Raw genomic sequence first — 144,179 nt, 5'->3', positions numbered from 1 at the left:
GAAGGCTCCTCAAATGAAGCCATATGGGTAGAACTGAAAAACAAAAAAGGCGCAATCACATTGCCGGGAGTATAATATAGGCTCCCAAACAGTCGGAGAGGAATAGAAGAGCAGATTGCAGGTAAAGTTCAGAGAAGTGTGAAAATAATAGGGTTGTGGGGCATTTCAACTTCCCTCAACATTAACTGGGTTAGTCATAGTGTGATAAGTTTAGAGGGAGCGGAATTCTTAAAATGCTTCCAGGAGAACTTTTTATGGCAATGTATAGAAGGTCCTACAAGAGAGGGGGCAGCCCTGGACTTAATTTTAGGGAGTGAAGCCAAACAAGTGGTAGAGATATCAGTGGGGAGCATTTTGCAGATGGTGATCATAACTCAGTTAGATTCAAGGTTGTTATGAAAGGACAAGGATGGGCCAGAAATCAGAGTTCTAAATTTGGGGAAGGCCAATTTTAATAAGATCAGATATGATTTGGCCAGAGTGGGCTGGGAGCAGCTACTTTTAGGTCAATCTGCATCAGAGCAGTAGGACTCATTCAAGGAGGAAATAGGGAGAGCACAGGGCAAACATATTCCAATAAAGATAAAGGGTGGGACCAACAAATCCAGGGAAGCCTGGATGTCAAGGGATATACAGGTTTGGATAAAGAGAAAAAGTGAGGCTTATGGCAGATACCAAGGGTTCAAAACAGCAGAAGCTCGAGAGGAGCATAGAATGTGTGGGGGGAACTTAAAAGGAAATTAGGAGAGCAAAAAGGGGACATGAAGAAACATTGACAGGTACAATAAAGGAAAATCCAAAGTTATTTTACAAGTACACAAAGGGAAGAATTTTCCCATCGGCGAGTGGGTTTCACCTTCACCGCGCATCATTTAGATTGTCAGTTCACGCCCGCCGAACTATCAAAGGCCTGTTAAGGCCATTAACAAAGTAATTAAAGCTGATAAGAATGCTGCCTGTCCAACATTATGGTTGGCGGGCAGGTGAAGAGCCCAGGCGGCTTTTGCATTTTTCATGAAACCACATCCGCGGGTGGGATGAGGGTGTGGGTCACGCTGGATGAGCCCACATAAAATGGCGGCGCACACCAGATCGAGGGCGCCGATCGGGTTTGCGCTCACTCCCACCCGCCCCTGCACAATCCCCCTGATGGATGGAAATTTCTGCCCTAAGAGTAAGAGGATAACTAGTGAAAGACTAGGGCCAATTAAGGACCATAGTGGTAATTTGTGTGTGGAGCCGGAAGTAGTTAGGGTTCCAAATGAATACTTTGTGTCAGTGTTCACAAGTGAGAGGGACAACATGGGTATGGAAATCAGGCAGGAAGACTGTGATATAATTAAAGAAATTAGCATAGAAAGGGAGGAGGTTCTAAGTGGTCTGGCAGGCTTAAAAGTAGATAAATTTCCAGGCCTGGATAAAATGTATCCCAGGCTGTTGAGTGAGGCAAGGGAGGAGATAGTAGGGGTGCTGGCAATAATTTTCAATACCTCTCTGGCCACAGGAGAGATACCAGAGGACTTGGAGGACAGCCAATGTGGTACCGTTATTCAAGAAGGGAGGAAGGGATAAATCAGGCAACTACAGGCCAGTCAGTCTAACCTCAGTGGTAGGGAAACTATTGGAAGCAGTTCTGAGAAACAGAATTAATCTACACTTGGAGAAGCAGGGATTAATCAAGGACAGTTTTGTTAAGGGGAGGTCATGTCTGACCAATTTAATTGAATTTTTCGAAGAGGTGATCAGGTGTGTGGATGAGGGCAATGCATTTGACATAGTCTGTGTGGACTTCAGCAAGGCTTTTGATAAGGTCCTGCATGGGAAACTGTTAAAGAAGGTAAGAGTCCATGGGATTCTTGGCAATTTGGCAAATTGGATCCCAAATTGGCTGAGTGGCAGGAAGCAGAGGGTGATGGTCGAGGGATATTTTTGTGACTGGAAGCCCGTGTCCAGTGGGGTTCCACAGGGATCGGTGTTGGGTCCCTTGCTGTTTGTGGTATATATAAACGAGTTAGACTTGAATGTAAGAGGGTTGATCAATAAGCTCGCAGATGACACGAAAATTGGTGGGGTGGTAAATAATGAGGAGGATAGCCTTAGATTACAGGAGGATATAGACAGGCTGGTTAGATGGGCTGATCAGTGACAAATGGAACTTCATCCAGATAAGTGTGAGGTGATGTATTTGGGCAGGACACACAAGGCACAGAAATACACGATGAATCGTAGGACCCTGGGAAGTAGCAAGGATCAGAGTGACCTTGGTGTGCATGCCCACTGATCCCTTAAGGGAGAGGGATAGGTAGATAAGGTGGTTAAGAAGGCATATGAGATACTTGCCTTTATTAGCCGAGGCATAGAATATAAGAGCAGGGAGGTTATGCTGGAACTGTATAAAACGCTGGTTAGGCCACAGCTAGAGTATTGTGTGCAGTTCTGGAATCCGCATTCTGGGAAGGATGTGATTGCACTAGAGAGAGTGCAAAGGAGATTTACCAGAATGTTGCCTGGGCTGAAGAGTTTTAGTTATGAGGAGAGGTTGGATAGACTGGGGTTATTTTCCATGGAACAGAGGGGATTGAGGGAGGACATGATTGAGGTGTATAAAAATATGAGGGGCACAGATAGGGTAGACAGGAAGGAACTTTTCCCCTTGGTGGAAGGATCAATAACAAGCGGGCATAGATTTAAGGTAAGGGCAAGAGCTTTAGAGGGGATGTGAGGAAGACTTTTTTCACCCAGGGTGTGGTGGGAATCTGGAACTCACTGCCTGAAAGGGTGGTGGAGGCAGAAACCCTCAAAACATTTAAGAAATATTGGGATGTGCATTTGTGATGCCATGGCATTCAAGGCTATGGGTCTAGTGCTGGAAAATGGGGTTAGAATAGTTTGGTACTTGTTTGACAGGAGCAGACTCGATGGACCGAAGGGCCTTTTTCTGTGTTGTAGACCTCTATGACTCTATCTTTGCATAATCACTGATGGCTTAGGCTGAAAATTTGTCTTCACTGGGTCTACTAGTTCATTAAAAGATATGGGGGAGAATTTTCTCCCTGTTGGGGGGCATTTGGAGGGAGTGGCGCAGGCGTGCACGCAGCCGATCATTGCCCACGATCACAGAGCTGCCTCAGGGAGATTAGCTTAAGTTCAAAAAAATTTAATAAAGGGAAAAAAATGTTTTAAGGCACGTCCCCTCATATGAAACTGTCACTATAATCAGTAGAAACATGGGACTGAAATTTGCTGTTGCACGAGCAAGGGGCGGGGCCCGCTCACTGACATGTAAAATGATGCGGAATGACATTGGGGGGAACACCCAACCTCATCCCACCCCATTTAAATCTTCAGGAAGGCGGGGGAACAGCAAAATCAACTGCAGGCCCGCCCACCTGTCATTGGCCAATTGAGGCCATTGACAGGATCATTGAAACACTTAAAGGACCTGCCCGTCCAACCTTAAGATTGGTGGGCAGGCCAGGACCCCCGGCGGGGAATAGAAAAAACATGAAAACACATCCACCAGCGGGATGAGGTTTCATGTAGGGATTTTAACGTTTGCTAAAGTTTTAGTGTGATTTATGAACATGTCCCATTTCATGTGACATTGTCACATGAGGGGGACATGTTAAAGATTTTTTTTCTTCTATGTTTAATCTTTTTAAAACTGTCAGCGATCTTCCTGAGGCAGCACTTCACTTCAGGGAGATGTGCGCTTATTCATGCGCATGCATGAAAGAGTGCACTCTTACTTTTGGGGAATCCCCTCCCCTGCCAGCACAGGAAGCGCATAGCACTTCCCGCCGGGTGCAACGCTGGGCGGGTCTTAATTGGCCCGCCCACGTAAAATGGTGGCGGGGCCCGCTTTTCCAGCGGGGATCGGCTTCCCGCCCGCCGGAGATTGGGTCGGGCCCGCCCGCCCGCCCGACAGGCAGAACATTCTGCCCATGAGCTGGGACATGTCTACTCATTTTATTAAAAAATTTTACAAGACTTTCAAAACCTTCATGAAACCTCATCCCGCCCGTGGATGAGGTTTAATGATAAATGCGAAGGCCGCCTGGGGTCTTCGCCTGCTCGTCATTCTTAAGGTTGGATGGGCAGTTCAGTTAATTGTTTCAATTGATAGTTAACTGGCCTGAATAGGCCTTTGACAGTTCAGCAGGCACGCAGCTGACTCAGTCCCACCCCTGCTCCCCGAGCCAAAGATTCTGCTCATGGAATATGGCACGTTCAGAGCCGTCTGATGTGGACATCCCGCAGACCCTTGGAAGAATTGCTTTCTGCTTCTCCTCTGCTGTTATTTCATTCGCTACAAAATAGAAACCTAGGCACTCTATGTCGATTCTGCTGAAGAATGGCATGACTGGTGAGTATACTGCTCTTTCTCCCCTTAAAAAGTGAATTACTCACATACAGGAGACGAAGTGCAGCATCGGAGCTATTTATCCTCATCGCCAATTGTAACAAACTTGGTTGACCAGATAGGTTTCTTGTTAGAAACAGTAAACTTTATTTACAGAGCTCCTGATGAAGCTACATGCTTGAACCTGGTCCATGACTAGAAAGCTCCGCCCCAAGGTTACATACGCTCAGGGCTGATTCATCTATACAGTCACGTGATCCCCAAAACAGTACGAAAGGCTTACTTACAATCACTACATAAGTGCAGACTAATTTTTCCTTCCATACAGTTTTCCACCCACAGCTGCAAACCAGTTCTTATATAACTGCCATAAACTTTTCCCAATTAGCATCAGCTGCTCTAAATCACAGAGAGAGCATGCATTCAATCGCCACAGCATTTGCAACATTAACACAAGGTGCAGGTTCACCTACCCACAAAGGAAGGGGTGAGAGATGAAATGCAGGAAATAGTTCAGAAATAGGTTGAGGGGCTCGTCAGCCGAGGGTTGGAGCATTTGGGGAACCCTTGGTTGAAGAAAAAGGAAGACGTATTGGAGATGAATTTTGCATCATCAGAGCAGATGATAGTGGAGATGGAGAAACTGGAAGAATGAAATGGCGGAACACCTCACCCTTCAGCATTCCTTCAGTGCTTGTTTTGTGTGTGCTTTTGCTTATTCTAGTGACCCTATGTAATGCCCTGCCAGTGGCTGCAGCATGGCTGACGGAAGACTGCTGATTTCCAGTGGCGGAGAATGCAGATGGTTTTGCAGGATGACCTCAAGCAGCTTTGGGCCCAGGAAGTCCAGATTTGCACTGCATTTCCTCAGCATGGGTGGCAGCAGTCTGACCTGGCTGGCTGACTGGCACCAGCAGGGCCACTGGTGAAGTGGCAGTGGTGGGAACACAAATGCTGCAATTCTGAGAGAGGACAGCAGGTTCACATGCTCCACAGAGCCACTGCTACTCTGCCCGGGCAGTGCCTCAGCAATCTGAATAATCTACTGGAGGGGACATGGCAGGGCTGCTGTAAGACCCTGAAAACCCCTTTCAGCACTGGTATAAGCACCCATCATGGCAGCAGTCTAAGCATGCATGGCAATAATCTGAGATTTCATGGCCCCTGCCTGAGCTTCACTGCATTACTTAGACATTGGGTGGCTTCTGTTTATGCTGCATTGGAAGTTGAGATGTGGCCATTCAATACTGCATCATGGTTGGGTCTGCAAGTGTTCTCATGGAGTTGGCTACCACTTTCACAGTGGAAATGATGGGCTTTAAGGGCTCCTTAAATCTCTGTGCCAAGTCATGCTGAACTCTTCCATGCCCCTTAACAGTGACAGCAAGCTTTCTGGCAGGCTAATGCACCAAGCGTTCCTGTGTGTATGCCCATCAGCATTCTCCTATACCGTGCCTCATCAAAGTCCTCATCTAAGTCCCCTGCAGCAGAACTTCCTTGTGACCTCACCTGCGGGGACCTGCAGAATCCTTTCCCCAGCTGCAGGTGACTCACCATGTGCAGATCCCGTCTCTAGGCTGCCCTTTAAAGTTTGCGCAATGCCAGTATCTGAGCTGGTGGCTGCGAGTGACAGATCAAGTGATTGCCTTTATTATCGGTGTCCCTGTTCCTCTTGGCCTTTATCATTGATTAACCAGGTGGTAGTTCTTAGATACCTGAAAGGAGGAAGGCACAAGGCTGTTGTGGCGGGGATAGTCCTGGGGTGAGGGTGGGGGAGACGTATGCTGATACCATCTGCAGCTTTATATCAGGAGAGATTGTTGAGGTGAGTGGGATGTGGGATGTGAGAATCTGCATTAAGTAGGAACATATCGCTACCTTCTATCGCCTCAGCCCTGTTGCTGGCCGCTGCGTCACCCTTCAGCTAGCTGCTGCTGCTGCTTGCGATTGTGCGCCAGCCTATCCTGCAAAAGAGAGGGAAGTGTGCCAGTGAGTGCAGTACAGTCATTGGGTGATGTGGCTGACAGCGTTGAATGGCGCACAAAGTGTGTGAGATTTGCGATGTGGGTGAGCCTTGCCATGGTGTTTAGTATGTGCCAGTGAGAAGGAGCTATGAATGCGACATATGAGTAACAACTGATAGAAATTGTTGGTAGGTTACTGAAGTTGATGTAGTGAATGGAACTATATCTGAGGCTAGTAGTTCAGTTGTAAGGATATGACATCACTGGTCTTGACCACTTGTGTGAGGTCATTAAGCTTTTGGCACCTCTGCATTCAGGTTCTCAGGGAGATACTATTCACATTGATCTCTATGGCTATATGCTTCAATTCCCTTTTAAGCATTTGGGTGGAGGGCCTTCTGCCCCACCTGTGGATACAGGATGAATCTCCAGCTCGTGCATCAGGGCTTCGAATGCTGCATCAGAAAATCGGGGATCATGATCGAGGCCATGTTGCACCATCTTCATTCTTTTTGTAGGTCAGGCGCTCTCCTACAATGACTTCTTGTACTTTTTGCAGCCAAAATACTCCTCCCCTTCAAGAGGTGCAGGCTGGTTTTAAGAGTGCAGCTTAGACTTAGGTAGTGTTAGCCTCATGTGAATTTGGTCTGCCTGTAGACATGCAGCATGAAGTCTTCTTGCTGCCTGCATTTCTTTGAATGGGCACTGGTTAATTCTGCATCACAATTCCGCATCATTTTGGGGAGACTGGGGGCGGTGCTATCGAAATTTAGTTCCATATGTTCTGATCTCTGCTATCTGCTTATTTGCTTTCTTCTGTACCCTTTACAAATCCAGGATATCCTCATGTGACCAGAAAAATACAAAATATTATTGGCTGGCCAAAACTGTGACCTATACAAATTCCCTATACCCATGGGGTTTATGTTCTATCCTCTTGCTATACACCCTAACTCTTTGCTTGCATTTTTATTGCTGTTGCACACAGTGCTATTGTTTCAACGTAAAAATGAAAAAAAATGTTAATAGAGAAGGCTGATTAATGCTCACTCTATCCATTAGAAACTTCAGACTTGTTCGTTACATTCTCACCCATTAGTAACACCAAAATTCTGGTAAGGGAAACAGAGATAAAAGCCTGCATCCAGAAATAAATTAGAGAAATTCCTGCCCAATCCCTATGGACAATGAAGAAAGCTTCATGTGACTATAGTTGCTCATATTTAACCCACAAATTTCCCACCTCTATGGCTCAATGTCTGAAGGAACATTATGGGCAATTCCACAATCCGAAGCTCAGAATCCAGAGTAGTACTTACTAGTGGACTGTGTATGCCAGAAAAATCACGGGTATATAGCCAAATCTTTCATTTTAAATATTGTGAGTACTATGGCTTCAACACAATTTTTTTCTTTGTTCATGGGATATGGGTCTCGCTGGCAAGGCTAGCATTTATCATCAATCCTTAATTTCCCATGAGAAGCTAGTGATGAGCTGCTTTCTTAATCTTCTGCAGCCCAGGTGGTGTCGGTACACTCACAGTGTTGTTAGAGGAGGAGTTCCAGGATTTTGATCCATCAAAGAGAAGGAATGGTGATACAGCTAGGGTGGCGTGTGACGAGGGGAACTTGCAGGTGGTGGTGTTTCCATGCATCTGCTACCCTTGTCCTTTTATCTGGTTTTGAACTCAGGGTCTCATCATAATACAATTAAAAGTTATTTATCCAGGAAGCACTTTATGAGCTTTTCTCCAACATAAGGTCAGAAGTGGCATGATCACTGATGATTGCACAGTGTTCATTACCATTTGCAGTACTCCTCAGATACTGAAGCAACTCCTGCCTTCATTGCAGCAAGACCTGGACAACATTCAGACCCTGAGTTCTAGCTGGGGTTTGAAGGTGCTACTGAAGTAGCCTTGGCGAGTTGCTGCCTTGCATATTGTCGATGGTATACACTGTTGCTACTGTGTGTCGGTTGTGGAGGGAATGAATGTTTAAGGTGGTGGATAGGGTGCTGATCAAGTGACTGCTTTGTTTTGGATGGTTCAAGCTTCTTTAAGTGTTGCTGGAGATGCACTCATCTAGTCAAGTGGAGAGTATTTTATCACACTCCTGACTTGTAGATGGTGGACAGGCTTTGAGGAGTCAGGAGATGAGGTACTTGGCACAGAATTCCCAGACCCTGGTCTACTCTTGTAGCCATTGTATTTTCATGGCAGTTACAGTTCAGTTTCTGGCTAATGGTAACCTCAGGATATGGAGGATTCAACGATGGTGATGTCGTTGAATGTCAAGGGGAGATGGTTAGATCTCTCTTGTTGGAGATGGTCATTGCCTGGCACTTGTGTGGAGAAGAGAAGCCCAGGATTATCTTTGATCTTTGAATAGTGAATAATTTCAGCAATGAACAGCACAACCAGATATTGATTTAAGTGGTCCAGCCAAATCTGGAAATGGATGGTGAAACCAACTGCTGTATTCACCAAAAATGTTCAAATCAGCATCCTTTGGACTTACAGGAGCAGAGATGATATATATAGTGGGGGGAACAATTTGGTTGTGAGGGAATAATAGGGAACTGGGACAAAGGCATTAAAGGTGGGGAAGAGGGCATTTAGAAAACTGGTAGCTGCAGAAATATCACTCAATAAGTCAAAGACCAGAGAGTTGGGAATTGGAAATTGCAGTGGTAAGAGGCTTGAGGGAAAGTTTTCCAAGGGCTGACACAGAAAGAAGTGAGGGGAGAGTGACACAAGGAAATGATCAGAGATTGTCTATGATCATTATGATGGGAGTAGCAAGACCAAGTAAGATGGCAAGGTTGATGGAATGGCTGTATATGTGTAATATGGAAGGAGGCATTTAGGGGGGAAAGGAGGGTTGTAATCTTAGAGGAGAATGGCCAATGTTGTTCCATTGTTTAAGAAGGGTAGCAGGGATAATCCAGCAATTTACAGGCCGGTGAGCCTTACATCAGTGGTAGGGAAATTATTGGAGAAGATTCTTCGTGACAGGATTTACTACCATTTGGAAGCAAATGGGCATATTAGTGAGAGGCAGCATGGTTTTGTGAAGGGGAGGTCGTGTCTCACTAACTTGATCGAGTTTTGCAAGGAAGTGACAAAGATGATCGACGATGGAAGGGCAGTGGATGTTATCTACATGGATTTCAGTAAGGCCTTTGACAAGGTCCCTCATGGCAGACTGGTACAGAAGGTAAAGTCGCATGGGATCAGAGGTGAGCTGGCAAGATGGATACAGAATTGGCTTGGTCATAGAAGACAGAGAGTAGCAGTGGAAGGGTGCCTTTCTGAATGGAGAGCTGTGACTAATGGTGTTCTGCAGGGATCAGTGCTGGGACCTTTGCTGTTTGTAGTATACGTAAATGATTTGGAGGAAAATGTAACTGGGCTAATTAGTAAGTTTGCAGGTGACACTAAGGTTGGAGGAGTTGCAGATAGTGAAGAGGATTGTCAAAGGACATAACAGGATATAGATCAGTTGGAGACTTGGGTGGAGAAATGGCAGATGGAGTTTAATCCGGACAAATGTGAGGTAATGAACTTTGGAAGGTCTAATACAGGTAGGAATTATGGACATAGTAAATGGCAGAACACTTAAGGGCATCGACAGGCAGAGGGATCTGGGTGTACATGAGAAATTAGACCATTGACAGGGTCAATTATGGAATTAAAGGACCTGCCTGTCCAACCTTAAGGTTGGCGGGCAGGCCAGGAGCCCTGGCGGGAACTAGAAAAAGCATGAAACCTCATCCATGGGCGGGATGAGGTTTCATGTAGGCTTTAAAAAATTTAAATAAAGGTTTTGTGAAAATTATGGACATGTCCCAACTCATGTGACATGAGGGGACATGTAAGCGAAATTTTATTTTTCTATTTTTGCCTTTTTTACATTTACAGCCGATCCCCCTGAGGCAGCACTTAGCTTCAGAGAGATGAGTGAGCTCTTTCATGCGCATACACAAAAGAGCTTACTCTCGATTTTGGGACTCCCTCCCCACCTACATAAAATGGCGGCACGCCTCCGATCGGGGGTGCCGATTGGAAGCGTGCCCCTCCATGCCCGCCCATCAACTTCCCCCCACAATTGGGGGGAAAGTCAGACCAGAGAGTGGGAATAAATGGGTCTTTTTCCAGGTGGCAGGTGGTGACAAGTGATGTACCGCAGGGATTAGTGCTTGGGCCCCAGCTATTCACGATTTATATAAATGACTTGGATAAAGGAACCAAATGCAATATTTTCAAGTTTGTTGATGACATAAAACTGGGCAGGGTTGTGAGTTGTAAGGAGGATGCAAGGAGGCTTCAGGGCAATTTAGACAAGTTGTATGTGTGGGCAAACACATGGCAGGTGCAGTATAACGTGGATAACTGTAATGTTATACGCTTCAGTGTGAAAAACAGAAAGGCAGAATATTATTTAAGTGGTGATATATTGGGAAATGTGGGTGTACAAAGGGATCTGGGTGTCCTTGTACACCAGTTAATGGAAGTAAATAGGCAGGTGCAGCAAGCAATTAGGGAGGCAAATGATATGTTGGCCTTCATTACAAGAGGATTTGAGTTCAGAAGCAGGGCTTCCTTACTGCAGCTATCTTGGGCCTTAGTGAGATCACACTTGGAGTATTGCGTGCAAAGACTCCCATATTTTGTCTCCCTACCTAAGAAAGGATATACTTGCCATGGAGGGAGTGCAGCGAAGGTTAACTAGGCTGATACTGGGGATGGCAGGACTATTGTATGAGGAGAGATTGGCTCAACTGAGCCTGTATTCACTAGAGTTTAGAAGAATGAGAGAGGATCTGATTGAAACGTATAAAATTCTAACAGGCCTAGACAGACTGGAGGCATGGAGGATGTTTCCCCTGGTTGGGGAGTCTAGAACCGGAGTCTCAGGATATAGGGCAGGCCATTTAGGGCTGAAGTCAGGAAAAATTTCTTCACTCAGAGGGTGGTCAACCTGTGGAATTCTCTACCACAGAAGGCTGTGGAGGCCGGATCACTGAGTATATTCAAGAAAGAAATTGATAATTTTTTTGGATATTAGGGGCATCAAAGTGTATGAAGAGAAAGCGGGAATATGGCGTTGAGATAGAAGATCAGCCATGATCATATTGAATGGTGGAGCAAGCTCGAAGGGCTGAATGGCCTAGTCCTGCTCCTAGTTTCTATGTTCCTATGTAATATACTCTATGCTTGACAGCCCCAATCCTTTGGATCCTGAGTCTCTTTCTCTGGTCAATTAGGTGACTTTGAGGCATTCATAGTTCATTCAAATAAAAAATGATATTTTTGAGATCTTCGAACTTTTCTTTTTTTTAAGTTATTTTCATATATGTATGAGGGAGGGTCTTCACCTGATTTTATCTGCCAAACTGAAGGAGCTCTGTTTGGTACCCAGGCCATCACACTCACAGGTTTGACCGTTTCCCAGTGGTGACTGAATGTGTAGTTGAAGAGATAGGTTTTGTGGAGGCTGTTGAAGGAGGGTAGATAGATAGCAGGGTGTAAGGGTTTAAGGAGAGAATTCCAAAGCATGTGACCAAGACAGTTGAAGGCTCTATCACTGACAGTAAGGTAGTAGGAGAGGGTGTAAAGGATGAAAGAGAAGAGATCACATGCTGGCACATACAGCAGGAGAAGGTTTTACAAACACTTTGTCATGGATATCGTAGCTCTATTGGCATATTTAAAAACCTACCTTTATCTTCACCCCCCTACTCTCCCACCCCTCTGCCACCACAACTTGTTTTCTAAAAAAGGTAGCTTTAACAGTGAAGACAAAATACATAGCTTGGCCACCAATAGATTAATGGTGTTGAAAGTGGGAGATGACAGGTTTGTTCTGGTACAGTGTATGTTTATGAAATGTCTGTTCAATGTCCTCCCCTATGTTTATATGTGGTAACTGGAACACACAAAGCCGTCCCATTTCACAGTTCCACCCTCATGATTTCCTCTACTAAAGGAGGGAAAAGTAAAAGGGGCACAGGAGCCCCTTGTGAAAATTCTTGGTATTGCACATAGTTTATCACTTCTTCATTTTAACAGAATGTTTACTGAATCACAGAGGCAGGGTGATATGCCAGTTCTCTATTGAACACTATGTTTGTGTTAATGTAACTTAGCAGCTCTCAGGGCAATTCAAAGCTGGAAAATGCAATCATAAACTCAGCTAGTTTAGTTATTTCTGCACAATAAATCTCACCTTCTCTGAATAACATTTCACATCTACACAAATAATAAATCTACACAATTCTACTCACAATGCTAATCCAATTCAGCTGCACTTGAATCGGACATGACCAGCCTGGATTTTCAGGGAGTTGGGACGACTCCAGAGCCACTTAAAAATGGTGTGGGACCCAATACCAGGACTTCCGCCGCCATTCCCAGTATTGGCTATTTTCCGCAGCATGGGCTATGGTTGCAGGTAGCAAGCTTGCATACTGCTCTCCCAATCTGGCTGGCTCCATTTCAGGGGTCAGCACCTCCTAGACGCCCAACAGTGGAGTGGAGTGGAGTGGAGGGCACATGGTTCACAGCCTCTCAGTGGAGTTGTAAACCACAGTCTGGATTTGGGGACCTTTTGAAAAGTAATTACAAAAGGGCCCTATGCCCTTTCCATCTTCTCCATTTCAACTCTATATCTACATGCCACTTTCAATCCCCCCCATGACCCCCCCTTGGCCTCTGTGTACCCCTCTACACTTTCTATGATATTCCCATGCTGATTCGCCCAGTGTGCATTATGTACAGAACAAATGACCCATTTAATAACATGGTAAATGTGAAATGCTGAAAAAAAAAGCCATTCAGAAATCTTCTTTGGAACAACTGGTGTTCCTGCAACCCTGTAAGAGTGTGAATCAGACAGGAACATTATAGTATCAGTAGCAGAAACTTTAACAATATCAAACCTCTTGATCTTGTCCAAATAAAAGTTAATAAAAGAGATCACAGAATAAAAAACTTATTATAATTATATAAAGATGTCAATCAAGGAAAGTAAATACTCAGTTGTCAAAATGGAATCTCTGCTAAGCAAATGTATTTGAGAGCTTTTGAGCTCAACCAAGCATTTATAATGAGCACAGGTATGAAACTAAGGTTTCTGGTTATCTGTTTCTACTGAAATAGTTCCCAGATGGCTTCATTATGAATGTTTGGCTGAGCTCCAAGACTCATAACTGTATTAGCTCAGCACGGGTCTGTTTTGAGTGGAATGGTTACTTTGCTTGATTGACATATTTTTGTGGTTATAATGGGCAGAATTTTACGTCCCGTAGGTGGCGCACGCCCAACCTAATCGAGCGTAAGATCGTACGAGATGACATCAGGCGAGTTTCGGCCCACCGACAATTAAGGGAGCAATTAAACCTACTAACAGCGCAATTGACTCTGATTTTTTTGTTGCCCATCCAACATTACAGTTGGTGGACGGTCAACATGGCCTTTGCATTTTTCATCAAACCTTATCCAAGGGCAGGATGAAATTTCTGTGATGGATAATATTTTTATCAGCTATATTTTCAGGTGATTGAATATGATGCATGGACATTTCTTTTTCATCTTTTAAAACATTTATTTTAGCTTTTTCAGGTCTCTAGCACCCTGAGGCAGCTGTCTGCCTTCAGGGAGTTTTCTCACAGCACTCACCCATGCCCATGGAAACGTCATCATTCACTCCAACCCCTAGCAGTGCTGAGCATTTCAGCATGCCTTTCTAGCTGGCTGGCTGTTAATTGGCCAGCCAGTGTGAAATCACAGCTGGGGGCCAATCGTGGTCGGTGGTCTGTTTCCCGACCCCTCCTGGGCCCGCCGATTAGGCACGCCTGCCAAAGGTAAAATACAGGCCAATAACTTATTTTGTCCACAATCTCTTCTGCCCACCTCTGAATGTTTATTTGGACAAGGTTAAGTGGTAGATCTTTTGTTACCAGCACTATAATTGCACTGTCTGACTGACACTTTTAAAGGGTTATCAGACAGCCATTTTTCCAAAGAAGATTTCTGAATCGGTGTATTTTTCTCAGTATTTCCACTCATACCATTGATATTATATGGCTCATTGGTTCTGTATAGATTGCATTCAGGGTGATGCGCATGGAAGGGCCATGCGGGGGACAGTGAGGCCATGAAAGGATGATGGAGGGGGCATAGAGGTGGCATGGAGAACATGGAGGGGATGTGGAGGTGGCTTGGGAATTTGTTGGGGCAACAAGAGTGTGAGCGGTACGGAATAGAGGTCCTACAGCTTCTAAAACAACTGGGACAGAGCCTGAGAGAACTGAGACAGGCTTTCTACCCAGCTCACCTTGGGCCCTTTAAAGGGGGGGTGAGTCTGCCGAGTTGGGAAATTTCCTGATTTGAGCTATGCCCCTCGGTAGCGAAAAGTCGGCCCAAAATTTATCATACATCTATCTAAATCCTGGCCTTAATCCAGGCAAATTAATTGGCCATGTCAGTCTTATCTGATTTTCCCATTGTACCAGTAAAACACCATTCTCTATTCTTATAGCTCAGCCTTGCACTCAGGTCACATATTTACTCCTCTAACCATATTTTGACAGAGGGAAGTAGAAGCCTAGTTTTTTGTTCCCCATTGTGTTTTTGACAGGGAGAATTTAAAATTGAGAATTTAAAGTTGTTGTTAGATCAAAGATGGTCAATGTTTTTCATCCTTCAGAAAACTGACATAAGCTATGGGAAATCCATTATATTCATTTGGTGCTGGTCTGTCGAATTGTGATTTCTTTCTTTTTCACCTTGCCCCAGCTGACTGTTTGAGGCAGATCATTCATTGTGGAGTTTCTATTGTCTCACTAATGAACTCTTTAATACCTATTCATATTAAGAATTCACTGCTGCTGTCTGCTACCTTCCATAGGGTTGAAGTAAATGCAATGGTGAAATTACTCAGAGCCTACATGAATCACATGAATCATCAAAAAAAATGTTTCGCTGTTCTTCAGACAGAAGTGATGGTTCTTTTTAAATTCATTCACAGATATGAGCATTGCCAACAAGGCCAGTATTTATTTTCCATCCTTAATTGCCCTTAAGATATTGATGGTGAGACACCATCTTGGACAGCTCCTGTGGAATAAAAACGGAAAGTGATGGAACTAGTCAGCAAATCTGGCAGCATTTGTGGAGAGAAACAGAGTTAATGTTTCGAGTTGAATATGACTCTTCTTCAGGTTTATTTCAAATTATTTAAGATTTCCAGCATTTGCAGTATTTTGCTTTTATTCCAGTCCATGTGTTGAAAGTACACCCTCAGTGCTGTTTGAGAGGGAGTTCAGGAATTTGACTGAGCAACAGTGAAGAAACGGTGATATATTTCCAATTCAGGATGGTGTCTGACTTGGATGGGAACTTGCAGGGGTTCTCATGTGCCTACTGCTCTTGTTCTTTTAGGTGATAGAGGTTGCGGGTTTAGAAGATGCTAGTAAAGGAGTCTTGGTGAGTTGCTGTAATGCATCTTGTAAATGATACACACTGGTACAACATTGTGTAGTACTGTGAATCTTTAAGGTGGTGGATGGGGTGCCACTCTAATGGGTTGCTTTGTCCTGAATGGTCTCAATCTCCTTGAGTGTTGTTGGAGCTGCACTCATCTAGGCAAGTGATGACCTAGCACAGGACCTAGGACCTTTCACCACACTCCTTACTTGTAAATGCAGGGCAAGCTTTGGGGAGTCAGGAGTTGATTTACTTGTCATAGAATTTCCTGACTCTGATCTGCTCTTGTGGTCATAGTATTTATATGGCTGGTCCAGTTAAGTTTCTGGTCAATGGTAATCCCACCAGGATGTTGATGGTGGGAAATTCAGTGATGGTAATGCCATTGAATGTCAAGAGAGATGGTTGGATTCTATCTTGTTGGAGATGGTCATTGCCTGACACTTGTGTGGTATGTATGTTACTTGTCACTTATCAGCCTGATTCTGAATGTTGCTGCATGCAGGCATGGACTGGTTCATTATCTGACAAGTTGTAAATGGTTTTGAATACTGTGCAATCATCAGTGAACATTGACTTTTGACCTTATGATGAAGGAAATGTCACTGATGAAGTTCTGAAGATGGTTGGGGAGAGGACGCTGTTCTGAGGAACAATGTTCTGGGACTGAGGTGATTGACCTCCAACAACCACAATCATCTCCCTTTGTGCTAGGGATGACTCCAAACAATGAAGGGTGTTTCCCTGATTCCCATTGACCACAATTTTGTTAGAGCTCCTTATTGTCATTCTAGCAATTTTCCACTTTGTCTATTAGATGCTTCTGTTGTAGTTGTACTGAAACAGCTTAGCCAGGGGCACAGTTAGTTCTGGATTACAATTCTGCCCCTAATATCAATAGCAAGATGTTCCAGGTGAGTATTCCTCTTTATTACTATGGGATTATAGACTTTGTTGGGCCTATCTTTCAGTGGAGACAGTTATTACTCATGGTCCATGTTGCATAGTATTATTGCATTTGAATGAGGTAAATATAAGTTGACTAGCAGTCACACTTCCAGTTGCCATGTGACATCACCAGTGGTATCCGTAATGGAGACATCAATGCAACAAGAACGTTAGAAATGCATGTCATGAATGGTCCCACTGCTACTGCTTTTCTTTTATTCACTCACATGACATGAGCATCATTGACAAGGTAAGCATTTATCGCACATCTCAAATTGTATTTGAGAAGGTGGTGCTGAGTAGTGTTCTTCTAGACAACTGAACTTCAGATTTCAGATGGCAATTAAGAGTCAACCACATTGCTGTCAATCTGGATTCGCATATACAATAGTTCAGACCAGGTAAGGATGGCAGATCATCTTCCCTCAGGACATTAGTGAACCACACTGATTTTTACAACAATGCATTGGTTTCATGGCCCCCATTACTGATACTAAGGCCTGGCAGCTAGAGTTGGGAAATTTCCCAAATCACCAGATCCACCTTGATAGAAAGGTCCCTGAATGTCACAATTTTGGGATGGAGTCAGGCCAGCTGACCCCGGAAGCAGACCACAGTTGGCCAAGGGGATGGCTGAGTGTCAAGACGGACTGGTTAGAAGACCTGCTTTGGTGCTCTGGGACTTCATCCCAGTTGTAATAATGGCTGTTAGGCCTTCTAGCCTTTACCTCTCACAGCCCCCCTCACCTAGTCCCCATGCCCCCTCCATTTCCCCATGCCACCTCCATGCCCTCCATGCCAACATGCCCCTCACCCCCTCCATGGCTCCTCATACCCTCCATGCTAACTTATGCCAATTCATGGCCCTGCCATGCCCTTTCACCCAGTCTACAGTATATACAGAACCAATGAACCATACAAACCTATAAAAGTGTAAATCAGACAGACCATTAAAATATCAATAACAGAGGCTTCAAGCAATTCAGATCTCTTAACCTATTGCAAATAAACATTGAAACATTGACAAAGGAGTTCACAGAAATAACAACTTATTGTATCCACTCAAAGATTCAATCAGGCAAAGTCAACAGTTCTCTCTGATTTTCAAAACAGAACCCCCTGCTGAGCCTGGGCTCTCAGCTAGTCATGCATATTGAGGACAGGTCTAAGAACTCTTTCAGTGCAGTTGGAATTCCAGAATTGGATTGCGCTCACCATTTTTAAATCGTGCCGGAGTACTGACTCTGCAAAAATCCAGGCCTAAGTCTTCTTAATTTTATAAAAACCGAACCTGAATTGTTATTCTTCAACTGCTATCATGGGATTTGAACTCATTCCACAATTTATTAGGGAAAGCCTCTGGATTACTGGTCCAGCAATATAACCATTATAGTGCCATATCATTATGGAAACCCAGTAGTCCAAGCCCAAACATGTAGTCATGGCTGGCTTGAACTCATTTGGGGTAGGATTACAAGTAAACATGAGGGAAGAATTCTGAGATCTCATAAATGCCACACTATTGTTTCATCTACAGAGCAGCAAGTGTGTTAAGGAGTACGGATAAAGGAGGTCATTTGGCTCACCTAGCTCATCCTTTCACAGACATCCAAATGCCTACTAACAGCATCCAACTGCTTATTGGATGGTTTAAAAGTTTTTAACCTCACTAATCTACCCAGCAAATCACCTAGGTATTAATCCCTATGTGTGAAGAACTGTTTCTTGATGTCAGCTTAGAATTTGCCTTCCATGTTTGGTTTAGCAAAGGAATAGCTGGTGCCCCTAAACAGAGGCAGCTGTGTATAATCTTGTCGGAACAAGCGATTGTAGATCCTAAACACAGTAAACCCATAGATATTATAATAAATGTATAGCTCCTCCACTAATGTAAAATTTCCGATGTCAGGGATCCAAGACCACACTGCATATTTTTATAAAATATATATATCATGATGGCTAATTTGTAAAATTTTAAAAACTGGATGAAAAATTTAAAATGATTGAAGCCATGGCTGGCTATGACTCAAAAAAAGAACTTTTTGGCATTCAGAGAAGCTGCCACCTTGTTATCTCTGAAGAGATGCTAATGACCTGGTGAGCTGCAGAAGACCAGCTTCCAAGGGAATTATACAAAATCCAGGCCTGACCAGGAGACTACTGTCTGATAGGACAAGGGATCCTGAAACCTCTTTTGAGATTCTTAAGGATTGAAACATTAACAATCTCAAGAAGCCAGAATAAGGGATATACATCCTTTGTCAAAGCCAAAGTGGAGAGGTGGGAGTCACATGACAACATCCCCCTCCTCTGCCCCCAAGCTGGTGGAATCTGAAATGTTGCCTTGTGGAGCTGCAAAACTAAATATGACATTTTCCATCAAGTAAGCAGCAACTCAGAAAAAGGGTTCTGCCTAGGCTATAATACCTGGCTCCCCATCTACACTGTTTCTGCTGGAACTTCTGAACTTCTGTACCATTGCCTGAGAGACTAATTCATCTCTACATGCCTGTCCCATCGTGGAAGTCAACTCTACTGGAAAAAATGAATCATCGACACCAGTCTTCAGCCTGCTGATATCTGTGGAAGAATATACCATTGGACTTTAATTCTGGGGTCTGGACTCACGTGAAACAATGGTCAGAATTTTCACCTAGGCGGGCAGGCGTGCACCCGGCCTGCACGAGCGTGAAATGACGCACAATGAATTCGGGCGGCTGTCCCGACGTCAAAGCGCAGTTGCGCGATAGTTTGGTCAGTGGGTGCACGAGGGAATCAGCAACGCATTCACTGACAATTAGAAGGCCTATTAAGGCCATTAAAGTATTAATTAACTTAACTTTTTCACTGCCCATCCAGCCTAGCGGGCAGGTGAAAAGGCCAAGCAGCTCTTGCACTTTTTAGAAAGCCTCATCAATGAGGGGGATGAGGTTTCCAACAGCAAATGAAAATAAAATAAAACATTTTACATCTCATTCATAACATTCCCCTGCTTATGTGACAGAGTCACACGAGGGGACATGTTTTTTAACATTCAAAAATTCTTTCTTTTTGTTTTTCAGAACTCTTCATCTCCCTGAGGCAGCACTGTGTCCCGCTCGCCCTTCTCCCCCCACAGCAGCTGAGCGCTGCTGCTCATGTTTCACGCTGGGCAGGTCTTAATTGGCCTGCAAGTGTGAAATTGTGGCTCGGCCCGGATCGCAGGCGTCAATTGGTTTCTTGCTGCCACCGCCGACCCGGCCTGACAAGGGCAAAATTCTGCCCAATAAATCCTTGCTCTGTGGTCTTTGCCCTGTAACTTATCCCTCTTTTATTGTATGAATGTACCAGAGGCTATGTAGCAACATCGCCACTGCCACATTTTGAGTGTATGCAAATAAACTAACCCTCTGATTTTAGCCTATATCAGGTTTGCTGTGGGGTTATTAATAGAAATTGGATAACACGAAAACCAAGGGGTTGAGAAAATATGCCACCGCTTATAAAGGTGGAAATAAATGTCAAAAACTCCTGTCTGTTTAGGAATGGGTGGTGAAAGGAGAAATCAGGGCTGTTTAAATAGGTGGCGTTAAAGATGGAGATGACATAGGGTCAGAAACTCATCTCAAGGTCAGATTAGAAACCAAGGTTATGAACATCTTCGATGAGCCTCAGGCAGGGTGAGTGATTGAGTCCCTTTTGATGGAATGGAGCTTATGGTAGGAGATACAAGTAATAGGCTTTAATAGCTTGTACTAGGCCTGTATTCACTGGAATTTAGAAGAATGAGAGGGGATCTCATTGAAACATATAAAATTCTGATATGGCTGGACAGGCTGGATGCAGGGATGATGTTTCCTCTGGCTGGGGGTTGGGTCTAGAGCAAGGGGTCACAGTTTCAGGATACAGAGTACGCCATTCAGGGCTGAGATGAGGAGAAACTTCTTCACTCAGAGGGTGGTGAACCTGTGGAATTCTTTACTACAGAAGGCTGTGGCGGCTAAGTTACTGATTATATTTAAAGAAGGAAAAAGATAGATTCCCAGACATTAAAGGCATCAAGGGGTATGGGGAGAGAGCAGGAGTATGGCATTAAGACAGAGGATCAACCATGATCACATTGAATGGCGGAGCAGGCTTGAAGGGTTGAATAACCTACACCTGCTCTATTTTCTATTGCACAACGTGCGGTAGTGGGCGGGAAAAATGTTGTGTTACTCTCCGGCAGCAATGGGGGGTTTTCATGCCATATCGTCCCATTGCTGGCACGCCCTGCCTCATTAATTCCGCATTCACGGGTAACACTCTGGATAGCTGGTGGGCAGGCTTGGATTTGCCCTCCCTCCAGGCGCCATATTTAAAGTTCATCAGAGAGCAACCTACTTCATGTCTACAGACCTGGACTGTTCCAGGCGACAGGTGGCCCCAAAAGCAAAGGTGCCGACAGCCTTCAAATTTAGTGATGCCTCCCTGGATGCAGTGGAAGACCGCTGTGATGTCCTCTACCTATGCTCTGGCTGCAGGCAGTCCACCAGAGTTATCAATCCAGCCTGGGAGGCAGTGGCAGCAGTGGTCAGTGTCGTAGGAGCACAGGGGAGGTCAGCTATCCAGTTCAGGAAGATGATGAATGATCTCATCCATTCTGCCAGGGTAGGTCAACCACCTCATCACTCTGAGCACACAGTCACACACAAACCCATCACACATCCACTGGGATCTCACTGCTCATGGGACAACACAACTAACTCTCACACACACCCTCACATCTCCATCAGACTTATATCCTCTGGAGCTCATGTCCTCATCCTGTCTATGGCTCCACTCACCGCACAAACATTCCATGTGGTGCCATGTGTCCTGCTCACACTCTGTTTTCAAGCAGGAGAAACTGGCTCATAACAGCAGGGAAACATCCCAGTCTGAGGGTGAAGTGGCCCACACTAGGCCCTTCACCCACTTTAAGGAGCGTGCCATTGCGCTGAGTAGTGAGGACATGGAGCGTGCCTACGGCAATGGTGAGGTTGGTGGCGAATACCCACGTGATGATCCTGCACCACCTCATCCCTCTCTCAATGCAACTGTGAGTGCTCTCTCTCCTGCTTGTGACTCTGCTACTATGCATTAACTATCTCTACTTTGGTTCACATTGAGCTCTGCCAAGAGACTGATGCCCTCAATGAACAAGTCCCTCAGCTCCATCCAGGTCCTCATGTCCAGCCAAGAGGGCACCTCCTCCATTGAAGAGCTGGAAATAAGCAGCCTGGAAGACCCATCACATAGCTCACCCGCACCCTGCACCAGCCAGAGACACACACCTCGGTGGGACCTAGAGCAGGCTCGGGTTCACAATTTGGTGGTCACTGCACGGACACGTGTCCACAGCAGGAGGAGACAGGTTCAGCTGACCTCCCTGGCCCTTGAAGGACTGCTGGGGAAGAGGCATCTGTGATGTCCAAGTCAGTTGACAAGCCTCTGGATTTGACCTTCCAACTCATCATGGACGGTCAGAAGAAGGCGGCTTCATGCGGAGCTGTTGGAGGCCCTGAACAGAGCGGCACATGAGTCCGAGGAGTGCATCTGCCTGCTCTCTGATGAAGTGGTGCCCACCTGTGCATGTATGGAGGTCTCCATGGGAAGGATGGCAGATGCCATGGAGACCCTGGTCCAGCAGAATGTGGATATGTGCGAAAACCTGCACTCCATCGCAGAAGCCATGGGTGAGTTCCTACAGTAGCAACACGAGAGGGAAACAGGGCATCTCTCCAGGTGCTCCTTCCCCTCGAGCAGTCAGGCCAGGGCCCTCGGGCACCCTAAGAGAGGAGGAGAGGCAGCTAGACACCCATGGGTCATCTACTCAGGAATCTCAGAGGCTGTCTGCTCCCTTTGAGTCCTCTTTGCCAGTGACACCGTCAACCTCTTCCTCTGTCATTGCAGAGGGAGCAGCTGGCCCACAGGAGGACAGCCAGAGCAAGTCAGGGCCCTTAAGGCCTCCACTTTCCAGAGGACACACACCAAAGTCATCAGAGACAATAGGGCCAACCACTGCACATGCTGTTTCCATCCTGGCTGTGGATTTCAGGGCAGTACCAAAAGAAGTGATAAGCTTGGAAAAGTTAAGAAATTCTGATCACAAGTGGTTGCACAGGTGTACACATTTTATCACTTTATATTCTAAAAATATATTCACTTTCACTGAACAATGTGCAATGGTTTCTTTCAGCTTCATTGACAGGCTTCGCGAGTCCTCCCACAGCATCCACCCCACTAGCAGTTCAGCTGCATGCAGAAAGGACATGAGTGATTCTGGAGGGAGAAGTGTGTGTGTGGCAGAGCCTTTCAGAGTCTTGTGCAAGCAGTCTCCCACACACGCAGATCCTTCATCCATCACACTCATCTATATGTCCAGAGCATTTTCAGTGCTGCCTGCTGGGGTTCACTTTCCGTTATCCATCTGAGCCGACCTGCATCTCCACCCACCCATTGATACACTCCCATGCAGCACCTGTGCCATCCAACACGAGGCTCCGCCTACTTTCGATTTCGACACCAATGGTTGTAGTCAAGTTTGTGTTCAGCTTCCCCGTTCTTTTCCCTCCTGAGTCACCTATCTCTTTTCCCTCATCACCTTCTGTCTCCCCACCGTCACCTGCCAATCCACACCCTTTTCTTTCCAGGATGTCTGGGTGAACATGTACGACCTCCCCAGGCTCCTCCTTCCCACTTCCAGGGTCCATGTCTGCCTCCAGCTCCCCTACAACCACCTCACCATCCCTTCTACTGCTACCAATGCACCCTCACCCTCCCACTCTTCTAGCTCCCTCTGCCCCTCTCATACTCATCATCCCCTCCAACCAGGCCCTCCCTCAGTTTGCATCCCACAAGACCCCTTCTGTGCACGTTCACCTAGACATCCCCCAACCCCCACTCCATCCTCCACTCTCATACTCTCCCCCCAACTCATACACCTTCCCCTTTCTGAACTCCCGCCTCCCCCCGGACTCCTTCTCCCCTCTGAACTCCTCCTGCTCTCCGAGGTCCCTCCCTTACACCTTCCTCACCCTTACAGCTACCTCCCCACTTGCTGCATTCTCCCCCTTTACTCCCTCCTCCTCCCGTACTCCCTCCCCACCTTCCAACCGCACCATTCCCTGACACGTTCTTCCCACACCCCAACTGCACCCCGCCATGACAACTTTATCCTCCCCTCCCAAACTCACCCCCGCCCCCCCCCACCATACACCTTCCTCTCTGTCACACCTGGACATTCCTCTCAGACCATCCCCCCCGAAACATCTTCCTCTCCCACTTACATTGGACCTTCCTCTCTCCACTTCACTGATCTTCCATAGCAGCCCAAGGCCAAGACAGTGATGTTCCAAAGTAGGACCCAGACATCAACAGAGACCTCTCACCTTCCGTGAGCTGCTTTGCAGCAAAGCCATATCTATGAGGATTCACCCAGCTTGCGATACACATTTTCCTCCAGGGTCCCGTAGCTGTAGGGCTCCAACATCTTCTGCTCTTTGGATGTCCGGGATCTGAGCAAGGCCACAACGGTGAGTCCTGATTTCTGCACAATACACTTGTCCAGGCGTGTTCTGGGTCGGTGTGTTTTCCCGCCGGTGTAGCAATAAATCTGGCGTGGGGGGACGATTCTGGTCAGGCCTTATTTTGCATCCCATTAGCAGGATGTAAATCGTGTTCATGTCGGCTTTCAGCGGGATTGACGTTCCTCCTTGGCGGACATCATCGGGTGATCCCACGGTGCTTTCACACCGGAATGAGACTGATTTTTGGTCTTCTTGCCATATTGTCCCCCCAACATATCCCCTGCCCAACGCCAATGGGGCCGGAAAATTCCGGCCTTTGTTTCTATATTTCTATAAATTCTAAAGCACACTCGTGCCTAAGTAACCATCCTAGGTCTTTGAGGCCCAAGTCACTGCCCTGATCAGCCTAAACTTTCTCATGCGCTGCTACGCTCCAGCCACAACCATGCTACCTAGTCACATAATCTGGAGACACATAATAAGGCACACCCAAGTGTCATGACCACAACTCCCAAAAGCAAAGGTGGCAGAAAGCACATTAACTTATATGTCCATATTAATACATGACTGAATAAAATAATTATTTTTAATATGTCATTCTACCATTCTGCAGAGCAGAAAATATTAACTTTCCCGCAACCAATAAACAAAATGGCTGATCCCTGTAATGCCTATTGTCTGTACCTGGAGGGAAATTGGCGCACTCGAGTACAGGATGGTGGTGATCTTCACTTCAAAGGGTGCAGATTGGTGACTGGTGTAGAAGGTCTTTGAGGCCCAAGTCACTGCCCAGATCAGCCTAAACTTTCTCATGCGCTGCTACGCTCCAGCCACAACCATGCTACCTAGTCACATAAAAACTGCTTCTTACTTTTATTGGCAATCCTCAAGAATTGGCTCAACTTGCCATAGATGGACAATAACTCTAACAACTCATGTCACCTCTTGTGAGTATTAGCACAGGTAGATCCACCCTGGGGAGTTTGAGGAGGAAACACTAGATATATTATAGAACATGAGTGAGCAGGAGCATGTGGCGAAGCAGTGGAGGAACAGGAAGTCCTGGCCAAACAGACAGCTTATGGTCTTTCTCAGCTGCAAAGTTCTGAGATTTGAACTTCATGAAGCTTATGTTCCAAACAAGGTGCCAACTTCCTGTGTATACTAGTGTCTGACTACCAACATGTTATGCAGCCATTTTGAAAGGGGTCAGTCTGCAAACTGTGGCAGTGACTGTGAAAGCATCCTCTATCCACATCTGTGCAATTATATTTGCCACTTTTCTGATCAAGGCACTCCATCATGGAGCAGATTATAATTTCAGAGTCACGTGCAGCAGCCTCCAATGAGGGACATCTTCATGAATGCTCACACTGCTGCTCCAGCCTCCAGCTTTTAACAGGTTCTGTTGTCCAGCATTAATGTGCTGGGGATTAGTTGGAGACAGTCATTGCGCAGGACTTCGCTGTTGCCCTGATAACTGCCCCCACAGTTAGTTGTTGTTTATGCTCAGAGCTGCAACACTCCTGATCCTGAACTACCTGCAGGCTAGCTATTTGTTCTCTTTGTAGCAAAACGTGGGGACATAATATTTCTTCAGCTGAGTCGATGAAAGCTAGAATTTTTATTAGTGCATGAAATGTAGTGGAGGCAACTGTTGTTATGGTTACGCTTTTGACTTCAAAAGCCTGCATAATCTAATAATGCTTTGAAACAGCAGCAAAAACACCTATTCAAACAAGTAGTTACCGCTTCTAATAGTGACCAGTGTTTTATGTTGCCTATGTGTCACTACTGTTGATATCTTATTAAAGAAATATTCCTGACTCTAAACAATTTTTATGCCATAATGTAGAGCTTACCCTATAATTTTGCTGCTGGCACTAACTAATTCCATAATTTGCACATTAAAGACAAGTTTCAAAGTGAATAGGAGTGAAATTGGATCTCATTGAGTTGCTTTTCCAGGTAGAAACAAATGCAACGAAGTACATTTTAGGAGGCCAACCTCCCATGGTAAACAGTGTCAGAAACATATCTGACAGCATATTGATTTAGGTGCTATAAAGGTATCACTGGCATTGACTAAAACAAACATTCAGCGCTTTGAATAAGCAACTAATGAGTACAGATTGGCTGTGTCTGAGAACTGATTTCATCACTACTACCTCAAAGGTTTCAATTACTTGGGCAGGCCACTTGCAACCTGTCATTAAATTCCAAGACAAATGGGAACTCTCAGCCAAAAGCTTTCATTCAGTGTGTTCAGTGCTAGATAAAGCAGTTCTCTAATATGTGCTGTGGGGTTTGTCCCATTGATATTCTGGGTAAAATACTACAATACAAGAGCAACAGATAAATAATTGTACTAGTTATTTGACAGTAACATTCCAGCTACTGGAATCTTCCCAATGGCTCACAAATGAAAATATCTCATTGTCCCATATCCAATGCTTTCTAAAGTCCTCTTCCTCCAAAATTAGTCCCATAATGTGTAGCAGGAAATCTTGGACCTAACATATTTATCTTTACAGCTTCAACTGACTCACCAAGAATTATTAAGCCCCTCCCAACATAAAGAAAACTGAGAAGAAACTAACTTGCCTAAATGGAGTTTGATATGATGAGGGTGATTTTCAACTGCTGCCTGGACATTTTGCATCTGAAAATGGGTGTCTGACAAGAATAAAGTGGAGAGTGGAGGAAGCTCGACTGGCTCTTGAATGCCCAATGGCCACCTGACGAAATTTTCACAGTAGTGCTGTGTGTTTCTGGAGGAAGGCTGTTTAAGTACGCAAATCATAGTCCCATACTACTGAAGGAGCCTGATTGAAATTTTTAAGTACAAATGGATTTTTGAGTGGACACTGGACTGCCTATACCAGGCAGTGAACACCTGAAAGGAACAGGGAGGAGAAATATGATTAGGAGTATTTGTTCTGGTCGAGGGTAAGCACCAATGTGGATTGTTGGGCCGATTGCCAGGTTTCCGTTTTATGAGCTCTATATATTTTTTAATTGATCCATTTCCTGATGACAATGGGGAAGTTAATGGGGCCTAGAAATGTGGCCATGCAGTGTCCCTTTATTGGATGCTGTATGCCCTCCCACATCCTATATCATGCAGGAGTACATGCTGATTCTGAGCCTGTCATAATATTTTAGGTGAGAAAATCAGTATTCAGGATTCACTTCTGGAACAAAGGTTAGGCAATTTACATTTTCAAGTAAGGGGCCTGATGCCTGTTCCAAGCCCCCGGTGAGTTACCTCGAATGTGACCAACTCTGGGCTAAAGGACAATTTAGCTGCAGACAACTTAAGTGGGCATAGAATCATAGAATGATTCAATACAGGAGGCGTTTTGGCCCATGATGCTTGTGCCGGCTCTCTAAAAGAGCTATCCACTTCACTGCTCTTTCCTCATAGCTCTGCAAAATTTCTGCCTTCAAGTATTTATTCAACTTCCTTTTCAAAGTTTTTATTGAATGGACATCCATCATCCATTCAGGCAGTGCATTCCAAATAGTAACAACTGGCTACATAATTGCTTTTTCTCATGGCACCTCTGGTTCTTTTGCCAATTTCAGTCGTTTAGTTCCAAACCTTCTGCCACTGGAAACAGTTTTCCCTTATTTTTCCGACTAAAAACCTTCAAAATTTTCAGCACCTCTATCAAGCCTCCCTTTGGTTCTTTGCTCTAAGGAGAAAACCTCCAGGTTCACCAGTCACCCCACAACACTAAATTTCTTCATCAATACTACCATTCTAGTAAATATCTTCTGAACTCTCTCTTAGATCTTGACATGCTTACTGAAATGTGGTGCCTGCAATTGGCCACAATACTCCAGCCGAAGCTTAATCGTTGATTTATAAATTTTGAGCATAGCTTCCTTGCTGTTGTATTCCAAGCCTTTATTTATGTTCATAGTTACCTTATCTTCCCTTCTCCCTGAAATCTCACCCTTAACACACTCTATCTCACAATTATAGTTGCTTTAAACAGCCATTTAAATGTTTCCCTGCTTATCTTTGACAGTAAATGCTAATCCTTGCCCCTCCCTTTCCTCGCAGCTGAAATAAATGTTGAGCATCTAAAAGGTGAGGATCTGGTTGAGGGCTGCATGCAAGATGTCATGGTGGCCCTAGGAATTAGCTTAAGAAATATATTTTAAAAATAGCCAAAGTACCAGCTCTTGAAACTTCAGTGCCCTCTGGTGGATAGGGTGCTTGTAGACACAAAGGGACAAGATCAAACTTTGCCATGGAGCAAATAGCTTTCCAACACTGACTGTCATGGTTTACGTGTGGAGAATAGTCACTTGAATAAGATTGAGAAGGGTCAGTGGTCTTTGTAGAAGCCCAGTGATCATGAGTACATGTCTCCATAGTGTTGGGAGAAAAAAAGTCAAAGTGTAGAGTTAATGATGCCCCTTTACACAAAGGGGCATTTGATCCTTTACTGTCAGCTAAGCAAACCTTTAAGATTATCATTTTCATATTTAACTTAATGCAACCACTGTATCCATGAATTAAAAAAGACTGTATATAATTAATACCATAAAAACATTTGGTTATCAACTTTATTTGCTACCATACAAAAAAATGTATAGTATCCAACACAGGTTTCTGCCTCCTTGTAAGAAATAGCAATTACATGAAGAGCCATCAATGTACAACCTACACAAACATAAAAATGTACACATCATCAGGGCTGAAAAATGCAAATTTTACAATAAAGTCTAGCATTATTAATGCGGTTTGACACAACAAACAATTCAGTGCACATTACAAAACACATCAAGTGTGAACCAGTTGGAAACAATAAATATTAATGTACTACACAGAGATACCTGAGCCAAAACATTGAACAGCACACTTAAATTAGCTTCAAGCAATTACAAATAATAGTTATGAATGAGTACACAAAAGTGTAGACAATTACAAAATAATTATATTTCATCTATAAAACTGAACTTAGACTCCTTTGTAAAGCAGTGCTTTGCTTTAAGATTCAGTAATTACTACAATATTGTACTTATAAAACTGTAATTATTTTCATGTGTGGCAGCAATTAATTCTATATTCAACAGATACAGTATGACAGCAGTAACAATCCATTCGGGCTCGGGCTCTGTACTTTTTAAACAGGGCTCTGTGCTCTTGTATATTTATTTTGAGGGGAATCTTCAAAACTACAGATACTTCAGAATCCAATGCTCCCAAATATTAAGACAAGGTCATAAAAAAATGATGTGCCACATAGGCATGTCGTACTTCAAAAATAATTCAATGCACACTACATCATCACTGCATTTACAGACTTGCCTTGGTGGTTTGGAGGAATTGGGTCCTGTTTGTACTTTTTGTGGGTTGCTTTACTTTAATGATCATGTCATTTATGGCGTCAATAAGTTGACAAGATCTAACATGGTTATTTACACCTCAGCATAAGTACCAAAACAGAAAACAACCGGAAACCAGCAGGAAGTGGGATTGAGTTAATTTGCATTGCAAGCACAGTGCTGATCATTTGCTTTCTAAGTGGAATTGGTCTACTTGGGTATTTTGTAGAACTGAAATACAAAGGCCTGATTATAGATCTAAAAAAGCAATGGTGGATAAATTGTCTTGCAAAACACATAAACAAAAAGTGTTATGAGTTAATCAGTGACCTGATGGTGTCACTACACCAATGATTAGTTATGCTGTTAGTGTGAACAAATGCAAACCACATTGTTATGTGACATGTTGAAATTGGTACAATATCTGAGGGTAATGTTTCAACAACTAAATTAGTAGCTCTAAATGGAGAAAAGAACAGCTTCCTTTTTAACAATTAATTCTATATGATATAAAGTTTAAAATGATCAGACTCAAGCAAAGTTGCTCAATTTAAATTATCTCTTAAGTGCAGCTGTTCAAATAGAGGATGGTAGCATAGTGGTATTATTACTAGACTTGTAAACCAGAGGCCCAGGCAAATGCTCTGGGAATGTGCGTTCAAATCCCACCATGAAAGCTGATGAAATTTAAATTCAATTAATAAAAAATATGGAATTGAAAGCCAGCCTCAATAATGGTGCTATAAAGCTATCATTTTTTGTTGTCTAAAAACCCATCTGGTTCATTACGTCCTTTAGGGAGGAAATCTGCCATCCTTACCTGGTCTGGCCACATGTGAGTCCAGACCCCCTCAGCAATGTGGTCGACTCTTAACGCTCTCTGAAAGGGCCTAGGAAGCCACTCAGTTCAACGGCAATTATTGTTGGGAAACAAATGATCCACAAGCCAAGCAGAATTTTCCATTCCTGCCAGCAGTGGAAATCATAGTGGACTTCATTTGGTGGGAGGCAAAAATCCATTTCCCTACAGCAGAATTAACTGTGTGAATTTTGTTCTCCTGACTTTCCAGTCAGGTTAAAGACGGGCCAAGTTTCCTGACGAACAATGTCAGGAATCCCATTTGCATGTATTAGCATCTCATGCATGATCATTAAAAGGCCACCTCACCGGAATCATTCATCCTCCAAATTAAGCTCCCTGCCAGTGACAATTTTGAAAGTTCAGTTTTATGACTGTGTCTAAGGGGCGCGCACCTGACAAGCTTTACCTTTTCCATGACATTGAGGTCAGTAAACGCTGCTTTCTGAGGACCTCACATAACTTCGTTTGAATGCTGGTAGCAAACACTATGCCAAGGCTGGAAAAGGGAGGTGGGCGAAGGGCTGGAAGGGTATGGAGTAGGATGGAAGGCGAGAGCGAAGGCTGGACAGGGTAGGCAGCCTTACGGGGCAATGTGGGGGACAATGTCCAGGATGAGGGAGGGATGTGTGGAGTGTCAGGGGAAGGGAGGAGTGTCCAGGGAAGAGGGAGAATGTCTTAGAGGGCAGGTTGGTGGTGTTAATGATGGGGTCCTGGATGTGAACTCAGGATACTGGCGATAGGAGGGAACAGTCACAGTCAGAGGGATGCGGTAGAGCAGAATGTCCAGGTTGAGAGTCTGGCAGGTATAGGTCTCAGCAGGGGGGAATCACAAGATGGGACTAGACAGGTGGCTTAGGTAACAGGGGAGGGCCAGGGTCAGAGTGGGCATGGGGATCGGTCTGAAGGGAGGGAAGGTACATGGAGCTGGATTGGTGATAGGGTCTAAGGTATTGGGGGGGAGGGGTGTGGGGGGATGTTCAAGGGTGTCAGAAGGGAGAGACATAGTGATATTGGGTGGGACAAGGGTGATGGGGAAGTTGGTGGGTGACAGGAAAGGGTAGAAGGTGGTGGAGCGAGTTTGAAAGGTGCTGGGCACCATTTTCCAAATCTGACATTGACCATACAGTTAGTCAGTCAGTGAGATCCCTCGAAGCGGAAGGAGGGTCTTTTTGGGTAGGTGGAGTTCAAGGTCAGCGCAGGTGGCCAACTAAAGGGTCATCCTGATAATTATCAGGCAACCGGATGTCAACCATCCTCAGTTGTGTTCTCCTCTTCATGGTGAAGGCCACAAGGCAGCAGGTTTGTTCCTGACTCAGGGGTCTCATAACATCGTGATCCCAGCAAGGTGTGGAGCTGTCATCCATCTTCCATTCTGAGCCATTTGTCATCGGCTGCAGTCAGAGGCAGGGATGATGGGAGGGCGGGAGGTGGATGCCTCCGAGGGGCATGGCTGTTGGAAGGCAGCCAACTTGTGGCTCCAGGTCTCTATCCTCCCTAGCGAATGGTTATGGCTGACAAGAGCTCAATCTTTCTATGCTGCTAAGGCAATGGTCTCTCCATAGAGTCTCGAGGGTAGTGGAGGCAAACAGAATAGTATCAGAGGGAGGCTTCTTGCACCTGGCTCTCATCACACTGGGTCAAAGAATAATGTTTCCATACACAGTCATGTATGAATGGGCAGAACACCCATCTCTGGCTCTCCAAGATGTTCTTTTCCTGGAAGAGGTGGGGTGGGGTGGGGATGCCAGATAAATGGCTTAACACTGGCCTGCTGGCTTTGAGATGGAAGGAAAACTGTAAAGGGCATGCTTACTAAATGGAGGAAGAACAAGGGCCTGAGCAGCAAGATGCTGGTGAACATGGACCACTGTAATGGTGAACATTGGCCCGAACATGGGTGTATTTTTAGAGAGGAGTGAGAGGCAATACCAGGAGCGCCCTCATATATCCCGGGATCTGGTTGCGAACATTTGTAAGCTTTTCCAGAATGAGCTACGGTCGCAAGGACTGTGGAGGAGTAGTGTGGAGCTCCTGGACTGCACTGAGTGAATAGCTGTCTGGATGCCCTTTAAATATGGTGCGAGGATCTTTAACCCCATGAGGTAGGTAACAGTGCATGTGACTTCCTGTCTGCCTCACCATGGGATTCGCCAAACTCCTTGTGGAAGCATAATTAATAAGCTGGCCAGTGGAAGATTGCACCTGTTCAGTTGCCCCGCCACCCAGCAGGAATCACACTGACTTTCCTGCCAGACAGCCTCCAGAATGGAAAATTTCACCCCCCATGAAAGAGTAAATATACTCAATGAATATGCATTGAAAATCAGTTGGTTAATTCCAATTTGAACTTAATTCCACCCAAACAGATCTTGGCCTGTGAAATGTGTTGCTCAATTCAAATTCAACCAGGTTCAAGCAGCCTGGGTCAGCTCTTCCTGCACTATCTGGCCTTACCTTGTTGGAAAGGGCAAATGAATTTACCCAACAATTTGGAACTGAGCTTGTTTCTGCACTGTGGATCAACCATTACGCAATCAGATCCAGGTCCACACACAGACAGGGGGGCACGTGATGCTCCTACACAAAGGGTTAACAAATCGGTGAGTGAGCAAAATTTGTGGAACGTTAGCTTCTTGCATACTGGGCAACATTTTTCTTGCCAATGCAATGAGCCTATCTCAAGCAGAATGTGAGCTTTCATCAATGAAAGATGCTCAGGTAGGAAGAGATGTGCAGCAAATCACTGCAATAGTTTTGTGTTCACATGATGTGAAGGATGAAGGGGATAAAAAAGAAAGCCACTGGTGGCTGGGAATTCCCACAATCTGCCCCTAGCCTGATGTTTGAATGGTGCTGTTACTCTCTTGTGAACTACAGAAACAATGATAGAACATGGATGCCTGTGGAGTGGCTGCATCACTTTGGCTGACGTATGACATTGCAAAACTGGAAAGTTGCACTGATGCACCTTTAAACCAACTGTAACTAAAAACAGAACCTATTGCCAACTACTTTTGAAACTTTTGTAATTTCATTCACCTACAGCTCCAACTGAGGATCCCATACATGCACCACATGGTTCACTCTGTGGAGGAGTAAATCTCTTTGATCTTATGAACTCTCTGTTGTGACTGCTAACAGATGCGAGGTTTGATAAAAGTGTTTAGATTGCTGATTGATAAAGAGACTTCTGATCCTGTACGGGAGGATGATACTGGTAAAAATGAGAAAGAGATTGAAATGAATGGATCAATAAGCTGACAGATGTAGAGATACCAATTTCCTCATGCCTTCTGTGCAATTGCTGAGGAATAGTTGGCACCTAAGTCAAATGTCCTAATGGAATTTTCATTGTGCTAATGACATTGTGGATGTACGTTGACAGGAAGCAAGACATAACCACAGAATATTTTGCAAATGACTGAATTTTGTTTCCTCAGCTTGTACTCAGATTTCCCTCATCTGCATTTCAATAGTTAATTTGTGAAACTGTTAAGTAGCTGTTTCACTGGGGCTTCTGCTAAACTGCAGCTGAAACTATAGTAGGAGATCAGCAGAATGCTGTCTAAATTCAGGGACCTAATACACTCCTTCATTAAAATTACTTAATTTGGTTTATTGGATAATCTGTTGGGTAGAATTTGGTTATGATTCATGTTTGGGTGCATAACTAATGATACACATAAAGGGCATACTCAAACTGGGAGGCCCAAGGCTCACTCAAGATTGGGCCTCATGCCTCATTTCATTCATTTAAGCAAGCTGCTGACAGCTGTCACGCCTCAAGAGGCAGCTTGCCCATTTTAACAAGATCAATATCTGAACGTTTTTCTCATTGGCAATAGTACTCAGGTAATTTCCTGGGGGAATAGAATAGGGCAAAAGTGAGTGGAACCAATTGCAGTCCTGCAGCAGCCTTCAGGGGGTGTGCAAAAAAAAAGATACTTTTTCGGTGGTGGTCACTTGCTGGACCTAATCCACATTGGGATTGCTCAATTTGGTCAGCCAATTTAGCAGAAAGGACCTAAATCCATTATCAGGCCATTTGTTGCTATATGTAAAGGGCCTAATGTTGGGAGCTCAGAATTTCTGCAAAGCCATATGGTTGCATACATAAAACAGTTACATAATGTTGCCCCTTCAAAGTTGGACCTATTTGCCTCAGTTTTCCACCCAGCAAAACAAGTGTAATGAGGGCCAATTTCTATCCCTTTTTCCTTTACTATACTTAGAATAAATTTTAAACGGATCCCCTTGTTAGGAAAAGGTGTTTACCAAATGTTTATATTCATTGAGATGAGTATGCCATTTTCAGCACGCATAAATGGTGCAGTGTTGCACATTGCATCAGTGTTATGTCATGAAAATCAAATGGAAAAAATGTTTGATAAACACTATTTTATGAAGATGGCACACTTTAAAATAACTATCTAAAAGTATGCAGAACAGTAACAAACAGTCATTATGAAAAAAACTTGAGCATTGTATTATTAAACTCAAAGGCCAAAGCTGCAAAATTAATTAACCAAAAGTAATTCTGGCAGTTCACATTACAGCTCAGATTTTTCTCAATGCATAAAATATAAATATAACTCTTAAGGCAGGATTTTACGGATGGTGGGGCTTGCCGCCCTGCCATCGAAAAAATCGCCGTAAAGCCCCCCCCCATACCCTACCATCCACCAACCCCCAACTCCAGTGGGCTGCCCCACAGCCTTATAATTGGTTTGAACTGGTCCTTCTGCTCTATCTGGTTAACAAGTCCCGCCTCTGAGAGCTGCTGGCCAAATCTGATTGGCTGGTAGCTCTCTGGTCCCAGCAGCGCTAACAGGAGCAGTGGCCACTGCTGGGACTGCATCCAGATCCTGAAGAAGAAGAGCCAAGAGCTGGATAACAGATATGTAGGATGAGTTCTCAGCATTTTTTTCCATTTGTTTTTCATGACATAACACAGTGATGCAATGTGCAACACTGTACCATTTATGCGTGCTGAAAATGGCATAATCATCTCAATCTGTAAAGTTAAATTGTTGCTTTCTATTGCTCTCATTCCACTTTAGGGCAGAATTTTATGATCCCTGTGGATGGATTTCTGGGCATGGGTAGCTGTAAAATTCCATGGGTACTTTTCCCGCCACCTACCTGCCTACCCCTAACCTGCCTGCGATTTAATGGGTGGCCGGGAAGCCTCAGGTGGCCTGCCCACTCTTGCACCAGTTGAGGTGCTTAAATACCAATTAATAGGGATGGGGGAAGGGGAGGGGGAAAGGGGGAAGGAAAGGGGGGAAGGGAGGAGGGGAAGGGAGGGGAGGGGAGGGGGGAAGGGGAGGGGGAAAGTGGGGGGTGCCTCCTTCACAGGACCCCTTTTCTGATTGCAGGTCCCCCGCCAATGTCTTACTCCCTCAGGGTGTCCCCTCCCCAGCTGTCTTGAGCACTATGGCCTTCACTCCATTCTCCTTCACCCACCATCTCCCCCCCACCCCACACCACCCCAAAGGGCTTCCTACCCTTGCCTGCCGGGAACTTGAGTGTCTTTGAGTCTGTTCTCTATGAGAAAATGGATGTGACAGTTTGGGATTGTCACCCTCATAAGTAACACCCCTGGGAAGTTTCATGAGGATAGTCTATTATATCTATTTTTGAATGGATCCCTGGTGTGATTTTCACCTATGTAGGAAAGTCACCCTGCATCCCCTTGGAGAGAAATGGTTGTAATGGGTTTTGGATCTAGCAGCAGTGGAGAATGACCTGCAACCTGTGAGACAGGAAACCTCAGCTTAATGTTAAACGGCCCAAATGTATTAAAAAACAGAAAACTCTGCAAACACACAGCAGGTCTGGCAGCATCTGCAGAGAGAGAAACAGAGTTAACATTTTCAAGTTGATGACCTTTTATCTGAACTGGAACCTGAATTTTGTACTTTCTGCACTTTTGCATTGCGACAAACTTGCTTTGTAATTGATACCTTTGTCACTTAGTCAAGTGGTTGTCCTCCAGTTGAGACACGCAGTGTCCCAGAACTGTTTATATTATTAGCTGACTGTTCTCTTGCTTCTTCATGTACATTACTACTGGAAGCTAATGCCTTACGATGCCCACTCTTCTACTGAGTATATATCTGTTGGTCTTTTATGAGATGTGTTCCTCTTTGATGGCTGTCTGAAGGCACCTTGCTATTTAGATTTTAAACTGTGAAATACGTAGATTCATGAGAGTTACACTTGTGATCCATATTACAGTCGTTGCTACTGGGGTCACTACTAGCATTTTTCTCTGCCCAGTTACAGAGTCTGGTGCAAATCACAATATATACAATTATTATGGTTTACACAAGGAGCTTCATGCCTCTTGTAACTTTCTAGCAACAACTGTTCCCTCCCTATTAATGACACCATCCATGTTTGCTGCCAAGGTCCACTACCCTCTAAATTTCTGGGCCTCATGCTATTTGAGAAATCGACCATGTGGATTCAGGCACTTGATTGGAGACTTGTAAATCCCCACTAGAAATGTATTTTCTTTACTGTCCTGACATGTGGAATATCATCTACACTATTCTGCTATTTAAAACTTGCTTACATTCCTTACTGCATTGGCCTTAATACATTTTTATATAACACCATTTCTGATACCTATGTATTATTTTTCACTTTCATATACATGGTCATCTGTGCTCTTTATCTCTATATCTCCATACTAAAACAAGTCAGTGGTGTCGCCAGATCAAAGTGACGCTTTTCAAAGCATGAAGCTTCTTTAGGACTTGATTTTCCCCTATTGTTTGACCTTGGCTTGATCCAGGTTGTGACATATTGCTATGCTCTTTAGGGCTAACTGTCTTCTCATTCCACAGGCATACATAATGTACAGGCAGAGTGAAGTCAAATCTTATGGTCCAGGCTATCTATATGGTCTTCCATTGCAGGCTAAACCACTGACAGGGCTGTATTTTAGGAACTGGGGGTGGAACAGAAACACAGTTATAGGCCTGAGAGGCCAGTATTTACATCAGATCCATTTCTAGCCATTGGCATCAAGGCATCAATAGTCTCCAGATCCGACGAGCTGCCTATAAATACAGGTTGTTACCTTTAGCCAGGCTCTAACTTCTGGGTTGTCCTGGGACTACCATACCCCACCCCCACCCACCATCACACTGTAAACCACGCTATCCAGAGAGGGAACCCTAAGAAATCCCAGAGCAGCAATGTCTGGCGAAGGAGATCCAGTGTAATAGGGTTCTACTGCTGTTTCCTGTACACTCTGTCTGGGAACTAAGCATTCCCCAGCTGCAGCAAAGAGAAAACATATCCTTTTTGGATCTGATGGACTATCCGCACTAATCCAAAAACTCCCTTGGATTTCTCAAAAATGCCATTAAGCAAGATGTCAGTGTCCTGACCTTGCTTTTTTCAAAAGTTTTAATGCAGTTGAAATGTTCATTTATAATCTTTAAACACCAATTTAGGTTTCTGACAAGTCCGAATGGAGCATTTTTAAAAGTGCAATCTAAAGAGCCAGTTTTCTTTCAGTGCCGTAACAGATTTGATTTGCACACATTCATCTGAAATAACGTACATCTGACATTTTGATTTAGGTCCATTAAAACTATTGAAATTAGCGCTTCATCTACAAACGGAGAAAACAATGTCCCTTTAAGATTCCTTGGGAATATCACTGCAGGGGTTCTGAATTTGCAAGACAGAATCTTATGATTTACAACCATTTAAATTTGATCTTTTTGCCTTTATATATTATTAACGTAACTAATAGTAATTTGTTACAAAACAAATATCTGACTTCCAGGCCCCAACAACATTGCATTTCCAAGGAAGCTGCATAACTAATTTATGATTTTTGTTACAGGACAATTTTCTGTCAGTAATGTCACTGACTTGATATCAGCTGAACCATCATTCTGGAATCAAATCTCCACGTTTGGGGCTGCAGCAGCATCCATTTTACTTTGACAATTACAAAAGAAATCATGATTTACACATTTGTTGAAGAAATACCTTTTCTGCTATTACAAAATGCTGATGAAAGACTTTTCAACAGTAATTTTCAACAAGAAGGTGTTGACTAAAAGTGGGGACACAGTTAATTTGCTGGAGTTAACATAGGAACAGAAATAGGGGGTTCAGTTACTCAAGCCTGTTTCACCAATCAATTAGAACATGGTCAATTTATATCTTAACTGCATCTACCAGCTTTGGTTCCGTCACTCTTAATAACTTGCTTAACAGAAGTCTAGCGTTCTCAGTTTTCAAATTCTCCACTGGCCTACCCTCAGCGGTGTTTTGGGTGTGAAAGTTCAATATTTTCACCACACCTTGGGTGAAGAAGTGCTTTCTGACATCACACCAGAATTCCCCCAATTTAATTTTAGGGTTACGGGTGGAATTTAATGGTTGCCATGGTTGCCGGCCAGCTGGAGAACTGGCAGGAGTCCCACACTGCCTCCAATGATGAAGGCCGGATGGTATTAAGTGCCCATCAGGCAGTTAAGTGGCCAGCGTCAGGCCTTCCCCTGGATGAAGGACCCCAACGGGAAGGGGAGGAAGTAAATCCCACCACCAGAGAGATACCGGCTGCTTTCCATTGTTGTCAGCGCCACTGAGAGCAGTGGCAGCTGCCGATAATGCAACTACCTGAAGCCTAGGATCAACAAGGGACCCCAGGCCAAAGATGAGTGAGGCCAGGTTGGGGGTCACAGGAGAAGGAGGCAGAGGAGGGTTGGATTAATGGGCAAGGGTGTGATGCCAGGTCTCTCGATCAGCCAATCAGTGCTTTTGAACAAGGTACTGCCCAGAAACCCCCAAGCAAACTCAGCATGATATGCTTATTGGTCTTTCCACATGGCGACTTCCCCGCCCAAATAGCAGTGGAGATGGCATGAGGCTTTTAAATGGGTATGAATTGTCCACATATGGGCCTCAATTAGCATTTGGACAGGAAGGCTATTCCCCCCTTGGACTTAATTGAGCAGAGGTGGGAAGGCAGCAGAGTCCCACCCCACACACCCTGCTGCCTGACTAATGGCGTCCCCTGCCTGCAAACTGACTGCTGGGCAGTATTAAATTATGCCCTATGACCCTTTTATCTGAATTCCCAGAACACACAAAATGTGCATTCTCAAGAGTACAAGAAATAATTATTATTGAGGGTTGCCTAAAAAAAATTGCTCTCTCATGCTACACACAAGAGACATTCTATCCGGGATTTGGATTATTGCGATTCTTTTTGTTAGGATTTTATTTCGTCACATTAGACATTTTCATTGCAAAATGAATCAGAACATCTGAAATATAGCAGATTCCTAGGACAAAATGCTGAGGAAATGTTTGAAGCACACAACACCCTGAAACAAAAAATAATCATTTTCTATCTACAGCATGCTAAAACCAATTGCATTGAAAAGAATATTCTCCTCTTTACTGTTTCCTAGCACCAATATTCACTCAGTGGCAAACCTCCTTTAAAGGCACTGTTTAAATACTTGTACTGATTTCAGAGTGGCACATGGCTAACAGACCAGCATTGCAGGCTTCAGTATTAACACCCCAAGGATGGGCAGGTGAAAATCAGGGGTGGGTGTCAAAAACTTCAAAGGGGCAAATTTGTCCCCAACTTGCTATGTACACGTCTGTCACGCTTTCCACCATGACAGTTCTTGGGTTGTGCAGGTATCATGAATGTATTTAAATCAGGCACTCACTGTAGAATTGGGAACCTGATTGAAATTTAACAGTTGCTGCACGAGTTTCCAGAGCTTGGGAAGCCCAGCAGTAAGAGGGAGTCATGAGCTGCCGGCTCAAGAAAGTTTGCTACACTCTATGTGGGTCAGGGGGAGCAGGACTACTCTCCACAGCCTCTAAAGGAAGCTTTCGGCTTCCTCTCTGCTGATCGCAGCCTCTCTCTTGCCCACTGCCGCAAACACAGGCCTTACCTATCCCAAAGACTAATGTCTGTTTCATGCCACCATCGCGGCAGCCCCCTCATCATTGAGGCACTAATTTTCATTCCTCTCCCCCTACCTGATTGCTTCTTTCTTCTCCCCCAGCATCCTCAAGCCTAGCAACTAGCAACCTTCTATCGCTAGGTTTTGTGCCTGGCCTCCCAATTTGGTTGGCTGCCAGCTGGGAAACAGTATATAAAATTATAATTAGGTCCTGCTGATAAAATCGTCAGGGTCTCCACATCACTGGCCTCGATTTATTCCTTGGTTGTTTTTGATCTACCCTGCGCCCATTCCACCAACAACCACCCCCCCCCCCCCCCCACCCCCTGCCCCACCACCCCGCCCCTCCCCACCGCTATCTGGTCCAATTTACGCAGAATTGGGACGACTTCAGGGCCTTTTAAAAATGATGGGTGGGACCTGATTCCGGGATTACCACCACCAATTTTTGCCAGCGCGGGATAACAGTGCGGGTAGTGAGGTGGTGGACTTGTTGAGGGCTAGAGGGTTCAACTGCTTTTATTATAACTGGGACAAAGGCCCTGAAAACTGAGATGGGCCTTCAAACCAGCCCAGCCTCAGTGCCACCTAGGATCTGCTTCTGGGGTTGGCAGGCATTGATCCATCCTGCGCCTGCCGCCTCCCCCTCCACCCCCCCACAACCCCCCACACACACACAATCTGGGGCCCTTTAAACTGAGTCAGGAAATTACCCAACTCATGCTACCCGCCTCAGTCACAAAAACCTAACCCAAAGTGTCAGCTCCACATCATTCTGTAGATTCACATTTGGAGGCTAGGAAAACTTCTCAAAATGTTAACAGGTCCATCATCTGGCAGCTGCAGTTAGATGGGAGCTGACTATGCCTTAAAGCAGTCTAAGTAGTGGAGGGTAACAACTAAGGTGATTTGAGGGGCAATTTCAACCTAACCTGCCTGTTGGTAAACTGACTGCATTAGATGCAGCCCGGGTTTACACCCCACTCCAGTCTATTCTTCATTAAAGTCAACAAAAAGTAGTTGACTTGGATGGGATATAAATTCAATGTTGCACCCGATCTCATGGATTTCTCACTTGGCGCTAAAATTAAAATAATCTTGGCACTAAACATAGTTTGCAAACTGTGAGCTATAACTACTATGATTGTATGCTTGTTGTGTGCATGCCAACATTCCAAGGATTGGGGTGAATACTTTACAGAAACCCCTAAAATGGAGTGAATTCTTCGAGTAACAAAGCTATTGCTTACTATTCAACTAAGGAAGGTTTACATGTTTCTGTTGCTTCCTAAAAGGAACTTATTTAAAAGAATGGTGGCCAGCTCTTTGATTGTGTTGGTTTTACACACGCGCTAATGGCAGTGTTAAGTGAAGTTATGACTACCCTGATACAGAGATTATCATAAGTAGTGACATTTTATTACTAAATTAATTCTAATGCACAGCTGACAGTTTTTTAGCAAGGAGGAACTCATTTGGTACAAAAGAATTGAGGGAACAAGTCATGGGGCTATGAAATGTAGCGAAGTGTCTCAGGATTGTGCAGATGTTAAATAGGTTGCCTTCTCTTGAGGATCAGCAGTAAGGCAGGTGATGGCATTTCTAATGACAACTTTTTTATACTCAATATGCTAGAAAAATCCTGCACCAGATTTAATGTTTGTGTTTGGGCCACCAAAAATAATGCAGATAGATGACATGCTATGAAATTAGATTTATCCCACAGACCATGGTGCTGAAAATATGTAACAATAACTCATTTAGTAACATTTATTCCAATTATAATTGACTTATTGTTTCCATTGAAAACATGGATTCTTGATGCTATTTCTGGAGCATTTTCAGAAGTTTGATCTACTTCTGGGTTTTCACTTATAAATAAGCCCAAAAGAATTCTATTGAAGTAGGTAAGGTTCGACCCACTGATAAAATGGAGTGAAGCTGAATAGAAGCAAATGTTGCTGATAATGTGACTACCCTCAACAGATGCCACAAATGACATTACATTAAATACAAAGTAATACACATTCAAATGAAACAACCCATAGAAAGTACATATAAGATGGTCCTGGTATACAGTGCAAAAAAAAAACTCAGATCACAAGAGTAGCCCTTTAATTAATATATTTAAGAAACAAATTGCACAAAACATACTATAACCCCATAGAACAAACATTATACCTAGCACCACTGATATTTTTTAAAAATTGTTTTTACAAACTGCATTTTAGCAACTGAAATAAATATGCAAAATTAACAGGCAAACATTTCCAGTCATCAGCTGCTGTCTCAAACACAAATACGTGTATGCACTTAGACTCATTCAAGCACACGCAGGCACAAGAACACATGCATGCTCGTGTGTGCATGTGGTACATGTGGTACACACACCCATTCACACACAAAGGCAGTTTTTAGCTAATTCATGATGGAATATAGTGTACAAGAAATTTGACATTTTACAGTTTAAAAAATCAATAAAAACATTTTTGTATTGTTGAGATTTCTCTAGTCTTTTGCTTCTCTGTTACTGTACAGTAGTCCCTGATATACAGACTGTATCTGTTATGAACTGTTGCCAGGATGAGTGTTTTGTAAAACAGATGCACTGCATTTACATTTCCATTAGAGGGCAGTGTTTCATATTACACTTTCCTTTTGCATGATCCTTTTATAATTGATTGCTTTGTTGGTCGTACAAAATGCAATATAAAAGTAAAGAATATATATATATATCTAGCAAAACACAGTAATAGGAAAATAAATGCATCAGAACACAAATGACTAGAACAAAAAACAAATCCTTTTCTTGAAACTCACAAAAGACATAATCACATAAATAATATTTTTTTTGTTATTTGTCATTTGAGCCCAAAGAGAAATGTCACTTATAAAAAATCTGTTTTCTTTTCTTGTTCTAGAATCTACATAAGCAAAATAATTTTATAAACCTCTCCCAGAAAACCATTTCTTTAAATATCATAATGTTTGCATAATTAAAACTAAAAAAAACTCAAATTAAAAACAATAAATAATAATGCATTATAAAAATAACCTAATCGCAAACTTTTTTTTACATCAAATTATATTAAAAAAAAACAAACTGGTGCAAAAGGAAAGTATCTGTAGTCAGTGCAGTGTTCTAGATGCTGTCATCCCTTCCAATTTGTTTTTAAAGAGTCAATGTCCCATCATAGACCTAATGGGCTGGACATTAAAAGTATTAAAAATCAGCACTACACAACATTCTTCTTTACTTATCGCACATGGTGAACATAGTTGGAGATATTTTAAACATACTAGCCCTGAAAGCAGGCAGTTGGATCCGAACATATGAACGATTAATCTGTCTGTAATTCCTCCCTCCGATATTTTAGCAGGGTTGTGAAACCCATTTATTTTAAATGGGGTAACACCTCTGCTGAAATAGTAGAGAGGAATATTTTAGGCGAACAAGTGTTCATATGCTATCACTGCATAATTTCAAGGCTGCTATTTTGTAATTAATATGACAGTTATACTACAGAAATTAGCCTTTAATTTGATTTCATGAGAGGCCTGTAACTCTGAAACATCATCACAGTGCATTAACAAAACAGCAGTGTTTTACTTTATTTCAATGTATATTATTTTGCTTTTGTTTATGGCACCTTCGAGTTGTGCCCACAAAGAAGGGATACTGTTTCATGTTGTGATGTGGCTGCAGTAAATATGTTTTTTGCATTTCCTAAGACAGGCCACTAATACATGTGCGACAAACACTTGAAGCTGAAGTGTACTGTCTATGAATAAAAAATGCCATTAGCATGGCATGGACAAGTTTCACACCTGGATACCCTTTACTGCTTGTTTTATGCTTTCCAGAAGGGCCTTGCTTTCAGGAGTGTAATTCCTCTCCAAACTGCTGTACATGTCAGTCAAAGTGTTCACATACAAATCAAAATTCTGTTCGCTGATTGGCTCCTAAGTGAAAAATTAACATTTAACACAATTAATATGCAATTCATATTGAAGGGCATCATGCACATATTTAAAAACTGTCAAGATTTCTTTAAAAATAGAAGGTAATGCTTGAATGGACATAGAAGTGTGGCACATTTGGGAAATGGTTTGATTCCTCTTTGCTCATATGTGGATGTCTAATCTAACCTGGGATAATGGAAACCCATTAAAGAAGATTACACATTACCCAACCACTATTTCTGCAGCACATAGAGTAAAAGTAATGCATTCTCCTTGCAGAAATGGCTTCCCTTTGTGGCCTGCCTTCCGTTCTTCTCTTAATTTCTGATGCATCTCTCCAGTAAACAGCACTGAGTTAATCCTCATAATGGGTACCAATCATAGGGATTTTTAAAAAATTGATTGAACCAAGGATTTTTCGTCTACCTGTTTTTGAGTGGCAAATATTCTGGGGAAAAATAGCTAGGGCCACTAATTGCACCAGGAAAACTCTTAACAAGAAACAAAGACCATTTGTGGTCAATGTTCCATCACGTTAATCCCTGAGTCGATGTGCAGCTCCAGGCACTACTGGACTTCCATTGACAGCTCACCAGCACCAGGGGTATTTGATCAAACTGAGTCTCATATAACTGTACCCACAGACTGTCAAACTGTATTTTCTGGATCCTCAGAGGTCCATAGAGAGACACCATAGGCTGAATTTTCCTCCCGTCGGCGGAGGGGGGGGGAGGTTGATGGGCGGGTGCATACAGACACGCTTCCGATTGGCGCCCTCGATCGGAGGCGCACCGCCATTTAAAGCCCACGCAGCGTGTCGTCCACCAGGAAGCGCTATGCGCTCCCTGTGTGGGCAGGGGGAATCCCAAAATCGAGAGTGCGCTCTTTTGCTCATGCACATGAAAGAGCACACTCATCTCCCTGAGGCTAAGTGTTGCCTCAGGGAAATCGGCTGTAAATGTGAAAAAGACAAAAATAGAAAAATAAAATTTCCCTTACATGTCCTGTCATGTGACAATGTCACATGATTTGGAACATGTCCATAATTTTCACAAAAACTTTATTTAAATTTTTTAAAGCTTACATGAAACCTCATCCCGCCTGTGGATGAGGTTTCCTGTCTTTTCTAGTTCCCGCCAGGGCTCCTGGTCTAGCCACCAACCTTAAGGTTGAATGGGCAGGTCCTTTAATTACTTATTTGACCTCAATTGGCCATTGACAGGTCGGTGGGCACGCAGCTGATTTTGCTGCGCTCCCGCCTTACTGAAAATTTAAATAGGGCGCAGTGATGTTGGGAGTCCCCTCTGATGTCACTGTGGGTTGGCAAGTGGGTCCCGCCCCCACTAGCCGGCTCATAAAATTCTGCCCTTTATGTAATTTCTCTCAGGTTTTGCCAATTTCCTGCCAAAGTTATGGAAGGATATCAGGAGAGCTCCAGGGACATTTTCTGTAATAGTTCTTTTTTTCCTTTGATTGGCTGACATTAGTTGGAATTTTCTTGGAGTTTTTCCACATTCTACTGCCATGACATCACCAGAAATTACACTTTAGTTGCAGCTCTGAGAAAGTTGCCAACCATTTTCTTCTGGAAGTTAATAGAGGGCTTCCCACGTCAGTATTAATATTTGCAGGGGACAATGAAAAAATGTAGAAGCCTCTGGCTTGTAAAATAGAGGTAAATAGATGTTGAGATTGTGGCCTTCAACAGATTTGAGGGAGCTACATTAATTGATGGTTACTCTTCCAATTTTAAAGATTGGAGGGAGGTTTGTACTGGAGCTCCTCAGGGGTCAGTGTTGGAACCCTTGCTCTTTCTGATATATGTTAATGACCTAGGTTGTGGTGTGCAGGGCATGATTTCAAAATTTGCAGATGATACGAAGGTTGGAAATGTTGCCAGCTATGATGGGGATAGCTTTGAACTTAAAAAGGACATAGGTATGTTGGTGGATTGGGCAGACAAGTGACAGATGAAGTTCAATGCAGAAAAGTGTGAGGTGATTCATTTTAGCAGGAAAGATTTGGTGAGACTATATAAAATAAAGGAAGAGCTTCTAAAGGAGGAACAGAGGGACCTCAGTCTATATGCAATTGATCATTGAAGATGGCAGGTCATGTTGAGAGAGCAGTTACTAAAGCATAGAGTATCTTAGGCTTTATTAATAGGGGCATTGAGTACAAGAGTAAGGAGATCATGTTAAACTTGTATAAGACACTATTTAGGCCTCATGTGGAGTACTGCTTCCAGTTCTAGGTGCCATACTTGAGGAAGGATGTGAAGGCATTTGAGACAGTACAGAGGAAGTTCACAAGAATGATTCCTGGGATGAAGAACTGTAGCTATGAGGATAGACTGGAGAGGTTGGGACTGTTTTCCTTGCAGAAAAGAAGGCTGAAAGGAGGCTTGATAGAGGTATTCAAGATCCTGAGGGGTATGGACAGCATAAATAGTGAGAAACTGTTCCCGCTCAAGAGGACATCAAGAACTGGAAGGCACAGATTCAAAATAATTGGCAAAAGGAGTAAATGTGATGTGAAGAACATTTTTTTCACTAAGAGGGTAGTTGGAGTCTGGAACAAACTTCTTGAAAAGGTGGTGGAGGCAAGTTCAATCGAGATATTCAAAAGGGAATTGGATTGCTACCTGAAAAGAGAGAATGTGCAAGGATACGGGGATAAAGCAGGGGAGTGGGACTAGGTGGAATGCTCTTTCAGAGAGCCAGTGCAGGCTCGATGGGCTGAATGGCCTCCTTCTGCACTGTAAAGATTCTCTGATACTGTGATACTGTAAAGAACGTGCTTACTAGCAGAGTGTGAAGATTTCCCTTAGATTCTAGCCGTAACAAGGTCATAAATCTGTCTTTACAAACACATTTGGGGCAGGGTTTTGCTGTCGGCGAGTTGGGGGTGGGGCCCACTCGCCAACACCAAAATGATGTGGGATGACTTTGGGGGAAACCCCCAGCATCATCCCGCCCCATTTAATTATTCAGGAAGGCGGGAGCGCAGCGAAATCAGCTGTCCGCCCGCCGACCTGTCAATGGCCAATCGAGGCCATTGACAGGATAATTAAGCCAATTAAAGGACCTGCCCGTACAACCTTAAGGCTGGTGGGCAGGCCAGGAGACCCCGCGGGCTTCTGAAAAAACATGAAATCTCATCCACTGGCTTCATGTCTGTTTTAAAAAACTTTAACAAACTTTATGTGATATTTATTAACATGTCCCATCTTGTGTGACATTGTCACATGAGGGGGACATTTTAATAATTCTTTTATTTTTCTATTTTTACACTTTCAAAAACTTTCAGTACTATCCCTGAGGCATGCGCGAAAGAACACGTTCTGACAGTTGGGGATTCCCTCCCCCCCGCACACCCTTCCCCCTCGCACAGGAAGCGCATAGCGCTTCCCGTCGGGCGGCCCGTTAAGGCCCGCCCACTTAAAATGGCGGTGGGGCCCGTTTCGGCGTCGGCGATCGGCTGCCCGCCGCTGAGCCGGTGGGGCCCGACCACCCATCAAGGGCAAAATTCTGCCCTTGGAATTTTGCTACACCTCGTCCACTAAATGACTTCCCATTTAATATTATAATGGGCACTGTTATGGTGTTGCTTGGACTTCAGGATGGCTCTGATAAAATGAAAAGCCACAACCTCACTGTGTTTTATTTCCCTTTTTATTCTACATGCTATTAGTATCAGTAATAAAAGGAAATAATAAAAATAGAACTGAAAGGTCATCAAACTGAAATGTTAATACTGTTTCACTCTTCATAGATGCTGACAGATCTGCTGAATATTTCCAGCATGTTCTGTTTTTATTGCAGATTTACAGCATCCACATTATTTTGTTCTGCAATAGAAAGCAGTGGTTGTTTTGGACCTGTCTGCCGCCTTTGACATGATTGACTACACCGGCCTCTTCTCCATCATTTAGCTGGTTGGGGCTGCAGTTGCCTTGATCTGTTCTTATTCATCTAGTCACAGCCAGAGAATCACCTGTAATGGCTTTGCTTCTTGTTCCTGCACTGTTATCTCTGGTGTCCCCCTCAGGATCTATCCTTGGTCCCCTCCTATTTCTCATCTACATGCTACCTCTCAGTGACATCATCTAAAACACAACATCAGAATCTACATGTATGCTACAGCACCCAGCTCAACCTCACCACTAACTATCTCAACCCCTCTGTTGTCTTTAAACTGCTGCTGCAGACTGCTTGTCTGACATTCAGTACTGGATGGGTAGAAATTTCCTTCAACTAAACACTGCAAAGACAGAGTGTCTTTGATCACTACTACAAATTCTGTTCCCAAGTTACTGACTCCATCCCTCTATCCAGCAACCATCTGAGGCTGAAGCAGATTGTTTGCAAGCTTGTTGTCATGTCTGATCCCAAGATGAGCTTCAGATCGCTTGAACACTACATCGCTAAGTCTGCTGATTTCACTCCTGTAACATCACCTGACTCCACCCTGCCCTGTAGTGCTGAAACTCTCAGACACGTCTCTGTTATTTCAAGTCCTGGTCACTTAACACCCCTGCACTCCTGGGCCGTCACTGGACCCTGGTTAAGCAAGATCTCAATTTTAAAATTCTTATCCTTGTTTTCAAATTCCTGCATGGCCTTACCCCCTCCTTATCTTTATAACCTTCCTCTGCCCTATAATTCTCCAAAGTATCTGCATCCAGTTCTGTTCTCTTATTTTATTAATTCTGGTCCCTGATTTTAGTCATTCCAGTATTGGCAGGCGTGCCTTCAGCTCAGTGCCCTAAGCTTTAGAATTACTTCCCCAAACCTCTCTGTCTTTTGGTCATCTAACCTAATAGCCCCTCATGTGGCTTTCTATCAAATTTTACTTATTAACACTCTTGTGATGTGCCCTGTGATATGCCTTAGTCCATTAAGGGCGCTATATAAATGCAAGTTATTGTTGTTCCATGTCTCCTATCTCTTTTCCTGACATTCATGAATAGTTAGCTACCTGGGACCATTGGCAGCAGGTTTTTTTTATACTACAATGAGTTGTGAGTGACACGAACACTGTACATTTGCTACCAATGATATACTATCAGTATAAAAACGCTTAAACCTCCTTAGTAACCACTTACTGTATCAATAGAAATTTTGTGAGCTTCCTAAACAAGCTATTTCTTTTTGTCAAGTATTAACTTGTTACGGGGAGGATACCTAGAACTCCTCTTCAGCTGCAAATGCCATTAGGAGAATCAAGGCAGCTCAGTCTAACCTATTATTTTTGAAGACCTGAATTGATCCTTGTTTCCTCAGCTAATTCCAAAGTGCAATCATGGCCCCAGTAAATAACCAAAAATGATTCAGGCCACTTCTGATTCAGATCAGCAACGAGTTTACTGAGTATGCTTGTAAAATGAGTCAATTCTTAACAAAGGTGTCAGAGACATGAGATAGAGGGCCTTGATTTGTCTCCTCCCCATGCTCAGGGGAATAATTCTGTGTGAATGGAGTGAGCAGAGGAAATAGAAGTTTAACTGGAATCAAACCAATAGCTTTAATAATGTGACAATCAATGATATGTATTCAGGTCTCAGACATCAGGAGGCTGATTTTAACTGTTGGGGCAGGATTTTGCCCTTGGTGGGGTTGCTCGGCAGGATGGGTGGGGGCGGCTGGGAAGCTGAGTGCTGCCTGTGCTGGCAGGGGGAGGAGGGAGAGCTGGGCCTAGCATGCAGTTCGCTCATGCGCGAGAAAGAGCGCTTCAATCTTCTTGAGGCACAGAGCTGCCTCAGGGAGATTGAGGCACTGTGTAGAAAAGAAACAAAGAGAATAAAAATTTTATAAAACATGCCCCCTCATGTGACTCTGTCACATGAGCTGGGGCATGTTTTTAATTCAAAAATAAAGCTTTTATTTAATGTTTACTTGTTTTAGGAAACCTCAACACGCTTGTTGGACGGGCAGGGTAAATTTGAATTTAATTGCTTTGTTAATGGCCTTAATAGGCCTTTTAATTATCAGCGGGCATGCAGTCGACTCTGGTGCGTGCCTGCTGAATGAAATATAACAAGACTGCGTGATGATGTCAGGACACACGCCCAACATCACTGCGCGTCATTTTACGCTCGGGCATGTTGGGCACATGCCCGCATACCAAGTGTAATATTCTGCCCCTGGTGCTGGTGAAAAACAGCTATTGGTGGACCAACTGTTTGTTATATACCCACCCTGATACTATTTTCCATTGAACATAGGAAAAGGATAGGTCATTCAGCTCCTTGAACTTACTGCACCATAGATCACATCTGATCGGTACCTCAACTCTAGTCACTTTTGCTCTATTTCCCTTGAAAAACTATCCATCTCAGTCTTACATAAAATTACACAGGGTATCCAGCACAGACATAGGCCATTTGGTCCAACCAGTCCATGTTGGCATTTATGCTCTACTTGAACCTCCTCCCATCCTTCCTCATCTAACTCATTTAGCATAACCCTCTATTCATTTCTCCCTCATATAGTTATCTAGCCTTTCCTTAAGTACATCTATATTATGTGCCTCAACCATGAGTTGTGGTAGTGAGTTCCATATTCTCACCATCTCTGGGTAAATTTTTTTTTCTGAATTCCCTATGTGAATACTTGGTGACTATCTTATATTGATAGCCTCTACTTTTTCCCTTCCCCACAACAGGAAACATTCTCTTTGTGCCTTCTCTATCAAAATCTTTTAATAATGTAAATGACCTCTATTAACTCATCCTTCAACGTTCTCTTTTCAAGAGAAAAGAAGCCTGTTCATCCTTCCCGAAAAGTATAATCACACATTTCTGGTGCCATCCTTGTAAATCTACTTTTCACTCTCTCCAGTGCCTCTATGTCCTGCCTATAATATAACGACCAGAACTGTACCAGTATTCCAAGGGTGCAATTTTATGGCACTATTGCAGCAGGGGCGGGGCTGTAAAATGCAGCGAGGCATTCAAAAATCCATTGACTTTGGCAGGACCGTAAAATCCCACCAGAGTAAAATTCCGCCCCAAGTGTGACCTATCCAAGGTTTGATACCAGTTCAGCATAACTTCTCTACATTTCAATTCTATCCCTTTAGTAATATACCCTAGTACTTGGTTTACGTTTGTTATGGCCTTATTAACCTGCATCACTAATTTTAGTGACTTATATATTTGTACTTCCAGATGCCTTTAACTTATTTAGATTTTTATTTTCCAGGTAACTTATGATATCCTTATTTTTCTTATCAAAATATATCTCTTAATTATCAGTGTTGAGATTTGTCAGTTATATGCCTATTTTGCAAGTTTATTAATGTCTCTTGTAATTTCTTGCAGTCCTCCTCAGTATTGATTATTCCCCACAATTTGGTATCATTGCAAATCTATAAATTGTGTTTTTGATTCCAAAGTCTAAAGCATTGATATAAACCGTGAACAGTGGTCTCAACTGTGGAACCTCACTTTCTACCTTCTGCCACCTCGAATATAGCTACTTTTCACCCGAACTCTCTGTTTTCTGTCTAGCAACTTGTACCCTGATTCCATATTCTCTAACCTTATTTGTTTATTGTGTGGCACCTTATTGGAAGCCTTTTGGAAATCTAGATCAATTGCATTCACTGCTTTACCCTTGTCTACTCTCTGTGTTACATTGTCAAAGAATTCAGTGACATTGGTCAAATGAGACTTTTCCTTTTGAAACCCATGCTGACCATTCATCATTATATTTTTGATTTCCAATTGTTTTTCTATTTTATCCTTCAGTAGGACTGTCAGGAAGCTATTAATGTATATAATATTTTGAAAAATATTTTTCTTTTAAAATAGAGGTTTAGTCTATGGGTATGTCTTAATTGGATTAAAGCCAGCTAGTCTGGGTGCTTTGATATGTACTAGTTTTGATATGTAAGAGAGATAGCGTGCATTTGCATTTTTTGAATAGAGCATTCAAGAAGTGGGGTGAAAATTGATGCCTTTCTAGCAGCTACCAAGCAATATATTTATATTACTAATAAAATTGGTATTATGAAAGGAGTTTCATTGTTAAAAGGTGAAGTTCAAAGAGGTTGTTGATAGAATGAGAATTAACATTCAGTGGAGCTGGTAGGTACAACTTCAGTAAGTTTTCAGGTGTGCAGGCAGAGGCAATGTAAGATCAAAACACAGCTGCAAGCCTCCAACTGGCTCCACAGTGAAAGAACCTCACCTTGAATTTGTAAGGTGAAAATGCTTTGCCCGGTGTTTGGTTAAGTCTATGGGTTGCTGTTGTCTTAATGGAGATTAGTTTGGGAATTTGTTGTAAGTTATGATATTAGTAATTTGTAGCCGTGTACATATATTTTAACCTGTGTAAATTAATAAAATGTTTCATTTAGTTTAATGTAAAACCTCGAGAACTAGTGGTCTGATCCCCAAGTTTAGAGTCGCATCTCAAACATAATACTTAAAATTATTGGTTATGATAGTTGTTTAGAGTTTCCCTCTGGGATTTTAAAAATAACTCCGCTTTACCAACTGCATCAATCATAAAAAGGGCTTCCATTATTTTTTGTATCACCAAAGCGAGACTGACTGGTCAATAGTTCCCTGGACAAGTTCCATCTCCCTTCATTAATATAGGTAACATGTTAGCTATCCCACAGTCTTCTGGCATTATATCTTTATCAATAAGGAAATATTGAATATATATAATAGTGCCTCTGCTACCCCTTCTCTAGCTTCTTTTAAAATGTGCTTGAAAAATATGGATGGCTAATGCATTATCATCTACTGCCTAAAGTTAAAATTAGTCCTTGTGTCACCTCAAATTAACATCAGTGTTTTATAAAATTATCAATGAGGAGCACACATTTAACAGAGTTTGCAAGTATTAATTCAATAAAATACTAAGACAACACCAATCACTGTTCACTAGGTTTGTATTAGTCCTTTGAAAGTCATTGTTAGTTATTTTAATTTTTTCACTCCACCTTGAGTTGGTCCTGCATTTCAAATTACCAGTTAGTTGAACTGTTGAGATAGACAATAAAACATGATGCAGCCATTCTTCTGTTGATTGTGTTCTGACTATTTTACATTACACCAAATAAATAATATTTCAATCCTGTATGCACCATAGGCCTGTCAATTTTTCATTTGGCTGATTACAAGGCATATTACTTCTAGTGTTATAGTTTTGTATATATAACATAACCCCAGAGGAAATGGGTTCACCACTCATTTTACATGATGTAACTTTATTCTTACTTGACCTTAAATCCCCTAACATGTTCATTACCTGAGCTTCCTGTGGTTTATGGAAAACCCCATCCCCCTAAACTGGAGATCTACAATCTCTGTGCCTCTTAAGATTTTGAGGTGGAGAGGATAGACTAACATTCTGCCTTCAGATGATTTTAGTAAAAATATCAGCATGAGTACAAAGTGATACTCCCTTCCCATTGGCACTGAAATTATCATCAGAAGGAATTCTAACCATCACACGTGAAAATGGCTGATTGCCATAGTGTCCTCGTTCTCCGTTCCTTTGTTGATCTGAATGTGGCTTTGCATTCTCAGTTTCAAACACAGTGAAGGTCCTGAACTTGCCTATATAATGAATTGGAGGCACAGTTTTCACAACACCTTCCCCCATTCCTAAAACACTGTCACAGAGTTCCAAGCAACCACCTCAAAAACATTATTGGTAGAGGCCTGGATGCAGGAGTCCTGGCCACTGCTTTAATAGGGTGAGGCACAGAGAAACTTAAAAGGAGGGGAAAATATTATTTAAAAAACATAGAAACATAGGCTTGGATTTTTGCAATGATGGAGAGCTTCTCCGTTATTGTGAAAATGGTGGAGCGGCTGAAACCTGGAAGTCCCACACCCAAACTTACCACTTTCACAGGGGTGGGAATGGGCTCAGGTCAGAATTTGCACATGCACATTTCACAGAGGTAACTGCCCATAAAAAGCAACAGCTGCCTCCAGTCATGTCTGATTTTTCTTAGCTGGGAATGGGAAATGCGATGTATGCAGATTGGACCCAGGAGGAGCAGTTCTAAACTTGAGTCCTTTGCAGAGATGGGGTATTCTTTTGGAGAGGTTGGCTTCCCCTTTGGATGTGGTCCCGGGACACCTTTGAGAGAGGTAAGATGCCCTTTGAGAGAGGTAAGGTGCCCTTTGGGACATGAATGCGCATAAAAAGTGCATAAACTCATTGGAACTGTCAAGAGAGCTAGCAAGAGGAACTGTCAAACATGTCAAAAGAAACTGTCAAAACTGGCAAAAAGGAACTGTCATAAGCAACTGTCAAAAGTGTCTGTTAAGCTGGCATGGCATTTAAAACTTCGACCCTTTAAATCTTTGAAAAAAAAGCCTGGAGTGTTTTAAAAAATCAGTGCTTGTTCTTTCACTTTGTCTGACATAAGCCTGAGGTCTACAATTACTGGATTAGAGCTACATGACTGATTTCACATCCTTCCATTGTCACAGTAGGGTGCTTTCTATTTCAGTTTGGTTGACAGAGCATTTTTTTTAAATATATAGTGATAGACACTTAGAACTTTATCTTATTTCATCTCTTCATGTGTACTGAGGTCTGCCCATGGTGGATACTATGTGAGATGGCATGGTAGGTGTAAGGGAAAAGGGCGGAGGGTCGGGGATGTGGGCTGTCATGAGTTGGCGCTAAGCTGGCTTTGGGGCTTTACAGGCCCATGGGGGTGTTGAGGGGCATAGGTGAACAAGGAGGGTATAATAGGCCTTGGGGGATGGTACAGGCTATGAGGTGGCACAGGGTGGCATGGATGGGGCATGGGGAGTGTGTGGGGGGCAAGGGGATGTGGAGGGATGGGGGCTGGAGGGATGCTTTTTGTTTTATTGGGTTTTTTTTTAAATCCTTAACAAATTGTGGTGCACTGAGGCAGGCCTTCTGCCCAACTCACCTCTGCACCCAGCAGCCTCTGCACTCATTCTGGGCTTGCTCAGCCAGACTCCCTAGAGCGCCCCACCACCCCGGAACAAAAATCCCAACTTCTGGGGCACTTTCTCCCGGGTCAGGTTTGCAGAGCCGGGTAATGTCCTCTGTGCTCTCAATCCAGGAGTAAAAATCCAGGCTATAATATCTAATTGCTGTTTAATTCTATTTTACTAACAGTAGTCAATAATTAACATGTCTGTGGCAGAAGCATATATAGAAAGAGTCTATTATTTATTTTAGTTTGCTTTTATTTTATTTTTTAACTTTACAGGGAAAAAAATAAGCCACAGATATATACTTTAAGAAGTCTGAAATGTCGCAATGACATCACAAAGCATATCAGTTAAAAAATTGATTTAAGGGGTCATACGTATTCACATTTTCATAGTCATTATGCTGTTCAAAAATGTTTTAGTTTCAGTTACTTATTTGATATCTTACCATTTGTGGGAGTTGGATGTCAGCGAGGCTGTTAATAAGGGCCTGACTCAGACCAGCTAATTCCTTTAACAAACTCTCATTGTGCTGCTCAATTAGTTTATTCTCCTCCTCAATTGTTTTCAAATTGCTCTCCATGGAAGTAATCTAAAAATTTAGAAATAATTTTTCTTTAATTACATAATGGGCGTTTTACAAATTTCACAGAAATACAGCTTTGATTTATGACTGACAATGTAGTACTAAGATGCTTGCAGGTATTAATCTACAGAGTTAGGCTGTATGTCAAGTTAAGTTTATTGATGTGGCTATCAGCTAAATCATAAAGATGTATTTATTCAACACTTTTGAACAATAAATGGGGAAATAGATTCAAACATTTAAAGAAGGGAACCAAGTTTATAGCATTGTTTTGGGTAAAGAATAAAAAGTAATCTTGTGTAGCAACTCCATTTCTTCATAGAAACCATTTCTACATGTCTGCTAAAAATGCATTAAATGGTTTCTGGTGTTTTGTTCAGCTCCAGTACTGGTTAACGTTACCTGGGTCTGAAGTTTTATCATATCTGCTTCCATTTTTAAGTTTGATTCATTCAGCTCCTTAATCTCGTCATCCAAATGATTGATCTCCTCATTGTTTTCAGCTCCTATAGGAAATAAAGGCATGACATATATTGATATGGAACATACCCATAGATGGCGCACACAGTCAATTGAAAGGATATGTTATCTGGAGATCACTTGTTAAGTTTAGTTTAGGTACTAGACTGTATGTTCAGTACTGATTTCACTGATGTGTGTAAGTGGGGGAGGTCACTTAATCTGCATTTGGTTTTCCCCCCACAAAACAGAGGAATGTTTGTTCTCTGCCAGGACTAGAAGGAGGGCCCAATTTCCCTTTACCAACCCCAAAAAACCTCAAAGAATTCCATTTGTAAGGAGCCGAAAAGCTAATCAAAGTTATGTATTTCCTTCAGTGTCCAGATTGAAATAAGGATTTGGGTTCCCAAGTACTCCCTGTCACCACTGTTTACCAATTCCTAGTCATTGTGAGATACAGCAAGTCCTGGCATTGGACTGTCCACTCGACTGTGCCACTGACCTTTTGTTGAGGTGGGCCATTTCTGACAGATGGGTGGTTCTAAAATCTCCCTATTGGATTTTGATTGCATTTTTAAACTCCTCTGCTTCTATATCTCTCTTTACTCCTTGAACGCACCTCATTGATCAACCTTTAAATCACCCTCCTTCTATCTCTCTCTTTGACTCTGCATGAATTGTTAACTGCTCCTGTCGAGTGCCTTGGGGGATTTTTCTACTTTTTAAAGCACATCCGAGGAAGTCTCGTTGTTCAATTGGTAGTGTCCCTGCCTCTGGGTCTGAAGCTTGGGATTTGAGTCCCATCCTTGATGGCCAAGGAAGGTGCATTAATTACATAGCCAAACCACCTGCAAATCCTTCCAAGATATGCCAACGGCAGGTATTATAAGTGGGAGAGAATGCTGGTCAGTCATGTGATGGAAAGAACATTGGAGTCTCTACCATTATTACCCATACTACAACATGCACGTAAAAGTGCATGTTACCACAACAACTTAGACTCCCTGAGTGAATTGTAGAACATCACAACCACCACCATGGGTACTCATTTTTTAAAATATTCTTTCAAGGATGTCGCTGGCTAGGTCAGTATTTATTGCCCATCCCTAATTTCCCTGGAGAAGGTGGTGCTGATTTCTCTTCTTGAACTTCTGCAATCCATTGTGCTATTGATATGGGAGGGAAAACAGAGGAGGAGATGGATACAGCATATAGGATCCAGAGAATTAAGAACTGGAGTAAGAGTTGTACCTATGAGATCACTAAAAAATGCCAGGAATTTCAATAATGATTTTTTAAAATTCTTTCATGGGATGTGGGTGTCACTAGCAAAGCCAGCATTTGTTGCCCATTCCTAATCACCCTTTAACTGAATGGCTTGCTAGGCCATTTCAGAGTGCAAGTAAGAGTCAACCACAATGGTATGGGTCTGGAGTCACATGTTGGCCAGACCAGGTAAGGGTGGCAGATTTCCTTCCCTAAAGGACATTAGGAAATCAGATAGATTTTCATGACAATCGGTGACAGTTTCATGGTCACCATTATGACTAGCTTTCAATTCCAGATTTATTAATTGAATTTAAATTCCATAGTGGGATTTGAACGCATGTCTTCAGAGCATTAGCTTGGATTTCTAGATTAAAAGTCTAGTGATGTTACCACTACACCACCATCTTCCCCTAAAAGCTCAAAATTATATTATAAAAAAAACAAGTATGAAGTTCTGGCATTGAAAGATAGAGATAATTTATTTAGAATGCTGTGAAAAAGCAGAGGGCTAGATAGGAATGGGACATAAGTTATGTACCTGAGATGATGCAGTGCTTCTTCTTAACTGAAACAAACTAATTTACTTGGATGTTTTATGTCTTTTGATCATGTTTTAGAATTAATACTTGTTCTTACCGCTACTTGCCCTGAGCTTGATGGTCATCAATTCATCCCCTGACAGTTTGCCTTTCTTCAGTGCTAGGGAAGCTCGGGGACAACCTGACAAACTGGAAGCAAAAAAACATGATGACAGAAATAATTTTCTGTTCATTTTAAAGAAAGGAATTTAGTTAAGAGCAACTACTTAAGAAGTTGTACAAATGTATGTTGAAACGCTGAGTACTGTGGTGCAGATACATAAGTACCTTTGAATCAGGCAATAGTTTCAATTAAGGGACACATGCCTTTCATCTGTGGATGTCAATGATCTCAACCACAAATCAATTTAGAGTCACTTAAACATTTGCAAAAACAAAAGTGATTGGTTGATGCATCACTGCTGTTTTGAGAGATGCATTAAACCATTTACTTCAAAAAAATGAACAGAAGAATATTATAGAAATACATTAAAGAGTCATCTGCTACTATTAACAGCTCTAATTTCCAGTCTTTAAACCTAGGATGATGAAAAATGAAATAAGGATACTTGTGAACTATATATAACCAAATTAGACAGTTTTAAAATTGGATAATGTTATCCAGTCCATGACCTGACTTCATACATAATTAGTACTTCACTTTTTTTCTCTCTTCATTCATGGGATGTGAACATCATAGCAAGACCAGCATTTGTTACCCATCCCTAATTGCCCTTGAGAACGTGGGGGTGAGTTGCCTTCTTGAACCACTGCAGTCTGTGTGGGGAAGATGTATCAGGCTGGGTATGGGACATTGCCTGAGGAACTCCTGCAGTGATGTCCTGTGGTTAAAATGATTGAGCTCAACAAGCACAATCATCTCCCTTTGTGCTAGGTATGGCTTCGGTCAGTGGAGTCTTGTTCACTTCAGTTGACTTCAATTTTACTAGAGCTCCTTGATGCCACACTTGGTCAAATGCTGCCTTGATATCAAGGGAGGTCACTTACACCTCACCTCTTGAATTCCATTCTTTTGCCCATGTTTGGTTCAAGGCTGTAAATGAGGTCTGGAGCTATGTGATCCTGGCAGAACCAAAACTGAGCATCGACGAGCAGGTTATTGATAACCCTTTCCATTAGTTTATTGATGACAGAAAGTATTTTGATGAGGCAGTAATTGGTTGGATTGGATTTGTCCTTTTTTTGTGGATAGAACATACCTGCACAATTTTCCACTTTGTTGGATAGATGTTCATTTGTTCATATCTTCACACACACTCTTCTTCCTTTGTGGAATAGTGGTGAGGTGTTGGAAGAATTAGTAGGCTGATGTGAACTACGTCATGAACACTGCTTCCGTGATCGACAAGTCTTCGGGTAGGATTTGAACCCTAAGCTCCTGGTTTCGAGGTAGGGTAGCTACTGAGTTACAAGAACTCCTTATAGACTAAGGGTTAATGTTGTACCTGTACTGGAACAGTTTGGCTAGTGGCACAACTAGCCCTGGAGCACAAATCTTCATCACTTACAGCCCAGATGTTGTTGGGTCGATAGCCTTTTCTGTAAACCAGTACGCTCAGCTAGTTCTTGATATCAGTGGAGCTAATCAGATTGGCTGAAGACTGGCATCTGTGATGGTGGGGACCTCAAAAAGGAAGCTGAGATGGATCATCCACTTGGCATCTCTGGCTGAAGATAGTTGCAGACACTTTATCTTTGTTTTTTCCATTGATGTACTGGGCTGTGCCATCATTGAGGATGAGGAGGTCATGTTGGTTATTTAATTGTCTAACACCATTCACAACTAGATATAGTAGGACTGCAGAGCTTTGAGTTGATCTTTTGGAAGTGTGATCGCTTCGGTCTGTCTATCTCATGCTGCTCCTGTTTTAGTATGCATGTTGTCCTATGTTACAGCTTCATCAGGGTGGCACCTTATTTTTGATGTATGCCTGGTGCTGCTCCTGGCATGCTCCACATTTCTCATTGAACTAGGTTTAGTCCCTTGGTTTGATGATAATGGTGGAGTGAGGAAATTACAGGTCATGAGATCACAGATTGTGGTTGAAAACAATACTACTGCGGCTGATAACCCACAGCACAACTTATGGATACCCAGTTTCGATAGGTCTGTTCAGAACCTATTTCATTTAACACAGTGGTAGTGCCACACAATATGATGGAAGGTATCCTCACTGTGAAGATGAGCCGTTGTCTAAACAAAGGCTGTGCAGTAATCACTCCTAACAAATACAGTCCTGGATAAATACATTTGTGACAGGTAGACTGGTAAGAGTGAGGTCAAGTAGATTTTCCCTCATATTGGCTCTCACACCATCTACCACATGTCTAGTCTTGCAGTTAAGTTCTTCAGAGGTTGGCCAGCTCACTCAGTAGTGGTGCTACGGGCCACTCTTGGTGATGGACATTGAAGTCCCCCATCGAGAGCAAATTCTGTCCTCTTGCTACCCTCAGTGCTTCTTCCAAGTAATGTTCAACATGGAGGGGTACTGATTCATCAGCTAGGTTGTAATCAGCAGAAGGTTTCCTTGTCCAATGGATGACATGAGTCTTCATGGGGTCTGGAGTCAATGTTGAGGACTCACAGGGCTACTCCCTCCTGACTGTATACCACTGTGCCGCCAATTAATTATCCTTCTGATTATAACATTTTCTCTACTTGTGATGGGGTATAGTTTACAACCAGTAACTATCACAAATATAACATATCCTTTTGCATTCAACCTGAACAGCTTCGTAAATAGTTGAGCATTCATGTTCAATTCATTAGAAAAGGGGTTACATCTGCCAGCAAACGCATTTGAAGTTACCGGGTTAATGCATGGTTTCAGAAAGTGCCCAGAGGTATTTAGCATGTTAAGTGCTCGCAGGGAAACAGCACCAGTCTGAAAATATACCCTGTCTCAGATCACAACACTGCTTGCCTCTTGTTATCTCGCTCATTATAACATCTTTTAATCTGCTTCGTATTCTGACTCACCTCTTAAATGTGAAGCAAACATAATGCATTTCTAAACAATTTTGATGTGGTCATATGTTACAATATTTTGAATAAAAAGCATCTTTTAAAAGTTAATGCAAATGGATGAAATTAATTTGCATTGAAGTATGAAGTATAATGCAGGACAAGTCCTCTAGTCTGAATCCACTCATTTCAAATATGGCTACAAAGGAGGGGCATTTTTACTACAGGCATAATAAGAAGAATGCTTCCATACTAACCTTCTGTGAGTGACAAAACTGCCATTAATGTGACCAGATCCATCACAGCCTGGTGTAGGGCAGGTTGTACCTTCAGCTTTGCCAGATTTCCATGGGAATTGGGATCCATTCAGAGAAGCCTCCTTTTGTCTCTTTGCAGCTAAAGGGCAACCTGATGCACTGCGATGTGATGAGTACTTGCCAGATATGTGACCCTGCCCATCACAACCTATCACTGGGCACCTTAGAAAGACAGCAACAATGCGCTGTAAACCACCTTATCTAGGGACCATGGTATCAGGTCACATGCAGAAAAAAGTGTTATTATACAATCATTGAATCACAGAATGGTTACAGCACAAAAGGAGTCTATTCAACTTGTCATATCCACTCTGCAAGAGCAACATGCAATTAGTCCCAATTCCCAACCCCATCACCATCACCCTGCAAATTGTATCTCTTTGGATGCTGATCCAGTTTCCTTTAGGAAGCCACAATCTGCTTCCATCACACTCTCAGCCAGTGCATTCCAGATCCTAACTAGCCTCCACACAAAAAAGATTTTCTTTACCTCGCCATTGATTCTTTGGCCATCCACCTTACATCATTGTCCTTTGGTTCCTGATCCTTCCAACAATTCTCTCTCTCCATTTTGTGTAGACCCCTCATGATTTTGAAATCTCTAAGAAGGACTACTCGAATTTCTCCCATCTATCCAGTGTAAGTAAAGTGCCACTTCCTTGGAATTATTCTTGTAAATCTTTTTTGCACCCTTTCGAAAATAAACATCCTTTCTAAAGTATAGTGCCCAGAATTGTGCTGAATACTCCAGTCAAGGCATAACAATCTCATCATAACTTCCTTCCTTTTGTACTCTATGCCACTACTTATAAAGCCTAGGATCTCATTTGCCTTTTTAACCACTTTCTCAACCTGCCCTGCCTCCTTCAACAATCTGTGTACAGTTTATCTCTTGTTTCCTATTCTCACTTCAGAACTGCACCTTTTATTCTTTATTGCCTCTTCCAGTTCTTCCTATCAAAATGTATCACATCACATTTCTCGGCACTAAATTTAATCTGCCATGTATCCACCTACTAACTTCCTCCAGTCTGAAAGAACAACTGTTCACCACTACTCTCTGCTTCCTGTCAAACAGCCAACCTCATATTCATGCTGACATTGCCCCTTTTATCTCATGGGCTTTAACTTTACTGACAGAGCTTTTATTCATTCTTTGCAGATCAGCTCAGCTATCTGTTTGGCAGTTTGAAGGCTGCCTCCAAAAACACAAATGGATTCTGTAGTGCAGAATTTGTTTATTCAGCTGTCCCCTGGAATGTGAGTTTGATGGCTTTGACAGGTTTGCAAGCTTCTGAAAAGAATTATGTTTTCTCAACTGCCTTTCAAGTGATTCTTCTTCATTTTGACAGATTGATAAGCTTTTCAATTACTTCCAAATGTTATTAGATGGCATGTGAGTTCTGTTTATAAAGTATATACAGGAAGACTGGGTTATGGGAGGGTAGAGGTTGAAGGGCAGGGTGATGGGGTGAAGGGAGTGAAGGGGGTAGGGGAGTGAAGGGGGAATCAGAGGCTAGGGACTGGGGAGGGTAAAAAGAGGTAGGACGGTGAAGGGGATGAAGGGATGGGGGTGAAGGGGTAAGGGGGTTAGGAAGTAGAGGAAGTGTGAAGGGATAGGGGTGTAAGTGGATAAATAAGGATGCAGGGAGTGTGAAGAGGGGCTAGGATGTGAAGGGATGGGGTGTGAAGGAGTAAACAGGGCAGGGTGAAGGGTGTTTGGGGAGTGGTTAAGGGGGTGGGAGTGAGGGAATTATAGGTGAAGAAGTGAGGGGAGTGGGTGGTAAGGGGAGTGGGGGTGATGGGAGTAGTTGGTGAGGGGGGTAGTTGGTGAGGGGATAGGAGGATGAAGATGTTAGGGGTTGAAGTGGGAGTAGGGGTGAAGGGGAGTGAAGGGGTAGGGAGATGAAAGGGGTGAGGATGAGGGGCAATTTACTCTAATCTGAAGAACTGGTACATTGTTTCTGGGAATGGATGCAGGCTTTTTAACGTGGCAGCTTTGGTATCAGCCCACCTCTGTCTCTGCCAGAGGCAGCAGGCCTGACTCCGGGCCATATCACCCCCAAGAAATGAAAAATCCCACTTACCGGCACTGCTATTGGGATTAATCCTGACTCCTGCTTCCCACCTCCAATGGGAAAATTCCAGCCCTTGCACCCAGGGCTATTTAATACCCAGTTCTGTCCTTCTCTGAATGTACTTTTTTTCTGTGTTATCGCCACAATATCACGTTCCCATGTGGTCATCTGTGCCTGCAGCTCACCGACCTTAATTAACAGGTTTTATGTCTTTACATCCATGCACTATAAACCTAACTTAGACCCTATTGTATTATCTCTTAAATTGGTCACATGCAATACCTTACTATTTCCTACTCTAGTGCTATGTGTCACTCCCAATCTTTTGTGCACCTTGTTTCCTCTTTCTAAAGTTACCACCTGGTTCCCATCACCCCACCAATTTAGTTTAAATCCTCCCCAGTAGCGCTAGCAAACTGAGTATGTTGGTTCCGGCTCTGTTCAGTGCAACCCACCACTCCCAGAACTGGTCCCAACGTCCCAGGAATCTAAAGCTAAAACTGACAAGGGTGGTGCTGTTGTTGTCTGGGGTTCCAACCTCTACCTTGCAGAGGCTGAGTGCCAACTCTCAGATTCTTCTTCCTACTTCCCCCTGGACCATAACCGTACAACTGGACATCGAGCCATTGTTTCCAGGACTGTCACTGACCTCATCTCCTCTGGACATCTTCTCTCCACAGACTCCAACATTATAGGCTCCCAAACTGGCATAGCCCACTTCTACCTCTTTCCCAAAATCCACAAACAGGACTGTCCCAGTAGATCCATTGTTTCAGCCTGTTCCTGCCCCACTGAATTTATTTCCTCCTATCTTGACGCTATTTTCTCTCTGCTTGTCTAGTCTCTTCCCACCTACATTCGTGATTCTTCTGACACCATAAGTCATTTCAACATTTTTCAATGGGCGTCCAATCCCTCTACAACTCTATCCCTTACCAGGATGGTCTGAGGGCTCTTTGTTTCTTCCTTGAACAGAGGCCCAAACTATCCCCATCCACCACCACTCTCCTCCGCCAGGCTGAACTTGGTTTCTCACTGAAGAATTTCTCCTTTAACTTGTCTCACTTCCTCCAAACATAAGGTGTGGCTATGGGTACCTGCATGGGCCCCAGTTATACCTGTCTTTTTGTGTGGTATGTGGAACATTCCTTGTTCCAGTCCTACTTGGGCAACCCCAACAACTCTTTTTCAGTACATTCATGATGACTCTATCGATGCCGCTTTGTGCTCTCATCTACGTGGAAAAATTAATCAATTTTGCTTCCAATTTCCACCCGTCTCATCTTCACATGGTCCATCTCCGATGCCTCCATTCCCTTCCTTAGCTTCTGACTCCACTTCTAGTGATAGGCTGTCAACCAATATTCATTATAAGCCCAATGACTCCCGCAGCTACCTCGGCTACATGTCCTCATACCCTGCTTCCTATAAGGACTTCATCCCATTCTCCCAGTTTCTCCATCTCCGTTGTATCTGTCCCGATGATACCACCCTCCAAAATGATGCTTCTGACATGTCATCCTTCTTCCTGAGCCGAGTTCCCCATGCAATGTTGTTGACAGGGCCCTCAACCATGTTCGATCTATTTCCTGCACCTCTGCCCTCACCACTTCCCCTCCCTCCTAGAGCCATGATAGGGTCCTCCTTGTCCTCACTTTCCACCCCATCAGCCTCTGCCTTCAATGGATCATCCTCCGCCATTTTTGCCAGCTCCAGCAAATACATCTTACCCTCATCTCCTCTGTTAGTATCCATAGGGACTGTTCCCTCTGTGACACCCTGGTCCACTCTTCCAGCACCCCAACACCTCACCCCCTTCCCACGGTATCTTCCCATGCAATTGCAGGTGCCTTAATACCTGCTCCTTTACGTCCACCCTTCTCACCATCCAAGGTCCCAAACACTCCTTACAGCTGAAGCAGTGATTCACTTGCACTTCTTTCAATTTAGTCTACTGCATTCACTGCTCACAATGTGGTCTCCTGTACACTGGGGAGACAATACGCAGACTGGGTGACTGTTTTGCGGAACACCTTTGCTCATTCCATAAGCATGATGCCTAACGTTATGTCGCTTGCCATTTCAATTCAACATGTTGCTCACATTTCTGTCCTCAGCCTGCTATAATGTTCCAGTGAAGCCCAATGCAAACTGTGAAACAGCACCTCATCTTCCGATTGGGCACTTTACAGCCTTCTGGACTTCACACTGAGTTCAGTAGACTCTTGTTTTGCTATTATCATATTCTGCTAGCTTGCTTTCAGACAGGGCTGACCCTTATGCTGGTACTAATGCCTGCTTTAGTCTTTAATACTATCATTACCATTCCCTTTGTCTTTGTCATTTAATCTTTCCTGACCTTCAACCTATCCCTGACCTTCTCCTTTGCTCCACCTGCTCCACCCCCTTTACAGCAGCATAAAACCCATAACCTTTCTTCCTCTCTTCAGCTCTGAAGAAGTCATACGGACTTGAAATGTTAACTCTGTTTCTCTCTGCACACATGCTGCCAATTCTGCTGAGTTTTTCTAGCATTTTCTATTTTTATTTCAGATTTCCAGCATCTGCAGTATTTTGCTTTTATTTAAAGCCTGCCCTTCTGCAACCTCTCAAGCCACGCATTAGTTTGCTCTGTCTTCCTATTTCTATACCCACTAATGTGTGGCTTGGGAGTAATTTAGAGATACTATCTTTCAGGTCCTACTTGCTGGTCTCTTTCCTAGCTCCCTAGAATCCGCCTGCAGGACATCATTCCCCTTGGTGTGGATATGCACATCAAGGTCCCTTTGACCTTCAGTACTTTCCAGGGTCCTACCATTCATAGTGTAATCCCTTGCCTTGTTAGCCCTCCCTAAGTGCACTACCTCACACTTTTCTGGGTTGAATTCCATTTGCCACTGTTCTGCCCACCTGACCAGTTTATTGATACCCTCCTGCAGTTTACGGCTATCCTTTTCACTATTTATCATCCTACCAATTTTCGTATCATCCGCAAACTTTTTGATCATACCCCCTACATTTAAGTCCAAATCATTTATGTACACCACAAACTGCAAGGGCCCCAGCACCAAGCCCTGCGGAACCCCACTGGAAACAGACTTCCAGTCACAAAAACAGTCCTCTACCATCATCCTCTGCTTCCTGCCTCTCAGCCAATTTTGAATTCAATGTGCCACTTTGCCTTGGATCCCATGGGCTCTTACATTCTTGACCAGTCCGCCATGAAGGACCTTGTCGAAAGCCTTTTTAAAGTCCATGTAGACCACATCAAATGCATTACTCTCATCAACACTCCTGGTTACCTCCTCAAAAAATTTGATCAAACTTCTCAAACACGACCTTTCCTTATCAAATCCAGGCTGACTATCCCTGATTAATCCATGTCTCTCCAAGTGCAGATAAATTCTGTCCCTCAGAAATTTTCCTAGTAACTTCCCCACCACTGATGTTAGACTGACTGGCTTGTTAGTTCCTGGTCTATCTCTTCCTTCCATTTTTAATAATGGGGCAACATTAGCAGTCCTCCAGTCCTCTGGCACCTCACCTGTGGCCAGAGAGGATTTGAAAATTACTGCCAGGGCCCCTGATATCTCTTCCTTTGCCTACCTCAGCAGCCTGGAATACATCTAATCTGGGCCTGTGGATTTATTCACTTTTAAGGCCACTGAACCCGTTAGTACCTCTGCTCTCTCTATGTTAATTTCCTCTAATATTTCGAAGTCCACTTGGGCCAAATCATATTTCATCTTAGTAAAATTAGCTTTTCCCCAGTTTAGGACTTTTATTCCCAGCCCAACCTTATCTTTTTCCAAAACTATCCTAAATTTAACTGAGTTATGGTCACTATCTCCAAAATGCTCCCCTCCTGATACGCCTTCCATCTGCCCATGCTATTTCCGAATATTAGGTCTAGAACTGCCTCCTTCCTTGTTGGGCTTTCTATGTACTGGCTAAAAAAGTTCTCCTGGATGCAACTTAAGAATTTTGCTCCCTCCCTACCTTGCACACTAAAATTATTCCAGTTAATAATTGGGTAGTTAAAATTCCCTACTATTACTGCCTTTTTATTCTTCCACTTCTCTGAAATTTGATTACATATTTAATCCTCTATCTCTCCCTGATTGTTTGGGGGCCTATTGTACACACCCAACAGCATGTTTGCCCTTTTTTTGTTTTTTACTTCTAGCCATATGACCTCATTTGATGATCCTTCCAAGATATCATCCCTCCTCACTGCTATAATTGATTCCTTGATTGATATTGCAGCCCCCTCCCCCTCCTCTTCTATCCCCCTATCTCATCTGAATACCCTATGTGTTCACCCTCCCCTCTCAGAGTGCTCTGAAGCTGCCCAGTGACATATTTCACCCTAGCACCAAGGAGGCAGCTTATTATCCTGGGATCACATCTGCCACTGCAGAAATGTCTGCCTCTTCCCCCAACTATAGAAGCCCCCAACACATTGTTTTCCATTATTCTTCCAGCTTCCCCCTGTAAATTGAATCAGTTGTGGTGCCATGGACTTGGTTCTGGCTGCAAACCCTAGAGGAATCATTATTTTTCACCAGTGTTAAGGACTGAATACTGGTTGGAGAGTGAAATACTCTCAGGGGGACCCTACACTACCTGCCTGATCCTCCTTGACAGCTTGGCAGTCATCCATTTCCTTTTTGCCTGAACACTCTTAAACTTCATGATGACTATATCCAGATAAGTGCTATCTACACTGTTCTCAGCCTCACAGATGCTCCTCAGTGATGCCAGCTGCGGCTCCAGTTCCAACACCTGGAGCTCAAGCTGCTGCAACTGACAGTACTTCCTGCACATGTCTTGTAAGTGTTAATGTTCAAAGAAACTTGTGTCTGCTTGTCCAAGGAATGCAGAAAGTTAGCATTGCAGGTACAGCAAGCAATTAGGAAGGCAAATGGCATGTTGGCCTTTATTGCAAAGGGATTGGAGTACAGGAATAAAGAAGTCTTGCTACAGTTGCACAGGGTTTTGGTGAGACCACATCTGGAGTACTATGTGCTATTTTGGTCTCTACATTTAAGAGAGGATATGCTTGCATTGGAGGCGCTACAGTGTAGGTTCACTAAATTGGTCCCTGGGGTGAAGGGGTTGTCCTATGATGAGAGGCTGAGCAAACTGGGGTTATATTCTCAGGAGCTGTGAAGAATGAGATGATCTCATTGAAATCTACAAAATTCTGAAGGGGCTTCATAGGATGGACACTGAGAGATTGTTTCCATTGGGCAGGGAATCTAAAACATGGGGGCACCATCTCAGGATAAGGGGCCAAACATTTAGGACTGAGATGAGGAGAAATTTCTTCACTCAAAGGGTTGTGAATCTTTGGAATTCTCTACCCCAGAAGGTAGAGAATATCATTGAATACATTTAAGGCTGGGATAGGCAGATTTTTGGTCTTTCTCGGAATTAAGGGATATGGAGACCAGCCAGGAAAATAGAGTTAAAGCCCAAGATCAGCCATGATTGTATTGAGTGGCATAGCAGGCTCAATGGGCATATGGCCTACTCCTGCTCCTATTTCTTATGTTCTTCTAGTTGTGCAGGAGATAAGAATTGTCCTGGAGTTCCCACATGGAACAGAATATGCACTCCATGAGACTAAGGTGCTCTGCCATGCCTCTATTCATTAGATTTGAATTTAACAGGAATAAAATAAAGCCTTAGCAAAGACTCAAAATTAAGAGCTCACCAGCTACTCACCAACCAGCTCAAACTGAGGCCACTTTTAGTTATCTTTACCTCATTTCTTGATATAATTCTATGCCATTTTTCTCTTATAATATAAAATGATTTAAATAACATTGTTTTTAATGCTAAGTTGCCGTGACAAATTTTGGATACATGCTTAATAAATAAAGGAGAAACAATAATGCATTATTAATTTTAGGATTGATCTATTCAAATGTCGAGAACACGTGGCACACAACTGGTCTTTTCAATCATTGCCAAATCTGTCGCGAACATGTCCAGAATTACAATGTTATGTTTTCTGCAAGCAAAAGCTCCTGCTAGTCTGGATTATCCTGCAGGGCAAGGATAATCTTCAGATCCTCTTCTCCACAATGTACAGCCTCCTCAAATCATCTCATCTTCTACCTTTAACCTCAATACTAATTGTGAAAATGTATAGAATTCTTTGAGGGTGGAGTTGGACTTTGTTATGCTTGTTTTCTTGTTGGAAAACAGGCACAAACTAATCCAATTTATGAGGATAACCTTCAGCGCCTGAATGGTGTTGGAAACTTGTCCTGTGCTGTATTCATTCTGGAGTTGTAGAGACATCTCAGGTGCCTGAGTAAAACAGGTTTTAAGCCCCTTAAATATGCTTATAAGGAACTTAATGTCTTTTTCGGACCCGAGTTGGAAATTGGTTTACCCGGATCACAGGCGGTATTGGGCCATAACTAAATTTCACCCCATAATCTTCGGTCCATTTCATCCTTATCTACAGGCTGCAGTTAATGGCATAATTTACACGCACAGGATCAATTTTCATCTCAATAGTGATAGCATGTAGCTCTAACAACTCTCCACCACCTTTCTCTCCATTACTGCCTCCATGTAATCTGATCAGCTACCTGGCATAATGGTTCATAGCTTTTTTTAACTGAACAAAAGAAAGATTGTTGTTATTCATTTTGGTTCCCTATAAACTATTTCTTTTCTATACTGACTCCATCCTCCTTCCCTACCAAATATTCAACTGAACCAGGCCAGACAAAAATTTGATGGATTTCTGGACCTGGAACTGAGCTTCAGAGTCCACATTCCATCCAGTCCCAATATTGCTCATATGCATTGGCTATCTATCCAGCACAGACATTAACTTTAAAACTATCTACCTCATCTTCAAAGTTCTACGGCCTTGCCCCATGTTAGCTGTGTAACCTCCTTCAGCCTTAGATTCGGTCCATCATCATTTGGCATTATGTTTATGGCTGTTTGTGCGTCCTGCTTTCCATTTATTCAGCTACATGAGCTTTACTTTTTGGAACACCCTCACTAAACATTTCTCTACTTTAAAAAATCTGCTCAAAAATGATTATTTTGATTAAGCTTTCAGTCACCCCTCCCAGTCTCTCTCTTTATGCTTTGGCACCTGTGTGTCCATCTACTTCTTTTGCGAAGTGTCTGTGGATACATTTTTTACCTTAAAAAAACCAGATAAATGCAAGTTGTTATCACTTAACATTATTTGACCAGAAAAATCCTTTTCTGGGAAAAATGATTTCAACATAATTCACTCATGACCGATCATTTCATAAAAGTGCATTTTTTTTTACAGTATCTACTTGGTGAAAGGTGAGCATTATAAGCAGGAGGAACTATTTTAGGTTTAATTTTAAAGGTATAGAAAGGACACCTTCCATTTATATAGTGCCTTTCGCAACCTCAGGACATCTCAAATAACTTTACAACCATTGAACTACTTTTGAAGTGCAATGACTAGTGTAATGTAGGAAACGCAGCAGCCAATTTGCACACAAGGTCCCATAAACATCAATAAAATAATGAGCAGATAATCTTTTTGAATGTTAAGTATTGAACAGGAAAAAAAATCCCCGCTCTTCTTCAAATAGTGTCAGAGGATCTTCTTATATCTACCTAAAATGGTAGACAATTTAATAACTCATATAAAAGACATTACCTCCAGCAGTTTAGGAGGCCCTTAGTACTAGCCTAGATTTTAATACTCAAATCTCTAAAATGGGACTTAAACCCACAATCCTCTGAGTCAGAGGCCAACACATTACCACTGAGCTACCGTTGACATGCCTTGAGGTTATTTCAAATTTTAATTCACTGTGGGTAAAAAAGGTACATAAAGATTTCTCATGACTTATCTTCAACATATGCTCAAACATCATCTGTAGATTAGATCCCATAAATTACTGCCTGATAAATAAACAAAGATTACCTTTTTTTAAAAAAAGTGATGTCAAAGACATTACCAACTGGCAGAATTTCTAAATAATGGGCTGTTGTGTTCCATCCTACCTGACTAATTCTGAGTCTTCTTTATCATCCTTGCTGGATGTTAGTTTAATTCCACCTTTTTTTGCACGGGGGCATCCAGAGAGGCTGCAAAATAAAATTAATGGTACACTCACATATGGAACATTTGATGTTTATTGGCACAGCCCTTAAGTCTTTCAGTATATTACAATACTTACCTTCTGTGTGAAGCATAATTTCCAGTCACATGACCAGAGCCATCACAACCAGGTGTTGGACACCTAACGTAATAAGAGCAAAATATGTTGAGCATTAATATATCATGTACTAAATCTGATATAAATTTAACTTCACTTGTTGGATTATCATTCAACAATAAATCCACTTCCAGCAGATTTTTAAGAACATAGCTCATTGTGAGCGCTGGTGAATGCATTACTTAGAAATCACTCTGCACCCTCAAATTGACAAAAATGAGCTAAAATAGAAATTCAAAGACATTATCAAGAAGTGCTGCGTATCTTAATTTCAGCCTGCCTTGAAGAAAGCAGAGTCTTTGTTTTATTTTGCGAAGCTACCATCTTGTTGTCAGGATTGTGTGAGTATCTCCTGGTAGCCCCAGGAAAAACTGTCATAGAGGCATTTAGAAATTTGTTCTGTTGTTATTTTCATAGAACACTTTTGTTTGTTGGTCATACCAAAACTGGAGATCAAAAATAAGGTTGTTTGACTGGCCAGGGTAGTTGGAGGTGGGATGTCATGTGATGAAACTTTCAGGAATACATCAAACCAGAGTTGGTATCCCCATCAAACACAAAGATAATATATGTGCCTTCATTGGGCCGTAACTTTTGTGGCATGGCGATCAGAGTTGGATCCTTGTTACTTAACTTAAAATAAAGCTGCTCCTTTCTCACCTGATCTTCTGACCCAGGCCGGGTAAGAAAGGTGCAATGCAGCAGGCTCCCGAGGCCTTGTGTCCAGGACAGCTGAGTCAGAGGTAAGGAAGCACTAGCTGCCATAAAGCAGGAAATTTTAAAGGTCCAGCCACTTTAAGTAGCCAGGGAGAAGGTAAGTGGGTAGGATGCAGGGGTGGTTGGGTAAGATGTGGGGGTCAGGTGGTCAGAGAGGGGGGGTTATTAGTGGCGGGAGGGGGGAATTAGTCATTAAGGAGGAGGTGGTGAGTGGGTGGGTTGTCAGTGCGGAGGTTTGGATGGTCATTGGGGGGTAGTAAATAGGAGAATGTGGTCAGTTTGAGGGGGGGTGTTGGGTGGTAAGTGTGGTTCTCCAGCCTTTGAGGTAACCCCCCAGGTACAATGCCCCGGGGAATGGAAGTTATGGGTTAAAAGCTTATTTTCTCAGCTATTCAACTTGGGGCAGAATTTTATGGCCCTGTTTTGGCGGGGACGGGGCTGTAAAATGCGGCGAGTCATTATAAATCGCATTGACGACTGCGGGAATGTAAAATCCCACTGTCGTAATATTCCACCCATAGAAGTTGCTACTTTGGTGCTCCAACTATATATTGTAAAAAAAAGATGCACTGTGATAAAATGATTGGTTATGTTAATTGTTAAAAAAATTACATCAGTTTATATCTTGATGCAATATGGGGTTTTTGTTCACCTGGAAACAAGAATCCTTTTTGAAACAAAGCCTGGTTTATGAGAAAGCATTTGGGTACTAACAGTCAGTGCATTAGAGTGGGATGAACATAGGTTTGATCCTTGCTTGTTCCATTTGCATTGAGATTTGTGACAACCTGGGAGTAGATCCCATGCCTGATGAATCAGCTGTAGAGACATCAATGCTGGCAGCCTCTGTGGAAAGTAGGAGGTTCAAACAAAATGTCCTTGAACTGAAGCAGTGCTATGTCATTTTCTCTCTACAGATGCTGCCTGACCTGCTGTGTGTTTCCAAAAATTTCTGTTTTTATTATTGTTCTTTGACTATGAGATATTACAGAATGACCTCGGGTGAATCTCCATTCTGTTTGCCCTCCTTTATTGTGGCGAAGCAGCTAACCTCCACTCTGTATCATTCCTCCTCAAAAACTGTGGCTAAGATTAGGAATGTCAGATGTGAGGAACTGTATACAGCCTCATATTGTGCTAATTCATAATGGAACACATTTCTCTGCCACTCTTTTGTACAAGAGATATCCATTCTTTGAACAGCAGATTGTTCCTTTTACCATTTTCCTGAAGAGAGTATAATTCTAAATTTATGACACTCCACAATGAGTCTTAGCAGGTAATTTGACAACGAAGATTATTGAATCTGAATTAGATCCCATCCTTCCTCCATAAACAATATATAACAAGCATAATTAGAGAGCAACCAAGAATGTAAACTCTAACTGATCTCCTCCCTCCATAGCTCAGAGAGACTAATTAACTCAGCAAGTACCAATAAAGCCTTTGGAGAAGCTCAAAACAGAGGATTTCTTGAAGGATGTATTTTTAAAATATACTTGGTTACTGAAGGTTTTGAATATAATCTTCAGTATGCCAGCAGAAAACAAAAGACGCTACCTCCCTGTGGTCAGCATGCCTCCTGCCAGTCATTCAAGCCTGACATTGACATAATGAAAAGATATTGAAAAAAATTATAAAATAGACTTTGAATGCATACTTCAGTTCTTGGGAGCTGGCTGCCATAAGACTCTTAAGGCTCTTGTCAGCCAAAGGACAACCGGACACACTGCAAAAAAGAAAATAAATATTTATTTTCCATTACCTCACTGATAATCTATTAATATTTTCTAAGCAGAAAAAAAATATGATGAAGAAACACTACAACATCTTTACCTGCAAACAGAGATTTCATGGGCAGAATTTTCCCCCGTCGAGGAGGAAGTTCAGGAGCGGGCGCATGCAGGTGTGCCTCCGATTGGCGCCCCTGATCGGGGGCATGCTGCCATTTTACGTGAGCGGGCCAATTAAGGCTCGTCCAGCGTGATGTCTGCTAGGAAGCGCTATACATTCCCATTGCGGGTGGGAAGGGGGATTCCCTAAGCCGAGAGTGCGCTCTTTCACGCATGCATGCGAAAGAGCGCACTCATCTCCCTGAGGCTAAGTGTTGCCTCAGGGAGATCGGCGCCAAATTCAAAAATGTTAAATGTAGAAAAATAAAATTTCTCTGACATGTCCCCTCATGTGACACTGTCACATGAGTTGGGACATGCCCATCACTTTTAATTAAACATTTATTAAATTTTAAAAGACCTACATGAAACCTCATCCCGCCCGTGAATGAGGTTTTATGCTTTTTCTGAAGCCCACCAGGGCTCCTGGCCTGCCCGCCAACCTTAAGGCTGAACGGGCAGGTCCTTTAACGAGTTCAATTACTTTTTAAATGGCTTCAATAGGCCATTGACAGGTCAGCGATCATCTAGGTGATTCGCCCCGCCAACCTGAAAATTGAAATGCCGCAGGGCGACGTCAGGAGTTCCTCCCGACATCATCCCACATCATTTTACGTTTCGGCGAGCGAGCCCCGACCCCCCGCTTGCCGACCTCAATATCCTGCCCCATGTTTAGATTCAGATGATCCATTCAGACAACAGGATGTTTCTGATTATTTCATTGGGTATGTAAATATTTAAAAATCCAGTTGTTATATGGGATTTTGATGCACTCATTAATAAATTAATTTGTTGCGGGTTATATTTAACTTCATTACTGGCATTTCAGAATGATACAAAATATTTAATTAATGACAAGCTGCTGAGTGAGTGGTTTAATGTACATCATCCTCCTGCCATCATTAACTACCTTTCAGAAATGTATTATGAGCATTATTTATCTTTACTGCATAATTTATACATTTGGCTTTGAATTTTGGCAGAAGTTTATATTGAAATATTAAAATAAAGTCAAGGGATATGCTCTGAAATTTTTGATTATCAGTATGGAATTCTATGTGACATAAAAGAAATTCTCAATTTGAAAATGCATTCCAAATGAGCATTAACATTTTATATTACATTTCTTAAATTAAACCTGGACACATTTTTTTTCACTCTGTTTGTGAAACTGCACAATGGTTTGTATAAAATTGCATGCTAGTACAAACTTGGGCCCAGCACAGCTAAAACACATTTTTACTATGCAAATATATTTTAACTTGGGCTATTTTTTTATATAAATTACGTATGTTTTAGTAAAGACGTTCATAAATGTTAAGGTTTTTTTAATTGCTTTTGGAAACAGATTGAGAAGGTTTCCATGTACTGGAAAAAATATATTTGTGACTTTTTCTTCAATGGATAAACTCCAAGAGAAAGCTCAATTTAAATCACTTAAGATTCAGATGTAGTTCCTTTAAAATCACTAACATGTTATATTATTGCAGTGTGTCCAGTTAGATAAGCACAACAGTCACTTGAGACATTTTGAAAACAAATACACAGCTTACAGGAGAGCAGTTTTTAATTTAGCCACAAACCGCGGGCCAATTTTCTGTTTCTAAAAGATACAGTTGCTGGCAGAACACATAATGGAGAAATTATGCATATTTTTTGCAAATCATTTTTATAACTTGTGATCCAGGCTTCAGTTATCCACACTTGTGTCTGAGAGCAGAAGCTGTAAAGCACCAGGTGTTATTAGCAAGACAGGAGTTAAATCACTGTAACTTGCACCTTATCCAACAGCACCAAACCTTGTACCCATGCATTACATGCATATGCAAGCCTTTATTCCTGGCCAGTAAAGGTTGAATGTTTTCATCGCGCATTTCAGAGTTGCTGCTTTTTAAAACTTAATAAAACAGCTTTACAGTAAATTTCTAAACAATCTAGAAAGTACATTTGACTTCAAGAGCACCCATGAGCTGATTTCCAACACATCACTGCACTTCAGTCAATTCATGACCCAACTCTGCACTCATATTATTATGGGCTAGATTTTCATATTAGAGGTGGGTAATGGGATTCAAGGAATTTCCATGCTTGGTACACCCGCCTTGTGAAAAAGCACCTCGAAAAGCACAATTTTTGTTTGGGGGTGGGGGCGGGGTGGTGGGGGCAGTGCATGCTGGAGTTGGGCTCTGCACCCTGGAAACAGTTTGGAGGCAGCCACAGGGGCTGTTGAGTGCTGAAGCGGGCTGGTTAAAAGGCCTGCCTTTGTTTCTCTAGAATTTCATCCCTCACATCTCACGATACCACCCTGTGCCTGTACATGCCAATGCTTGCAAATACATGCCTCCCCAGCCACCCCCAACAGCCACCATAACGCTCCATGCCAACCCATGCCCTCTACCCACCCACACTCCTCATATGCTCTATGTTAACCCATGCCACTCCACCTATCCCCATGCAATCCACTCAACCCCAATGGCCCCTCACACCCTTCATGCCAATTCATAGCAATTCTATGTCTATTCACCAAGTATACACTCAACATAGAACCAATGAACCATTTTAACACTCCACCCTGCTCTCTTGCCCACATGTCTGTCTTTGGCTTGCTGCATTGTTCCAGTGAAGCCCAATGCAAACTGGAGGAACAGCACCTCATCTTCCGACTAGGCACTTTACAGCCTTCCGGACTGAATATTGAATTCAACAACTTTAGATCTTGAACTCCCTCCTCCATCCCCACCCCCTTTCCGTTTCTTGCCCCTTCCTTTTGTTTTTTCCGATAATTTATATAGATTTTTCTTTTCCAACCTATTTCCATTAATTTTAAATCTTTTATGCCCTGCTAGTCTTTCCACCCCACCCCCACAAGAGCTGTACCTTGAGTGCCCTGCCATCCATTCTTAATTAGCACATTCGTTTAGATAATATCACCACCTTCAACACCTCTTTGTTCCTTTGTCTGTGACATCTTTTGGTTATCTGCTCCTATCACTGCTTGCTTGTACCTACAACCACCCCCCTCCATTTCTCTCCCCGCCCCGCCCCCCCCACCTTAATCCAGCTTATATTTCACCCCTCTCCTAATATTCACTCAGTTCTGTTGAAGGGTCATGAGGACTCGAAATGTCAACTCTTTTCTTCTCCGCTGATGCTGCCAGACCTGCTGAGTTTTTCCAGGTTATTCTGTTTTTGTTTTGGATTTCCAGCATCCGCAGTTTTTTTGTTTTTATATAGAACCAATGAACCCCACTGTAACAATGACTGTGGACTAGCTTTAAAAACATTTCATAGCTTCCTTTAAAAAATGGTGTTATTCCAACCCTATAAAAATATTAATCAACCAGACCTTTTAAGTATCAATTGCAGAAAGTATAAGCACTTGACACATTTTTACCTAGTGTAAAGAAACATTGAGCTATTGGGCAGAATTGTCCCAGATTTACACTAAGTGTGGTAGTGGGTGGGAAAAATGATGTTTCACCTGCTGGCTGCAATGGCGGCTTTTCGCATTGCATTATCCCATTCTCGGCACATCCCACCTCATTAATTATGTATCCCCAGGAAACATGCCAGGTCGCTGGTGGGGCAGCCTCTGATTCGCTTGCCCCACCGTCACCTCAGGCCCTCAGTAAACTGGGCGCCATATTCAAAGGTTGCCCCTGCACAGTGCTAGCACACTTCAAGTGATAGGAAGCTGCTGGGAACTGATGGCTGCCAAAAGAAAGAAACAAATTGTCACAAATTTAGCTATATCTCCCTCAAGTGCCTACTGGACACAGTGCAGGCCCACCGCAAAGTCTACACCCACTCTGGATGAAGGCCAGGAAGCAAGGTCACCAATCCAGCATGGGAGGCAGTGGCAGCAGAGGTCAATGCCAGTGCCCTGCAATAGAGGACAGCCATCCAGTGCAGGAAGAGGATGAATGCTCTCATCCATTCTGCCAAGGTAGGTCACTCTTCTCATCACTCTCAACTCACACACTCACAAACTCATCACGCAACAACAGGGATCTCACAACTCAAGGGACAACACCACTAACTCTCACACACACCTTCATATCTCCATCAGGCTCATCTCCTCTGCAGCTCGCGTCCTCATCCTGCCCATGGCTCCATTCACCACACAAACAGTCCATGCCATGTGTCCCTTCACACTCCCTCCATCTGTTTTCATGCAGGAGAAGCTGGCTTACAACAGCAGGGAGAGGTCTCAGACCGGGGGTGGAACGGCCCACATTAGACCCCTCACTCACTTTGAAGAGCGTGCCATTACACTGACTGGTGAAGACATGGATCGTGCTTGTGATGACAGTGAGGTTGGCAGCAAACACCCATGTGAAGATCCTGCATCACATCATCCCTCTCTCAATGCAACTGTGAGTGCTCTCTCTCCTGCTTTTGATTGTGCTGCCTTGCATTACTTATCTCTACTTTGGTTCACAGGGAGTGCTGCCAAGTGACTGACACCCTCAGTCAGCCACTTCCTCAGCTTCATCCATGTCCTCATCTCCAGCCAAGAGAACACTTCCTCCATTGATGAGCTGGAAATAAGCAGCCTGGAAGACCCATTACAGTGCTTACCCACACCCTCCACCAACGAAGAGACGCATACCTTGGTGGGACCTAGATCTAGAGCAGACTTGAGTTCACAATCTGCTGGTCACCGCACAGAAAAGTGTCCATTATAGGAGGAGGTAGATTCAGCCGAGCCCAGCATTTGGAGGACTGTTGGAGAAGAGGCATCTGTGAGGTCCGGGTAAGATGATGAGCCTCTGGACTTGGTCTTCCAACTCATCCTGAAGAACCAGAAGGCGGCAGGGGAATGTCACATATAGCTGTTGGAAGCCCTCAAAAGAGTGGCACATGAGTTGGAAGAGCGCATCTGTCTGGTCTCTACTGAAGTGCCTACATGTGCATGCACTGAGGTCTCCATGGGGAGGACGGCAGACAACACGGAGACCCTGGTTCAGCAGAACACGGAGACCTGAATTCCATCGCGGTAGCCATGAGTGAGTTCCTGTAGAACACAAGAGGGAAATGGGGCACTTTGATGTGTCCTCCCTGCCCCCCCACCCAGCCAGGTGCTCCTTCCCCTCAAGGAGTCAGGCCAGGGCCCTCGGGCACCCAAAGAGAGGAGGAGCGGCAGCTGGACATCCCAGGGTCATCCACTCAGGAATCTCAGAGGCTGTCCTCTCCCTCCAAGTCCCTTTTGCCTGTGACCCCCTCAACCTCATTCTCTGGCACCTTAGAGGGAGCAGCTGGCCCACAGGAAGACAGCCAAAGCAAGCCAGGTCCCTGAAGGCCTCAGTTCTCCAGAGGACACATGTCGAAGTCATCAGAGGCAACAGGGCCAACCATTGCCCAGGCTGTCTCCACCCCTGGTGTGGATGTCAGGGCAGCACCTAGAAGTGTTAGGCCTAGAAAAGTTAAGAATTTCTGATCACAAGTGGTTGCACAGGTGAACACATTTTGTTACTTTATAATCTGAAAATGTATTCACTTTCACTGAGTAATGTGTATTGGTGTCTTTCAGCTTTATTGACAGGCTTTGTGAGCCCTCCCCATGCAACCCCCCCAACTAGCAGTTCAGCTGCATGCAGCCAGACCCCAAGTGATTCTGGAGGGAGATGTGTGTGTGTTTGTGTGTGTGTGTGTGTATTTGTGGCAGGGCCTTTCGGTGCCTTGTGCAAGCATTTCCCCATGCACGTTTCCTCCATCACAATTATCTCAATGTCCTGAGCATTTTCAGTGCTGCCTGCTGGGGTTCTCTTTCAGTTGTTAATCTGAGCCGACCTGTATCTCCACCCACCCACTGATCACACTCCCATGCAGCACTTGCGTCCATCCAACACGAGACTCCACCCACTTTCAATTTCAAAAACATGCTTGTATTAAGGTTTCTTCTCAGCACCCCCATCCTTTCCTCCCCCTCAGTCACTCATGTCCTTTCCCCCATCATTGTTGACCTCCTTGGCATCACCTTCTGCCTCGCCATCACCTACTAACCAGAAATCTTTTCTTTCCAGGATGCCCAGGTGAACATGCACATTCCTGAAAATCCAACCGCCATCCATCTTCATCTCCCCGACCTCCTCCTTCCCACCCCCAGGGTCCATGTCTGCCTCCGAGTCCCCAACAACCACCGTTGCTGTCCCTTCTACCGCTACTGTCGCACACTCACCCTCCCATTCTTCCAGCTCACTCTGCCCCCTTTCATACTCACCATTCCCTCCTACCACCCCAGCCCCAGTTCCCTCCCTAGGAGGAAGTAATTGACTCCACAGACCCTTGCCTTACATGTTCACTTGGACATCCCCCCCACTTACTCCCTCCTCCACCCTTATTCTTTCCTCCCCCAAGACTCCTTCCTCCCCCTGGATTCCTTCCCAATTCCGAATACCTTCCTCCCCCTCAAAGTCCTTCCCCCTTCCAAACTCCTTCCTCCCACTGAAGACCATCCCCTCCCCCAAAGTCCTTCTTCCCTCCAAACTCCTTTGCTTACACCCTCCTTCCCCTTATACCTACCTCCCCATTTACTGCATTCTCCCCATTACACTTTCCTCCCCCATACTCCCTCCATCCCTCGCCAGCTTCACCCCTCAACACGTTCATTCCCTCTCTCCCCATCTCACCCCGCAACGTTGTTCCTGCATTCCCAAACTCATCTCCCCCTGACACCTTCGATCCCCCCTTCCCAAAATCTACCCCCTCACTCGGAACCTTCATTCCCCCCTCTCAACCTCACCAACCTCACAGTACATCTTCCTCTCCCAGTCAAACCTAGACCTTGCTTTCCCACCCCCATCCCCACCCTGGTACACCTTCCTCTCCCACTCACAGCTGGACCTTCCTCTCCACCCCTTTGCACCCCACCCCCTTGCCCCCCCCTCCCCCCCTTGATAATCATCCATAGCAGCTCGTGGCCTAGGCTGTGATGTCCCGAAGCAGACCTCGGGCATCAATGGAGATTTCCCACCTTCCGTGAGCTGCTTCGTGGCAGAGCCATGTCCATGAGAATCTGCCCAACATGTGATGCAGATGTTCCTCCTGGGTCCAGTAGCTGTCAGGCTCCAGCATCTTCTGCTGCTCAGATATCCGCAATCTGTCCCAACTTCTGCACGTCACACTTGACAAGACATGTTCTGAGCCGGCCTGTTTTCCTGCCGACCTGGGCGGTAAATTTGACGTAGGGGAATGAATCTGTCAAGCAGGCAAGATGATGAGATGCATGTGCATTGAAGTTAGGTTTCCGATGTCCAGCGGCAGGAAAGGTGGCCCGCCATTGATGGGTAGATCGGACGATCACAAACTTGTTTCACAACAGCGTGAAACTGATGTTTGGCCTCCTCGTCATACTGTCCACTCACAACCAATGGGGCTGGAAAATTCCAGTCTTTGACAAAATAGATCTAAAAAGAATCCTGTCAATCTAGCAATATTTTCCCTTGTGTGCACCTGTTTCAGCAAACTAATGGAAGTCTAGGCTTTCAGCCAAGCCTCATTATGCATGCAGGAGTCCATGAGAAGTGGGTTTCACTCCACCAAAATTATGGGGATGTAAGAGATGCCTACTACTGCAGTAGAGCCAGTCAGGTTGGGAATGCAAGTCCACTCCTTTCTTCTGTGCTAGCAAAAATTGTAGGCGCCAGGAATGGGAGTGGGAATCATGAAGTCAGGTCTTGTCTGCCATTTTTAAAGGTCCGTGGAGTCATGGAGACTCTGTGAAAATCAAGCCCTATATCGCTGCAGATGGAAACTGTTTTGCAACGATGCAAAGTGAGTGCACAACTGCATCCTGTGTGCATTAAAAAATCTGTTTTGAAAACCTAACTCTCTCACAAAGAAGATAAACTTCAGATCAAACATAAGCACTTCTGCACCTGCACAATGAAACCAATAAGGTGAAACCACAACAATGTAACTACACATTGCAATAAAAAGCCTGCTAAAGTATAATTGGTTTATATTTAATCAAATTCGTGCTTCTTATAGGTGTTTGGGAGTGAGGAAAACTGCTTTAAATACCTGCGGTGTGATGCGTAATTTCCAGTTACATGGCCACTACCATCACATCCTGGAGTTGGACAACTAGGAAAAAGCATAAGAAAAAAGACTGTCAAATTAACAGCTCTAGCAACAATAGCAGCAGCTCCAGGCTTCCAAAGTAGATAATTATTTAAGTCAACAATATCCATGCCTATGTATTTAGGAGAGGTAGCTATGACTTGGTTTCGCTCTTCAGAGTTACATCTTGAATTGTAATTTGACATCTTATTATTGTGTTTAGAGGATAATTCCAAGCTCTGAAAAAAATATTTTTTTTGACATTCTGCAGGAAAGCTTTTGTAACCAGTTATTACATAGTGTTTTTTTTATCCCTTAGCCATTATTTTACACTCTGAAAAGGGGAAATAAAACCCTGTAAATTAGGAGTCAAAGGTTATTGGGGGTGGGAAGGAAACTGGAGTTGAGGCCACAATCAGATCAGACATGATCTAATCAAATGGCAGATCATGCTTGAGTAGTTAAATGGCCTACTCCTGCTCCTAATTCGTATGTTCGCACATATGTTAGGAGGGTTCCTAAGTATACAAGCAGCAGAAAATTTTGGCAAAGGTTTCTAGCGATATCTTCACAATACTTAATTGTACTCTTAGGAATCAGAAGGCAGTTTGAAGCAAGTAAATAATTTTTAAAAAAGACTTGCATTTATGTAATTCCTTTCTTGACCTTACGACGTTGTAAAGTGATTTGCTGTCAAAGAAGTACTTTTGAAATGTAGCCACTCTTGTAGGGAAATACAGCAGACAATTTCCACATAGCAAGGTCCCACAAACAACAATGAGATAGTGTGTAGATAATCTGTTCTCCTCGTGATGATTTGGGTGGAGGGATTAATATTGGTCAGTACATTGGGATGTCTCCCCTGCTCTTCTTCAAGTAGTGTCATTGGATCTTTTTATGTCTACATGAGAGAGCACAAAGGTCCTTAGTTTAACATTTCATTTGAAAGATGGCACCTGACAGGATTCCATCATGAAAGTGTCAGCCTTGAAACTTGTTTATCCTGTGCTGGTGAATGATGAATGTAAATTATCATTAGAACTGAATTTAAGTCATCTGTTCTGTATAGTGAGCTTAATATACCAGTTGATTGGGGCCCAGAGTTTCCTTTCAAGTCATCTACCTGCCCTCTTGGGTAGACATAAAAGATCTCATGACACTACTTGTGTAACTACAGCAATACCCATAATTTCATAGCACAGCATGATTTGTGACATGGCAGTGCTGCAGAGTTATGTTAGGTACTTTTACAAACACTTTTTACCTATGTATTTTGTCAGTATACTAGTTAGGTATGAATTCATGTATGTTATTTTTTCAATCTTGAATTTAATCCTTCAAACGCTCTGCTAATCCAAGTCTGGGGCACAGAGACAGAACTAGGCTTCATTGAGAGTTAAGAGTTGTTGAAGAGAAAAGAAGTGTTTGACACATAGGTAACTCATCTTCTTGAAATTAACTTTATCAATTGAGTTGTGGAGTTTCAGTTGAGATCATGAATGAAGAGGTAATAAACGAAGAGTTGATAGTAGAACCAGTTGCTCTTGCAGAGAGCCAGCCTGGACATGATGGGCTGAATGGTCTCCTTCTGTTTTGTTATCTTTCATGATTCTATGATTAAAGCTAAGAGGTGACCTCTGTCAATTAAACTTCTGAAAGTAAATGAAGAAATGAAAGAAACAAGACTTTTCCTGCTTCATCAAAGGAAATGGAGGAGATGTAAGCATTTCAACTATGGCACATGGGAAAAATAGGAACTGTGAGCATCAATACAATGCAATCTGTGGGACATTGATAAATGTAGTGGAGACAGGAGTAAATGGGAAATGCAAAGTATCTGGCACACTGATGGAATATGCATGTGGACAAAAGAAACTAACATTTTCTTGGATGATTCTTGGTTTGCAATATTGTATTTTTCCATTAAAATGAATACTTAAATTGGCATACTGCAACATCTTTAGTGTATGGAGCATTAAAACAAATTCAATAATGCATAGAATGATGCAAAAGTGCACTCAAGCAGTTTTCATTGCATTCACATATCATTATAATATTAATGAGGACACAAAGGTATCATATTCCTGCTCAGCAGGAAGGTATCTAAATAGAAGATTAGAATAGAAATGCCACACACAAGAGGAGATTACATATGTGCGGTATCTTTTTTTTTGATGGAAGATTTGAAATCTTTTCAGTTCCTCCCCAGCTCTCTTGCTTTGTCAAATCATTCAATGAGGTTGATGCACAACACTGTAAAATGGGTGAGAATGAATTAAAACTTCCCCAATTTCCATTTGACTTCAATGGAAATTAAAAAAAAACAGCTGCTAATTCACTTTTACCCACTTTACACTGCCACCCAAAGACAAATTGCTCCATTAATTATCTCAACCTGCAATCTTCATATGTTTATTAAATGATGAATGCAAGTTGTTGTACACTTCAGGTAAGTCATGTATGGTGAGCTGTAACTTACGTTATGAGCTCTTTCTTAGAGTCTTTGCTCAGAATTTTGGACTGAGAACTTGGAATAGTAACCTCACCAGGGTATCTCCTCTCTTCCATACCTTCCTCTGAGCCAATATCTTCTTTCTGTGATCACACCAAATCAAATAATAAATAAACATATGGTAGAGTTTCCAGTCTGGACATAATTGGCAGTTTGGGCGCAAATTATTACCCAAAATTGCAATTGACTTGCAGAGTGCTTTTTCCCTTCTGAGTTTCTACTCAAGTTCATTAGCTTATCACCGAATGCGAAACCTAACCTGAACCAATGCAAATGCTTAAACTGTCTTTTAAATAGTAAAAAGTTAGAAATTTTAGAAATTTAAAAAAATGCTTTAGAGAGTATTCCTTCATATATTTAAGAGCAGTAACAAAACAACAACTTGTATTTATACAGTGCCATTAATGTCCCTAAAGTTAAGGTGCTTTACATGAATGTTATCAAGCAAATTTGACACCAAGCAACATAAGGAGATATTAGGGCAGATGATCAAAAACTTGGTCAAAGTGTTTGGTTTTAAGGGGTATCTTAAAGGAGGAGGAGAAGTAGGTAGAGAGGGAGATGTTTAGGGTGGAAATTTTGGACAGCTGCAAGCACAGCTGCCAATGGTGGAACAAATAAATTGGGATGTATAAGAGGCCAGAATTGGAAATGTGCAAATATCTCAAATCGCAGGAGATTACAGAGGAAGGGAGGAGTGAGGCCATGGAGGGAATTCATAAACGAGGATGAGAATTTTAAAATTGAAGGGTCAGGGAGCACAAGGGTGATGGATGAATAAGACTGAGAGAGCAGACTGGGCCTCAGTTCAATGTCTCCTTGAAAAGACAAAACCAGGTCCTGTTATCACTGGAAATCAATCCAGCCCAATTTAACAATCCAAACTTGATGCAATTTGGTAATCTCACTATGCCATATGAAAAATATGCGGAGAAGAGTAAAATTACCCCTCTTATTTAATTTTAACAGAAAGTAGGTATTAGCATAAAATGTGGAACTCTGCTTGATAATTAGGTCAGCGTTCTTTCTAGGTAAACAGAACATCATTGTAGTATCATTGATGAATGATAGTAGTGTTAACCTTGTAACTGTCATAGAAACATATTGGGCTGAATTTTTTAAATTCATTCATGGGATATGGGCATTGCTGACTAATCCAGCATTTATTACGCATCCCTAATTGCCCTTAAGAAGGTGGTGATGAGCTGCCTTCTTGAACAGCTGCAGTCCCTGTGGTGCAAGTACACCCATAGTGCTGTTAGGGAGGGAGTTCCAGGATTTTGACCCAGTGACAGTGAAGGAATGACGATATATTTTCAAGTCAGGATGGTGAGTGGCTTGAAGAGGAACTTCCAGGTGTTGGTGTTCCCATGCATCTGCTACCTTTGCCCTTCTAGATGGTAGTGGTTGTGGGTTTGGAAGGTGCTGTCTAAGGAGCCTTGGTGAGTTCCTGCAGTGCATCTTGTAGATGGTACACACTGCTGCTACTGTGTTTCGGTGTTGGAGGGAGTGGATGTTTGTGGATGGGGTGCCAATGAAGTGGGCTGCTTTTTACTGGATGGTGTCAAGCTTCTTGAGTATTATTGGTGCTGCACTCATCCAGATAAGCGGAGAGTATTCCATCACACACCTGACTTCAGCCTGGTAGATGGTGGACAGGCTTTATAACCAAAAATGAACGGCATTTGTTGCCCATTAGACTTGCCCTGACATGTTTAATTTCCATGAGCTTTTTGCACACAAGCTTCTGCAAGTACAGGTGTGCAAGTTAGGGCGAAATGGTGGCATGGAGTGATAATGTCACTGGGCTAGTAATCCAGTGGTCCAGGCAAATGCTGTTGGACATGGATTCAAATCTCACCATGGCAGTTGGTGGAACTTACATTCAATTTTAAACCTTGAATGTAAATCTAGTCTCAGTAATGGTGTCCATTGCAACCATCATTGATATTGGAAAACCCATCTGGTTTGCTCACATCTTTCGAGGAGGGAAATCTGCTTTCCCTGTTCGTTTGGCCTATATGTGACCCACATACCTACAGCAATGTGGCTGGCTCTTAAATGCCCTCTGCAATGGCCTAGCAAATCATTTAGTTCAAGGGCAATCAGGGAGGGACAACAAATGCTGGCCTTGCTAGTGACGCCCTTATTCCATGAAAGAATTTTTAAAAAGACTTTGAAACAGTGCCCCCTACAGGGTATATGGGATCTTTAGGAGGCAAGCAATGGTGCATTTCCTCAACCAATCAGGTTGAACAATAATTAATGAACAGGAAATGCAAGATGGAATGCTTAATTCAATATCAAAGCAAAATAGGAAAGCGATAAAAGGGTTTGTTTATGAGAAAAAGAAAAAGCGACAGAAAGTAAAAGAAAAATATTTTTCAACAATATTTAGCAACAATTAAAAGCAGAATGAATGGGACTTTACACTTGTAAAAGCTAACTTCCAGTGTTAGAAAGATTAGTTGTCATGTTATTAAAAAAGGGTACTTATCGTGAAATGGACCAGCCCAAACTTTCTGTGATGAGTTTAGTCCATATCTACAACATAAGTACTGGAGCCTCATGCTTACAATGCCTTTTAATGATAAAACAGTTTGTGAGATGTTATTTTTACACAGGATATCGAAGAGTAGTGCATCTCAGATAGCAACTCCTGGATTTTTGCTTTTAACTGTGTATCTGCACTAATTTAAAGTTGCTGTCTGAGCTGTGCATAAATAACAGCTAGTGCAATTAACCTCACCATTATCTATGTAGTAATTTCTGGCCCCACATGCTACAATTTAATTTGATATGCAAATGTGTACATTTTTTTAAAACAAGGACAATTCTGCAATCCTGCACCTCCAGTGGAAAGTAGAGCTCCCAGGGAAGTTGGGAAAATGAATAGATGAAAAATAGTGGACTGCAGATGTAATTTCCAGAGTTGGGCCCCTACCAGCACCACTCGGATTAAACAATCACAAAGTCACTCCAACAATTATTTGCTTTTCCAAACATAATTCTGTTAACAGCTCAAATTTAGTTGATACAAAAGTGCAAAAACAACTGCAACTCACATTTATGCATGGCTTACATAAATTATCAAAAAGAAATCCTTATGAGTTACCTCTTTCTCCTCTTCCTTATGTATCTGTGCTTTAGTGTAGTTGACAGGTGCATCCCATCCTTCTTGTTCACACAACGCTTGGTAGTACTGAGGTGTTATCAAGATACTGTTTAGGTATGAGGGGGGAGATTCCGGTGTGGTTACTGCAGAAATGACAGTGGCAACCTTGTCTCGGTTCCTATTCTTGTTCATGCTTAAATCAAGTGTCCCATTTTCATCCACTTCTATGTCTGTATTCTGTATTAAAAAAGGCCAACAACTGTTATTACTTGAAACATATGTGATCTACTATACTGTAATAAAGAGGTTGCATTACTTTGAAGGCTATTTTGCAGAACAGCAATTGGCAGTTTAGTGTTGTAGCTTTTGCCCTGTTACTTCAAATGCAAAAGTAATCCAGTAACTTCAGTTAACAACCAGCTCTGACAACTCTTAAAGATTGTAGACAATCTTTAATCTTTTAATAAAGGCCTAAAAATACTATTTTTATTGCAGGTTCTGGCAAGTTCCAACAACTAAAGTATTAATGTAAATGTTTGGAAAGGCTTAGTTGATTTAAAAAATAAATATTTAGCACAAAAGTGATGCCAGAAACATGAAGTTTATGGTTACAAACCATACTGATACTAAAGTACACAACATAAATATTTGTTTCATTGAAAACTCAGAGAAAATATGAGTATGTTTCACTGATTCACTCTGTCTGGACAATGTAGAGCGATTCTGCTGCTGAAATTTTAAGAGACAACAGTGGCAAGGGAAAACTTCATAAGGTCAGATTGAGGGCATTCGGCAGTCATCTAATCAGATTAATTTTCACAATTATGATGTTAGTAATTTTGTAAATATATTTTCATGTATTCAGGAAAAAGCATCATCATAGTAACTTATAGTTTTGAGAACATGATTCAAACAAATACGTATTCCATATAATTTACATATTTTATACATTTACATCTATTCTCTGGTTGACATCTAAACCAAGAAGTTACTGTATATAAATGTAAGAGCGTAAGAAATAGGAACAGGAGTAGGCCATTTTGCCCCTTGAACCTGCTCTTTCATTCAATATGATCATGGTTGATCTGACTCTGGCCTCAGCTCCACTTTCCTGCCTGCCCCCCATAACCTGTGACTCCCTCGTCAATCAAAAATCTGTCTAACTTAGCCTTGAATATAATCATTGACACTGTCTTCACTGCTGTTTGAGGAAGAGAATTCCAAACACTAATAATCCTCTGCAAGAAGAAATTCTGCCTCATCTCCATCTTAAAGGAGAACCCTTATTTTATAACTGTGTCTCCTCTTTAGAATCCCCCGTGACTGAGTACATCCTCTCAGCATCTATTCTGTGAAGTCTGCTCAGAATCTTTTTTGTGTCAATAATATCTCCATTCATTCTTCGAAACTCCAATGAGTATTGTACACAGTTTTGTTCAATCTTCCCACATAAGACAAGCCCCTCATCCCAGGAGTTAGCCTAGTGAACCTTCTCTGAACTGCTTCTAATACAAGTATGCATTGTAAGTCCTCACTTAAAATTATGGTTATGTTCCTGAAAATTGTGACTTTAAGTGAAACGATTTTAAGTGAATCATATGTTCCCATAGGAATCAATGTTAAAGCCAGAGTTATGTTCCTTTGTGCATTTCTTACCCAGATAAAATATTCTGCAAGTTGAAACACTGTACCTTACTGTGCATCAATATGCAAAATGAAATACATCACTAAATATAAAATAAATACTGTACAATACAATATAAATACATTCACCATACTTTTAGGTTGATCAATTTAGTCAGAAGTTGGTCATTGCAGTAATCAGCTAAAGTAGAACTACCATTTTTTTCATTCTTTCATGGGATGTGGGCATCACAGACAAGGCCAACATTTGTTACCCATCCCTAATTGCCCTTGAATTGAGTTGCTTGCTGGGCCATTTTAGAGGGCAGTTAAGAGTCAAGTACATTACTAAGTGTCTGGAGCCACATCTGGCAGATTCCCTTCTTTAGAGGACATCAGTGAACCAGATGATCATCTATCCTGAGACTAGCTTTATATTCCAGGTTTAATTCATAAACTCAAATTCCACCAGCTGCCATTGTGGGATTTGAACCCACACCCCCAGAGTATTATCCTAGGCCTCTGGATTACTAGTGTAGTGATGTTACCACTACACCATCATCTCCCCCTGTACTGAGCACCTTTTGCCACTAGATGGAGCACAGGAGTTCAGCAGAGGTCAGGAACGAAGACAGGAGTGGAGCCAGCAGCAAGGAGAAGAAGAACAACTCCCAGGGCCTAAGATAGGAACAGAGGGTGGAAGCAAGGCCCGGGAGTAGAGGTAAGTCCGGTGAGCAAAATGGGAGGCAAAGCCTGCGAGATGAGGTGAAGCCCAGGAGCAAAGCTCAGAAGCTGAGGCCAGGTAGAAAGAGCAGGAGGCAACGCCTGGGAGTCAAGGGCAGGATGCAATGCTGGGAGGTGAGGGTGGCAGCAGGGTTGGGGTGTGGGTGGAGAGGGACTGAGGGTGAGAGCTGAAGTGCTGAGGGAAAGGTTTGTGAGCGGGCAGGCCACAGAGGAGAAGTCTGTGGCAAGCAAAGTTAAAGTAAAACTGAGAACATTAAATGGATATACTGACACTACTTTATTAATGATGTTAAAGTGAGACAATGTTAAGTGAAGCGACATTAAATGAGGACTTACCATACCTCTTTAAGTAAGGTAATCAAAATTGTACACAATACTCTAAAAGTGATATCACCAGTGCACTGAATAGTTGTAGCAAGACTTATCTACTTATCTATTCCAACCCTGTGGCAATAAAAGCCAACATTCTGTTTGCCTTCCTAGTTACTTGCCATAGCTGCATGCTGACTTTTTTGTGATTCATGTACACGGTCACCCAGATCCCTCTGTACCGTTGCATTCTGCAGTCTCTCGCAATTTAAATAATAATCTGCTTTTCTATTCTTCCTGCCAAAGTGGACAACCTCACATTTTCCCACATTATATTCCATCTGGCAATTTTTTTGCCCATTCCCTTAATGCAGGCTCATTGGGCTGGATTTTCATCCTAGAAGCAGGTAGCAGAAGTTGGGAAATTTCCTGGCTTGGTGTGCCCATCTTGGGAGAAAGTACCTGCAAAGGAGGGATTTTTCTTCTGAGTGGGGGATAGGGGTGCTGGGGTAATAACTGGAGTTGGGCCCTCTGACCCTGTAAAGTGTTTGGAGGTAGCCACTGGGCTGCTGGGTACCATGGCAAGCTAGTTAAAAGCGTCAATGCTCTGGAACTTCATCCCAGTTGTAATACTAATAATACAACAAAAAGCAGCCCTCTTGCTCTCACCGCTCACACCTCCCACATACTCTCCATGCACCATCCATGCCAACTCATGCCACCTCATGTCCCCACCAATCCACCCATTCCCTCCATCCCAACTGATGCCCTCCACCCACGCCCATCACCTCTCATACCCTCCATGCTAACCTATGCTCCACCACTTCCCATTCCCTCCTAGGCCCCTCATGTTCTCCATGTCAATCTCTGGCACTTCATTGCCCATTCACCCAGTATAAACTCTGTACAGAACCAATAAACCCCATAGTAACAATAACATGCGTGGAAAGTCATTCATGCATAATATTCTTTAAAAAACGTATTTTACTACAGCCCTATAAAATTGTCAATCATCTATATTTTAAAGTTTCAACAGCAGAAACTACAAGCTCTTGCCACCTCTTTATCTTGTGTAAATAAACAGTGTGCAATTGACAGAATAGATCACAGAGAAAGACGTGTCAAGCAAGCAATGTTTTCCCTTTGGTGCAACTGTTTCAACAGACTAATGGATGTCTGGGCTCCTTATTAATGAGGCCAAGCCTCATTATGGATGAGTGAGTACCTGGGTAGGTGGGTGTGGTTGGGAGGTGGGTGAGTTTGTGTGTGGCGGATGTGCTGGATGAGGTGGGTAGGTGGATGAGTTTGTAATTGCATGGTCAGGGTGTAATTTGGTGGTTGGGGGTAGCCATGTCTGGTCAGGAGGGGGCAGTTGGGTTGCGTAGTGGGGTAGTTAGCTCGCATTGGTAGTCAAGTATGGCCAGGGGATTAGTCGGGTAGTCAGGTCGAGTCAGTGGAGTAATCAGGTGGTTGGGCGTGTAGTCTGTGGGGTTTTCAGGTCTGGTTGGGGTAATCAAGTCCGGCCAGGGTGTAGTCGCCTTGTCGGGGTAGTTGGGTCTAGTCATATGGGGCAGTAGGGTAGTCATGTGGTAGTTGGCTTGGGGGCTAGTTGGGTGGTTGGGTGCTGGTTGGGTTGGGTCGGGTCAGGGGTAGTTGGGTTCGGTAGGGGGTATAGTCTGGTCGATGGGGTTGTCAAGTAGTCATGTCTGGTTGGGGGATGTAGTAGGGTGGTTGGGAGAGCAGTCGGTGGATCGGGGTTAGTCAGGTGGAAAGACGGAAGAAGGAGGGATGGATTGTGGAGTTACCCATGTGGTAGATCTCCTGGGTAGCTTTCAAAGTCACATGGAGAGTCAGACATTTCCACAGGGTCACGGGCAGCAGGGAATTGCCCATCAGAAGTTTAAACATACCAGGTAATTCCGCCGTAGGTCCATGAATTAGCACTTCAGCAGGGTCCTGACTTGCACCTTCTGTGGTACGTCTGGTCTCTGACAATCCAGAAACCAGAAGATTTGGTGTCGGAAAGTTTAGAGGTGGGATTTTCCGTACGCACTGGTGTTGGGCGTGTAGGGTGGTGTGAGCGGACAATATGGCGAGAAGACCAAAAATCGGTTTCACGGTGTCGTGAAGCCAGTTTGCAATTGTCTGCTCTGCCTGTCAATGGCGGGCCACCTTTCCAGCTGTCGGACATCACAAACCTCATTGTAACACATCTGCATATCATTTTAAGCCCAGCTCGCCAGGTCATCCTCAATACTGGATCATCCAGGCACATCAGCATTTTCACAATATATAAAGCATGTACCTGGTTAGCTGCACTTTGAGGGGAACTCGGAGGTTGTGCATGGTAATGTTGTATAGCTCTCACCAGAGTTACCTGTTGGACTTCAAAGTTGAGACAAGTTGGGGGGGTGCAAGGACTGCACTGTAATTGATGCAAGCGCACAAACATGTGCATTATGGGGGGGAGGGAAGCGGCCACGCATTAGGGAATCCTTGTATAAAGTGACCATTCCTCCACAGCTGAGACAGTTGAGGCACAGCCGCATTGACATGCTTGGAATTGCGCCTCCAGCTTATCTGCCCACTCAAGCAACACAGCGGCATGAAATTGACACCTGAAATTGCTCCTGAACTTTCACCCCCTTGGGCACAGACTTAAAATTAATAAGTGTTTTAGTGGACTGCCCAACAGTTGGACAACTGTGCATGTTATACAATCTTCTTCCTAAAGGTGGCCATGGAGCTGTCACTGGTGGAGGCGCTCACAGCCCCTTGCAATGTCATCATCCTGGTTTGGGCCAGCCTCCCCCATGGTTTAAGCTAACACTGAAGCCTTGCAGGACAAGTTAGAATGCCTGCACCTGAGCGAGAGCACAACATGCAGGCCAGTGGGCAAGGCTGCCGCCAATCGGTTAGGTGGAGTGGAGCAGAGGTGGGCAGCCATGTGGTACACTAAATTCTGGCCATCCAAGAGAGGATCTTAGTGCACACAAGCTAACCGATGCATTCTCTCTTTCATCCTGCAGAAGGACTACATCAGGAGCATGGAGCCTGGCGACCTAGCTGTATGCCCCTTGGCATACAAAGAGTGGAGACGATGGAGGAGAGAATGATGAAGGTGCCTGGCTGGGCTGTGGGGGGAGGAGCAGCACCCTCTGGAAGGGGCAGCTGGGCTCCTGAACACACTGCTGAAGAGCCACAGCAAATCAACAGAGAGAGCAAGAAAAGGCCACATGTCGCCTTGCTACCTAGCATGAACCGGGAAGCAACAATTGCTTTGGTTCAATAAAGTCACAGCCTAGCTTTATTAAGTATTATCTTTTGTTGTTTAATAAACATTTCCTGAGTTACAACACTAGTTGTCTACTATTGCCTGAATGGTTAAAGTCTCAAGAGAACAAATTAATATTGAGTGAGTGCAGGCTCACGGATTTGGAGGTTAAACACCTCCAAAAACTTATACTGGGTCGACATCTACTGGTTCCCCTTTATCCACCCTGCTTATTACTTCCTCAACGAACTCTAATAAATTTGTCAAACACAATTTCCCTTTCACAAAACCATGTTAACTCTGCCTGTATTATGATTTTCTAAGTGTCCTTCTACCAACTCTCTATTAATGGGTCCAGCATTTTCCCAATGGCAGATGTTAGACTAACTGGTCTGTGTTTCCCGCTTTCTATCTCCTTCCTTTCTTGAACAGAAGTGTTACATTTGTGGTTTTCCAATTTGCTGGGACTTCTCTAGAATCTAGAGTATTTGGAAGATTACAACCAATGCTTCCACTATCCCTGCAGCCACTTCTTTTTAGACTTTAGGATGCTGGATGACATGTCAGCCTTAAGATTCATTAGTATTCCCATTACTTCTTTTGAATAGTGGTTGTTTTAAGCTCCTCCCTCCCCATTTCCCCTTGATTTTCTACTATTCTTGGGATGCTTTCTGTGCCTCCTATAATGAAAACAAATAGAAAATACTTGTTCAAAGTCTTTGCCATTTCCTCGTTTCCTATTATTTATCCCCCAGTCTCACCCTCTATGGGACCAATGCTTACTTTACTGTTTTTCCTTTTTCAATTCTTGTAGAAGTTATTAATGTTTGTTTTTATATTTCTTCCTGGTTTTGTCTCATATCTCAATTTCTTCCTCTTTATTTTTTAAATGATCCTTTGCTGGTTTCCAAAACTTTTTCCAATCATCTGGCTTTCCACCGATAATGACATTCAAAGTTAATGAACCAAACACTTAACCCCTGGATTTACAGAGAATTAGAACATGTTTTACAAATTCTTTTCATTTAGAAGCTGCCACTTTAACAATGCAGTCGGTCTTCTCATCTTAGTGCTTTGACTTGGCACTGATTTACAATCTAACAGTTCAAATAACTTGAATAATACCAGTTCCCATTGTTTCAGTGAAGCATTGGATACTCTGCAACAAAAACTTGAAGTTCTGTCGAAGGGTCATGAGGACTCGAAACGTCAACTCTTTTCTTCTCCGCCGATGCTGCCAGACCTGCTGAATTTTTCCAGGTAATTCTGTTTTTGTTTTGGATTTCCAGCATCCGCAGTTTTTTTGTTTTTATCATTGGATACTCTGAATGTGCTCATGGTAGCTATATTTCCATTTCCTACCTCAGAAACCTCTTAGTTTTATGGTCTTCGCTGATGGTTTCAGTGCAAATGACCATTATGCAAATACTAGCTTACCTTAGTTGACAAATCTTGTGCCTTTGTGGAGAGGTTCTCTGGCATCTCTCTACAACGTGTGGATAGGTTGAGGATAGCTGCAGCTGCTATGTGAGTGGCTTCAGTGTCATGACTGTAATTGTAGATACTGGAATGGCATGGGCTTTGTACAGAGGCACTAGACAGTCGGCTGGAGGAAGTCACCGGACTTGGAAAGTGTTTGGCTGGCAACAGATACAGGTGAAATATGCATTAAAATTAATGCAATAACTTTATTACATTTATTGTTCAACCTACCTCCTAATCTTTAAAGTATTTTTCTAGTTTAAATGACATAACAGGTATAAGGATATTTACAGAAACCAAATAGATATTAAATAGGAATGAAAGAGTAGCACACTGTTTGATTTGTAGCAAACATAGGGTGGAATTTTCCAGCCCTGTTGCGGCAGGGGCGGGGCCAGAAAATGGGTGAGCCATTCAAACATCCATTCACTTTGGTGGGACTGGAAGATCCCGTCGATGGGAAGGGCTGGAAAATTCCAGCCATAGAATCAACCAGAAACTGAATAAGTGCTGTAGTGGAATATTAATATTAAACCAGCATTTGACACCAGTGTAGTGAAGATATGGACTGTTCCTAAAGTCTCTTTGCTATCCCAGTTTATATAATGTTAAAGTAAAACATACTATGAACAGAAGGGGAAAATTAAACTGTTCATTTAATCCTTCAAATGCTAAGGGTCTATTATCAGATTGCTCATAATGTCAATGGCCAGAATTTTGCTGTCGGCGAGTTGGGGGCGGGGCCTGCTTGCCGATGTGAAAATGACGCGGGATGACATCGGGAGGAACCCCCGGCATCATCCCGCCCCATTTAAATATTCAGGAAGGTGGGGGCACAGTGAAATCAGCTGTCCGCCCGCCGACCTGTCAATGGCCAATTGAGGCCATTGACAGGATAATTAAACCAATTAAAGGACCTGCCCGTCCAAGCTTAAGGCTGGCGAGCAGGCCAGGAGCCCCAGCGGACTTCTGAAAAACATGAAACCTCATCCACTGGCGGGATGAGGTTTCAAGTCCATTTTAAAAAACTTTAATAAACTTTATGTGATATTTATTAACATGCCCCATCTCGTGTGACATTGTCACATGAGGGGGACATGTTAATAATTTTTTTATTTTTCAATTTTTTATGTTTATAAAACTTTCAGCGCTTTCCCTGAGACAGCACTTAGTCTCAGGGAGCAGTGCACTCTTCCACCCGCATGTGTGAAAGAGCACATTTGGATATATGGGGAATCCCTCCACCCCTCCTCATAGCGCTTCCCGCTGGGTGGCCCGCTGGGTGGGCCTTAACTGGACCGCCCACTCAAAATGGCGGCGGGCCCCATTTCGGTGGTGGCGATCGGCTGCCTGTCCACCGCCGAGCCGGTGGGGCCTGCCCGTCCATTGAGGGCAAAATCCTGCCCAATATTACAAATGAGATAACTTGCCCTGCCATAGCTTCCATTGGGTGATATTTTAAAATTCGTCAATAATTGACCTTGCCATTTCTATGGATTTGACACACTTGTATGTGCCTCATATGCCAAGTCAGGGTAGCACCGCATGTATATTGTTAAACTAGCAATCCAGTGGCCTGGACTAATAATCCAGAGAATACAGGTTCAAATCCCACCGTGGCAGTTTGAGAATTTGAACTCAGTTTAATTAAAAATTCTGAGAGTGAGTTAAAAATATATATAGGGCAGAATTTTGCCCTTGACGGGGGTGCTTGGCAGGGGCGGGCAGGGGCAGTCGGGATGTTGACCGCCGTCTGCGATCGGCACCGCACTGCGGTTTTATGTGGGTGGGCCAATTAAGGGGTGGAACGCGAGCGGCAGTGCTCAGTGCTGCCTGTGTGGGTGGGATGAGGAGGGCGAGTGGGCCTACTGCTGCCTCAGAGAGATGAAGTGCAGTTTAAAAAAAAAAATGAAGGGAATAAAAATGTCATAAAACACGTCCCTTCATGTGATTCTGTCACATGAGTAGGGACATGCTTTTAATTCAAGTGTGAAATGTTTATTTTATTTTTATTTGCTTTAGAAAACCTCATACCGCCCGTGGATGAAGCTTCCTAAAAAGTGCAAAGGCTGCTTGGCATTTGCACCTGCCTGCCAACCATAAGGTTGGATGGGCAGCATAAATTTGAAATTAATTACCTTGTTAATGGCCTTAATAGGCCTTTTAATTGTCGGTGTACACTCGCCTAATTAAATATCGCGCAACTGTGCGATGACGTCGGGATGCTCGCCTGACGACATCACGTATCATTTACGCTCAGCCGGTTCAGTCGCGCTCCTGCCCACTGAGTTCAATAATCTGCCCATAGTTTAAAATTTGATACTGTTTTTTAGCCAATCAGAAACATTTGTGAATTCCTCCTCTAAAATGGACAAGATGACCTAGAAGGCAGGCAAAAAAAAATGTATGAAAGTATTTTAAATTTCAAAAACATTTAATAATAAGCTACATTAATTAGAAGTCAAGCAGAAGTAAAACTAGGATAGTAAAAATAGAAGCAACAGATTGGGGAGAAGAGATAGGAAGGGGAAACAGAAGTAAAGGGCTGAATTTTAAATTTTAATTATAATCATGTGCTGCCGGTTTGCATATTTATCTTAGACAGGGTTATTATGAAAGTAATGAAGTTACTCATTGCATATCAGTAGCTTTGTTGCTGTAACAGGTTTGTTTCAGCATTTTTTTTATCTTCTTTTTCATTCTTTCATGGAATGTGGACATTGTGGCTAGGCCAGCATTTATTGCTCATCCCTAATTGCCCTTGAGAAGGTGGTGGTGAGCTGCCCTCTTATACTGCTGCAGGTGGTGTATGTACACCCAGAGTGCTTTTAGGAAGGGAGTTCCAGGATTTTGACTCAGCCACAGTGAAGGAACAGTGATATAGTTCCAAGTCAGGATGGTGCGTGGGTTGGAGGGGGAACTTACAGGTGGTGGTATTCCTATGCATCTGCTGCCCTTGTCCTTCAAGGTGGTAGCAGTCATGGATTTGGAAGGTGTTGTCGAAGGAGTCTTGGTGATTAAAAAGTAGTTAACCAAGGGAGGTGGGAACTTCCTTGGAATTTTCAACAGCCTAAAAAGACTGCACAAAATGATAGTCCAGTGTAAAACTACACTTTTACTGTTAACTTGGTCCAAACGTTATGTGGATTGCGACCTCAGTTTAACCTCTAGCTCTGACCCCATTGGAGGTATGGGTCAGTGGGAGAGGATCTCATTACCATGGGGCAATTGAGGACCCCATATTCTCCCTGACCTCGGCAAAGCAAGAGTCTTATTTGCTCCTCACCAATGGGGCTGATCGACAGAATTGTAAAATCCTTTAGATGCCCAGGATGCCTGACCCCACTGGTTTAACAATTAGGGAAGTCTTACTCCTGGTTCCATACTTTGGCTATCCCTTATTTTCTATAGGGCGGTGGGAGGGTGGAAGCCCTTATTGAGCATTGAGGCATCTCTCACAAACAGTATTATGAGTCCTCTATGGTTTTGGTAGGAGATCTGCCCATTTCCTGTTGGTGTATCAGATGAAGGGTAGGAGAGCTAGTTTTAGCTTGACTACATATCAGTGATTTCTGCTTTCTAATATTTCAATATTATGGAATACTATAATCATTTTGGTCTTCAATACTTACATTCGCAAAATTGAACAGCTTCCCGTTCTTGAACTTTTGATGTTACTGTGTGCTTTCCAAATACTTGTGCATCAAAGCTGGCATAATCAAAGGGCGCTTTAGTACATTTGTCCAGCTCTTTTGATATGGTGGTATGGGATGTGCTGACTGACTGTGTGGATCCATAATTGAACTGAGCAATCTCCATTTGTTTCACCAGACACATTGGCCTACACAACGGACAGAAAAGTTATGAACAATTTGTCTGTTTATTATTTTATTACCCAATTTCCTCCCCAAAGTTCCCCTGCTAATCAAACTGTATGTTCTTCAGAAAAGCATTCCAGCCCTTCTCAGCTGCTGTCAGTGACACTCCTTAATTGCCCCACCAGGTGGCACACTGGATCAATCTGAATATGGTCCTTTGTATAAAAAACAAAAACAGAATTACCTGGAAAAACTCAGCAGGTCTGGCAGCATCGGCGGAGAAGAAAAGAGTTGACGTTTCGAGTCCTCATGACCCTTTGACAGAACTTGCGTTCGAGTCTAAGAAAGAGTTGAAATATAAGCTGGTTTAAGGTGTGTGTGTATCACCAACTTTAATTTTAACACCTATGTGTTCCATTGTACTATTGTCGTTGACATCTTTTGATGATCTGCTTCTATCACTGCTTGTTTGTCCCTACAACCACACCCCCACCCCCCTCCACCTCTTTGTCTCTCTATCTCTCCGCCCCCCACACACACACCTTAAACCAGCTTATATTTCAACTCTTTCTTGGACTCGAACGCAAGTTCTGTCGAAGGGTCATGAGGAATCGAAACGTCAACTCTTTTCTTCTCCGCCGATGCTGCCAGACCTGCTGAGTTTTTCCAGGTAATTCTGTTTTTGTTTTGGATTTCCAGCATCCGCAGTTTTTTTGTTTTTATCTATGGTCCTTTGTATCTCTGTTTTCCCTCTGTTCCACAGGTTTACTGAGAATAATTATTGTCCAGGATAATCCTAAATATGGATATCAATAGAGACTGGAATTCTTAATCTCATCATTCAGGATGAAATTCTGGGCAGAGCAGCTGCTGTCCTGCTTTGACTTTTACCCAAATTTGGGGTTTGGTTCGTTAACATGGCGGGAGAGGTACCCTTGCCAATTGCAGCAACATAGAGGTGTCACACAGACTGGTCAGTCAGTACATCAGAGAGGAACACTCCCACTCTGAAGGTGAGTGCTAAAGCCTTGTTGGGTAGAAAGACTGGAGGCAGTTCCAAGTTCTGTAACAATGTTCCAATGCTGACAAGCTCTGAATTGTATGGTAATCGATCCCTCATTTGAGGACCAACATGAAGTCCAGAGCAGCAACCAGGTCAGAATTTACTGCTGCTGATTTTATCTCTGCATTAACTACTTCAGAATTCCAGGAAAGAGTGGATTTTCTTGTATTAGTCCTCTAGTATTGCATCTATGGCATTTATTAACAACTTTTTCCTCCTCTCATCTTTCTTCAGATTACAGTATTTCGCAATCCCTCCCCCCACCTCTCCCACTGCTCCCCTACTCACCCATCTGGGTGAAATGAAAACTTGTAATCCACAGACAAAAGGCATGTATTTTCCTATAATATTCAAGGTAATAACAGCATGGTGCCAATTATCCTCTGCTTTGTGCTACAGTAATACCTATTTCCCTGATGTACAGCAGAGGAAAAGCAAATGGAAACCATTATGCTTAATCCTTGTCAACTTTCTACTTTATGCGCACTTCCGAGGCTTTCCTGAAGGGGCAGAGAGCCCTTTTTTTCTGGATTATCCTGCTCGAAAGGCAGGAGCAACATCAGGACATTTTCCCCGACGTTATTTTGGGTCTTGAGGTGGCCCAGGTGCGCGGTGGTCTTCCGTCTGAACGTTCCCCTGTTCGGACAGAATTCCACATTGGCCCCAAGCCCCGAACCCTCCCTCAGGTGCTGGTGCCCTGCAATATGAGCCGCCTCGGGAACATGCCCTCCATGCCTTTTGGCACGGCAAAGAGAGGCTTTTTGTACGGACTGCTGCTGCACACCTTCCATTTTCTCGCCCTTGTCTGTCGACTGGACACGCCCTGGCATGCCTTGTTGCCGTCTGGCGGCGGAGGCCCCCGATGGGAGGCCCTCTACGGAGGTGTCCTCCCCCTTTCTATCGGGGACCTGGGTTGGAGGGTGTTGCATGCAGCAGTCCCCTATAATAAGAGGATGCATAGGTTCACGGACTCTCAGGACACGTGCCCTTTTTGCAGTCTTGTGGAGTCCGTGGACCATGTATACATAGGGTGTTGTAGGCTGCACTCCCTTTTTAGTTATTTGAAAAACCTTTTATTGATGTTTTGTTTGCACTTCAGCCCCACGCTCCTGATCTATGGGCACCCGGTGCAGAAGGGGGTCAGGAAGGAGGAGGACCTCCTCGTGAACCTGCTCCTGGGCCTGGCCAAGTTGGCCATTAACAGGTCCAGGCAGTGGGCGATCGACGGGGGAGTCCCGCCCGATTGTTTGTCCCTCTTCCGCGGCTACGTTCGCTGCCAGATGTCCCTGGAGAGGGGGCACGCGGTGTCTGCTGGCACTCTCGAGGCCTTCCGTGCTCGGTGGGCACCGCAGGGACTGGGGTGTTTTGTTGACCCCTTTAATCACATTTTGATTTAAAGTTTGTAAGGTTCCTTTAAACTTTTGTCCTTGGTTTTACAGCTGACCTGAATTAGGGGCTGTGCCTGATTTATCCCAATTTTGTTGATTTGATTTTCATTTAAAAGATTATCAGGACATTTTCCCAGGTTTTAACTTGGCGGAACACAAATGCAAAGATGCTCAGTACATGTAGACCTTCCATATGGATTCAGACTCCTCAGGTTAGAGGAACTGAGAAGGGGATTGATGTGTCGATTGTGGAATTGACTCAGAATGCACATAGTTACACATTCAGATGATATTGTTAAATAGCTCAACTTTTTCCTCAACATTTCTAACAGTACACAGATCATGCTATGTTACTATCTTGTACAGTAATCTTGGCTGTGTGTTATTCCAAACATAACAAACAAAAGCTTCTGAATTAACCAGTAAGAAAAAAATACCATTTTGAGACATATCACATATAATTAGTTTATTTGCAATCATTTTATTTAATTTCAATGGGGTGAAAATTAGATACATTCTAAAATGGGCTGGTTATCTTGCTATAAATGGTCAAAGTACCGCCTAGGCACTGAAAGTGGAAATTAACTAGTGGCTATACTTCTGACAGGACACCATAGTCTCCGGCAGCACTGCTTACGCAGAGAAAATGAAAGATGGTAACATCAAATGAGAACATACCTGAACATCTGGTCTGAGCTTTGTCCAACCCTTGTGAGCTCATTCTGCTTGTCCTGGGATTTAGCCAGTTTCTCTGCTGCAGCAATTGGGCAACCGGAGAGACTAATAACAAAGAAAATTAATAATGTGATGGTGGTTTATTTTTATTAAAATTAATGATGTGATCTGTGGTTTCAAAGCTTGTATTCTTTTAGACAGACCCTAACTGGAAATGAAACAGAAACTTCAGCTAACTGAAAAGAAAACTGAACCTTCATGTTCATGGAAAATTAAAATGGAAACAGAAACAGAAAGGGAAAATTCAGGTTTCTTGGGAAACTGACACTGTTTGAAACCAGATAAAAAAACACAAGGCCATTTGAGCTTAGATCCCACTGGGGCATTACAGGCAGACAGAAGAAGACAGAGGCTGGATCCAAGGTCTATGAATAGGCAAATACATAGTTGCTACAGCTGTGACTGTTACTTGATGATAACATGCCATCAAGTCCATCTTGAGCAGAGTTGAGGAGGTTTTGCAGGCATATATCATTCTGATGCAAACTGTACCCCTGGAACTTGGGTTGGTTGGTGCCGCTTACACCTGGAGATCAAGCTACATCCTCAAAGTAATGAAGCTTGCATTCCACTGGAGAAAATCTAGAGCTTTGAAGACTTTGTGGCTGAAATTAGTGCAATAAATGCTGAGTGGCTTGTGTAGTAAATCTGTGAGATCCATCTTTGATGTATCTGTTATTTAGTGTGTCATCTATAGTTTATGTTGACTGCAATTTTCCTGTTAGTTCATGTTTAATTTATGCTGATTTTGGTTTGACTGTTAATGTAAAAGTTATAAAAAGGTATATCCTGTCCATTGGTTTTCTCGTTTAGTAAATTTGACTCGAGGTTTTTTGGCCTCCATGGGGATCAAAAAAAAAATATAAGTTACTTGGGGAGCTAAATTTGGTCACAATATTTCAACCTGGTTGCAAACAATATCTGTTGGGTGGAATAGTGGAAAATGAAGTTCAATTCAGAGAAGAGTCAGGTAATGAATTTGGGGAAGGTTAACAAGTCGAGAGAATATACAATATATGATAGGATACTGAGAGGCATGGAGGACCAGAGGGACCTTGGAATGCATGTCCTGAAGGTGGCTGGACAAGTAGATGAGGTGGTTAAGAAGGCATATGGAATGCTTGCCTTATTAGCTGAGGCATAGAATAAAATAGCTTGGAGGTTATGCAGGAACAGTATAAAACACTAGTTAGACCTGGTTGAAGTACTATGTGCAGTTCTGGTCACCTCACTTTAGGAAAGATGTGATTACACTAGAGAGAGTATAGAGGAGATTTATGAGGATGTTCGCTGAAGTGAAAATTTTAATTATGAGGGAAGATTGGATAAGTTATGGTTGTTTTCTTTGGAACAGAGGAAGCTAAAGGGAGACCTAATTGTGGTGTATAAAAAGATGTCTAGAAAGAATTGATTTGAAGGCACTGTTCCCCTTGGTTGTCTATAACCAGGGGGCACAGATTTACGGTAAGATGCAGAAGTTTAGAGAGGATTCAAGGTAAATTTTTGTCATGTAGAGGATTGTGGGGATCTGGAACTCACTGCCTGAAAGGGTGTAGCTTTATAAATATATTCAGAGAAAGACAGTTTTATGGACTATGGACCAAGAGCTGGAAAGAGTCATTAAGCCAGATGGCTCCTTGTTGGCTGCAGTGGACATGATGGGCCAAATGGTCTCCTTCCATGCTATAAATTTCTATGATTTCTATAATTCATTGAAATTTCTTGAGTAACATGAGAAATTATGTTTTACAGGAACTTAGAAACATTAGGAACAGGAGTAGGCCGTTCAGCTCCTCCAATATTCAATTAGATCTGTCTTCTGAAGAAGAGTCATATGCACTCAAAACATTAACTCTGTTTCTCTCTCCACAGATGCTGCCAGACCTTCTGGGCTGAATGTTCACCTCAGCGTGTGGGTACGCGCCTAACACGCACGAGCATGAAATAGCTCACGATGACGTTGGGCACTTGCACGATATTTCGGTCAGCGGGCACGCACAGGAGTCGGTGGCGCACCTGCTGACAATTAAGAGGCTGTTACGCCCATTAATAAATTAATTAAACAGAACTTTTCCCTGCCGTCCAGCCTTACAGTTTGCAGGCGAGCGAAAAGGCTAAGAGGCCTTGGGTTTTTGAGGAAACCTCACCCACTGGTGGGATGAGGTTTCTGATGTTAATTAAAAATAAAATAGAAATTTTTAAGTCTCTTTTCTAACATGTCCCATGAGGGAACATGTTTTCTTTTTTTTAAAAAAACTTAATTCTAATGTGAAAAATCTTCAGCTCCCTGAGGCAGCTCTGCGCATTCAGGGAGCTTTCTGTGAGTGCACCCGTGCACACGCGCTGACTTCCACGCTCGTCCTCCTCTGCCCCCACTCACCTAGGCAGCGCTGAGCGTTTCAGCGCACGATTCATGCTGGCCGGCCAGTGTGAAATCGCGGTTGGGGCCCGATCTGTTGGACTGTTGTGCAGCCGCTCCTGGGCCCACCTGCCGTGCCCGCCCAACTAGGGGAAAATCCTCCCCCCTTGAGTTTTTACAGCATTTTCTGTTTTTATTTCAGATTTCCAGCATTCGCAGTATTTTGCTTTTATCATTCTGGTGAATCTGTGTTGCATCATCACCGAGGCCAATATTTTGTTCTGGAGCAGCGGTGCCCATATGGGGGCCTGACTGTGACAATGTCTGACAATGCTCTATCTAACTGAAGCATAACTGTCTCCCCTTTGTACTCCAGCTGTACTGAGGTAAAGGCTGACATTCCATAATTTTGATTGCTTTTTGTACCTATTTACTAGCTTTGGATAAGTAATGTACTTGAACTCCCCAGTCTCTTGACACCTCCAGTTTCTCACCAATAAGAAATACTCTGATTTATCCTACTTGGCTGAAAAGTGGATGACACCTTGCCAGACTAACCTCCATTTACTATAGTTTTGCCCACTCAGTATATACTTAATGTATAAGTGTCCCTTTGCAGCTTTTTGTTCCCTTCTTGCACACCTTCCAAGCCTCCTAACTTATTGGCAATTGCAAACTTGGATATAAAACTCTTGATTTATCATCCAAATTATTAATATGTATTGATATATTGTCTTTGGAAGTGGTACAATGTAGATTCATCAGAACGATAATGGGGTGTAGAGGGTCAAACAATGAGGTACAGATCCTTGGGAACTACTTCTCAATTTCCTTTCATTCCTACCCTGTGTCTTCTGCCTCTCAACCAATTACCCATATGTCACAAGGTTACCCCATTTCCATGTGTTCAAATTTTTGCTCATAATATCTTGTGTGAAACATTATCAATTGGATTCTGTCAAAATATACATCATCCATAGACAGTTTCCTTTCCATCATGCTTGTAACTTCTTTAAAAAAAAATTAATTTATTTTTCAAGCATTAGAAACTCATGCTGCCACTTTTTGACCATGTCACACTTGTCACTCTGTCTCTGATGATAAATACTTGTAACTTCCCCACAACTGATGATTCTGTAGCTTCCTGGTTTGCCTCTCCCTCATTTCTTAATTTCTTAACAGAATTTTTAACAGAGCATGTTTGAACATTGTGGATTCATTGGAGAGAAGTAAGGTACCCCCTTAGATCTTGTTCCATTTAGTAATCTGAACACAAAATTCCTGAATCTGCAGAAAGTACACATCTGCAATTTCCTCAGCTCATTCGTTAATACCCTAGGGTGGAATCCATCAAGTCTTGGAGTTTGGCCTATCTCACATCTCATTATTTTCTCCATTGCGATATTTTTACTTATGTTAAATCCGCAAAGTACATCTCCTTAGCTCATCATTAAGTACTCATTTACCACTGCTACATTGACCTCTTTCTCCATTATGAAAATGGATACATAGGCCAAGAACTTCGCCAAGACAGAGAGCCTCTCTGTCGTGGCGAAAATAGCAGAACTGCCTGAAAATTGCAATCCTGCCCACAGCACTTCCCATTTTCACAGGGGTGAGAATGGGGGCAAGGTATGTTTCACACACACGTGTTCTATGGAGGAAGCTAGTCCTTTAAATCATCAGCTGCCTCCAATCAAGTGGGATTTTGGCAGCACTGGGAGTGTGAAACTCAAAGTGTGCAGAATAGACCTGATAAGAGCATGTTTAACATTGTGGATTCGTTGGAGAGAGGTAAGGTACCCCTTTGGACCTTGTCCTACTACATTTTTTGTGGAGGTCAGGTGCCCTTTGGAATAAGTTAGGTGCCCTTTGAGAGGGGCAGGGTGCCCTTTAGAATTTCTAAAAGTAGGCAAAAATGTGCGTAAAAAGTCCATAAATTCATTACTGCCAAGCTCATTGAAACTGCCAATAGACTTGTCAAAATCAACTGTCAAAACTGTCAGAAGCACCTGTCAAGAGGAACTGTCAAAGGGAGCTGTCAAAGGGAGCTGTCAAGTGGACCATCAAAAGTAGCAAAAGGATTTGTCAAGGGGAGCTGTCAAGAGGGCCTTTCAAATGTTTCAAGTGGCATTGTCAAAAACATCGGTCTGTCAAGGAGCTGTCAAGGCATTTAACTGTCCTGCCCTTTAAGTCTTTGAAAAAATGTCTTGGAGTATAAAAAATGATTGCTTGGTATTTCATTCTGTTTATTGACATAAGCCTGAGAGCTTCCATTGCTGGATGAGTGCTGTATGACTGATTTCACAACCATTCATGATCACTGTAGGCTTTCTGCCATTTTACAGTTTGATTGACAGCTACAAGTGGTTATAGACTCTTTGATGTGGGACTATGAATTCCAAAGCTTTTTGTTATAAGGGATCGTGCACTTGAATGAACTGTTTGTTTTTATTAGGCTTTATTTAGTTGAGGAATGTAAATGTAGTAAAGGAGTTCTAATGAATAGGAGTGTTTTTTTTTCAATACAGTGACATCTGCAATAGACACTTAGGCGGAATTTTACAATCCTGTCACGGTGGGTACAGGGCCGGAAAATGCGGTGAGTGGCTCACAACTCTATTAACTTCAGTGGGACCGGAATATCTGGCCGGCAGGAGGGGCCATAAAATTCTACCCTTAGAACTTTATTTTCTAGAACTTTATTTTATCTCACCTCTGCATGGGTCCTGAGGTAATTTGGCATGGTGGGTCTAAGGACAAAGGGTGGTGGGTGGGTAGCATGGATTGGCATGGTTTGGCACTAAGTTGGCATAGGGGCTATAAAGGTGGGTGGGTGGCATAGCTTGGCATGGGGCGCATGAGGGGCCATAGGGGGTGGGTGGGTATGCAGTCTTTGGCATGGAGGGGCATAAAAGACCATGGTGTATGGGTGAGGGGCATGAGGTGGCATGGGTTGGCATGGATGGGGCATAGGCAATGTGTTGGGGGTTAAGGGGGGGGTGAAGGGTGAGGGCTGGAGGGATGTTTCATGTTTTATTCTCTTATTTTATATTTTGGCGGAGCTGCAAGGCAGGTTTTATGCCCAGTCTGCCTCCACATCCGGCAGCCTCCGCAGTTCTGGGGTTGCTGGCCCCAACTTTTAAACCCCTTCCCCAACCCGTAATGAAAATCCAGTGTTCATTTTTAAAGGTCAGGTTTGTAAAGCTGGGAATTCTGCCTACCCAACATGGGAGTGGAAATCTAGGCCAAAGCTTTCTTTTAACAAATTTGATGTTTTATTGTTCTCTTTTATAGTCTTATTTGCATCTGTCTTTAATGGCTCCACATTTATTTTTATCACTCTTTTTCCCTGAATGTATTTATTAAGCTATATAATGAGGGAAAAAGGCAGAGAGGTTTAGGGAGGGAATTTCAGAGCTTAGGGCCCAGGCAGCTGAATGCACGGCGCCAATAGTGGAGTGATTAAAATTATGATGCACAAGAGACGGGAATTATAGGAGCTCAGATTTCTCAGAGAGTTGTAGGACTGGAGCAAATTACAGAGATAGGGAGGACTGAGGCCATGGAGGAACTTGAAAACAGGATTTGACTCTTCCTGGAGATCCAATAGCTATCAGGTGGGGTGGGAATTTTTATATTGTGATGCACAAGGCAGCACAGGTGTTTTACCAAAAAAAAGTTTAAAATGGCTGGAAGAAGTCAGATTAGATAGAAAGGACATTTTCAGTATTTTCTTGTTTATCCCAATGAAACTCTTCCTTTTCTTCTTTGTGGGATTTTTAGAAGTTTTTCCTCTTAAGTTTAGTTTAGTTACTAGTGTGTTGACACATTTTTGGTCACAGTTGGTCAGTCTCAGCTTGTTGATTTTTAGTATGAAATATCCTGCATGCTTAGCATTTTAACTCTGAAGGTGTTTACATGGCGTTTCCTGAGATATTGAACAATATATGATTTTGTTATTCTTCTATTTTATTTAATTTAGTCATTTTAAAGGTATATATCTGGCTCCTGGTCAAAACTGGCTGGATCAGAGGTTCTTCTTCAAATAAATTAATCACTTAATTAATAACTAGAGGGTATCTAGACCAGAAGCAGGGGATTACTGTTCTTAGAATTTAGCATTTATAATAGAAATCTAGCCCTAGGGAATGTATAGTTAAAAAGGAGTCAGTAAGGAGTTATTAGATTTAAATTAATTTATTAAATAGTTCTAGGAATGGCAGTTGCTGGGGTGAAGTGCTTCACCTGAGGGATGTGGGAAATCTGTGATACTTCAAGTGTCCCGGACAACTACATCTGCAGGAAGTGTACCCAACTGCAGCTCCTCACAGACCACATGGATCAGTTGGAGCAGCAGTTGGATGCACTTAGGAGCATTCAGGTGGTGGAAAGCGCCATAGTCAGGAGTTTTGCAGACGTGGTCACACCCAAGGTACAGCCAGATAGATGGGTGACTGCTAGAAGGGGCAGGCAGTCAGTGCAGAAATCCCCTGTGGCTGTGCCCCTGGGATCAGCCCTGCACGAGATGCTGGAGATGCAGCGAGAGGTGGGGAACATCAGGCAGAGGTGGTGGAGGCCCTCAATAGAGTGGCACATGAAGCAGAGGAGTCTTATCACCGGCTCTCTGATGAAGTGGTTCTGACCTGTGCGTGCATGGTGCTCTCCATGGAGAGGATGGCGAATGATGTGAAGAACCTCATCCAGCAGAACGCTAAGTTTTTGTCAGAGATGTGAGCAGACCTGCACTCTATCGCTGTAGCCATGGGTGAGATCTTACTGTGGCTACGTGAGAGGGGAACAGGGCTCTCAACCTCCCTCAGGAAGTCAGGCAGGGGCCCTCAGGCATCCAAAAAGAGGAGGAGCGGCTGTTGGACATCCCTGGCATCTCTACTTGGGATGTCAGGCCCTTTGGAATTCCACTTGCTTGTGACTCCTTCAGCTTCCTCCCCGTGACTGCAGGAGGAGCAGCTGCCCCAAAGCAGGGTAACCAAAGGAAAGAGGGCAGACTGGTCAGCAGGCTGCCTCCACCCCTGCTGCGGGTGTCAGGGGAGCACATAGAAGAAGTGGTAGGGAATGAAAGATTAAGAATATATGATTTCACATGTGGTTGCAAGAGTGCACTATAATTGTTAATATTCTTACAATTTTGTAAATAGACTACACTTGCCCATTAATGAGATCTGGTGTGGTTTGATTGTGATTTGTAGTTGTTAAGCCTGTGCACCACCAACACAACCCCGCACCTGCAATATCTTCAGGGGGATGCCCAGGCTGGATCTATGTCCCCTGGAATCATGCATGTGCAGCGAGGCAAGGATCTCTGCCAGGGCCCTTGTGAGCCATGTGCAAGAGGCCTCTCTCACACACTGAGCGTTTGGCCTTCATGTGTTCATCTGTTGAAACGTCTCAGCATTGTCAATACTGGGGGGTGCTGGGGTTTCCCTTCAGTTGTCCTGGTGAGCTGACCTGCCACTCTGCCCAACCCCATTGACTCATGCAGCATCTGGAGATTTCCACCTCAAGGCTCTAGATGGTTGCACACGGCCATGGCGCATGTGACTTTCCAGGTTGAGTTCAACATCTTCCAACCTTCCCTTGTGACCCACACCCTCCCCCCCCCATTACCATTGACCCTCCTGGTGTGACCTTTGACTTCCCCACAGTCACTTTACAACCCTTCCCCATCACCCTCCATGCCATGCAGGTGAATGTCTACTTCTCCTACCTTCCTGAGGAGGGCCTCCCCATCCGTGACAATGAACATGCACCCACTCATCCTGCCAAGCCCCCAGAATGTGGCTTTACTTCCATATCCCCTCCAACAACCCTCAGTGTCCCTTCACCCATCTTCACAAGATCCTCACCCTCTCACCCTACCAGCTCCAACTGCCTCCTTTAACCCTCAACATCCATTCCTATCAACAATTCTCTCAGTATGCCCCCCTAGCACACATCAGTTGACACCACGGTCCCTTCCCTCTGAACCCCTTTCCCCTATTCCATCCCATTCCCATGCATACCTGCACACTGCCCCCATGCCCGTTCACACCTGCACAGCCGCCAACCCCACTGCACTCCAGTGCTGTCCTTCCCACCCTCTGGCTCCATAAACCACCTCACCCGTTCCACGACCTCTGCAGCATTGCTCTTTCCCCCACCAACCCAGCCTCTGCCGCCCCCTTCTAGGCCTCCACACCCATCCCACTTCTTCATTTCTCTCCTCCCTGTCTAATCCACCCCCCAGCAATGACCATCATCACCCAACAGTACCTCATGCAGACGACCACCTGCAGCGTGAAGATCCACATCCTGGAAGCTCCTACAGTGTGAAGATCCATGTGGTTGATGCTCCACCCACCCATTGCTGCATGTAGTGTTCCAGGGTCCATGGTCGCTCCATCTTCCATCCTCCACAGGCTGCCCCAGGCCTTCTTCCAGGTGAGTCCCGACATGTCCACACCATGTTGGTCCGGATGTGTTCCAGACTGGTGTGATATCTTGCTGGTTCTGTTGATAATTGGACAGGGGGGATTGTTCCAGTTGGGGCTTCACCTGTATCTCGTTGACAGGATGCAAAATTTCTACACACTGGCCTCTGGCGGGAATTGCGACTGTCATTTCATGCTGGCGGCAAACTGATTTTTCAGCTCCCGCCACAATTTTCCCCCCACATGCCATTACACCCGCCACGGTTAGGAGTGGAAAATCCCAGCCGTTGTGCTGAAATCATTATGGACTTTCTAATGCTGATCTCAAGTGCAGATGGGATTACTATTTGTAAGACCATAATATTTTTGGCACTCAACCCTATAGCTGGGCACTTGTGATTGATATAGATCAAAAATTCTTAAAGCCAAATAATTTAAGCAGTCTTCGAAAATGACTTCTTCTGTCAGGCATGTGGAGTTGCAGACTCGTGCATGAACAGGCACATAAGCTAATAAACCAACTATGCGATAGAACTAATCTCACACCCATCATCATGTTCCAGAGTCTGCAAACAAAACCAAACAGAAATGTATGCAAGTACAATTTCTGCTGCCTGGCATAGGCTGCACAACTTCTTGATTGTGCTAACCATACTGATATTATAGACATCCAATTTGAATGTTGTGTATCATGATTACTCATCACCAACTGTTTAATCCATGTTCTCATGTAAGGGGTCTTGCCAAAGGCACTTGCCCACTGTGAGGCTGTCTCCCTCTCCAGGGTGCTGAAAAACACATTCGTTTAGGCTGGAGTCCTCTCACAATTTGCTCCTTTTAACGCAAGTTCTTCTCACAGCTTCGTCCTGGACTTCTCATATTGGCAAAGGGAACCCCTTCTGTTGTACATCTAAATGCTCATAGCCTTGAATCAAAATTGTTTGGACATAGATCCAATATGACATAAGCCTAACCTGCGCTAGAACTTTTTCTGAGAATGAAGAAAGCCAAAAGCTTCCTGTTCAGTGGTTTTTGCCTGATCAGCAAGCTGTAGGAGTGCAGGAGCCAAATTTACAGGTGAATAGAAAATGTAATAAATCAATCACTGACTAGTTAATAATAAAATACAAAGGAGGTGTGAAAGTATTTCTAGTATCTGAACAATGATGCTAAATTAGTCACCAAGATTAACTTGTATTGTTAAAGGAGATAAAATAGCCTCTTGGCAGACAAGACAAATAAAAACAGTGTAAGTGCTGTATTTACAGGGTTTCCACAGCTTGTATAAACTGGACGAGCTGGAGACCCTCCATGGAAGTTCATCCTATTGGACAGGAATGCTGTGATAACAGCAGGGAAATTTGGGTAGCGCAACTTACTTATGCTTCCAATCCCAACTTTAATTTTCTTTCTGTAGTCCCTTCTGGGACCACCTCTGGTTATACCCTCTCCCACCCCACCCAGCACCGCCCCCCCCCCCCCCCACCCCTCCCCACCCACCCCCTCACCCCCCCCACCCCCCCACCCCTCTCACCAAAAGGTAGCATGTAAATAATGGTGACAGGTGAGCCACAGGTTCTTGACCCATTTCTATCTCCTCTATTGTTTTTAGTTCTAGGGCTCTCACTAGAAGCCTGCCATGAATAAGTAAAGCCCCAACCCAGTTTGTGGCATCTTAGCATGTATGGCCAAATAGCCAAAGCCAGCTTTTAATTACCCCAACATGCTTTCTTTCATGAAGATATGATGCCCAATCTGGAGAACACTCAAAGCATTTACCAGCAAATGTAGCATCTTATATGAGATACATGTAATTGCTCTCACATCACGAGAATGACTGACAAGAAGCGGAGATTACAAATTTTTATGAAGAATCTAACTCAAAAGTTAGTTGTTGGTTAGATTCACTATAAATCTCCTCTTACACTGCCCTGACAACAAGCTTAAGAAGCCTTACAAAAATATACCAATTATCAATTTTCTTTATGACCATTTCGGAAAACTGTAAAGTTGGTAGCAGTATAATTCTGTGTCGTTATCTGGATTGTGACTGCTGAAACCCACTTAGGACTCTTAGTCAAAAAAGACAACTTTTAATCATACCCCTCTCAAATGGGTTGAACTCTGGAATGAAAGAACTGCTCTAACCCATTAGTTTAGCTATTCTCTTGATTGTCTGACATTCTCACTATAAATTATTTACAGCTTACCTTCGGTGTGAATTGCGGTTGCTATTCACATGCCCTCTTCCTGTGCAGCCTGGGGTTGGACACCTGAGCACATTCTCATGCATAGCAAGGACTGAATATAGGAAAAGATGCAACAAAACATGTCTCAGTAATGATGCTGGTTCATTTCACTGTTTTTCTTGAGTGCATAATCTGTCTATATATATACATACACGATCCATTCATCTTCATACTTCATGTGTGCTCTGCCCGCAGGCAGGTCCTTGGCTTATTGTCTGCTGATGTATAATCCTGAACCATTTTCTTGGCAGTTTTTGCCAGTGGTGCTTTGCCATTGCCTTCTGCTCTCAGGGACAAGGTGAGGAGGCAGGTCCCAAGTATATCTCAGCCAAAATGGGAATTGAACCTACGCTGTTAGCATTATTCTGAACCCCATGCTAGCCATCTAAGCTAACTGGCCCCCACACAAACCCTAATGCATGTAAATAAGAAATTTACATTGGATATATTATGCATAAGAAAATCTGCTTAATGCAGGAAGGCAAAGATTCAAATGGAGACATTGCATTCTGCTATATGATAGCAATTTCATGCAAAAATATTATTCAATTTTCTCCCTACTGTCCTGAAAATGCTGACAGTGGATGGTTGGCTGTTGCATTGTTCCATGCCCATTTACAGTCCTGTGATAATCTGCCCAACAAACCATTCTCCATATATATGTCTTAACAATGGGTGTTAGCCAGCTAGTCCACTGTACTCACCAGACATGCACAAATTATAGGACAATGTCACAGAGTTTCCCCAAAGGCAGCTGTAAGAAGGACCAGAGATTTGGGAAATTTAGATCCTGATGGTTACTGGGAACATATAAGAACTTGAATACTTTAATGAAAGGGAAAAGTGTTTTTCTTGCTTGGGAGGCTCCACAGTTCCTGCCTCGTCTACTCCAACTCTGGTGACTAATCTGCATTCTCCACTAACCTATTAACAACACTATGGGAAAGTTACAACATGTCTCATAAATATAATACTATTCTCTACCACTGTTGAAATAAAATTCATAGTAACCCAGTAAAGATGCTGATTTTCAAATACAGGTGCACACTGACCAGGGAGTAAGCTAACCAATTGCACCATTCACCTGGTAGCACTAGAGAAATGCCTGAACAATTTTCATGGTCAGGCCTCATTCGCATGTGCTCTGAGAACTATCGGTGTTCAATAAGCATTGACTGGGAAAATCTGACTGATTCTTCAATGAGCCGTGGTGCAAGTAATTGGTAAATGCTGTTGATGTGGCATACATTGACTTCCAGAAGGCATTTGATAAAGTGTCCTAAACAGACTTGTGAGCAAAGTTATAGTTCAGGAGATAAAAAGGACAGTAGGAATATGGATACAAAATTGTCTGAGTGACTGGAAATAGAGAATAGTGGTTAATTAGTATTTTTTGGACTGGAGGAAGATTTGTAGTGAAGTTCCCCAGGGGTCAGTGTTGTTTCCTTGCCCATGTTTGACCTGATGCAATGAGACTTCATGGCAGCCGGAGTCAATGTTGTACCATTATGCACAACTAGGGATGGTGATAGTGGCGTCTGGGACATGATCTGCAAGATATGATTCCCTGAGTATAACTCTGTCAGGCTATTGCTTGACTAGCCTGTGAGACAGCTCTCTCAATTTTGGGAGATGTTAGTGAGGAGAACTTTTTTGGGACCCCTGCTCTTCCTGATATATTAATGACCTAGAACTTGGTATTTAGGGCACAATTTCAAATCTTGTGGATGATACAAAACTTGGAAGTATTGTTAACTGTGAGGAGGATAATGTAGAACTTCAAAAGGACACGGACAGATTGGTGGAATGGGTGGACAAGCTGCAGAGAAGTGTGAAGTGATTTATTTTGGGAGGAAGAATGTGGAGAGACAATATAAAATAAAGGGTACAATTCTAAAGGGGGTACAAGAGCAGAAGGACCTGAGTGTACATGTCCATAAACCATTTAAGGTGGCAGGACAGGTTGAGAGAGTGGTTAATAAAGCATACAGCATTCTAGGTTTTATTAATAGGGGCATAGAATATAAAAGCAAGGAAGTTATATTAAACCTGTATAAAACACTGGTTTGGCTTTAACAGGAGCATTGCATGCAGTTCTAGGCACCACACTTTAGGAAAGATATGGAGGTATTAGAGAGACTGCAATAAGGTTTCATGAGAATGGTCCCTGAGATGAGGAACTTCAGTTATGTTGATAGATTGGAGAATTGGCACCATTTTCCTCGGAGAAGAGATCTAATTGAAGTATTCAAAATCATGCAGGGTCTAGACAGAATAGATAGGGAAAAACTGTTTCCATTGGTAGAAGGCTTGAGAACAAGAGGATACAGATTTAAGATAATTGGCAAAAGAAGCAAGGCAAACATGAGGGTAAACCTTTCCATATTGCGAGTGGTTAGGATCTGGAATGCCTAAGATTGTGGTGGAGACAGATTCAACTGAGGCATTCAAGATGGAATTGGATTGAAAATGAAGAATGTGCAGAATCATAGGGAAAAACTAGGTAAATTACTCCTATGATGAGCCAGTTCAGACACAAAGGGCTGAATGGCCTGTTTCTGTGTTGTAACAATTCTGTGATTCTGTAATTGTATGAGGGAGTGCGGTCATCGGAGAAATGCAATCCCAGAGGTAGGTGGGAAAAAGAGACCAGCAGCAGATGAAAAGACACTTGTGAGCCAGGAGCAACATTTATAATCACCCTAATATAAAAGAGCCATAGCTGTCTCCTGATGTTTTCAGTTTTAACAACCACTGTTAGGTTGCTTAGCACTCAGTTGCATTGGAAAGAGCATGCACTTTGACAAGAAGAATACGAAAATTAGATTGGGATCTTATATATGGCATAGGACCCTGATTTAATAAGTCCCCCATCTGTGAGTAGATAGCTGCCAGAAAAATTAGCCACTATTTATATTCCAGTGAGACTGCTTGAAACAACAGAACTGGCACTATTTGGGAGAATGTTACAAATGAGACCTGATCCACAAGAGGGACATAAACTGCAAAGTCATTAAATTTTTTTTAAATTATTACCCCAATTTTACACTCCCAATTTTATGATCCATTGACTTCAATGAGGAGAGAAAATGAAGCATGGCCACAGTCAAAGGAGATGCCATTTGTGACTATGTTTAGGGCTGCTTCCAGGCAGGGAGAGAAACCTGACTGGAGGTTTTCAAACATGAGGTTACATGAAAGATGGACAAGTAATTGAGAGGCGACAGCACAATCAAGAACTTTGAAGAAAGTTGAGGTTGGAGATGTTACAATGGCAACATGGTAGAAAATGGGCTAGTTGAAGGGAGAAGGATGATGGCACTTTTATAAGGGAGGTTAACAATGCTTGACAAGATGTGACAATTTGTAATATCTGCTAGCATGGGGGAAAGGAAGGGAAGGTGGGTAGTCAGCAGTTTAGTGGGAATGAGGTTCAGATATGCATCTCAGGGAACAGATGAACTTGCACAGAGCATGGAGAAGGTATCGAGAGAAATCAAAAAAGACATGAGTTCAGGTCTAGGACGTGGAAGAATCTTGACGAGATTTTTCTTGTTAAGCAAAGGGAAACGGGAGGGCTTGCAGTGGTAGCAGAATGAATGGTCTCAGTTTAGGGACAAAGAAATGCATGAGCTCTTCAAAATTCTTGTTGGAGATGGAAGACATAATGGAGAAGTCTTTAAAGGCTCAGTTGGTAAAAGAGTTAGATTTGCTCTTCTGGAGAATACCATAGTGGTAGACAGTTTTGGCAAAGGAAAGTACAGACAATGGGGCTTTATGAATTCAGCCATTTCTGTTTATGAATATCTAAACAATTTTGTGTCTAATACCCTTAAATCTACTCCTCTTGGACTGGGAGTGAAGGTGGGGAATATGCCAGGGGAATGACCAGGATTGGAGAGAGTAAATGTTTTTTTGGGGATATGGCAAAGATGAAAGAATGGTTGTGCAGGTCAATGACTGCAGAAATTTCATGGAAAATGGAGGGCAAAAAGCTAGGAATTTGGCACTTTGAAATTGCAGCTCTAAATGACATTGTTGAGAGTTTCTTTCTGGAGTGGATGTAAAAGGAAGTAGAATTGGAAGAAGATAAGGGGATGTGGCTGGTGAAGTGTTGTAGAACGTAAGAAACAGGAGCTTGGGTTGGCCATTTGGCCCTTCGAGCCTACTCTGCATTCACTAAGATCATGGTTGACCTTCTACGTCAATGCCACCTTCCTGCACTCAGCCCATAACCCTTAATCCCCTTTGTCCCCAAAAATCTATCAGTCTCTTTCTTGGATATACTCAATAACTAAACATCCACAACTCTCTGGGTTAGAGATTTCCAAAGGTTTAAACTCCTTGTGTGCAGAAATGACTGCTCATCTCAGTCCTAAATGGCTAACCCATTGTTTTGAGGTTATGACCCCTCGTACTAGACTCACCCATCAAGGGAGCCATCTTCTCAGCATCTACCCTGTGAAGAACTTAAGAATGTTATATGTTACAATGAGATCACTTCTTATTTTTCTAAACTCCAGGCCCTGTCTACTAAATCTCTCCTCATAAGACAATCCCCTCATTCCAAATATCAGTCTAGTGAACTTTTATTACATTCCCTTTAAGTGAACCACCTCCTTTCTTAATTAAGGAGACCAAAACTGTACATAGTACTCCAGGTTTGGTTTCACCAAGGTCCTACATAATTGCAGTAATACTTCTTAACTCTTATAGAGAGTTATAGGTTAGGATTTTCCGGTCTTGACACTGGTGGTCATCATTGCAGGCAGGATGGGAAAATTTGGACAGAGTTGCAGAGATCCTGCCCGTGACGATGCCCGCCAGTGTCGGAGCTGGTAAACCCCATCCATAGGATCATTATGATACAGAATGAGGCCATTCGGCCCATCAAATCCATGCTGGTCCCCTGTGAGCAATCCAGTCAGCCCCATTGCCCCACTCTGTCCCTGGAGCACTGTAAGTTTATTTCTCTCAAATGTCCATCTAATTCTCTTTTGAAATCATTCAACATTTCATTCTCACCACCCTCATAGGCAGTGCATTCCAGATTATTACCACTTGCTGTATATAAAAGGTTCTTCCTCATGTCCCCCTGCACCTCTTGCTAAAATCCTAAATCTGTGTCCCCTTGTCCTTATACGAATCAATTAATGGAAACAGCTTTTCTAAACCTGTCATAATCTTGGTTATCTCTATCAAGTAGTGGTATTGTCGCTGGACTAGTAATCCAGAGACCCAGGTTAATGCTCTGGGAGCCCGGGCTCGAATTCCACCATGACAGATGGTGGAAATTAAGTTCAATAAAAAAAATCTGGAATTAAAAATCTAATGATGACCAGAAACGATTGTCGATTGTTGTAAAAGCCCATCTGGTTCACTATTGTCCTTTAGGGAAGGAAATCTGCTGTCCTTACCTGGTCTGGCCTACATGTGAGTCCAGACCCACAGCAATGTAGTTGACTCTTAAATGCCCTCTGAACTAGGGCAACTAGGGATGGGTAAGAAATACTGGCCTGACCAGCGACACTCACATCCCATGAATGAATAAAAAAAAAATCCAATCTAACCTTGTAGCTAAAATACCTCATCTCTGGAACCATTCTTGTAAATCTCTTCTGCACCCTTTCAAGGGTCCTCACATACTATGTAGTGTGGTGACGAGAACTGGATGCAGTGCTCTAGTTGTGGCCTAACCAGAGCTTTATACAGGTTCAGCATTATTTCCCTGCTTTTGTATTCAATGTCTTTATAAATCCATGCTGGCTCTCCTTAACCAACTCAAACCTCTCTAAGAGCCTGTTTATTTTTTCCCCTGATTATTGTTTCTAAAACCTTATCCCCCACATATATTAAATTGACCGGCCTGCAATTACTAGGAATGTACTTCAATCCCTTTGTTATAAAGGATAACTTAACATTTGCCTTCCAATTGATAAAATTTGCTTGTTGCACCTACACGTTAACTTTCTGTGAGTGTACAAGGACACTCAGGTCCCTCTGAATACCAACATTCAAACATACAGCATTCATTGTTGCTCCTTATACACCCAACTACTTAGAACTTCAAAAAACAGATTTGTCAAATACGATTTCCTTTTCATAAATCTGTGCTGAGTCTGCCCAAGCCAAACAGGTCTGATTATTTCAGGGCGATGGGTGGGGGAGAGGTTGGCGGTGTGGTGTTGAGGGGCAACTGTCAGTATTCGGCATTGTAACCCCTTTGATTGGGCTGCAGTCTACAGCCTAAAGTGTAAAGCTGCAGTCTGTCTCCCAGGGTCCCAATGCAGGCTGGGCTGTGCCCCCTCTCCGAGAGCCAGCAATCACTGAAATCAGCAAGAGCTTCAACCTTCCCCTCCCACATCGCTATTAGAACCCCCTTAAAAAGTTACATGTTGTCCAATCAGGCACAGCTAGGTTTTTAACAGTGATGTAATTCAGAAAATTTGATGAACTTGCCCTGAAAAAAATTTAATAATCCTGACATGCTGTTAAATGATTAATTAGTAGATTTTTAAAACTGACTATTTTGAATGATAATTTTGTTTAAAAAAGGCTTTCTTTAGGGCCCACCCACCAAAAAGGTAAAAGGATTGGATAATGATTTTAAAGGAAAGGCAGGAAGGATGAAACATGCTGAGGTGCTTGATGGAGAAGCAGTTACCACAGGAACAAGGGATGGAGACAAAGGCATTATTTGGAGATAAGTGGCACACTGCCATTGTGGTTTGGACAAGAAAGGTGATGGAAAGTATATCCAGGTGGGGAAGAGTTAGAAAAGAGCAAGACGTTTCCATCCATGAGCCAAATTTCAGTTAAAGTCCGAAAGTCAATGCAGCCATCCATAATAAGGATGGATGACAAGGGCTTTGTTCACAAGTGACATCTTTTGGTTATCTGCTCCTATCACTGCTTGCTTGTCCCTACAACCATGGGCAGATCTCTACCTACCAGGCCAGCAGTGAGGCGGTGGTGGTTTTTCAACGGCTGCAGGGCTAGGGCTTGCTTGGGGAAAGGGGAGAAGTGGCCTCAGGCAAGGGAAGAGGCTGCAGGGTGAGGGAATTACTGGGGAAGGCAGGTATCCAGGGTGTGTGTGGACACATGTTGATCTGTGCAAGTGGCTTCAAGAGGGTGGGGGCTGAGGAGACAGCCTCCGGGGGGATGAGGCCAGATGGACATGTGAGGCTGTGTGTGTAAGAATGGGCGATGATGTCCCTTGAGCTGGCAGTGAGTGAGATGCCAGTGAATGTGTGCGGGGCTTGTGAGTGTATGAGTTTAGAGTGATGGGATGATTACCTTACCCTGGCTACATGGATGAGATCATTCATCCTCTTTCTGCACTGGATGGCAAACCTCTTCTATGCAACATTGGCACTGACCACCTTTGCCACAACTTTCCATGCCGGAGTGGTGACACTGATTGGCCTCCCAAGCCAGAGAGAGGGTAGAGGACATCATGCGGGCTCCACAAGGTGTCCCAGGGATGTGTCACTGAATCAGGGTTGCAGTCTGCTTGCCTTTTGGGGCCATGTCTTCTGTGCAACAGTCCTGGGCTGGAAGCACTGAGAGTTGTACGCAACGCTGCAGTTTAAATATGACGCCTAGCATGACAAAGTGGTGAGATGATGGCAAATCAGAGACCGCCTGCCAGCAAAATGGTCTGTTTCCTGGGATTGCATGATTAGTGGGGCGGGATTGAGACGATACAGCGTGAAAACCGGCCAGCGGGTAAAATGTCCCTTTTCCCGCCCGCTACCACGCTTACTGCAAATCTGGGATGATTCCGCCCAGTGAGTTTGGCTAGTGAATAGCTAAGTTATACAGACCAGAAAGGCCCCGGGTTCCTAGGCCTGTGCTAGGTTAGTTGATCTCTTCCAGGGTAATGGTATAATTGGCTTCAGCTTCCCTAAATTTGGGAGGTGAAAATCAGTCAGTCCTTTTAGATAGAAGTTCATTTTTAACATTTATTTCAGTCATATGTTGTTTGAATAGATGTGTTACTGTAAAATTAATATTGACTTCAGCATTGCAGTTTATGATTTTAAAATCTGGGGCCGTATTTACCAACTCTCTACAATGGTACAATTAACAGTGATATGGGGAAAGGGCAAGGGAGTGAAACTAACTGGGTATCTCTTCTATAGATACTGCACAGGCACAATGAGCAGAATTGGTCTTCTTCTATGGTATATTCTTTGATTGTAATGAAAAAGGTTTTCTTTAAGCGTAACATCTATTTCTTTTACAAAAGAAAAATATTACGGATGCTGGAAATCTGAAAAAAAACCAAAAAAATGCTGGAAAAGCTCAGTCAGGTCTGGAGAGAAACAGAGTTTGCAGAAACTCTGGGTTTTCCGGTCCTATGACAGGAATCGCCATGGGCGGGGCCAGAAAATTTAGAGAACAGCCACAAGTCCATTGACTTTGGGTAGGAACTTCTCCCCCTGCCTGAAAATCCCACCCTTTGTTTCTCTCCACAGATACTGCCTGACCCCCTGAGTGTTTCCAGCAGTTTTTGTTGTTTATCTATTTTTCTTATAACTTTTCTTTCAATTTGGAGTTTTTCTGTTCATTCAGGTGTTCTTGCTTACTACTTTTTCAGTGTCTCTTTAACATTGATGACCAGGGCAGGTGGGAGAGATTCTAATAAGACTAAGGTTGCAGGATTAGAGGGTTAGGCTATCTTAAATCTGTCATTGTGTTATCTGCAAATATTTCTAGTATCTTTGCCACCTCAATGAAACAGACACTACAGCGTATTATTGCTGCCATTGTGGCTTCATAACACTTGTTGCTGTATTGCTGCAGAAAACACATGCTGTCGAAGCTTTTCATCTTCAGGACATTCACAAGAATACCAGATGTAAAGGGAACAGCAATTTATCCTTCATAAGAAGAGAGTCCTGATTCGTTGGCAAATGGACTCAGATTGCTGGAGATGATGCTATGGAGAATGCACCAGCTAACTGATGACTGACAGTTAACTGACAAGTTTTGTTTATATTCCAACCACTTGCCAACTGATCAGCACTCTCTTCTCATGATGTATAAATTATTGTTCCCTTTACAACTGGCATTCTTATGAATGTCCTGATGAGTGCAAGATGAAATGCTTCAACGACATGTGTCTTTTTGCAGCAATCCTCAAGTTTTGTACTACCAAACAACTACTTGCTGCTATCCTTATTGTTACCACAATAACATTCAATATTGGCTCGAAACTCTGTTCATTATTATAAACATATATAAACAGTTAGGACAGCTTAAATCTAATCAACTATCAATTTGCTGTTTCATAATAACTTCAGGAAGAATGACTGACATTGTCTACTGTGCCTTTGAAATGAGCTATCACTCAGTTCTATGCCAAAATTTGAGTTGCAGATTTAGGAACTGAGCTTTCTTCCTCTTTTATTAACCATGTGCTGACTTTGGAACGATACAGTAACAGGGTGGAGCCATGAGCTATAATCATATCAATACACTAAATTTGCCAAGCAGAACATTTGGTCTATTTAAACCCCATATGTTCAACTAAAGTGTAGCCAGTTCTCAGATGAGACTCCTTCATTCCTTTAATTTAAATATTGTGCTTACGTTTTTTTATTATAACTACAGAGATTTTGAATGCTTGTAATAACCCAGCTGCACAATACAAAAAAAAGCTTTTTGAATGTTAGTTTATAATGTATATATATAGATTATACATAGAAATATATATATGTATATAAATTTATATATATACTTAATTATATTAAGTTTATAATTATATACTGCATGTGGGTGTAAAGTTTGGTTTAAGGTTGAAAAGTATGTTGCACTGCTGACTACTCACTGTCTGGTGGCACTCTCATTTTGTGAGGACAGCCTGAAAAACTCCGGTGGTGAGGATATAACCCAGTAATATGACCACTGCCATCACAGCCTGGAGTTGGACACTTCGATTCTTTTCTGTCAGATCTAATAGAATCTGTAAAAATCAGCAGAGCATTAGCAGTGACATAACTAACAGAAATACATCCATCTGGTCAGCCCCTTCTTATGTCAATAATCCTGAACATGTAACTGTTGCTTTGGGGATGAGAATATTAAACAGTCAAACCACGCAGGTATAAGGATAAAGCCAAGTGCTAGTAAATATCCCTTAATTAAACATTATGTGATCGTGTTTCTACTTTGGCTGTGATCAGCAATCCAGGTACAAATTGCACTTGAAATTGTGCTAATTTTTTAATTTGACTTTATGGTCCAAGTTTCTGTTCATATCAATTGCATAATCACAAACATAAAATCATCCATGAACTAGCACAATCAGACAATGCTTTAGGACACAACTGGTTTCTTTATTTCCAATGAAAAAGTTTGCTTGATATATTTCACAGTGATTACCAGATTCAAGTGTTGTTACAGCTAGAAATGGGTTGGTTTCAAAAGTTAATCTAATAAATTTCTAGTCCACCACTTTGAAAAGTCAGATTTTAAATAACTGAAAATAACTTTAAAAAACTACAGATAAACATTTAACAGAGAGCCATTTACTAGTTTTGTTGTACACAAGTCTATAAGGGTAATGTAATGCAGCCTTTGGATTCAATCCCACAATGGTGCAAGTTTTTGAAGCTTCAATGTACTCCATGACAGAATGACAAGATACTGGTTTGCATCCACCATTCCCCTTATATTGTGCCGATTTCAATTTGCACTATTTTAGGGATAACAAAGTGGATAGAAGCTATTACATAAATGGAGGGAGAATAGATTGATGGATCAACCACTCCAGGTGCTCTTGTACATCTTCTTGAGTGGCATTAATGGAGAGCTGAAAACACATGTACTGACATGTATTTGTAGCCCTCAGAGAAAGAAACAGAAGAAACACAAGTTTGGAAGAAATAATTTACATTGACAAAAGAAAATGATAGCACCTGCTTCTCTATAACTTCTTAGTGCTAGACTCAAATATAAATGTGACTTCTGCAAAACCTAGAATTCAACTCTCCATCTGCAAGAGGAAGTGTATGGCAACCTGTGGCTCATCTTGCAGTGACTGATGGATTCATTGTAATGTACATGGGATTTCTCCATAGTATTTACACTTGTTGACCCTTACATATTTTTTGTAAATGTTTCTTACTACAAAACTAATTTATTTGTCAATGCTTTAGCATATTCCCTAGTTAATGACACAAGAATCTTATCAAGGAAGACAACTTGTCTCTATTCATTACATATTGTGCAGTAGATTTTCCGTTTCTCTAGAGTACATGCTCATGTTTTGCCTAGGTTTTCCTGAAAGATCGAGAAATCCCCACAGAAACTGTAGCCATCCATTTTTTTTTTATATATATCTATTCATTAATTTAACTCACTGGTCCTTATGCCTTTTAAAAATCCAAGTATTGAATATTAGAGCATTAACACAGACTCTCAGAAATGAACAAGAATACAGGTTCCATCGACATTCCATTGAATTTTCCATTTGAACTCTACTAAGTGCAGAGGTGTCTATCAATGCATTTAAGAGAAAGCTAGACAAGTGAAGAAGGTACATAAAAGAAAAAGGATAGGGTTAGATTAAGAAGAGTGGAGGCTTGTGTGAAGTGCAAACACTAGTATAAACCAGTTAGGACGAATGTTCTGTTTCAGTGCTGTAAATTCTATATAATTCCCTGTCTAGCTAAGGCTGTGATTTCTCCTTTCAATGAGTGAAGGAAATTCCTGAACAATCCCGCATAAATGATGCAGTAACTGTCAGTAAGAATGAATTATGTGCTGGGCTTTATAAGACCCTGCAACTGAGATAGTAATAATTGAATTTCGCTGAAAAGAGAGACGTATTGCTAAAGCTTTTCATTTTGCACTCATCAGGATAAATGCAAGAATGCCAAATTTCACAACAATTTATACTACGGGAGAAAAGGGCGGTATTTTCCACAAGCAGGATGCTGCTGTCAGTCCAAAAGGACATTCTGTCTACCACACAATTGAGTAATGTTGTATATGAATTTCAGTACTGGTACAATGCCTGGTATATAGGCCAGTGATTGGTTGACTGAATCAAACAGCATGTTCCTTCAGTTGTTTGTAATAAGCAGAGTACAGACTGGATTCAACCAGCCCACACTTGCAAAATCCAAAACAAAATGTTTACTGTTAGATGTAATCCAACGATTGGGCAGCACTTGCTGAACAATCTTGAGTATGCTAATAGCTACACTAACAACACATTTAAGATAATCAGTTGGCTAATTTATGCTTGATAGAAGCAATATACATTTCTATGTGGAGACCTATTCTCGGCAAACAGAAGGAATATGTGTAAGCCTTGCATCTTTTCTGAATTATTCAGGAGCTTGGGGAGCCTATGGTTCCTTGTTGCTTTCTCCATGGCAATGCCTTGGTTAATCAGAGTCAACTTGTCAAGCAACCTTTTCTCCTGTAGTATAAATTGATGTGATTGTTTGAAGTTTGGCATTCTTGAGCAGGGTTTTCCAGCCCCTCCCACTGCCTGGATCATCCGGTCCCTCCGAAGGTCAATGGAGTCAAAGTCCCGGCGAGGGTCCCACCATGACAGGGCTGGAAAATCCTGGTCTTTGTGTTTGTCCTGATGAGTGCAAGATGAAGAGCTTCATCAACATGTCTCTCATTTCAGCAATTCTCAAGTTCGGTTCTACTAAGTGACTGATAATAGCAATTGTTGACAAGAAATTAAATATACACAAAAAATCAAGGGGATCAATTTGTGCAGGGTTTTCCCAATTGTTTGCTCTAACTTTGGAAGAAGAGTTGTGGAAACCTTGGGAAGCTGCACTGACATTTGTGTCATTTTTCTGGGCATTCCATCGCTCTTCTGCCCAAATGTTGGTGGATGATCAAGAGAAACCCCACAGAAATTCACCCCCTGGTCTCCATAAGACAGTTCATGTAGTGGGTATTCAATTTCTAACCTGCAGGTTTGAATCATATTCATGACTGACAGTGAAACTCACCTGGTATGACTGAACAAGTTTCATCAATTGTCTGTTACTAAATGGAACACTACATGGCAGTGAAGCATATGTCTGAGGGAAAAATATATTGTAAGACCAATCTCACACACATGTTATCATACAGCAGCACTGACTCAGGACACAAAAAATATGGCCGTGGTAGTTAAAAACGACAATATGGATGCAGACAAGCCCAAAAGGAAATTTATTTTAAAGAGTGGATTGAAAAGTGATCCTGCAAAAAAAGAACAAATGCAGTTTACCTCTGCTGGAGTAATTCTTTCTGATGCCAATGTCAATGATTTTGCAATGCTGCTTTTCTGCAGTTAGCTTTTCTAGTAAGATCCTTTCATTTTCCTTGTGTGTTCCCTTTATGATGTATCCCTGCTCTGCCTGCAGAGCAATAGCCTGTTCCAGAAGACTTAGGTTCCCCTTAGTGGTGTCAAAATCTTCTGAACCTTCTGTGGTTGTAGATATCTGAGAAGTGCAGTCATCATCAGTCTTTGGAGACCCCATCTTACTGACAGAAATGTCTGGCTTTGAATTCTGTGCTTCTCTGACATCATTAACTCTGTTCTGGTAGGCAGTCTCTAGTGGGACAATGTCTATCATCTCAATTTCCTTCCCTCTTGCTTCTAAACTGTCCCGAGGTTTACAGCCCAGGTTATAACCTTGGATTGCAAAAGGTTTGAGCTTGCTCATGTTAGAAGGTTTTGATAAATCCTGGGGTTGATCACAGTTATCATAAATATTTTCAGAAACCATTTGATTATTTTCTCCACAGGAATAATGTAGCATCACTTCTTTCTCACAAGCAGGTGTCTTATCTTTAGTGAAAATTACAGATGCATGACTTTCATCAGCATCACTTTCACCCTCCAAAGACTGTACCCCACTGTCATTTAAATTACTTTCAGTGCATCTCTGTATTGCTGCATCTTCAACTATTTTCCCCAGGTCTTGAAGTGATTTAACTACTAGCTCCTGATAGCTGTTAAAATCATCAGTATTATTGTTGGTATCTTTCTCTGGAAGGTCCATTTGAAGATTTTCTTGTGCTGGCTGAGGAAGTGTGCTTTCTAGAAAAAAAGAATATTGTCAGAAAGGTTTTGTTCAATAAAGCACTCTGATATTTTAGATGTCTATATTTTAGATTTGTCATTAATTGATATTAATGTCTATAATGTTATTAGAAATTATTTTTAAATATAGAGTTCTAATGGAGTTTGTGTCTATGTGTGTGTCTGAGTGTGTCTTAACTGGATTAAAGCCAACTCATCTGAGTGTTTTGATGTATAGTAGTTTTGAGATGTTAATTAGTTAAACATAAGGAGTGTAGAAAGTAAAATGTAAATTTGCATCTGTTAAAAGAAACCATTCAAGACTGCAGGTGAAATCTTACACTTAGCTAGAACATGCCAAGGAATGGGTTTAAATTTTTTCAGCTTACTAATAAAATTGGTAGGATGAAAGGACAGTATAGTTAGAAGATGTAAAGTTAAAAGCCTAGTGATACAATGGAACATTTACATTCAAAGAGAAAGGTATGCATAAAGGAGAAAGGGAATTGTGCGTAAGGTAGAGACATTTTAAGATCCGACAAGTGTGAGAAGCCTCCAGCCTGTTAGTCTCAAGCTGCTGTCTGCAAGGACCCAGAGCTGAAAGAAACTCATTTTGAATGCAACTGTCCAGGGTGTGCTTTGCCAGGTGTCTGTTTAAATCTATGGGAAGAATTTTAGGGTCAGCAAGCAGGGGCGGGGCCCACTCTCCAACGCATAAAATGATGTATGGTGACATTGGACGGGCATCCCGACGTCACCATGCATCATTTAGATTTTCAGTTCGGCAGGCGCGCAGCCGAGTCAGCTGTGCGCCGACTGAACTGTCAAAGGCCTATTAAGGCCAGTAAGAAAGTAATTAAAGTAGTGAAGAATGCTGCCCGTCCAACCTTAAGGTTGGCGGACAGGTGAAGAGCCCAGGCAGCCTTCACATTTTTCATGAAACCTCATCCACGGGTGGGATGAGGTTTCATGAAGGGTTTATTAATTAACTAAAAAAATTTTAAACATTTGATAAACATGTCCCAGCTCATGTAATGCTGTCATGAGAGGACATGTCTCAATAATTTTTCCCTGAATTTAATAAAAACTTTCCTTCCAAACTTAATCTCCCTAAGGCAGCTCTGTGCTTCAGGGAGATTTCTGTGCTCTTTCACATGCATGCGCAAAAGAGCGCAGGCCCCAAATCAGGGACTCCCCCGCGCCCGCACAGGGAGCACTCAGCGTTTCCGTGCATGCATCACGCTAGGCGGGTCTTAATTGGCCCACGCGTGTAAAATGACGGTGTGGCCTCGATCGGGGGCACCGATCGGGTTCATGCCTACACCTGCCTGCCCCTGCACAAACCCCCGACAGGGGAAAGTTCTGCCGCATGAGATTTACTGATGCCTTAACGGGGTGTAACTGAGAGTAAGATTAATTAGGGTATTTTTATAGTTATTATGAATGTGTTTACAATCTTTCTTGTATTAATGAATGTTTAATTTAGTTTTATAAAAACCTCTTGAGACTCCGTGGTCTTATTACTACTGAATTCAAAGTCTGCATCTCAAAACAATCAAATTGCAAAAATGGGTTATGACAATTGTTTCAAGTTTCCCTCTGCAGTTTGAACAACTTGGCCTTTACCATCGGTTGTGTCATAATATATTACAAGTTGGGCAGGCGATCCTGGAAGAAATGAGGAAGCTGCTGGGTGCAGAGGCGACCTGGGTGGAAGGCCTGCCTCAGCCTCTGGCACTCCAAAAATAGAAAAGAATAAAACAAAGAACAGTCCTCGAGCCCTCACCTCTCAAACACCTCCCAACCCCCACACACACTCCCCATGCCCCATCCATGTCAACCCATGCCACCTGATGCCCTGTACCCATGCCATGGATCTTTATAGCTCCTATGCCAACTTATGCTCCTGTACCCACTGCCACTTGGCCCTCATTCCTCTATGCCAACCTATGCTCATGTACCCACCTCCATGACCCTCATTTCTTGCATGTCAATCTATGCCCTTCAGAGCAGACCATAGAGATAAGATAAAACAAAGTTCTATCTATTGTAGACTTCACTATACTGAAAAAAACTCTCATGCATAAAAACCCTTTTACTACATTTATATTTCTTAAATTCCATAATGCCTTATAACAATAAACATTTCATTCAAGTTCACAATCCCTTATAACATAAGCATTGGAATTCAAAGTCCAATTTCAAAGAATCTACGTCCATTTGTATCTGTCAATGAAACTACGAAATGGCAGACACACTACTGTGATAATGGATGGTTTTGAAATCAGTCATATAGTGCTAATCCAGTAATGGAAACCCTCAGGCTTATGTCAACCGACAGAGTGAAATAGCAAGCAATGATTATTTTTTAACTCTGCAGACAATTTTTTTCAAAGATTTAAAGGGCAGGACTTTTAAATGCCCTGACAGCTTGACAGCTCCCTTCGACAGGTGCTTTTGACACTTCCTCTTGGCACTTTTGATAGGTCCTCTTGACACTTGCTTTTGACAGTTCTGACAATTGATTTTGACAGGTCTGTTGACAGTTCCAGTGAGTTTGACAGTTAATAGATTTATGCACTTTTATGCACATTCATGCCTACTTTTAACTCTTTCAAAGGGCACCTTACCTTCTTCATAGATGTCCCGGGATCAAACCCAAAGGGATATTTTACTTCTCCAAAGGGGTACCACAGCTTTCCAAACAAATCCACAAAGTTCAGACCTGTTCTTACCAGGTTTATTCTGCACACTTCAGGTTTCACACTCCTGGGCTACCAGAAGCTGACTTCTGTGGAGGCAGCTGATGAGTTAAATGGCCAGCTGCCTCCAGGACTTATGATTTTTGGCTGTTCTGCCATTTTCACTATGACGGAGAGGTTCTCCATCACGGTGATAATCTGGCCTAGGTTTTATCTTCAGATGCAGTGAAGTTAGAGGGCTCAGAACATTTGGGGTAGAATGTGCAGGTATAGTTCAGTCCCCATTTTGAAATGGTACTTTTTATCCTTATTCATATCATATTTTTATTTGTTATTGTTTAAAATACAATAGCAAAGGCTATGGTGATTTGAGAAGCAGAGTTGGTTGGATCATAGGACAACTGCAAGAAGTGAAAATGAAAATGAAATATTTTAGCACCTCCTCTGGTGGGGGACTGTGTAGTAGAGCATTGTAACTCTATGTAGGCAGTTTCTGTTCTAAATGTGCACATAGGAGTTCCTAATGGAAAAAAAAATCTTTTCACAAGTGTCACAAAAACATGGTAATAGAATGAGAGATTTTGTAGACAGGAAATGCACACAGATATACCATATTTAATATATAGATCAAAAAAGGAAAGCAAATTGGACTGTGTGGATAGCTCATTCAGAAAACTAGCACAGATATGAAGAGCCAAATAGCTCCCTTCTGTGCTGAAAAATTATAAGACACTTATACTATTATTACAGCTAATTAATATCAAATTAGCATTATAGCTAACAAAGGTGAGTACAAGATACTTTTTATGGCTTATCATTTTTTGCCATAGATTGTATTAAAATATGTAGGTGAATAATGGATTAATAGTATATCATCACACATTTTATGTGTTGTGATGCATACATGAGATTTAGCAAGTAACCAATATTGTTTCACTGTCAAAAAAATAATACAAAGGTTTGAACAATAATAGTAGGCAAGAGAAAATGTGGCTGTAATTCTTAGTGAAATTAGAAAACACTGTACAAATGTAACTTAGTATATATAAATGAAAAAAAAACAGAATTGCATTTGATTATGCATGATTCATGGAATTGTTTTCCAATCTACTACATTGGCCACATCTGCACATTTCTAATGGAAGAATTTTACCTAGTAAAAGCACTAGAAAGCAACAATTACTACTGTTGCTAAGTTACACAGCTCTGATGTATCCCCATTACCCACAGAGTACTGGAATTGGTGAAAATGCCTGTTTACATAACAATGTCTTTTTTTATTACCCTACTGAAAAACACCATTAAAAAGGGAAGACATCATTTGAATATTGTTAGGTTATTCATTGATTAGCTTATTTAGACTTGCAATATATTTAAATAACTTACTTCTAAAATAGCTGTTGGACTGCAATATAATATGAGATAGCTTTGCTGTAATACCTAACAAGTGTCTGTTGTTTTCCGCTTCCTCTATTTGTGTTAAAATCTCGTCAGAACCTTTACCCTCTTTGCTTTCTTCTTCACAGTCTTTGCTAGGAGTGTAGTGACGGGGTTTCATCAGCAGGGATTTTCTCTTGTTTACCGATGCTCCAAATTTCTGTTCCTGCATCTTTCTCTTTTTTGCCACAGAACAATTGTGTGAACTTTAAAGGGAAAGGAAATGAACAATTAAATATATTTTCGTTTGTAAAGATAACAAGGTATACAAATAAGATGATGTTTGAATAATACTGCAACACCTTACTGGTTTGTCAGAACAGAGAGAATCTCCTGCCTATGTGGGTTAGCTAAGTGACAACAGAGGCATATTAAATGGGAGCTACTTGGCAGTGAGAATTATCAGTAGGCCAATGTTGATGGTGCAAAGGGAAACAGTTGCATGTAACCACCTTGTTTAATTCTGTTAGGTCTTATTGTTCTTCATTGCATGTAATTGTGTGTGAATGCTAAAATATATACATACATTTTCATGAATACCATGTTGCACTTATGAGACATTATGGTGTGTGGTATTTATTCACCTTGCAAGAGAAGCTTTGATATAATTACACATTTTGAAGATGGATTGGGATGAAGTGTTTTGGCTACCTTCTCAGCCAATCAAAATCCCCCTTGGTAAATGTAATCTTATGGTTAAAAATGAACATTGTTTTAAGATTTGCCTCTTTAGATTTCATTTATAATTCATAAGGATATATAAATTACCCCTTCCAGTTTATATGTCACATGTGAATTAATATTATCAAATAGCACTATTGGAAACTATTTTAGTTAATCTGTAGAATGCTGAAGAGTATTGCTTTATGATAATTTTACTCAATTTATATACAGAGCAAATAATATTCTGGCTTTAAACTCAGATTGAAGCTGAAATATAGAGACATATTAAAAGAATTGGCTCAGAATTTATAAAGACTGGAACATGTGAATATGCTAACACTAAAAACTCATACACTGAATTGGTATAAAGCAAGGATCAGCAAATCATTCTATGCAAAAAAATCTTATTTCTTGCTGTTTCATTTTCTCAGTATTTGACTACATAAATGGTTGTTGAAATCTGTGGGGAGTTTTGACAACATCTTCTGAAATTTTGGGAGAGAAATTTGTTCGTGTGGTGCAGCTTCTAACGCAATGTACTATTACTAAGTGCTGCTCTGCAGACTACATCGATTCACCGGGGACAGGCAATGCCACAGGACTCTACCTGCATGTTTTGCAGCATTCTTCAATGATATCAGTGAGGAACACTGTGCAGGCCGTGTAGTTAGCAGCGCACCGCATTACCTGCCCCAGGGAATCAATGTAAATCTGCATAAGAACATAAGAAATAGGAGCAGGAGTAGATAATATGGCCAAAGAGCTGCTCTGCCATTCAATATGATCAAATCAAATCTTGGGCTTCAATTTCACTTTCCTGCCTGCTTCCCATATCCCTGATTCCCTGAGAGACCAAAAGATTGTCTATCTCAGCCTTAAATATATTCAATGATGGACCATCCACAACCCTCTGTGGTAGAGAATTTCAAAGATTCACAATGCTTTGAGTGAAGAAATTTCTCCACATCTCAGTCCTAAGCGATCAGCCTTTTATCCTGAAACTGTGTCCCTTATTCTAGATTCCCCAGCCAGAGGAAACAACCTCCCAAAACTCCCTGTCAAACCCCTTCATAATCTTGAATATTTCAATGAGATCATCTCTCATTCTTCTAAACTCCAGAGAATACAGGGCTGATTTACTCAGCCTCTCACCATAGGACAGCCTCCTCAATCCAGGGACCAATCAAATGAACTTTTAGCTGTACTTTTAGGTATATCCTCCCTCAAATATGGAGAGCCAAACTGCACCGTATTCTAGGTGTGAGCTCACCAAAACCCTGTACAATGATAGCAAGACTTCCTTATTCTTGTACTCCAATCCCCTTGCAATAAAGGACAATATGCCGTTTGCCTTCTTAATTGCTTGCTGTACCTGAAAGCTAACATTTTGTGTTTCTTGTATGAGTACACCCAAGTCTCTCTGCTTAATGCCACTAGGAGTGGTGTTATGTAAAAGAACTTCTCTCCTTTTATTTTTACTGAAAACTGTGGGAGCTTCCTTTTATTTGTTCTTGGGATGTTGGCATCGCTGACATCACCAGTGCAGACACAATAGGCCAAATGGCCACCTTCTACACTGTAACAATTCTGTGATTCTGTGACAAGGCCAGCATTTGTTGCTCATCCCTAATTGGCCTTGAGAAAGTGGTGGTGAGCTGCTTTCTTGAACTGCTGTAAGCTACCTGGTGTAGGTATACACAAAGTGCTGTTAGGGAGTTCCAGGCTTGACTCAGCGACAGTGAAGAATGGCGATAAATAACTGTTCTTTGCACTTGCAGCTCCAGGTCCATTAATGTTTCATGTGTGTGACATGCTGATTTTGATTTGGGAATTAGGGGAGTTTGTGCTCTTGTGGGCCCCTCTGATTAACCTCATTCGGTACAGCTACATTGACACATGCACAGGTGGCCCTGGTGTTGTTGAGTTGGAGATACCAAGAGATGGTGAGGGCAGGCAAAATAGTCTTATAGATCAAATTACAGATTGCTGGTTAAATATTCGCATTATTAGACGTCTTGCATCTCCCTGAGTATCCTGTGAATGGACTTGTGCAGCTGGCAGGTGTGGCTCCTCATCATCATCAGACTCATCCTGAGACTCCTCATTAGAGGATGGAGCTCACTCCATTAGATCCTCCTCTGCCAGAGCATCCCCTCTGATGAAGCAGCTGAAAATGTTTGTGCTGAGGACACTACCCTGAGGAACTCCTGCAGTGATGTCCTGGAGCTGAGATGACTGATCTCCAACAACCACGACCATCTTCCTTTATGCTAGGTCTGACTCCGATCAGTGGAGAGTTTTCCCTCGATTCCTATTGATTCCAGTTTCGCTAGGGCTCCTTTATGCCACACTTGGTCAAATGCGGCCTGATGTCAAGGGCAGTCACTGTCACATACACAGGAATTAATTCAAACAAGTTGAAAACATTTAATTCATCCTGGAACTGAGTTCCAGAATGTAGCATCTGACTACTATTTTGTAAATAGCAGCTGATATTTTGTACAATGCAGTATATGGGTATCATATACTGCATATGATAATAACAGGGACTGCTTTAGGGCCTGCGCTGCCCCACAGGCTGAGTGATAGGGAGAGGTCAATAACTTTTGCATAAATGAACGCCCTGCTGAAAATTGGAATAGAAAGACAGCTAGCAGAAAGGAAGGTGACATGGAAGTGAAAACCACCTCTCTTGGGTGAATTTCCTCTCCTTGATAAATTTAACAAAAATATTAGTATGAGCACAACATGGATATCTTCATTGTCAAACACCTCAGCAAAACTATGGATCTATTTTCAAATATGATGATGACAATTTATGTGAGGTAGTTGAGGGCTCCCAGTACCTATATAACCATCACCATCTTTAGAGTCACTATTGTAACAAGGAAAGGCAGAACAGCAGAAAAATAACTGAAATAACATTTTTGTTTAGGACCTTCCTATTTAGATGGTTTCAGTTTTGATTTTTATTACCTTAATTTAAAGGGAGATACTTGTGTTGTCCTATAAATAACCATTAAAATCCATATTGCCTGTGTTATTTTGTGGTTTTATTTCTAAGAACTCTTGTTACAAATCAACGTTTGCTCTCACTTACTGCATTTCTGTATTGTTATTTTTAACTTTATCTTTAGGTTCAGCCAGAATGCACAATTATCACCAGAACTCACTTTTATGTTAAAAACAGAATACTGTGGATGTTGGAGATCTGAAATAAAAACAGAAAATGCTGGAAAAACTCAGCAGGTCTGGCAACATCTGTGGAGAAAGAAACAGAGTTAACATTTTGAGTCCATATGACTTCATTTTCTGTTTTTATTTCACTTTTATACACATTATTTCTAACAGACACAATTAAGGCTAAAGCTATACACATAGGACAAAGGAAAATGACATGATGGTGTCTGCAAGAACTCCTCTGAGCCAGAATACACTCATGAGAAATTTTAAATCATCAGTTCTACTCTAACTGGATCAAGAGCCAATGCTTTATCTCCCTAGTAAATTCATTCAAATGCACCCAACAGAAATAGCGTGGACATGTTAGGGTAGATTTCCTTTGTCCTGCTCCCAAATAACTCCGCCCAAAAATCAGTGCATAACAGAGGCACAATGAGCAGCCAAACTTCCTCTATGCACCTCACTGAATTTGGAGAGGTTGTTGCAATTTAAATTATATGCAAATTGATGTGCAATCGCTCTACACACAGATTTTCTCCCATCATGTTTGATGCAGGTCTTGGACAGTGGTTTGCACTTTCTCAGCTGTCATTTAGTTTTTTGGGGGCATAAAGTGACAAGTATTATGAAGAAAGAACATTAATTTTTGCTTTTTTGAATAAAAATTGGCTTTGCTGCATCAGAGCTCACTGCTGACTACTGTTAGGCTCATTTATTGAGTGATAGAAGGTGTTTTGTGACACCTCTCTTTTGCAAAATGGCTCATTTCAAGGCAGGTAAGGGGAAACAACCAAAAAATGTCAGCCAACTTATAAAAAGAACTTGCTTCCCCCTGTCCTAAGCCAGAGACCAGATTGCCCTGCCACAAATTAATGTTCCTCACTTCACTCACCAAGCAACTATTTCATTCCACAATGAGTGATGTGTCATAATAAAACCAGCACAATTCTCCGACTGCTACACCATCATTCTTCACACCCACCCTAGTTTTCCTTTGCCTATTTCTGATCACTGTGGTGGTACATTTTAAGCAATGTCCTCAAGATAAACTGCCTGCTGCCCACATTCCTGCTTGGGTTACTCCTAGCTGGCACAGAAGCACACGTACAATCACAAGGAATGGCACGTTTAATTAAACTACCGTACCACTGATATGAAAATTTCTGCTGCTTGGCCAAAATGAGTCTCAACACTCCCCAATATTTGTCAGCAGCCGAGAATTCTAAAATTCATTGTTCTATACCCTATCAAGTGGGCTCAATGCTCCAAGAACCATTTTTCTTTCCTGTGGGACATCCAAAGGAACAGCTCTTTTAAGTGTCAGCTGCTTTTTAAGTTCAGGGAGTATTTATAACTGATGTTGTGTGCCTGCTTCAAGATTACTTATATTATACCCAATAGGAGATGGCTCTGTTTTCTTCCCCAATGGCAAGTGTATCCTGGATTCTCTAACCACATGGAATAAGGAGGTACTGGTGATGGATCGATAAAACATCAGCACGCATTGGCCAAATGCAAATACAGGTAGCTTCCTGTAAATCCTGCAAACTTTAGCAGGTCAGTACTGGAGGCCACCTGTCAGCACAAACCTGGTTTAATGTTTAAAGAAAAAAAAACTTGCATTTATGTAGCACCTTTCATGACCACTGGATGTCTCAAAAAGGCATTACAGCTAGTAAAGTCATTGTTATAATGTAAGAAGTGTTGCAATTAATTTGCGCTCAGCAAATTCCCACAATAAGCCATGCGATAATGACCAGGTTTTCTGTTTTTGTGATGTATGTTGATTGAGGGATAATTGTTGGCCAGGGCATCATGGATAACTCTCCTGCTCTCTGAAATAGCATCATGAGATTTTTACATCCACCCAAGCGAGCAGAAGGGGCTTCAGCTTAACATCTGATAAAAAAACGGCACTTCCAACAGCGGAGCATTCTCTCAGTATGATCATAGGATCATAGCTCATGGACTTTCAGAGCTCCTCCTTCAGGTACCATACCTAACAGGGTGTTGGGGACCATAGACTTCCATTGGATTGGTCCAGGATTCTGCTTGGCAAGTATTACAGTGGTTTGCCATTGCATCTTGCAGTATGGCTGACCAGGAAACTCTCCCACTCTTAACGCCTGTCGTCAGCGTATTGGAAGTATTTACAGACTGATAATCAACCTATTTCACCACGTTATGATGCACCTTCCATGGCCATCAAGTCCTGATGTATCACTTGAACCCGGAACTTCTGGCCCAGACGTAGGGATGCTACGCTGCATCACAAGATCTCCTAGTATGTTCATTATGATCAAAAAAACAAAAAATATCATTGAATGATAAAGGGCATATAAAGTTTTCTGGTCTGCTTCTTAGCTTCAATGGGTTAGAAATTGGTTAAGGCCTGTTTGCGGCCTAAATCTTGAGGCATGAAGCTCAACTGAGACTGGCCTCATTCCAGTAATTTGGATGAGCTGTAGCCTGACAATCTCCAAGAAGTCAATTTCGGGTCACCAGCCTTGCTTGCAGTGGCCCTTAGTTACATTTGGGAAGGGGCATGATAATGAGACTTTGCCTGATTGCAGGCCAACAGCGGCCCTCAGGACTGCCGTGGAGCTGGGAGGAGCATTCTTGCTTCTCCAGGTTCCACATCCAGAAGCGAAGCAATTATTTTTTACTTACCTCCTATGGTGATTTGCCAGGATGCATACATGACAGAAAACCTTATATAAAACAAGGTTGGTGCCTGCTCAGTTCAAGGCAGTCCATTCTAGTTGAGAGAATTAAGAAAATGCCTATTTTAGACAATCACCAGGGACACCTGGGACAGAATCGGACCGCCGACCACGATCGGCTCCCGACCGCGGTTTCACGCTGGCTGGCCAATTAACAGCAAACCAGCATGAAACACGCGCTGAAAGGCTCAGCGCTGCTGGGTTGTGGGTGGGAGAAGGGCAGGCGCTGATGTAAACATGGGCGAGCGCAGAATGAAAGCTCCCTGAAGACAGAGAGCTGCCTCAGGGAGCTGAAGAATTTAAAAGCAATAACGATAGATTTAAAAATCTGGAAAAAAGGTCCGCGCATCAGAATCAGTCACCTGAACTTTTAAATGATGAAAATTCTGTCCATACATTTTTATTTTTTAAAATTTAATAACGGAAACCACATCCCACCCTTGAATGAGGTTTCATCAAAGTCCCCCTGGCAAAATCGCCCTTCCGCCAACCGTAAGGTTGGATGGACCATGTAAAATTGGGGACAACTGGAACATTAATGGGCTTAATAGCATTCTTAATTACCGGCGGGTGTGCTTCCGACTGTCAGGCATGTCCGACGTCATCATGTGCTATTTTATGCTGAAGCATGTCGGGCGCGTGCCTGCTTAATGCTGAGCTGAAAATTCTGCCCCTGAAAAATGTGCTTTGGAGTGTAGCACCACAAAAATTGGGCTTGAAAAATGGGTACAACAAGGGCCAATTTCTACTCCTGTAACTTTTTTTTGCTTAGCTATGTGTGTAACCTACCTATACCTTCCTGGCTCTCTTTTTCTCTCCCTGTCTACACTGATAGGTTGGAATGTTCCCTTTAGCCATTTTGAACTTAAATGGCTCACACTTCACAAAGAGAACTTACATACTTTTTCCCTTCATTTAAGACCTAGATCCACATGAATCGCTGTCTGCATTAGAACAGTTATTGCATTCAAAGTAATTAACTATATCTAAAATGTTTTGAAATGCTTTTGAGAGAAGACTATATAAATGTAAGTCTGTGCATCTGGCTGTATTCTGAGCTGATCACATTGTGTACCTCGTTGGTTGTCATTGCAACAGCTAAGACTGGTTCTCTTGTGGGGACAAGCAACTGCAAGGATCTTAGTGATGTTGTTATGATCCTGTTACGTATGGACTGTTAACATTTAAAGACAAAATCTGTGACAGTCAGCAATTAATTGACAGAACTATGCAACACAATTTCATTTTTTGAAACAAAAACAAACCTTATCGTATATCAAAATGAATTAAACAAAGTAAGCACCATTAACTTAACACCATAGCTTCTAAAGACATGCTATAAATCAGTTATACTTTTTACTTTCCCACAAGAGTTTCCTTATCTTACGAAATCATGATGATTTTTACTTTTCCTGGACCAATCCAAAGATATGCCACAGTCCTCAAGAATTTACTTTAATTCTCCTCTATATTCCAGTTTCCTCCAAGGTACAAGGTTGATGGGTAGCCTTCCATTAGCATTTGTCTAAGCGATCCTCTAATTTTCTTTAAAGACCTCATGACTGTGGACTCTTCAGCTCCTTGCCTTGACACTGGTTATACATTGACTGCTTTTTCCTAGTCTGTTGTCAAAGCTTTTGTAAAGCTCTTTCCAGGCTCATTGTTCAAGTTAAAACAAAAACAGAATTACCTGGAAAAACTCAGCAGATCTGGCAGCATCGGAGGGTCATGAGGACTCGAAACGTCAACTTTTTTCTTCTCCGCCGATGCTGCCAGACCTGCTGAGTTTTTCCAGGTAATTCTGTTTTTGTTTTTGTTTTGGATTTCCAGCATCCACAGTTTTTTTGTTTTTATCATTGTTCAAGCTGACTGCTTTTTGCCACAAGTCTCTGTGAGGACCACTGTGGATTTCTTCCTCTAGCTTCAAACTAGGCAAATTGTCCAGCTTCTTTTCCATCACAAATTCCCCAGTCACATTCCTCACCAATTCCCCACCTGTGTTCTTTGAGCCACCAGCTGCATTCCACGTGGTGAACAATAAAGTTAATATTTTCTCTGCTTAAATGCATTAATTTGCTTCGGTTCTCCCAACTCAGTGAGTTGCAGCTTACACAAGACTAAATTTGCAACTGCTTCTGTTCCCAAACTGAACTGCTTGCTTCTATCGGCAAACACACAAAAATAAACTAAATAAAATAACTTTCTAACCAAGACTCCACCCAGAATCACTTTATCTATGGCAAGATGGCATGCTTTAGGATGATTCAAACAGAATGTAAACAATTATTTTACCTTTAACACAACTCTTTGACTCTTCAACCTATAGAAATAATATATATTTCTAATGGGTGTAAGTGCCTTCTCCCCAGATTCCCTGACTCTATTACAAACTTAGAGGTGGACCATTCATTGTTCAAGATTGTTTCACTAACAACTCTGACCTTGCAAGATAAACACAGGCTTCCTTTTAAGTGTAATAAATTCAGGTTTGTTTGAGTTGCATTTAAATCAGATTTGTTTTTACCAGTTTCTCAATCAGATATCCACTTATTTCACATTTAACACTTTAACCTCCAACCAAAAAGTTATATTGCTAAAGCCAGAATTTCCATTCTTGTCACGGATAGAATGTATTTATTCTCTTATTGCTGGTAATCAGTATATTTTGCATGCAAAGATGTGTGTCTTTTCTTACCCTTGGAGTGTGTATTCTAATTAAATAATTTGGCAGCAAGGTCTCATGAGTTTAAAATAAAGAAGGTTATTTATTCTCACGCACTTACACCGAATTAACACGTCACACCCTCAGTTTCACATACACACAAAAATTGGATATAGATAAAAGGAGCGCAGTTTTACAGATTACAGTTAATTCAGTCTCTGATTTCCTATTTCCGGCCTCCATGTGGCAAGCCTGTGGATCTTGAATCTTGTATGGACTTAATGTTTTAAAGTGAAGGTCTTGTAAAACAAATGGTTCACAGAAGTTGCAAGGTTTCTTGTAGTTGAATATCTGGGAGGTTTGTTCTCAGATTGAAAATGGAACAGTTTAAGTACTTTGCCTGCTTGATGACTGGCACCTAGTTTCCGAAAGTGATTCTCAGATTGGCTGACGACAGATATTTCTGATGGATCCCCAGGGATATAGTCCCAGAAACCAGCTTCAATCACATGACTGCAGGGTTAAAGCTTCTAAAGTCCACACAATCTAGTTTGCATGGAGGGGGCCATTGTGATACATTGGGAAGTTGATAGTGGCCATTGAGTTTCGATCTTCCTTTTTTTCCAGTATGAAATATGGAGACAGGCAGTCTGGAAATTCCATAGTCTTTAGGCGCTATCCTATTCTTAAACAATGAGATGTGTGAATTCCACAAATGGTTGTGAGGTACCCTTACCTATGTCCATATGTAATTATCTACTCGCTGGAGACTTGATACTGTCTGTAGTCCCTCACAAAAGTGAGAAGGTAAATAATATATAATTGTGTCCAAATCTTTGTGTTCAATGCATATGCAAAAATACCTTTGACCGTGTGATAATGACAATGATAGATTGTTTTATAGGTGAAAACCATGCCCAAAATGTGTTAATTGGCAGGTAAAAGGAAATAATCTTTTAGTTATAAAGTAAATGAGTGAAACAATCCAGAAAATATAATTTTCTGGTTAAAAGTGACCTGGAAGATAGAATAACTGAATAATTAACTATTTAGTATGTGGCTCTGTGCTGGTAGTAAGAACTATGCTCTAACTCCTCAAACTACCATTTCATTGGCTGGCACTTCTAGCATTCTTATTAAAACATATGTTGCTACATTCTGCTCATTAAGTTAGATGCCTTTAAACTGACTGCCAAAATATTTAATCATTGCTAACATACTGTCAATTTATTCTTTTTTAATTTTGCTCAGAATTGGTTATTTGTATTAGCAATGAATTTAATGAAATAAAAATGAATAAAAGTTGGAATTAACAGCTGGTTAAAATATAGCACTATATTGTGCTATATACATTCATATTGGCTAGCGTAATTTATTGGGGTTGTTATTCGCCAAAGATCTGGCATCAAAATTTGGATTGTGATGACCATTGATCATAGCCCTGAATTATTGACAGACACATTAAACATTTTAAAGGAAGACTTTTTTTAAAAAAGGACATCCAAGTAAAAACTGGCTGAGGCTGTAAAGTAACCACTTGCTGGAAAATTCCTATGTGGATTACACTTGACCAACTTGTCCAGAGTGAACGGAATGTTACACCTAAAAAGGTGTCAAGGCCAACTTCAGACAGAGACACTCCAAAAGAAGAAATGTAATGCAAAAACTGAACTGTAATCTCCTGTGGTTGTGGAGATAATAGAGACTGATTACCATCTCAGCAGGAACCAAGGGTAGAACTTTCCCCCCGTTGGGGGGGATGTTCTGGAGCGGGCGCGTGGAGGCGCACCTCCGATCGGCGCCCCCAATTGGGTCGAACTTTTATTCATTTTTATTTCATTAAATTCATTGCTAATACAAATAACCAATTCTGAGCAAAATTAAACACCATTTTACGTGGACGGGCCAATTAAGACCCGCCCAGCGTGACGTCCGCCAGGAAGCGCTATGTGCTCCCTGAACAGGCGGGTGTGGGGGGTGGGGAATTCCCTGAGCTGAGAGTGCGCTCCTTCGCACATGAGCGCACTCATCTCCCTTGGGCTAAGTGCTGCCTCAGGGAGATCGGCTCCACAATAAAAAATCTTTAAAATGGAAAAAAGAAATTCCCTGACATGTCCCCTCATGTGATAATGTCACATGAGTTGGGACATGTCTATCACTTTCAAATACACTTTTATTACATTTTTAAAAATCTACATGAAACCTCATCCCGCCCATGGATGAGGTTTCATGCTTTTTCTCATGCCTGTCAGGGCTCCCGGCCTGCCCATCAACCTTAAGGTTGGAAGGGCAGGTCCACTAATTACTTTAATGACTCTGTCAATGGCCTCAATTGGCCATTGACAGGTTGGCGGATGCACAGCTGATTCTGCTGACCCCCTGCCTACCTGAAAACTGAAATGGGGCGGGGTGACGCCCGACGTCATCCCCTGTCATTTTACGCATCAGCAAGCAGGCCCCGCACCCCACTCACCAACCAGGAAATCCTGGCCCAGCTTTGAAGAAGAGTCATATGGACTTGAAACGTTAACTCTGTTTCTCTCTCCACAAGTGCTGCCAGACCTGATGAGTTTTTTTTCCAGCATTTTCTGGTTTTATTTCAGAAACCATCTTCTATTGAGTTATGCCCCAGTCTGCGAACATGATCTGAGTTGAAAGAAAGCAGTTTCTGGCTGGAAGACATGTTTGTTTTTTTTTCCTTCCAGGAATTCACAAGAAAAGAGGTTAAAAAGCCAACTGCAGCTCTAGTCTCTGCGTGCTAGTCTGGTGTTCTAGTTCTACTGTGCTCATGTTTGCTGTGAAGGTCACAGCTGAAGACCATCATTTAGGCATCCCTGCACTTGCAGGTAAAAAGTCTCTCTCTCTCATTGCTGGATGCACATTACAAGTCAACAAAGATACAGTCATAAAGGGAAACAGGACAATTCCTTCAGCTAATCTGCAGAACCATGAGTCTCCAAACCAACTGTTCAACTGCCAAAGTCAGTGCAACCAGAATCACCCCAACTTAATGGCCACAATATTTCAAAACAAAAATAAAAATGCCTGGAAAAACTCAGCAGGTCTGGCAGCATCTGCGGAGAGGAACACAGTTAACG

General features: G+C 42.5%; 1 protein-coding gene across 1 annotated transcript; it reads right to left on the bottom strand.

The window, feature by feature from the left end:
• Positions 1–44,284: 44,284 nt before the first annotated feature.
• st18 (ST18 C2H2C-type zinc finger transcription factor) lies at positions 44,285–127,326 on the bottom strand. The gene is made up of 16 exons (XM_041189771.1): positions 126,914–127,326; positions 123,497–123,631; positions 113,623–113,713; positions 102,566–102,667; positions 99,251–99,459; positions 95,574–95,776; positions 85,039–85,154; positions 82,521–82,583; positions 74,264–74,332; positions 71,848–71,910; positions 71,672–71,755; positions 61,506–61,727; positions 58,321–58,412; positions 56,359–56,462; positions 55,819–55,962; positions 44,285–44,425 (listed from the first exon to the last, which is right to left on the bottom strand). Exons 1-16 carry the CDS (start codon positions 127,260–127,262, stop codon positions 44,285–44,287), a joined length of 2,187 nt encoding a protein of 728 aa, XP_041045705.1. The 5' UTR covers positions 127,263–127,326.
• Positions 127,327–144,179: the final 16,853 nt, after the last annotated feature.

Source organism: Carcharodon carcharias, chromosome 6, assembly GCF_017639515.1.
Source record: "Carcharodon carcharias isolate sCarCar2 chromosome 6, sCarCar2.pri, whole genome shotgun sequence".
NCBI classification, from domain to species: Eukaryota; Metazoa; Chordata; class Chondrichthyes; order Lamniformes; family Lamnidae; genus Carcharodon; species Carcharodon carcharias.
Note: the sequence above shows the minus strand (reverse complement) of the source record. Positions and strands in the feature narration are given on the sequence as shown.

Bases quoted from the DNA above. Each gene is read 5' to 3' on its own strand.
- st18 (XM_041189771.1), bottom strand. From the start codon at position 127,262: ATGATAGACATTGTCCCACTAGAGACTGCCTACCAGAACAGAGTTAAT. The intron at 102,668-113,622 runs GTAAGCTGTAAA...CTTTGTTATTAG, and splicing joins AACCGCAATTCACACCGAAG to TCTCTCCGGTTGCCCAATTG. The intron at 58,413-61,505 runs GTTAGTATGGAA...TTTTGCTTCCAG, and splicing joins AGTTTTGTCACTCACAGAAG to TTTGTCAGGTTGTCCCCGAG.